At 42.7% G+C, this 121,896-nt stretch overlaps 2 protein-coding genes and 2 long non-coding RNA genes across 7 annotated transcripts; 3 read left to right on the top strand and 1 right to left on the bottom strand.

Moving 5' to 3' along the window:
• The first annotated feature begins 222 nt into the window (after positions 1 to 222).
• SYTL3 (synaptotagmin like 3) lies at positions 223 to 36,328 on the top strand. Of its 3 annotated transcripts, none has more exons than XM_052784593.1 (16): positions 223 to 552; positions 4,540 to 5,104; positions 6,500 to 6,715; positions 10,425 to 10,483; positions 13,083 to 13,134; positions 14,514 to 14,586; positions 15,565 to 15,637; positions 19,057 to 19,181; positions 22,980 to 23,123; positions 25,904 to 26,082; positions 28,304 to 28,406; positions 30,475 to 30,645; positions 30,850 to 30,949; positions 32,121 to 32,229; positions 33,141 to 33,346; positions 34,643 to 36,328. In XM_052784593.1, exons 2-16 carry the CDS (start codon positions 4,995 to 4,997, stop codon positions 34,771 to 34,773), a joined length of 1,851 nt encoding a protein of 616 aa, XP_052640553.1. In that variant the 5' UTR covers positions 223 to 552; positions 4,540 to 4,994; the 3' UTR covers positions 34,774 to 36,328. The 3 variants fall into 3 exon arrangements, with proteins under 3 accessions (XP_052640553.1, XP_052640550.1, XP_052640552.1); XM_052784590.1 differs by having other exon boundaries at positions 224 to 552; positions 10,425 to 10,489; XM_052784592.1 differs by having other exon boundaries at positions 226 to 552; positions 10,425 to 10,489; positions 14,514 to 14,580.
• EZR (ezrin) lies at positions 35,843 to 74,246 on the bottom strand. Of its 2 annotated transcripts, XM_052784594.1 has the most exons (13): positions 74,099 to 74,246; positions 56,635 to 56,718; positions 51,112 to 51,207; positions 50,025 to 50,299; positions 49,087 to 49,170; positions 48,313 to 48,459; positions 44,524 to 44,620; positions 41,216 to 41,379; positions 40,131 to 40,261; positions 39,267 to 39,427; positions 38,864 to 38,956; positions 37,669 to 37,920; positions 35,843 to 37,328 (listed from the first exon to the last, which is right to left on the bottom strand). In XM_052784594.1, exons 1-13 carry the CDS (start codon positions 74,108 to 74,110, stop codon positions 37,164 to 37,166), a joined length of 1,761 nt encoding a protein of 586 aa, XP_052640554.1. In that variant the 5' UTR covers positions 74,111 to 74,246; the 3' UTR covers positions 35,843 to 37,163. The 2 variants fall into 2 exon arrangements, with proteins under 2 accessions (XP_052640554.1, XP_052640555.1); XM_052784595.1 differs by lacking the exons at positions 50,025 to 50,299; positions 51,112 to 51,207; positions 74,099 to 74,246 and having other exon boundaries at positions 56,635 to 56,693.
• LOC128140578 (uncharacterized) lies at positions 39,408 to 41,817 on the top strand. Its single transcript, XR_008234780.1, has 2 exons — positions 39,408 to 39,498; positions 39,698 to 41,817. It is a non-coding gene; the product is annotated as an uncharacterized LOC128140578 (long non-coding RNA).
• LOC128140579 (uncharacterized) lies at positions 69,466 to 70,250 on the top strand. Its single transcript, XR_008234781.1, has 3 exons — positions 69,466 to 69,533; positions 69,635 to 69,774; positions 70,086 to 70,250. It is a non-coding gene; the product is annotated as an uncharacterized LOC128140579 (long non-coding RNA).
• Positions 74,247 to 121,896: the final 47,650 nt, after the last annotated feature.

Raw genomic sequence — 121,896 nt, 5'->3', positions numbered from 1 at the left:
TACCAATTGCTTTGTCATTCAGACCTGAATAGAAAACTGTTTTGTTTCCAGGAAAGAGCTGTTTACGATACAAGCAGAGTTTTCTGTGCGAGTCCTGGGGACATTGAGGTTAGTAGTAGTTTCACATCTATAGTATCAGAAAAAGAAATGATGTAGAACTCAAAGCCACTTCTCTTCCTGTGTGTGGCTTGAAGACTGAGCATATTTTGATGATATCGGTTAGCTTTTATAGTGTCTTGTGCCAAGTCTCCTTTTAATGTTAGAAAAATGAGTAACTTCTCTTTGATTGCTAGTCGCTGTTGCTGGTAACAAAACCAGAGACTTGGCAAAAGCTGTTGTAACCCTAGAGCTCTTTGTTGAATGCATTTGCTTTTAGCTGTTTCGGGGATGCTCCTCTGTAAGTATGTCAGTCTAATTTCAGTGCCCAAAGGAAGGAAAGGGGGTGAAGAACAGCCACCAGTTTTCTTTAAGGAAAGATAAATAATAAGAGTGCTACTCATCTCTTAAAAGCGGTTTACTTCCACACATCTTTCTTTGATGGTTGCTGAAAAGGTAAGGACATCGTTTTAATCTATTCTATATGACATTGCACAGGGGGATGCATTTTTACTTACTGGGATGGTGGTTTTTCAACTGCAAAGATTTCATGGAAAGACCACAATGGGAACTTAAGTGTTTGTGTTGTTTTGGTTTGGTTTTTTTTACTTGAAGTGCTGGGATGGGATGTTATTAAAATCCCAAGACATAACTTTAGTAAAACATTACCAAAGAACTTGTAAGTAATTTGCATGTGTGTGTGCAAGGATGTGAAAATTAAACTGTTGCAGCCAGGTAGTATGAAATAACACTTGCAATTTTCTTAACTAGGAATAAATTTATGTGATTGGCCTTTGCAGAATAGAAAATAGCCACAAATTACAGTAGCTTTTGTGGTCATTTTTACTCTGAACCTTCTTCATCTGTGTCCTAGCTACTGATGTATTACATCCATCTTCTGGGTTAATGCATGAAGTAATCCAATTATCTCAAGTCAATGAAGGCTGTGACTTTAGAAGATCAGTTTATTTATACTTATTTAATTGTCATTATTTTGCTAATGCTTAAGGATCTGAAAGAGATCACCAATACATTACATGCAAAATTGCTTTGAGAAAAAGCTTGCTAAGTCAGGCATTTCTAAGTTCAAAAACTTCAAAAATTAAGCTACCTCTTTGCAAACTTAATCTTGTCTTAGGTAGGCCTTTTGATTGACCTTCAGTGACATAACTACATACTATTTTAGCCTGATATAAAAAAAAAAAGGCATGGTCTTCTCAGATGGCACTGTGTGCATGCATGTCTCCCTCTCCTAAGGCATGACCAGGTTGGTTGTCCCATCTGCTTTATGATGGCTTTGAGACTTCACATGATATTTTCAAAAAGCTGCTGATCCATCTGCAAGCTGCCTGACACAGGATTATTTAAAATAATTCTTGAACAAAATATTTTATGTGGGCTTTGTGCTGAAGAGGGGGAAGTGTCATGGTATTTACTAAAAAGGTTGCTGTTGCTTTTGGTTTTACATAGAAGATGCTTGGCTTTGAGGTCAGCTGGCTGTGTAAAACAGCTAGCTAGCTGGTTTCAGTGGGTAAACATGAAAGGAGGGCATCTGTAAAGGTTTTTAAGATTGTTTTTTCCTGTCAAGGAGGGTCATTGCTGAAAACACAACTTCTTTATTACTGCTAAAAAACTAAGCTAATGCAGATGGCTTCAGTGTTAGAAAAGCTCTTCTTTTACGATGGTAGAGAGATTTTTCAGTCCAATTCGAACACCTCTGTGAAATGATTATGAGTTCAAGTCTGTTGTGGGGCACAAGGATTATCTCCCATTTGGGGGGATATAATTATTTATTCTTAAAGCTGCCTCATCATTAAGCTAGATTGAGTTATCTTTGAATGTGCAAGAAAAATTAACGGACCATGATGATTGTCAGAGCTTAAATCTTCATGAAGATTTAAAAAAAACCCAAACAACTAACTGTAGGAATGTCCAGGTGCAATATTGATAGAGCTGCTGTCTACACGCTGTGTTTTAAGTTTTATTCTCTGTAGCGTGTGATGGTCTTGGCCAGCGGTGAGAGTGCCACAGTGGCTTTTTCCCTCCCAGCATAGTGCAGATACTATAGGACATAGGGCTCCTGGCACTTGGCTCTGCAGTAAGTTTGTTGTGTTGTTTGGTGCCAGAAGATGATCCTAGTCTCTCCATCCTGGTCCCTGTTGGCAGTCTACTGCTGGAGTTAAATTCAGTGCTTGTGATTTATCACTGTGAATAGGGTATGAAGGGTAGCAGTAGACCAAGTGGTTTTGATGATGGTGTTTGTAGTATCACTGATGGGCTGAGGTTGAATGCTTTTCTGAAGAATCCTGCCCTGGCTAGGGGGAATAGTTGTGAGCAAGACAAAGTGGAAACGGGAGGCTCCAAGCTGTTCCTTCCCTCACACCATTTAAATTTGTGCAAGCTTGAATAGCTGAAAACATATTTTTTTAAAAATTCATATGCATCTCTAAATAAGAATCTGTATGCCCTCAATATTTTTCATACACTAAGATGTCATCTGAAACCCATTTCCCAAACCAGGTTTGAAATATGGAAAACTTTGTGCTCTTTCTGTGAAAAAGAAAGGTAGCTCTTTTTTAAAAGAATTTGAAGGAGATATCAAATAGCAACTATTTCTGTGCTTGCTTAACTGCAGATGTTGTTCTTGGTAACTGTTTTACCATGGCACGTTCTTAACAGCTCTGTAAGACATTCATATATTTTCTTTAAGATCACTAGGGTGGTTTTATTGGAGCCACCTAATAATGACTATCATGAATTTGCTAGCTTTTACTGATGCTTCAGCAGGATTTTCTGATGACGTTGTAGATACGCTAGCCATTGGAAATCCTAGGAGCTTATAGAAAATGTAACTTAAGCTGTAATGGGTGTTTTGGTATCCTGTATAGTGCAGAGGTCCCCGAGTTTGCACTGACTGCTCTTTCAGATTGTATTGACTTAAATGGAGTTGAAAGCTCTAAATGTGCTCATCAATCCTGGGAGGTATTCTTGAGGTAAAAGATGAAAGCAAGTGAAAGATGCAGGGGCATTTGAAAATGACATATATTGTGTTAAAAAATTGCTCAGGCTTTTTATGTTTCAACTGAGTAATTTCCTGTGAAATTGCAGTTGGTAAGGAAATAAAATATGATTATGCCTATCTCTGTTTCTTTTGTTTCCACAGGAAACTGATCTTTTTTTTTTCCCTTTGTTAACACTGCTTCTGTGAAATGCTTTGTCCTTTTGGTGTCTGTTGAAGGGTTTTACGAAAAATTATAAAACAATGGAATGCATACTGTTTATAAATACAAATTATCACCTCCTGCTTTTTTTGTGGGAAATTAAGTAACTTAATTGGGGCAAACTGTATGTAATTAATTCCCTGCACTGACAAAAATACATTGTCACTATATATCTGAAGTTTTGGTGTTTTTTTCTTTTTTAAACTTAAAACTCACAGTATTTTAAAATAATGATTCAGCAATGCAGATAGTTCGTCAGATTGTCAGCTGACGTCCATCAGTGAGGCATCAGTAACTGCTTTGGGAAAGCTTGACCCTTCTGTCCTAGTGTCTAGAATTTCTGCCTAGAGCCTGACTGTATTTATTTAGCTTAGATTAAGTTTGAAACATTAAACCAGTTTTCATATACACATCTTTAATATTTGGTGTACCATAAGTGGAACTGCCTTACATTTCTTGTAATACACACTAGACAATAGACAGTAGTATTAAAACTGAATATGGTGTGTAAGTTGAATTAGATTGAATAATCAGTTTCTTTCTCTACTTTGCTGCAAAGTATATTAAAATTATTTTCTATTTTAGTGGGAGTTTTACAAAAGTGAGGTCACAGAATATATCCAAAATACAGTTGTGCTTCTTTTTTAATTTTATACTTCTCATATATTTGTACATTAGCAGCATCAGTTTGGGGCCAAAATCGTTAGTGCACTGAGGTGGAAATAATATATATCTTAACTCTTTAGTGTTTGTGTGTATTAACAAAGATAATAGCATTATTGGGTATTAAACTGTTTATCTAGACTTAACAGATATAGGTAATTGATAGAAGTGACTCTTAGAGGGTGTCTTTCCCTCTTTCCTCTTAGGCTTGTGATGTTTTGTCTTTTCAGTAAGATGATATTAGAAGGGGGCATTTTTGTCTCAACCAGTATGACTTTTCCAGTCATGGGGCCTGTAGGCCTGTGTTCAAAACTAACTTAAGCTTCTTTATTGGTTGTTTTATGTTGACTGTATAAAAAATATGAAGGTACATGACTGAGTGTTAATGGACAATATGGTGAGATTGTCTGAAAAATGAGACTGTCTTAAAGCCTATCCTGTATCTGCATTAGTGCGTGAAAGGTCTGCGTATAGCAAAATGTGGTCTTCACATACTATTTGAAATGTCTTGCAGAGGTGAGGAGAAGAGATAATAACATGTACTCTTTTTTTTCCCTAGGTCCAGAAATCTCAAATCTACAAGACCAAATAAAAAAACCCAGCATTCCCCCCCACTCCTTTACTCCATCTCTTGGTGAATTCTCCCTCCATCTGGTGACAGTTAAAGCCCTATCTAGGACCTTGCTGCAAGTTCTCCTCTCTTTTGGAACCACTCAGCAAAAAAAAGAAAAGAACAAGGAGTCTTTTCATGTGAGAAAGACAAGACTGTTGTGACCTTGCTAACTGTTCATATTCCCTGGGTAGCAGAGACACTTAAATGATGATGCGTGTGAAGGCAGACACAGTTATTTTTCTCTTCAGGGGTATGACACAGTAAACGTATCACCAATCAAGTAAGAGCGCAGGCACTTAGTAAACACTCAGACTACATTATACTCTATAACATAGTATCCATCGCTGGATGTAGTAGAACCATAGGACAGTAGTCTACAAAATAAGTGAAGTTTGGGGAAAATGGCCTGTGAATTTAATCTAAACTTCCTTAAGGAATTGGAACGAGAGGCTGTTCTAGAAGTCCTGTACCGTGACCAGATGGTGAGAAAAACAGAGGAGGAAAGAATAAGGTATCTGCCATTCCCCTATTCCTGTATTTCTGTTCCTTTTTTCTCAGAAGTACTCTTCTTCTTTGCTGTCCTTCCAAATGTCTTCCTTTTTTAACTTCTTGTTAGCTAATGGCTTTTTATTCTTTGGGAAAACTAAGGGTTATCCAGAGCCTCTTGGATTCGCCATACTATTGACTACTCTACTGTAAAGATGAGCAAATACTGTTCAGTGAATAATCTATTGGATGAATTTTGCTTCTAGCCTTCATGGAAAGCTCAGTTGCTGCCTGTATTTTTTCTATGGCATTCTCATCATGTTCCTATGTGTGTCTATATAGTCCTGGTAACACAAAACATGTTCATATCTTTGGCTGGCTTATTTAACTTATGTTGTGGCAAGACTGGAGTTGAGAATCATTGGATACCTGCTCATTGTGCTGAATCCATTGTTGTCCCTTATCGCATACAACAGGTAGCAAGTGCACCACACTGCCTCAGAGGTTGTTACAAGTGTCAATAGGTATCATTGATTAGGAGAAGGATTCTATTTAATTATTTCACACTATGCAAGCATCTCAGTTGTGAAGGATAAGGGATAATCTTCCAGCATTTTATTTGCTTTATATCAGGGCTAGGGCAAGGATTTCCCTGCAGTTTGTACCCTGCTTTGTCACGTTGCATCCCCATGTAAAACAAGGTATTCATGTTGCTAAGTTAGAAATTTTTAGTCTCTTAAATGTAGAAACTCAAACTTTGTTTACAGCAAACATTTATGTAAGTATTACTGGACATATTAAATGATTGTGGAAAGTAAGTAAAGGCTTATAAAGAAAGTCTGAACTGGTTAGAAAATCCCTGACAACCGTTGATGATGTAGCTAATAAACACATAGATCTTGATTATTGGTACGTGTAATGGAAGCAAAGTTAATGAAAGGGAGAGGTTTCAATATTTTGGTCTGATGTGGTTTTTATTTAACTTTTAGATGATGCATTTGTTATGATTGTTTTTACTTGATGGAAGATTTGATTCTTGGATAAATATGATAAAAAACACCATCAAATGAAAGGGAGCGCCATTTAGTCTCAGTTTTTGTATGTGAATACACAATCACTTGCACGCACACTTTCAGTGCCCTGCCCTGAGCCTGCATAACTGACATGAACAGAACCCTGTTTATACTAGACTACTCTGTCTGTATGCGCAGCTGTGGTTGCATATACAGTCATTGTGCAAAAATGCTGTGTGTAGACACCTTCAGACAGTGTTCAGTTGAGGTCAGACTTGAGGGCATATCTCCCACTAGTAATGCTATTGCACAATCAGGATATTAGGGATATTAGCTTGTGATTTACATGGGGTTTTTCGTCTATTTAATTTTTTTTTTTTTTTTTTTTTTTTAACCCGGGGCATTAGGAAACTGAAACTGCAGCTGCAGCAGCTTCGATGGAAAGGGGCAAGAAATGTAAACCATGAATACCAGGAGAGATCTTGTGCTCGCTGTCAGAAATCGCTTGGTTTATTGATGAACAGAGGTGCAGTATGCAATGGGTGCAGTCATCGAGTGTGCTCCGAATGCCGTGTCTGCCTGAATCCCTGCCTTTGGAAATGCACCGTTTGTTATGCTCATGGGTAAGAAATTTTACTGGTTTGGATAAGTGCTGGTTTACACTGGTTATCCAGTGGATGCACACTGGTTTTGTGTGTATCTGTTGCTTTAAACAATTAATGAAACAAAGCCTCTGGTGGAATGAAAATGTTGGATGAAGTCCTGGTAACAATGAAATTGATGGGAATTTTGTGTTATACTTCATGTAGTCAGGATTTCCCTTCCTGTAGTTAGCAGAATGGATCTTCAGGGTAGGCCGAAGTAGTATGACAAAGATGGTAACGGCAAAGCATAGGAACAGTTGTTAGTTTCTGAACTGCAGATACAACTCCTTCCCCTGACTCAATACTGAACCAGGGCATCATAACAAGTTGCTGAAGTTGCTGTGTTTTGGTATAGTATTTTGGTGTAGTATAGCCAATTTCTCAATGATTTCCTAATCTTGATTTTTTTTGCCTCATACTACAGGAGTGAGGAACCTGGATTGATGAGTAATTTGAAGTCATGTTTTGTATACATTTAAAACCGAGAAAGCATTAATAACATTATCAGGAATTGTTTAAATGTGGTCAGAAATCCAAATCTGTTTACCTTGAATTAGTTTTTTTTTTTCTTTTACTATGTCACCTTGGTTTTGTTTTCCAGGAGACAATCTTTTACTGTATTGGTACAATTTTTATATCAAAATACTTCGTCATAGTCTATTCATCAGAGTCTTTCTAAACCAAATGGTTTAGCTATATTTCCACCTTTGATGAAAAGTAATATTATGTAGGCAAAGAAAGATAGTTTTGGAAATGAATCAACAGCTGTGCTGGATTATATATATCCCTGTACAAAGGGTGAGGATTTGGATGAAATTTTACTTGATGCCAACACAAGATTAATGCATTACTTTACTCCCTCTTAAGATGCCGAAATGAGATTTAAATAATGCCTGGGAAATGTAAGGCAAGGTATTGGTCTTAAGCTAAGTGAATTTCTGCTACTAGGTTGAAGTAATTTTCTATAGTTTGGAAGAGACTATAAACTGTTACTAAAAAGATGTTCTCTGAATCCTCAGTTTATTTTGCAGCTTATACATAAATAGGCAGATTAGTTTCATCTATATTTGATACAAAGCAGTTACTAGATTTTGGTGCATATATTTCACTATATGTGCTTCATGCTATATGCACTAAAAGGAAAGGTTAAAAAGTTAACTTTCCATATCCTCCTCTAGATACCTTCCTCTACTTCTTCTTTTAAATTGATTTCCAGTTATTTGGTGGCCACAGTGGAAATCCCCTATAGAGAGCAGCTAGTTGTTAAACTGCCTTGTATAGTGCTGCACAACCTTAATTATTTCATAAGCTTGTCCAGATATTTAATGGTAAAACCAGGAAAGCATTATTTAAATGAATTAAAAGACATTTTTACTTTTCCTTGAGGAAATTACTTTTTTTTTGTCTTGCTAATATAGAGGAATTATTTAGCTGTCATAGAAATTCTCTTTATAGCAAAGAGACAGCACATTTCATCTTGTTTAGTCTCAATGCAAAATCCATTAAAATCAGTCAGACTTCCGTTGCCTTCAGTGAGCTTTACATCAAGACTGCAAATCTCGAGGAGGGTAGGGAGTGCAGTAGTGTGGTAAATACTACTCAGTGCTTTTTGTTTACCCTGGTGAGGGGAAAATAGGATGACTAAGAAGCATAAGAGCTGATTTTCAAGTCCTGAGCAACTGTAATTTTGAGTCTTGGTTACCGCTAGAGTATTTTTTCCTGAACAAAATGTTAGCAGCAGCAGCACTACTGAGACTCTCTCCTAGACACTAGGGTCATGTTTGTAATGAACATGCTTAAATGCCTCAGTGAAAGAGCATGCAGGGATAGGTGAATGTTCGTTGTTTACAAAATAAGAAATTTAAAAAGCCTTGTGGACTGACAAAGTTTGTATCTTTCACCTGGAAGAGGCATCACTTATGTGAATGGAGTTGGTATAGTGTGTTTTACTGTTTGTTTTTTTTAAAGGAATCCTGTCTTCTAGAAGTCTAGAAAGACATTTGCTTTGAAGGAGTGTAGTCTGTTTTACCTGACAAGGATAGTTTTTTATCAGCTTAATTGTCACACTTTTAGTCATAGCTTAGCTTAATACACTCTTTAGCCTAAAAAAAAAAAAAAAAAAAAAAAAGGGTATTTCTAGATCTGTTTTCATCCTGTAAGTGGCCTAATTATCACATGAGCCTGTGCAGAACTGGAGATTAAACTCTGGGAAGATAACCATGGGTAGTGGGAAGAACATAACAGGAAAGCTGGAGATGAGAATCGAGGCACTACCAATGCAGAGCCCTTGAAGATCTAGTGCAGCTAGAGATATCAGACATTTATTAGTTAATAGATCTCCATCCAAAGTAAATAAGTATCCTGTCTCAAAGTTATTTTAACCTCATTTTCAAACTCATCTGTATTCAGTTACGCACAAGGATCCAGGGTTAGGCATGAAAATAAATAGTACAATCTACACAGGTAGTGAATTTTTTGAATATTCTGCATTGCTACTTACAAAGGTGTATTTTAAATGCCTGAAATGCTTTAAAATCAAGCCGCAGAAAGAACAAACAGCATCCTACCTGTAGTTTGTCTATTTTAACACAGAGTAAGGTGAGGTGTGAAATGGCAGACCCAGGGATTTTGTTGCCTGGCCTTTGGTGGATATTACTATAGCTCTCGTGTTTAGAGATTTTGCTTTCTTAAGGAGGCAAGCTCTACAAGAATTCACTGTCTGGATGTTGTTGCCAATTTCAAGCAAATTTGGCAGAGGGAATGGGTAATAGAGATTAATTTCCTAGAAGGAAAATGAACTGCTGGGTAGAGAAGAAAGTTTAGCGGTGCCTGCACAGAGGAAATTTTTGCAGTGGGACTTCATCCTATAATAAGCATCAGAAAATCCACAAGGAACAGAGATATTTTATATGCCCTAAAAATTAGTAAGGCATTTAGATGAGAATTTGGAACCTGAAGACTCCAGAGAATCCTCTCCTCAGTTAAAATTCTTTTTGTCTCTTTAATAATGGATGAGTTCAGATTGAAGACTTCATCTAAGTCAGTCGGAGACAACAAAATGCAAGAGTCAAATCTGCTGAAAATCTGCTCTTAACAGAGCTATTTAGTCTGATACCATTTTGTACTTGTTAATCATTACTTTTCTGATCCTGTGATCCTGATGCCTGTGTATGACTGACATCATTGATGTTAGTCTCCACAAAATGGAGAGAGATGGGCCATGAAGTCATCACACCATCAGGGTTGTGGAGCTGAGTGCTCCCTGGTAGCCATCCCAAGTTCTGCTTGGGAGCATGTCCGGTATCATTGACTTTCCTCACTCCTCAGACTAGGCTGGCGCTGTAAGCAGTCAGCACACCAGTCAGTGGAAGTGCCTGGGCTGTATTGCAAGTTGGTTGCATAGACTGGAGTGGACCCAGGACTCCTGGCTTCAGAGCAATGCCTAGAACAGTATGTATTGCTTTCCATGGGCAGTCCTATGTAGCGAAAAGGAAAAAAAAAAAAATGGAGAGGAGGAATCCTTTGTTTGCAGACCCACAGCAAAATCAGTCAATGGAGTGAGCAGTCATGAAATCTTAGTTTTATGGTAGGATTAAGAAAGACTGTTGGATTGTTAAATAGTTATCAAACATTTGAAGAAATGCACTTTGGAAAATGTTGATTCAAATGTCTTTTTCTTGTTTTTCAGAGATGTGAAAGTAAAGGCTGGTGAATGGTTCTTTGAGGAGCGAGCAAAGAAATATCCAGGTGAAGGTAATCATTGGAACAGACCATAAACTGCTGTGTAATGTGTAGTCCTTACCCAGGTGAAACACAGAATGTAGTCTGCCACTGTATTTAATGTTTTTTCCGCTTGGTGAGAGATTTTTCAGAAATTATCATGCAGTGCATCTGTCTACGCACTAAATAAAACATGAGCACAAACTAGCAGAATGCATTTTAAAGTATAATTTATTTTGTGTGAGTAATAAGAATAAGAAAACTGCTGGCCATATCAATTTGAATTAATGAGTGTGTAATACTTCTAAGAAATACAGTGACATGAAATAAATATAGAAATGTTAAAATATATGCGCAGGAAGGAAATGATCTTGCATCCATTGTTTGTCAAAGTTAAAACTCAATTGTTTTCCCTGAGAAAGTTCTAAAGCTTAAAGAAATGACAGAATGGAATAAAGAAAAACATATATAGCTATAAATCAATAGACAGCTGAAGACTTACTGTTTCTTTACTTTCAGCTAGCTGTGCCATTGCTTTGTGTTCAGTCTTTTCAGTGCACTTAGAAATACAAAGCCCTAAAAGAAATTATAGAGGATGTGGATGGATTGCTCTATAGGGAATGTGTTTTGCCAGCCAAGGGTCTGTTAGTCTTCATTTTCACCTACAATGACTAATGAGGTGGAGAGGATTTCCTTCCTCTTTCCCTTGAAGTGCCACTTTAGATAGGCAACTATTTCACTTTGTGCCTGGCTGTAGCTAAACGTTACAGTTTCACTTCCAGTATCTGCATCGCATCTAGATTTAAGAGTAGCTGGTAAAAAGGAAGGCAGTGGGCCTGAAATATCTCTTGGGAAACTTGAATAGGAAGAAGTTTATAAATGGAAGAACGTAATTGGGCAAATTTTCAGTAGTAGGTATTCACGAAAGACAGCAGATAGCATATTAGGAAACTGAACTACAGTTCCTGCTAAAACAATTAATTTAAAATTTGAAAGATTTAACTGAATTCCATTCTAGCTAACACAGTTTCTGATTTTAACAATCAGCTGGTAATTTTAACAATCTCTCTCAGTTATTGGAAAATGCTATGTTGTTCTTAGAGACTAAATCTGATATTGCAAGGTACTGACTGTCCCTCTTTCCAGTAAAATAAATGAGTTCTCACCTTGTATTATCAAAACTTTGTGGGTACTTGAAGCTTTTTGCTTAGTTAGTCTACAGTAATACTGTTGAAGTCACAAAAATCTAAGGATATACAGAAGATAAGCCTGCAGGGAGAAATATGTTTTGTTTAGTTCCTTTGATTAGACCAACTGATATAATTAAAGGGGTTAAAAAGTGGCAAACTTTGAAACACAGCAGCTGTAGTAGTTACATATCCTTCAAGCCTGGAGAGGCAGTGCCCTCTTTTGGTTTGAAAATACAACACAAGTGAAGTATTCACTGGAAAATAACTGAAAAAATACATGTTACAGTGAAGTTTTCTCACGTTGCAGAATAAAAAAAAAAAGCAGTTACATCAGTATGCTTTTTATTAATTTTGTGTAGCTTCTACCTAAAGAATAAAAATCATATTTTCATAAAAGCAGTAGATTGCCTTTACTGACTAATAAATTAAAAATTGAAGAAGTCATTTAATGCTGCAATAAATCAAGATACCAAATATTACTTATTAATAACAGAGCATTAAGTCTGGAGTTCTGATTGAAATTTGTAATATCAATAAATTGATTATTATTTCTACCACCACCGAGGTCTACTACTTTAATGTAAATAATATGTTATAATTAATGACATCTTCAGTAAAGCATGGATCACATGCTGCTTTCTGTATTAGGAATGATTAGTGATTAAAGCCACTCCAGATATTTTCAGTTGGCCATTTGTTACGTGCATTTAGCCCTTCTTTCTGTTTGCGATTACTCAGGAGCAAACTACGTTTTTATGAGTCTTCATTGTTCGTGCCCAATGGAGCGCTTGCTCCTTGGTGTTTTTTACATCATGTGGTTGCTCACATGAGGAACATGACATGGTTGCTATTTCCCCACAGGGATGGCCTTAGCAAAGGGGTTTGCTCATGTTTGAGAGCTAGTCATTCATTTTCGTGATTGTTCAGGTCTCTAGTAGAAGTGAAAAGAATTTTTCGTAAGATGCAAGACATGACCATGTGCCTACTCTTGTACACATTTTCAAGCTTTCCATAGTGTTTGAGTTTTATGGTTGAAGTGTGCTTTAGTGCAGTGGGCCTGTGCGCTACCTGCCTCCTGGACCTCAGGAGGCTGAGAGCACTTAGCAACCTGTAGGAATGAGCCTGTTAGCATCTGTACATGATTGTCCTCAGCATTTGTGAAGAGCTGGTCTGAACATGTCACCTGCGAGAGGTGAAGGTGAAATCATCATACAGTTTGTGATACAGGAGAAACTTGCATGTTGCTTGGCATGTATGCTGGTACGTCAGGTGGGGGTTGATGTCACTCCTGACTTGCATGTGCATGAGTTTCTGTAAATATAGGCCAGTTCCTGAAAGGCACTGATTTTAAAAAGTATTATACAGGCATTAGTAACTGCGGTTGATGCTAAATAATCTTTAGGTGGTTTTTTGTTGTTTTTTTTTCTCCTTCACAGGCAGACATGAAACAGTTGGTGCAAAGCTCTTGAAATCTTATCAGAAACTGAGGTAAGATTCATAAAAGGACAAATGGTCCTAGGACACTGAGAATTTGTATAGGCAATATATTGTATGTTATAATCCAGCCAGCAGTTTGTATTTTTTTATTATGAAAACCAAATTCCAATACTTTTGGAGTACAAATGATAAAAGCATAGAAAAATTGCCATTTTTATCTGTCAGCAATCCATAGAAAGGGTCTCAAGTACAAAAGAGAGTACTATGTTTAGCATAATAGTGTCTTACTTGAAATGATGTGCATTATTTTTGTTCTGCTTAATTTTTTGCATAGCTCTTTACACCGTTATCTTTCAAATTTACACACTACTTTAAATGATCAGAGATGAAAATTATTTACTAGGTATAATAGCAATAGCATCATTATTTGTTCAATGGGAGATATTGCTGATTTGGTAGCTTTAGAATAAATAGTAGACAAGAAGCTCTGTATTCAGTAAGATGCGTCCACTTACCAAAATTAAAACAAGTAAAAAATCCAGTTTACACTGAATAAATACTTTGGCTAGAGGCCTAAGCATGACCATACTTAAATTATTACCAGTGATATATAATGAAATAACAGTCTACTTAAATTATATTGTATAAAAGAAACCCTCTTCCTTAAAAAAAAAAAAAAAAAAAAAAAAGAAAAAAGTAAAATAAGATACAAAGAGATGGCCTCAATTTTGTGATAATATCTGGTGAGGCATAGCTGTGTAAGACAGAAACTTATAGTCAGCTAGATATGATCCTAACCAGGGCTGCATAAGGACTTGCTTTTACCTAGGTGTGGTAAAGAGAATCAAAAAGGAAGTTCACCTGCAGCCTTTAGGGTCCGTGATTGTGCCATGATAACAGAATCAGTCAGGTAACAGTTGGATTTTTTTTTTTTTTCTCACAGATGGGGGCTATTTACAACAGATGAAATGGCTGGAATGCTGTAAAAGGGCTCTAACAGCTTTGGGCCCAGGCAAGGAAGGATCCTTTTAGTATTGTAAATAAAGATAACCGTTTTCTGAAAACATCTCTGAAACAGAGATGGTGTGGGTTCCACAGGAATTGTGTTTTAACTGGGGACATAGATTGTAATACTGCCAACCATATAGAAGGCTAGGAAGCTTGTCCTAAATTAGGTCTTCCCGATTGTTTTAAATTAATAATTCTACCTAGAGCAGCCCAAGATTGAGAAGATAGAAGAGTAGTCCTAATTCTTACAAACAGGCAATAAGCCTGTGCTGCAACTCTTAAAGGCACAGGATCTCAAGCCAGATCTTTAGATTGCAGGAAAGGCAGATAATAAAGATACTGTCCAAGAATATGGTTTATTTATCCATCTATTAGCATAATATATTAATTCTTGCACTGTTTATTGTGTCTTAAATTTCCAGTAAAATTTCCGTCGTACCTCCTACTCCACCTCCTTTCACAGAATCCACAGCAGGAAGCAACCTGACGGTAAATGTACATATCTGCAAAATACACATATACATGGACCTCTTAGGGTGTCATTCATGTGAAAAGGCCAGCCACAGAAATGCAGTAAATAGCAACTTCTGTAGCATCATATTGCAATGAAAATGCTGCCTTATGTTCCTTTGTAATTTTTTTTTATGCTGCATTGGTAGTAGGAGAGAAAGGTCAGAGGCTATTATGAGGGATGTGTTCAATTAGTTTTCAGTTTTTCAGGGAAGTGATTAATCACTCTACTTGGCACTAAAATACTGCACCTGGTTTTTGATACCTCACTACAGAAAGGCTGGACTGAGATCTCCTGAGCTCCCCTCCAGCCTGAAGGATCCCATGATCCTATGATATTCAGTAGTCATTTATAAAGCGATCATTCCATCTGTTACTTTCATTGTTACTGAGTGAAAAACAGTGAATTTGATGGTTGCCTTGCATTACAGTTTCTAGTGGACAGAATAGTAGGACATGAATCAGAACTCATCAAAATTGCACTAAATTACTATTTCAGTTAATTTTGCACTGGGTCGTCAGGCCTTGGTTTTGAAGCCCATTGCAATCCTGTAAACATTGTAATATGTGCTCACCTGGAGTTTGATGAAAACTCTTTGATTCAGAGGCACAGGAGCATCTGTAATAGATAGGACTTTCCTACTTGAAGTATTAAATACATTACAACAAATCAGTGATGTAATTAGTTGTATTTATGAAATTGCTGTGTGATCTTCCTACAAGGAGTTCCACTTATATATCAAAGAGTATGGAACTGAAAAGATTATCTTCCATCTTCATACATTAGTGTGACAATTTTCAACCATGTCAATATATGTCCTCGTATGTATTTGTCTACAGAAGTGAGCAAAGGGCTGCAGGCTTACTGTCTGATTGTTATGTGGTCTGTAGATATGTGGTCATGGAAACTTTAAAACAGCAAATATTTTGTGTTTTCTTACTCTTGGCATCTCCCATTTGCAGGAACTCGGACAGTCTAAAAGTTTTAATAAATCTGTGGAAAACTTGGTTTTGTCTCTCACAACTCATATAAAAAGTAAGTAGCTTTCACTGCTTTGTCATTTTAGAGTAACATAGTCAAATGTTTCAATTTTTTGGCCAAATTGTTGGCCAGAAGATAGTTATAAAAAGGGTATTGAGTAATGGCTGAAATGCCTAATGCCAAGACTGAGCCAACCTGAAAAATAATCCAGTGAGTCTAATTCTCCTTCAGTATTCTGCTAGTCATTTAACAAGCTGATGATACCAACCCAGAATGCTTTTCTTGTAAAGATGTGAAAAGACTGTATAGTGTTATTTTTAAGTTTATTGAGTGTTCAGGTGCAGTATATTTAGCTCATGTTAACACAGAGTAATAACCACTTTGTACTGTAGTGATCTTCATGTTACCTATCTGACTGAACCCCAACTGACCCTGTCAAAGAATCTATCATGTAATGGAAGTAGAGTTTAGTATTTTCATTCACTGGCAGTTTTCAAGAGGACTTCCTTCCTTTTTATTGGTCTGTCTAGTTGTGTGGTTTTTTTCAGTGCATACTTCTAAGAGCCAGCCAGTCCTAACAACTCTTCCTTCATTCTGATACTTTTGGTTCCTTCCGTTCACTTATGCTGCCTGCTGTTCTTTAGGGTGCAGATTGTGTGTATGCACCTCTAAGGCTAACTACACTGAGGACAGCCAGCCTTTGTGAAGAACAAATTAAAGGCATTAGTGACCAGAGGAAAACAACTTCTGAGCCTTATGAAGATTACAGGGGCTGTAAGATTTGCATGTATTTGAACAAACCTTAGTGTTTTCAAACTATCTTCATCTTAGACAACTCCAAATGTGAGATTAGACCTGAATAAATTTGGCTTTAGTGCCTTTCTGCCTTTCCCCCTAACTCTTCTCTTAGCTCTTGTTTGGTCTTTCCTCTAACTTCTTCCACCCATCCTAAAGGCTTGTTCTCCTTCACACAAATTTAATGTTGTGTCTGTGTGAACACATATTAAAGCTATACAGAGACACAATGGCTATCTCTTCTGAACAGAAATGTAGTGTAGGGTGGCTGGCATAGGGCACTTTGTTACTGGAAGCAGATAGCTGAGACAGCACAGCATTGATGCAAAGTAATTTATTCTGCTTTCTGTTAGTTTGAAGCCTGGTCATATCCCACAGTTACTGGTAAAGATGGTCAGAACTGCACCAAGCTAATTTAATAATTCACTGCTACCAAAAGGAAGGTCCTACTCTCCCCACGTCTGTCTTCTTTCTCTGTTTCTGGCCTTATGCTGCCATCACTTAACTTGAATTAGCACCAGTGTTTCTGGACCCCTCTGGAAACTGATTTACCTAATTAAAAGGGCAGAACATTAACCCAGACAAAACACATAGGTACTTTTCTGTTGGTTTAGTGAGTTAAATAGGCTTAAGGTAGGGTATATATGTTGGAGCCTGCACAACAGAGGGTGCTGGGCCATGTGGCCAGGAGCCAGGGATTGAGGAGGGAAGAGCAGTGGTTGCAGAAGAGGATGGCAGCAAGTCGTTAGCTCAGTTCAGCTGTATGTGAAACCCCACTTGGGTGCTATCATCCTGAGTTAGGGTAGAACCTTTTAATTTGTGAGAAAATAACAATTTTGCAATCACTGAAGTCAATAATTAAAAAGTATAGGAAGTCTTACAGAGAGAAACACTTCGTGTTCTTGACTTAAGAAAACAGCTCTTTCAGACCATATGGCCTCTTAATGAAACCTGGTGCTGTTCTGATAAATGCTTTTGGTCACGAGTGTCTAAAGTTAGTAGTCTATCTTATCTACATAAAAATGTCCTGGTTTGCAGAGGAATTTAATACACCCAGCTCTTGTGTATTGCAGTAAATAAACCTGGAGAACCTTGTTATGCCTCTGATTCTATCACTGGAGCCAGTGTGTGTGCACGTGTATGAGAGCAGCAGGAACAAAGGATTAGTGCATGCAGCACAATGCTGCTGTTGTACAGTCTGCTCTTTATGCTGTTACCTTCTGTTCCAGCATGGTTTGGCAGCAACAGGAGATTGTAATCCGATGGTTGCCATTTGGTGAACGTAAAATGGGTTGCTGTTTGTAGTTCTATTTGCAGTGCAAAATTGCCCTTGGCACTAGAGATAGTGTCCATCTTACTGACTGTTTGGGTAGAGAAGCCAAAGGAGGAATAGATGGGAAAACCGAACAATCATTTTTTTTCTCACAGTAATCTGTTCTGTAACCTGTTCATTTTAAGAGAGTGTGAGGCAAGCTTGTGTTTCTGCTTCTACTGCTGGTCAAGCTACTCAGATTGTATCTACTCCATTAGAACTCTCACTGCAATCTCTTTTATGATCTCCAATTTCACTGTGTATTTTAAAAACCTGGTTTCATTTACAGTCAGAGATGACTTAATTGAGCCTGCCTATGAATATGTCACATGATGCCTTAATGGTGTACACAGAGTACAGTAAACATCTGAGGACTGATTGCTGCTAAGAACAAAACCCAAAGTGGCTTTAAAAATCACACTTAAGAGTGCCATTGTTTTTGAATACCATAATGACATATTGTCTGCTGTCTGAGGTTCCTCCACAGAGGCTCATGTTGTGAGAGAAATATTTATTTCTTCTGTATGAATTAAACATAGGATAGCTATTTCATGTACCACTTAAGTTATTAATTTTTCATGATAGACTATCAGGGATTTACAACAAAGTAACAGCTGCTAAGCCTGCTAGTTTTCAACTTCAGAAATCACAGATGAGTGCTGCCCTTCCCTTTAAGTGAAGTTCTGACTGTACCCTGAGAAATAAGAAGCAAAAAGTGGTGCACTAAATGTCCAGTTGTCCTGTAGGTTTATTTGACAATAAACTAGATGTTACCGAAGTGCTAATTCAATAAGGTACTTAAGTATGGACATAAGCTTATCCATATAAGTAATCTTATTGAAGTCAATGAGGGCTACTCATGTTCTTAAAATTATATGTGGTTTGGGACCAGAGTATTTAATATCTCTCCTTTCATCCATATTTTAGATAAATTTCTAAATATTTTCCAATATGCTCTGCTGTCTAATTTCCATTGTCGTGTCATCCCTTTATGTTGTTAAAATGATCTTGCTTTTATCCTGAACCAAACCAAACTGCTTTACAAACCAAGCTATGTATAGGGACTGTAGTAGCTACTTCTGCAAGGAAACTATATTTGATAGTGTACAACAATTCCTTGCAGCAGCTGTAGTGGTAGCAAGCAAAGAGTATAATTTCCAGTTGAAACAGCAGGAAAGATTTAGGTAGGCAAAATATAATTATACAAAATGGGACAAGCACTTGCCTTCCCATCTGTTTCTTACTCATAGGAGATCAATACTAAAATTGCAGGCTGAAAGTTTGAAAGCTACAGAATTAGCCTATAAATCTACAGGATTGCTTGCAATGTTTGTTATAGTGACTTTTCTCTTTATTTTCACTTCAGAAATCTCTAAGTCCCAGAATGACATGGCTGACAGACGTCTCCTAACCACAGATTATGGGCAGAACGTGGAAAGAAGGAAGCAAAGAAGGAGCCAGTCTGACACTGCCATCAACATTACAAGCAGGGTATCCATATTATTATACAGTCTCTAACTGTAAGGGCTGTTTCAGGAATGGAATATATTTGTAAGAATAATGACTTACACAGTGGAATTTTACTTTTATTATATGAGCAGGGCTTAGCTGATATAACAGGAACTGACCATTGCCAGAACTCTGACTCTTCACAAGGTTTTTGACTGAGTCTGCACACTTGATCTCAGCCCAGAGCTGAAATGTTAGACTGAGATTTTACAAAGACCCTCACATAGAGAGGGACAGGATGGGTCATTTTGCTCTCAGGTGCTCACAGGCTCTCTTGAGGCTGATTGATGTCTGCTCGGTGTGATTGTTGGGCTGCAGGGAGGTGCTCTGTCTCTTGTCCTCTTCCTGCCCTTCTTGCTGCTGAACAGGACCAAGCTATGACCATCCAAAACCCATTCTGACACTTCCTGAGCACTTTTTAATTTGGCAAGGAGAAAACGTTGACTGCTGTTAGTTGTTGGGCAACTTCCCTTTTCCTTTTGCTTTGGTTACAGTCTCTAGCTTTCAGTGTTTTCTTGAGAAGTTTGAGAAAAATCCAGTCATCTGTTTTTCCACAAATTGTGCAGGGCTGAAGGTGATGTCACATATCTGCTTTAAAGTTACACTGAAGATTTTGTTTTGTAAGCTTTCACCTCTCAAGTGACTGAACTTTGTCCATACTCAATTTTCCACATAGTGGGTACTTACTGAATCGCCATGTTCATCTGAGTGAGGTAAATGTAGTCTGCTAAGGGCCTGAATTAGATGCTGAGAAAAGCTTTTGCTTTGGGCCAGACCTCATGGCAAATATTACTCACAGCTCCCTTGGTGCACACTTTTCACTTTCCTCTGAAGTCTTAGGTGCTGATAAATGGAAGAGGCAGCATGTCAGACCACATGGACTGATGGTTTGAATTGGCCCAGCAAGGTCTGTGAACTCTGCAAAATTAGCTCTGGTATTTTTGTAGACAATTATATTATAAACAAAATTGGCAGCAGTTACTAACTACCTGAGTGCTGCTTTCGTTGTGGTAAACCACACTTCAGTGTTACTTTATTCCACTGGCAGAGCACTGCTCTTTTAATGCATTGAGAGACATCAGAGTTGGAGATAATATGAACTTAAACTATGCTTCATTGCATGCTGATTACACACAGCCTGTCCTGTTTAAAAGATGGATATGGATTCTTTGGCTTGAGAAATGTATTAGTAGGAGACTCCAAATTATTTTTGTGGGTTTTTAATTGCCCATTTAAAGATTTAGGACTTAATTTATGTCCACCCTTTGCATTACAGATTTTGAAAGAGAGATTTCAATGTCGTTTGTGGGTCAGAGCACTATTTCTCTGAGTCAGGGAGTTTTTGTTTCATTCAAACCAGTTAGTCTATATTTAAGCTAGAATTTTAGTTTTGCTAGAATTACTTTTGATCTTTTTTTCTTGTGAATGTCATCTTTGCCATTTAGGTTTTTTTAATATAAAAGGAAATTCTACTCATCTGTTCCTGCACTTACATGATGGGTTTTTTTGTGTCCTTACTGTGATTTTAAAAACTATTTTTAGTCTCTGTCAATGGCACTATTGCATTATTATTCCATTTATTTTTTTCTTTTCCATTTTTGTTTTCCTTTAATAAGGGTAGCTGTTTACATCCTTGCTAGAACTATGACTTAAGTTTAGGGACAGAACCTGTTTTAAATTACACTTGCAAAACAACTAATTACTCAAATTTATAACAAAATATGATGTAGAAATCTTACTTGTTGTAATTTCTACCCCAGAAGGAACTTGCGTTTTTTGAGAATGAATCAAAACAGTATTTCCACACTCTCCCCGCCCCCCCCCCCCGCCCCCCCCCCCCGAAAGTGTGCATTTTTCTCCTAGGAATAGACTGGGAAGTGATAGCTGTAACTCCACCATTTTGAATGTGCAGGGTATAAGACTGGGGCACCATTTCAGACTCAAGAGCACTATCTGTTTCTTAAGTAAGTTTTCCAAATTTGTGATATGTTCGGAGCTTCGTTCCTTCAGATTAAAGTTGAAAGAGATTATATTTAACTTCAGTAATAGTGAAAAAACAATCCAATGGCAAGAACTACCAGCCAGTGTAAGACATCGATTTAGGAAGTTAACTGAATAGTGTTTTCTAGGGCCTCTCACCATCACAATCTCTAAGTTAATGAAAGGAACTGCAATTATACCTGCCTTACTGGGGGAACAAGCAGACATGTGCAAGCTTTGGAAGCTGTTTGTGGTGTGTCAGTAGCTGCGGATTACCCCTCCTGTGACAGCAGATGCATGCTGCTGCAGATGTTAGAACTGGGCTAGGTGGGAGTCTTGCTTATGTGACCTGATGCTAAGTTTAGCACTGGTAGTTTTGCTGCCTTGTCAGTCACTTATGTTCTGTTTAACACAATAGAGAAGTCTTTCTGATCCAAGTAGAAGCTAAAATTCAGTGTGTAGTAGGTTGTTTTGGTTAGCAAGTGAAAGTGGTCGGTTTTATTTTCAGGTTTTTATAAAGCAGAAGACAATTTCTCTGCTGAGAAATATGATGTTTTGGTTTTGTTTGGTTTTTTTGAGACTATATTCTGAATGCATTTTCTGTCTGCTTCCTTCTCACAAGGGAACTTAATGAATTCTTACATCTATTCTTAAGGTAGGGCAGTTATTACACATAACAATTTCTGTGTGTTATAACAACAGCATACTGGTTTGGATTTTGCACATCCTGTTTTTTCAGAAGTAATCTCAATATATTATCTCCTCTGTTGTCCTCATTCTTTAGTGCTTTCTGCTGATTGTGCAGGAGGGGTTCCCAGGTTTGTTAAATGTATATTATCTGTTTCTTTTATGCAAATATGTCCTGATCCTTTTTGTTGATTCAGTCACAGTATATTTTTTCTAGAATATTTTTTAGGTAATCCTTGTTGTACAGTTTCTTTTAAGAAATTACTTTCTTAGATCCTAACCATGTAAAATTTCTTACCTCACTCTTTTCCTACCCATTGAACTGTGAACATACTTTTCATACATTGTATTATCCAGGGGTAGTGGTGTGCCAGAGTGAGATAAAATCTATTTGCAGCATATTTCTAGCCATATGTATTAGTCTTTTGGCACTTCATTCTATTAACTGTTGTTATTGGTAACAGAGGTGGCTGAAGGTAAATCTCAAGTTTTGCTACTATATATCTTAATTTTTCACAAATTATCAGGGGTTTCATGGGAAAATTGGAAAGGTGAAGGGACTTAGTCAAAGCAAAGTCAAGAATATCTCAGAAATTTAAATTTTTTTCTTTAGTCAAAGCTAAATAAGAACTTGTGAGCGTTTCTATTCTCAAGTCTCTTTCAACTTACATTCATTCTTGCATAGGTAGACATGGGCATATGTCATGCATATTGCAAAATACTATTTTTAATTTCCTGGAGGCAAGATTTTTTTTTTTCCCAAAATTACTGTTTTGTTAAAGGCTAATGCCTTTTATTAGTATATTGCTACTTTTGGTGTGTTATTAGTAGACTGTTGTTAGTAATTGCTGTGGTAGTGATCCTTAGAGTAGGTGGTGGTATGTTGATTTTAGAAAATTAAGAACATAATGAATGTACTACTAGCTGGGATGGGAGACTTGCAAATCGACATTTAAATTAAGTCACTATGTTGTCTTTGAAAGTGTGCCACCTGCATGACATTGATCAGAGTGAACTGTAGCTATTTACTGAGTTTTCTTCTAATAGCATTCCTGAAGGAATCAGGGCATTTTTCTTAATTTAAAAAGAAATTACTTGCTGAATTTCTTACAGATGAAAAGTACACCCAGTCTTCAACAGCTCATCACTGGGGCCCAAAATGACAGTGAAATTCTGACCAGAAGGAATTGCAAGGAGGAAGAAGACATAACAAGCAGTCCCACAAGTGATGCAGTTTTCTGTGATGGCAGAAAACATGTAAGTTAGAGTGAAACACAACAGAACAGGTGCTTAGTGGAAACAGATACAAAAGCTAAGATTTTGTGCAAAATGTTGGTATATTTTGGATTGTATTACAAAATGAAGGAAGAATTTTACTTGAGTTTGTATCTGATGAAAGACTGACTGCCTTTGGCATGGTCCTCATAGTAACACTGTGAACTTTTTACAGCATAAGCCCAATTAAATTAATAATGGATAATTGATAGATGGTTATATCCATTAATAATGACTTATTGACAGATCAGCTTCCTCTGAATTTTGCAAATGCAACTAGCATTCTTCCCATTTTATATTAGGGTTGGGATCGTGAACATGGTTCTTTCTAACCTAGCAGCTAGCTTTTTCTCTTAAAACTTCATTTAACAGAAGGGTTTAGTTATTCTGCAAGAACTGTGGTAATGGAAACGTCAGTGGAAATTCAAATGTCAGAATGTCAGTGAATGAAGAGGAAGCTGACAGTGACAGAAGCCAGGGGAGCAGTTCATAGGTTTAGGGGATGGCATTGAATCATCCTCTGATGGATGGCATTTTGAATACTGCAAATGAGAGAGAAGGAAGCCAGTTATAAATGAATCAGGCATATGCTTTAAAGCCTCTGTGATTAACTGTGAAAGCTAATTTCTATGTATTAGTGATGAGGTTAAGCAGGGTGAAGTATCCAAAGAATCCATGACTGGTGTTGTAAAGAAGGGAACTAAAATGACATTTAGGAATCAAAATTAAACTAGCCTGTTCACTTTGCAGAGGAGTATAAACACACACAAGGACCTTGGCATGCTTTCATAGTTTACCGCACTGTGGAGTCTGAGGTGTTAAACTGACAAATGGATAACAGTTTTGGATGACGTTTGTGATTCTAATGACAACCGTTTGAACTGGGCTATAGACTGCCCAGGCTTAAAACTGAAATATTTTCTACTGTCTTATAAAAGGGAAGGTCAAGTTCCATCAAAGTTCCCTTTATGGGTAAGTGTTGGATGTTGATGACCACTCCATGAAAATATATCTTCCAAAATATCAGATGGCATTGCTTCCAGTCATGCCAGCAGGAGTGCAATACATGAAGTCATTGCTAAATCCGTGTTCACTGAACCAAAAGGATGAGTGATTTCTACATTGAATGTATGTGACTCCTGATCAGGTGGGAGACATATGTAGTGGTATTCAGTCCAAACATCATTAATCAGAACACCTATCCAGCCTCTCTAAATAAATAAGAGGTTCCATGGAATAAATATTAGGGACTTTTGCAGAACTGTTTTTAGGACATATGAGTTAAGACAAAAATCTGTTTGCATTCCTTTGTAATGAAGGATTTTGGTGGAAAATAAGCATTTTCTGATCGGATGAATAAAAATATGTCAGTGAGTGAAAGAGCAGAGCTGAACAAAGCTGCAAGGGAGATTGATTACACTGATACACGTCCTGTGGAGGGAGCAAGATTACATGCAACAAGCATCAGGTCAAAACAGTCCTAACGCTTCTTGTGACTTCCTCAGTAAGCACTCTGACCCTTCTTTTGTCAAGTTTGTATGTTACTTACAACTTAGAAGAGAGAGTAGATAAGTTCTTTAATCTAATTAAGCTGTTGGTTTGAATTTTAAAATGAATATTTGGCAAGCTGCACAAATGAAGAAGAGCATCTGCATAGAAGAGAGATATGATCTTATAAACACTACTGTGCACTCTTAGCTGCTGGGTTGTGCAATGCAGAACTCCTTGGTTAACCAGTCCTGTGTGGGTTGGTGTTTATTGTCAGAGGGAGGAGTGATTTAACACAGGTATCTTGGCAATCTAGGGCAACGTTGCTGTGAGATTAATCACAACAACAATTGTGTCTTCATGACATCTGCTATCTAAAAAGTTTATAGGGCTCACCTTGAAGAATATCATTATAAATGAACGGAGACCAAACTATTTTGACTGAGTTGATAATTTGTTGCAGTGAAGGCTAGATAGTGCCATAAAGTTACATGTCTGTGCTGTGCCACAGAAAGGATTATAGTCTCTTCCTTCATTGCAGTTTCATGACCTCTGTAAATGCTAGACGCAAATGCTCTTTATTTATGTGGATGGAAAGCATCCAAACCTTTCCCCCATAGGTGAAAATAGACGAAAGGAGAACAAAGTGGCTGAGGCGAGCTAGGAAACACCTTCTTTATACACCAACATATGACAACTGGGTGTCTTTGTATTTTAATCTTTCCTGAACTGTCTGCTGCAGTGTGGAGTATGTAATTTTTATGTGGAATTGGGGCATCTTGTAGAATGTTTACTGGATGTGCAAGGCCACTTTTGTTTCCTTTAATACTTGATAGAACCTAATGTATCAGTAGTGTACCCTACTAAGAGCTATGTATTAAAAGCAGTCTAGTTCAATGTTTTGTATGTTCTTATATTTCAGAGGTTTTTTCACTCTCTTCCATTCAGACACTTATCCCATTTTTTCTCATGGGAAGCCACATAGCAGTTTTATTCGGAGAAAATTTCTGGATCTAGAAGTTACCAGGAAAGCATTTTCTTAGCCTAAAGAGCTTACTGAAAAAAAAAAGGCAAAGCAGTAGAATTGCAATTACAGTCATAATTTTCAAGGCTGTTATGGAAGCAACAGAATGTTTTATACAGGTTACCTTAAATCTTCATGATTTGCGATACTTCTACAGTCGTGTCTGTAAAGATACTGACCTTTGAGGGAAATAAATACTTTGTCCTGTTTGACCTGAAGCTACTTTTCCCATACATTTGTCTTTTCTTAGGGGAGTTTGTATAGTCTTAACAGCACTTGCACGGAGTCTGGCAATTTTGGCAAGGCTAATGTCAGAGGAGAAATAGAGTTTGCCATAAGATACATCTTCAAAGCTTGCATCTTAGAAGTTTGCATCAAGGGATGCAAGAACCTGGCTTATGGAGAGGAGAAGAAGAAAAAGTGTAACCCGTGAGTATTTTGTAGAGGAGAAAAAAAAACATAAGGAAAATACTCTGTTTTTAAGATACATATATATGTTGTAATTGAAACCGATTGATATACGACGGTATGCCATATTAGTACTTTCAGAACATCCAACATATATACCAGCCCTTTTTACATATACACACTGCAAGACAAATAGGTTTCATACCAGCGCTTATTCCATTCTGACCATTTTCTGCTAGTAATTGTCTCTTTCCCTGCCTGTGAGCAGGCAGTTGGGCATCTGTGTTACTGATGAGCACCTCTGGATCTCGAGAATAGCTGTTCAGATTTTAGCTCTTAAGTTGTGCCTGCAAAATTAATACATAAGCGGCTAAAACATGAGATGTCAAGTTCATAGTTCATCTGCTGACTCACTGTGGGTCACTGGGTGATTGCTGTACTACTTCTGTGCTTCCATCTTCTGTAATAAGAATAGAAATTTCAGACACTGCAACACATTTTAAAATCTAAAGCTGTTTAATAATTATGTATTATTGTAAGAGGAAGAAATACCTACTTCTGTGGATAAAATATGCCATAGAAATTTTGGATTGTTGGTTGGATAGTTAAGCCTTGGTGATTTGTCAGTTTATTACTAAACAATCCCCTCTGACCCTACAGCAACCATTCACAGAAAATCACCAGGTAGAATACCTAACTACCTGTTCTTGCCCCTGCTGTCACACCATGTTTGAGCACTTGAGTGACCACATTGAAATTGTGGAGTTGCAGTCACCTTCAGCCAGAAGGAACGTGGCTTTTGTGCATCTTGGAGAGGACGTTCATAAAGACAAGCTTGATGATGAAAGGAGCCTTGCTGGAACAGCAACTCATGAAGCAGGGCAGTTTGGGAGCACTTCAGAAGTGGGTCAAGGTTCTTTATGTCCCCTGGTAATTAAGCCAGGCAAACAGTTGCAGGAAGCCTGAAAGGCAATGTGGGAAGTCTGTGTAGTGAGCACTATGTTCTCTATTGGTATATATTTATACATTTCTGTTGGTTTCCAAGCCAACAGAAAAAGTGCAGTCAGTGTGCTCACTTAACACACTTGCTGAAAAGCAGACTTTTAACTGATGTTTAAAACCTGTTGAATTATTTAGCTCATTGACTGGTTTGAAGTCTGTCTGCTTTTTAATTAAATTGATCTGGGGTGATAGAGCAAGAGGCTAAAACTTCTAATGCCTGAGTATTTTAAAAAGTAGTTTTACATATGGATAAGTTTGGAAAGAATAGGGAAGATGTGTAAGTTCTGCACTGATGATATGAAATACAGCTGATTTTATTTACCCAGCAAGTTAATCAAGAGGCTGTCTAAAAATTGGGTTAAATCATATCTGAAATATATACAAGTACAGTTTAAAAATATTTGGTATTATGTTAACAATCACTCCTTTCCCTGCCAAACTGAGCAAGCACTCTCTATTGCTAATAATCTTTAGTTTTGAATTCATAACACAAATACAGCCCACTGAACTCATATTAAGGGGAATATTTAAGTATTAATGTTCATGTGACCTATACATGAGAAACTTTGGTTAGGAATCATTGGTGCTTGATATTGGTCCAACTTAGCTTCCAGAAATTTTTTTTACTGCTTTTTCTTGAATCAATGTTAGGGCAATTTTGAGCACTTTAGACAATCTCCCACTTTCACTCTAGTGGCTATTGTAACAATTAGCATTTGTAAGAGTTACAAATAATACATAATAATTCATATGATTATATCTTGTTTTTGCTATATGGTACTTGATGTTGTAAAGATGAGGTTTTCATCATGAACAAACAGCAATGATCCTAAAGTTGATTGAGTTGATGATACTTTTTTTCTTTGAGCACATAATGCGATTTGTTTTCCTCATAAAACTGTCACTACAACTGACAAGGTGACTTCCTTGGTGGTTATTTTATCAGACGCCAAGAGTATGAAAGCAAAAGGTTCCTATTCAGATCCTAATCCTTTCCCAATTAGAATAAAATTGAAACACATTAGCTGAATGATGTACAGGTGTCCTTATAGTCTGTCTGCTTTTATTGAGAAGGCATATAACTCACAGTTTGCCATTTTATTGCTTGGAAAATTACAAAGTCAATAAAATTGTTTAAGAATTAAGAAAAAACTCCTCTCATCTAACTAATTTTTATTCTTGGTTTGTTTCCCCCCCTCCTTCTGGTCACTTTCCATATATCCTTCTCTCTATCTACAAGGTATGTTAAGGTTTATTTACTTCCCGATAAATCTCCTCGGAGTAAGCGGAAGACAGCTGTCAGAAAGAGCACAGTGGATCCGGAATTCGATGAGACTTTAAAGGTACCGTTTGCAATTGTGTGCCACTAAGCACGCTTTTCCATAGTAATGTCTCCTTTTGTAATGTACAATTCCCCAAGTTCAGAATTATCCTGATGGGGCAAGTCTAGGAGTCACTGACAACAATAATTTAAAAAAAAAATGTTTTTCAGTCCAAATAAGAGAAAATGCTACTGGAGTTACAATAGTAAATTGCAAACCATTAGAAGAGTCTGCCTTTGTCCATGAAAACACTTTTAATGAATTCCAGTGTTGTTCTGAGTTACGTTGTGGCAAAAACAGTGTCTTCCATAGACACTTTTTTTTGTATATTCAGGAACTGGGTGTATTGCAGAACAGTTAGTATTTTACACAAGTATCCCTTTCAACTGATACCCCTTTTGTCAGTGCCATTGGGAGCGTGTCTGCTGTTTAGCTGAATGCTAACTGAATTCTACCGCCTCTAAAATGTTGTCTGCTTCCTTTTCCCTGTGCAACTGATGCCAGGCCATCTCTTTGTAGTGTCTAATTTCAAATGTTGTTAATCCCACCAGAGAACAGTTGTTATTTTAATTCCTTAATGCCTTGCAATATTACTTCTTGCATCCTTGTAAAAACTATGTGTAGAAAATAGGAGCCATTATTCTCACTTCACAGACACTTAATGAAAAGTGAAGTGGAAGCTGAGTACTGTCAGCTGGGAGAGGTTGGATTAGTTTGGTTGTTCCCAGCTCCAGTTTTGTACTCGGATCACTACAAACCTGTTTTTTGTGTGCACAAGCAAGCTGCAGTAGCACATAAGGTGAAGAGTTCTTCAGTAACATATTGTCTTGGAGGAGATATGAAACAAAGTTAATGGAGAGACAAACTTGTATTGCTTCTCCTTGAGCTACACAAAAGTTTCAGTGTTAGCCCCATCATCTCTCAGTGTGTATGTACATAAAGAATTTGGAGTGAGTGAAACAAGCAAAATGTTTGAAAAGGCCAGTGTTAAAATTTGACAACAACAAAAAAAGATTTATGTAATGTATATAATTCTCATATAGCCCAAAGTCTGTATATAGGGTTTAAGCTGGGAGAAAAAAGACCCTGAAGTTAGAATAATTGATCCTAATTTTATAGTCCCTTTTCAATGCCAGAGTCACGGAGAACTGACAAAGGGAGAGTGAGAGCCGTGCCTGAGCTGGCTACATGAACACTAAAGGTAGTTTAGTTAGAAATCTTTTAAATTAGTTTAATTATTAGTTTATCCAGATTAGCAGAAAATGGTCAAAAGAGCATAGCGCTAGTGCAGGTAAACTACATCATGACACTGAGATCCAACTTAGTGGGATTCAGCTGCAAATTAAGGCATCTGCATTTAGGTAGCTGTATGTGTGAGAGGTATGTAAGTGCTCTTGGGAATCACTGGAGTCCAGGGTGATTCAGGGTGATTAGCCCTGGAGTCTACATCCAGTTTATGATTCAGCAGCCTAAGTGTGGGTAGCCATGTCGTCATCCATGCCATCACCTCCAGCTTTCAGTTCAGGTGGTCACCTGTAGGCTGGGTATCGTGTTTGCCAGTCTCATGTGGGTATAGTAGATACCCAACAATGTCTCAAAGGGCTCTAACTATGTTTTGGGAGCAGATCAGGGCTTTAATTAGTGGGCAGCTGAATTACTTCCTTGTCCCTACTGAATGCATTGAGTAGATGTCCACTGACTAGAGTGGAAGTTTTAGTACCATCGTTAGGTGTCTTAATCTTGAACTGGCCTCCAGAGCAGCCAAATTCTGTTGGGAGTGTAAAACAGAAATATAAAAAAAACCAGCAAAAATGGTCAAGAATTATTTAAAGTTCTGCATTAATAATCAAAATCTTTAGCAAGGCAGGTCAAGGTATTCCTGGAATGTTGTTTCATATTTGGATGAGCATTATTTAGCATTTAAGTAGTGGGGTAATATGCAGATTGCAAAGCACATTCAGACAACATGGTTCTGTCTGCGTCCAGATGCCTTCAGCCATGCTGCGGCTAGGCTTCCTTTGAGCAGGTTATGAGCATGGGCCTGCATTCATCCTGTGTATTGCTTTGTAAAAGCTGTTTATCTTTCTAGTACAAGATTGAATACTCCCAGCTGGGAAGTCGGCAGCTTCAGATCTCTGTGTGGCATGCAGGAGCACTCAAATACAGGGTGTTTTTGGGGGAAGTGGTGATTCCGCTGGCAGCATGGAATTTCGAAGACAACTCGATGCAGTTGTTCAACTGGTACCAGCTCAAACCCAAGGTGATTCTTAGTTTGTGTTCTTAGTTGTATCTTAGAGCAAGATGTAGTGAAAGCTATGAAAAGATCATCCTCCTGAGATCGAGGGGAAAAATGCTGTCAATCCAGCCCATTAGTAAGACATGTTGCAAACGTAAATAAGCTGTGAAAAAGATGTGGAACAGAATGATTGCAGTAATGCAGATTTCTGTATGTCTCTTTCTTCAGCTTGAAAAGCCTGAAGATGATTTTAACCAGTACAGCGGCGAACTCCTCATGTCTGCAAGACTGTCATTACCAGCCCAGCATAAAAATGTCCTGTTTGAAGGTATACAATGTTTCAGCATACATGAATCCTTTGGCTAGAAAATAATTGAGATCAATGAAGGACTGACAATGTGTCCATATAAAATTCCTGTATGGGGTTTATAACAGCTACTGCAAATGGTGGTTTGTGGTGTATTATATTTTAAATTAATTAAAATCCAAACGTTTGCCAACTTCATCGTTCTGTTCTTTTTGATGCCAACAAAAGTTGCACATTAGAATGGCAGCAGTATGATGCGTCCAGCTGTTTGGCAAGCTTGTGCCTGTCATGGTGTTGCCAGTAGACCTTATTCTGGGGGTGATGCAACAGTTTTACTGCCCAAGGTAGAGACCGCCAATTTAGGGAAAAGGTGGAAGGGAAATGGCTGCAAGGGTACCAGACCAGCACTCTTGGCTTCCTCCAGTAGTCTCATTTTAGAAAGATTGTTTCAATTGGAAGATGTTAGGTTCAAAATGTAGTCAGGATTCAGTTTTTGGTAATGAAAGACTTGTAAGGTACATTAAGTATTGCTGTAGTGTGTCAGAGCAAGCACCTGCTGGTGGAGTAAAATAAATGCTTGTGGGGGGGAGGGATAGGTCAACCTCATTTTCTTTAACTCCCTAGATCATAGTGAGGTATATAGAGGTTCAGAGCTCTAGTAAGGCTGTCTGTGTCAGGACCATAGCAACAGGTAAAGACCAACAGGAAGATCTAATTAGCTGTTAGGTTAATTTTGTTCCCTTTTCCAAATGACCCCGAAGTTACCAGCTTGCTTGATTCCATTTTTCCTCCCTGTGCATGCCTGTGTACTGGGTCTCTGCTTTGTAACTAGAGCTGTAACAGAGGAGCAGTATCACACTGTGGGTTTGATGGTTTCTCCTGCTTCTGGCTTTGTTTCAGAGAAACGCTCCTGTGGGTACTGCCCTGTGTTTACTTTTCACAAATACAACAGAAAGCTCTGTCTTTGGAACAGGAATCACAAAGCAACCTGCTACTCATTGCTTACTTTTTTGTGTGTGTGAATCATATATTGTACAAGCAGGTTAAAATCTTTCAAATGATCCTAATACAGCGCTATGAATCCTTATCTCAGTAGTAACTGCTTAGGCATTTTCCTGCTTACTTATAGCAGCATCTTAAGCCATCAGCTGAACTAACTGGTTATTTCATATGATAAATGCTCCTGTTTCAGGAAAAAAAGACCCAGGAGTTCCCAACTGCCAGCTTCAGGTTATGATATTTGGGGCCAAGAACTTGCCCATGCTGAGATCTGCTGGAATGCCGAATTCATTTGTTAAAGGGTAGGTATGAGACCTAACACTTCAAATAATAGAAAATGTTACATGCATTCTGTGCAAATGTATGTATTAACATGTTTTCATCAGGAGATGGGCATATGAAAGTGGCATTGTTCACACTCTTAGTCAGACTTTCTTGTAATGGTGACATTTGGGTGTCTGCACAACAGCAGCACTCAGCAGGATGGTGACGGGTCCCACCTGCTCTTTGGGTCCTGAATAGAACTTCAGAATTTACTGATGTCGTTAAAATTTAGAGTTCACTAGTTTAAGTATCTGCCTTTAGATATTAGGAGAGGAAAAAACAAAGTGCAAATCAAAAAGGTGTTTTTATTCCTATTTTCAGCTGTGCCTTTGCAGAATTAAGTATAGCTTTGGATACATTGAAAAGGAAACTTTTATCCTCTTCATTCTAGACATTTTAAAAGAGGAGGGACTGAATTTTTCTTCAATGCGATAAGTAGCTTGTATGTGGGATTATTTTACTTTCTTGCTGTCAGGCATCAGATGCCATTGGAATTATGATACTGGGGTACACTTACAACATCTCATATAGCCATTTCACCTGCTGTGGCACCTATCTTCAGTGAAATGGGTGAGCATTTTATCTACTGAAAGGCAGGTTTCAGGCAGTACTGGATAACAAAACGGGGAGTAAAGACTCCTTCAGCAGTCAGTGACAGCAAAGCAAAAGCAGACCCAAAGAGCCTACGTGCACCCACACTGAAGGCAAACAGGAAAAGGAGTAAGTAAGTCCCAAAATAAACACACTAGCACCATGTTCTGCCTTGCACTTAAGCTGAATTTTTTTTGCTATTTAAGGCAAACCAAAGGGCCCTAGTTGATTATTGCGAATGTTCTGTTTTCTGGTTGAGAATCAGTAACCTTGCTGAACAATCATTGTTTGGGGGAAGTTGTCTTATCCTTCCAGACCAAGCAGAGGTAAAGCGAAAGTCTCCTGTCCTGAAGAAAGAAGCCTTTCCCCAGTGGAAACACTTGTTTGTCTTTGATGGTGTTACCCCAGCTCAGCTACAGCAATCATGTCTACACTTGACTGTCTGGGACAAGTCAAGTTTCAGCTCAAGTGATCAATTCCTAGGAGGAGCCAAGCTTGGTGCAGGTAAGTTCTTTATCACTAAAAATTGAAGGTAATTGGGGAAAAAGTTCATTTAGTTTACATTCTAAATAATAATATTTACAGTGTGCTATTTATTACCTGCTGTCATGTGCCTACACATACAGGCCCAGCCCTTGTCCTAAGCAACTTGTGATCTTGGGCTTTGATCCTGCAAGAACAGAGGCATGTGTGTTAGTTCAGGCCTGTGCAGAAGCTCAAGGTTGTCAGTGGGAATTTTCAGGAAGGCCATTTGTTAGCATGGTAACTTTTAGGGTCAGAGCCTGGCCATGCTAAAACAGGCACAGAAAAGTTGGGTGGAGTTAACTCATCTAGAGCTGCATATATATTTTTTAAGACTTGTTCCTTGAGCTGTTTTCTATGAATTGGCTAATGTTAAATACTATTGCATCAAAAAGAAGCACAAGAACTAATGATCTAGTAGGCTCCAACCTTGCTTATATTTGTGCTTATTATTTTACATCCACAAATCAACCTAATCAATGGGAGACACAGAAAGTGAAACTTGCTCAGAAGGGGCTATTGCATGTCTGAGTTTTGGGCTCTGTTCTAACATGAGAGTGAGCTCTCTTTCTCAAGGCTGAGAAATTTCTGAGAAACCCTCTGCTCACTGAATAGGCCCTGTTTAACTGGTAGTTGAGCAGGGAAGCATTGTCACTTGAAGACTGCCCAACGGAGTCTCTCACCCCTGTCTTCCCAGAGAGTAAGTGCATGCTTTGGTTTCAGTATTTGAGATGAAAGGCTCCAAAAGAGTGAGGCTTTGTCACTTTGTTACGGTATCAGCATGCACTTTAGAGGAGTATTATCACTAGTAATAATGCAGTGCTGTGCAGGCTTCCTTGTAAGCTTCTTTTGATTGTCCTACCCAGCATTTTCTTTCTGCTAGAGTAGGGACTACCTGCTTCTGAGTGAAGAAGACTAAGCCCTAAGACTAGTAATGCATTAAAGTCACTGAAGGTGAACTGAACCAGCAGGCTTATAGCAGAATGGCACTATTAGTATGCACACTTGCTCCTCTGCTTTTAGTCATACAGCTAAAACCTCTTCCTTTTCTGCAGGCTGAGTTCTTCAGCATGTGCTCCTAGTTTAACAGGATGTAAATAACACTTCACAAGTATAACTATAATGTATTGCAGTTAATGCCTTAGGAGCTACAGAACAGCTGAAATTGCTATAGAAGTGGGAGAAGCAGGTTCTTTGTTACCTAAATCAATTGGGCCAGAAGTTGGGTAAGGCCAAGTGAAAAGTAACTCTGTGACCTTTCCTTTTGCTTTTTTGCAGAGGAATCGTTGGGCTCTGCAGATCTTGTTTCTCAGTCAGTGCTCCAATGGCAGGAAGTGCTCCGCAGCCCAAACATGTGGATGGACTTTACACTTGTACTGCATTCAAATAAGGAAAACTTTAAATCATGAGAGATTACCACACAACTTTTCCTTCCCCATGTGTGATGTTTCAAATTCAAGTGGCACATACCTTTCAGGTCTGCAGAAAGGTACACTGCAACAGTACCTACTCCAGCTTTTGAGGAATAGAGTTATAGATTTGAAAGTGTGTGATGTTCTGAAGGTTTTATTTCTCCAAAAGTTAAGGCTTTGTTATCCGTGTCTCTAGCTGGAGTATAAGGTTATTGTTTCTTCAGGAGTGACATACTCAGTTTGAAATGCATTATGTTGACAAGGTAACAGTTGCCAGATGGTATGCAGTTTTCCATTTCTGGGCATAGCAGAACAGTTAATTATTTAATTTAATCACAGATAGGAATACTTCTTAAGAGAAAATAACTGTTACCTTAAAGTTACATGCTTTCACTCTGATCTTGATGTTTTATACATGTTCAGAGAGAACTGAAAACTAGCTTATCTTTAACTGCTTGCTGCAGCTGGGTGATGCTAACACCTCTGTGCTTCAGATTTATCTACAGTGCCACCATTATTTCACATGACTCTAAAAAGCTTTGGCCTGTGGCCACATGCCTCTCAAAATGTGTGCTGTATCATGGTGCTTGAAACCAGTTGAATGTATAAATTTTCCCACAGCAGGAGTGTGGGACAACAGCTTATAGAGTAAGTGTGGTTGTAGGAAGTTCCTTGTTCTTATCAGCTGCTGCTGTAAGACAGTACTAAGAAGTCTGATCCACATGGTATACAGCACAGGACAAGAGTTTAGTTAAGGTTATCATTTATTCATGTGAACTGGTGGAAATGCAAGCTTAAGGCTCAACTACTGTGTCAGTTCACTTTGCCTCAGATGGAGTGTTACAGTCAGCAGAAAATTCCTATCTACCACTGTAACTAGTGCTGCTGTTACATACCTCCAGTCATTACAGCAAGTATTTTCCTTTCTTCCTTTCCAGGTCAATGTGACTTTTAAGGACTTAAGAGTTAAAGACACAGGGATTCATATGCTAAGCTTAGGAACTAAGAGCAGTAGGACAGGTTACACAAAATACACCCCACACAAGAAACACTTGATGCCAAGTCCTTTGTTACTTTGCAGATCTTTTATTTAGATGTTTGCTGCTGCAGATAAAAAAACCACCCAAGATTCAATTCAAGTATAAAGCAGCATAGATGTTGTAAATGGAAGAGAAGAGCTGACAACATACTGTATCTCACTTTCTAACAGATTTTCAAGGAAAGGGGAAGATTGCGGGGAAGGAATGGTCACAGAAATGGTCTCTACTAGAGAGAATACAACTGTGATATAAACAAGCAGTCCCTTCATCTTTGGAGTCTGAAACTTTAAATCAAACATTTAAAAAAAATTAGAAAATTTGTTAGAAAAATAGGTGCAGTAAAATTGTATATATTGGATCATGTGTACATATAACAGTTTTCATTAAGTAAAAAAATGATCTTTACAAATAATGCTTTATAGCAAATAATCAGTTGCACTGTATCAGACTACAGTGTTGTTTAGGCATTTTTACAGATGCAAGTCTTATTAAATCTGAAAAGTAACAAAATATACAGAGCAAAACTATTTCCCTTCAAACTAGTATTGCAATCCATGTATTGCATGTTTTTTATATATATAAATACTACACTAACTGATCAGTAATGAAACTGGAATGCAAACACAGTAGTGTGGTGGATTCCAGCAGAGTATTTGCCTAGTTGTTACATCAGGAAGGTATCAGTGTCCCTATGCCACACTTCTGAACCATCATTACAGAATTTTTCCAGTTGAGAACAGCAACCAGAAGAAGCCTAATTTCTACACAAAGTAGTTCTAAGGTGTTGTCAGTTCTTTTGTGTGTGGGGAGGGGGGGGGCAGGGAAACATGGGCATCAAGACCAAGGAAAAAAAACAGAGTGTACAAACACATGTGCACACATACACACAGGTGCTTGCAAATCCTGAGTTCTACAGCCTGTCTTCTCATCTGTTGGACTTTACACTGTAACTAATAATACAAAGACATATGGCACAAAATTCACCCACAGTTGCTTATTTTTAGACCAAGCTGAATCCAGCACCTGCACAGGACACACATCTTAACTAGAAGCATGGTGTATTACAATTTGTCTTGCTTGAGAGATGTGACATAAGGCCTTTTGGCACTAAGCAAAGGCATGAGCAAGTTATCAGGATCAGTGGTACATTGAGTTTTGTAACTATACCAAATTTAATAGAAGGTATAGAATAAAAGAGAGATTCAAACACCTCTGGGTTTAGAGAATATTTGTTAAGTGTCATACAGGGGAGAAAAAACCCACAACAAAAACAACCCCAAAAGAAAACAAGAACACAGCATTAGGATCTGCCTTTCCCACAGTCCTGCCTTCTTGTTACAAGCAGTATTACATTGCCTCAAACTCATCAATTCTCTGCTTGGTGTTGCCTTGCCGGATCTGCCGCAGCGTCTTGTACTTGTCACGTCCTTGTCGCATGTTCTCTGAGTGGATAATATCATTGTGGGTCCTCTTATTTTCATCTCTAGCCTGGGCCAGCTCATCTGTCAGCGCCTGCAATATAAAGAATATTAAATACGGATTATACACGAGAAGCTTTCAGCTCATGACAGTAGTGTTTTTTGGTGCAAGTTCACAGTTCTTAGATGACTGGACAGATCAGTGAAATGGATACAACATATGCTTTCCATAAACACTATGGATGATGTAAGTTATCTCAAAGCCTGAGCAACGAGAGTAATCTTTATATATCTTGTCTTTAATGCAAACTGCCTATAGGAACTGCAAGCAAAGACAAACTATCATGCTTTGTGTGCTTAACCAAGTGGTTAAATGATGTGTTTTCCAGGAATGATTGTTTCAATTACTCCGCCTCCTCCAAGCATTGTCTTACCCTCAGTTGCCTCTGTACACGTTCATTCTTCTCTGCTTCAGTAATGCGTTTCTCCTCATTGCGGTCATTCCTGATCCCCTCGCTGGAGAACTCTGCGCTGTAGGCAGAGTACTCAGATCCTTCATCTTGCAAGTTATCATGGACATGGTAGTTCACTGGCTCATAGACAGGTGGTGGGGGTGGAGGCGGAGCAGTCATTACCAGGTGTAGCTCCTCTTTTGTCTTTACCAGATCCTCCTGGGCTTCCTTGGCCTTTGGGAAAAGAGTGAAAAATATTTCAAATGCATTTCTTGCTTTAAACCAGCTTAATGAAGACTTTAATCCTTCCCAGTTTTTTCAATCTACTATGAAAAGCAAGAAAGGAGGGAGTTAAATCTCCACAGCTGACAGTACTCTGTTTTAGTCTTATGCAGAACATCTTTTTTTTTTTTTTTTGCTAGTGATGCTATCATCATCCACTGTGTAATGTGCAGGGGATCTGAACAAAGAATCTTCCAATAAAACAGTCTAGCAAAAACAATTCTGTGGGAAGCTACAGTTATCTTCATCCTGTTCACCATTTGAAGAGCTGTAGGCTGTAAATATGGGTTCCACAGAGCAAGAACTTAGATTCCCAGGTTAGCATTTTTAATGCAATTACGCACTAGGCAGTCAGGCTCCTTGCTGCTTCAGTGCTTCTGCCCTCCCATGTGGTCAGCAGCGCTAGTTAGAGGGCACTGGGAGCACCAGGCACTCTGAGCCTTGCATGGTTTATTTTTGGTGTTAGTGCATCAAATTATTAAACTCTTCCAGCCCAGGTACCAGGAAGCCACTGACAACAGCACACACTCAAGACTGGTACCTGCAGTGTGGCTGCATTTGCAGCATCTTCTCTTGATTGATGTAATGTTTTCAGACATTACATCATGGATTAAATGCATCATTTATACATGTGCCCCTTCCCCTCCATGGCTCCAAGATGATGATCACAACATTTTTAGGTTTATAGAAGCTTCCATTTTGAATTTTGACTGAAGGCTTGTTGGAAAAAGACTGTTTTGCAGGCATATTGCACATTCATCACAAGTCTGCCCTTCTCTGCTGGTGTACAGATGTTTATCTCCACATATTTAAAGAAGTCATACCAGGCTAAGCACTGCAGTGTGCTCTGCTCAAGTGTAGAACTTCAGAGCAACTTGGTAAAGCAGATACTCACTCTGATTTGCCACTCTTCAACCTCGCTCTCTTTACGCCTCCTTGCCTCTTCAAGAAGTGCAATCTTGGCTGTATACTCGGCAAGCTCTGTAGCCTGTTAAATAATAAAACTGGAATTATAAGGACTCTTAAAAACCAAAACCAAAACAAGAAAAGCAAATGCAAAGAAACACTGTTGACTGAGAAAAGACCCAAGTGTTACACTCCACTGTAATAAAGACTGAGTAGGAAATTAGGAGCAAAAAAGTAGATTGCTCATGATAGAAACCAGTGCCACAATGATGCTATCGCATGGTCTAGTACTTCACTGCACTATGCTTTTCCCCAGAGAACAAGGCTTTGCCTTACTCAAAGGGCATAGTAACATGCCTGTGTATCTTATCCTCAAAATGACTGGGTCTTACCAGCTGCTCCTGGCTCTTTATCTGGTCCATAGTTTGTCTCTCCAGCTCTTCCTTGGCCTGCAGAGCAGCCAAACGATCAGCTTCCAAGCGTTCTGCTTCCTCCTGGGCTCGCCTCCTTTCCTCCTCCAGCTGAATGGCTCTTTGGATCTGATCTGAGAGCTCTGGAAAAAGATGGATCAACATGGTTAGTCCACAAGCCTGATCAAAGCGAAGGGACTACAGACAGTCTCAGGTAACTGCAGAAGTCATGACAAGCACTTTACTCCAGCTTGTAATACCCTTTCACTGTGCACCTCCAAGTAATTATTTGCATAATGCATCAAGTAACTGAATTCAGAAGTAGTCAGCTGCACATTATAATTAAATCTTCTGCAAGGTATTTGCACTGAAGTCTGTAACACTGACATGATTCTGTTGCCTTTAATTGACAGTTTACTGCAAGGACCAGATGTTGCTGTCTGCAATCTGCTCATCTGTGCATTGAAACAGAAGCTTCTGTTTCACTGGAAAGACTTGTTCCCAAAGTACTTCTTCTGTTAGAAGTTAAGTAAAAAGTACTTGAGAGCTGAACTCTTGCTCACTGCTGGAAGAGGCTCTCTTGGCAACAGGGGAAAACAGAGCATGCCTTTCAGTTCCCAAATACAATCTGCAGATTTTATGCTACTTTCATACTTTGGATGATCTCAGCAGTGTGCGTGCGTGCGCGCGCACATGTGTATTTATCTGTATAGGTAGATATTAGTTAGCCTTGCCAAGAGATCCCAGTGTCACCAGATTTAGGCTAGGTGTAGGTGGCAGCAACCCATATAACCCTTCTATGGAGCACAATACACAAGGTCTGGTCAGCCAGTACAAGTACTTTACCTTTCTCTGCTTTCTGAGTCTTCACCTCATATTCTTGTAGCCTCACCAGCAGCTCCTCCTTCTCCCTCAACATTTGCTCTTTCTCCCTCTCAATTGTCTCCCTCTTCTTCTTCTCATTTTCTAGTTGTTGCCTGTTAGAAACAGATTTCATGCTTGAAGCTCACTTTCACACCTAAGCTAGAGCCAGGCAAGAAAGTTGGCTGGGCATCTCTCCAGGCAATTGAATGGGAAGCGACCGCCACAAAATAAGAGCCAGAAGACAGAAACACATATAGGCTGTTCCTTCATCACTTCAGAATTTTTGCTCAGTTTTGGATACCCCATTTCATAAAAACATTTGTATTTTTGTTGCCCACCAGAGAAATTTAGAACACCAAATAGCTGCTAGATGCAGAGAAAACCACAACTCCACTGCACAGCAGAGGACATTTAACTTTGTTACTTCTGTCATAAGGCAAGTCAAGGAGGTATAAAAACAAGAGCACTGAGGGAACGAAGACAAGGCACAAATACGAGAGAAAAGCAACACAATTTCTTGAATCATAAGCAACCTGCAGCCAGTGGCAGAAGTCCAACAGAATTGCTAATCCTTTTTCCTTGCCTGTAAGAGGTCTCCCAGTCCCCTCTTCTCTCTTCACAGTGTACACACATGCTCCCTTGTGAAGGTTTCTCCCTTACTCCCAACCATCCCATGGTCCAACACATGAATCAGGTCCTAGCACTCAAGAGCCAGGAGAACCCCTCTCCAGGTGTGCACCACCACACATGAGCCCAATGTGCCTTTACTTGCACATTTCCTTGCAATTCTCAAGACTGCAGACAGGACAGCAGACTACATGGACACAGGTCCAAGCCAGAAGAGTAACACTTACAGTCCTGCTGCAGGATATCCTGAGTCCACCCCCGTAAGCCAGAGCCATAGGGCCACACGTACACCTTATGAACGTGGGATGGCTCGTGGCCTTGCCTAAGCGAAACCCATGTTACTGACTGCTGCCCTGCAGGTACAGCTGCCTGCTTGCCCTGGGCAGTTTGGTGTCATTTCTCTTTGCCACCCCATCCCTGCTGTCTGTGTTCAAGCTCACCTTTCCATTTGTTTCTGTTGCTTCTCCTCCCGGGCCTGGGCTTTCATCTGTTGCACCTCAATGGTGTCAGGCTTCCTGCGCCGCATATACAGTTCATGATTGCCCATGCAGAGCTGCAGGATCCTCTTGTTAATTCTCAGACGAGGGGCGTAAAACACAAAGTCCTAGAAGAGAGACACCACACAGTTTTCCAAGCATGCCTTCTCTTCTCCCAGCTAACTGCAGACAGATCATCTTGCCACTAATTTCACTGTAATCGAGACACATACACAGGCCATTTAACTATAGCAGCAGGGACTGCCAATATCATCTGAAGCCAAAACAATTGTTATTTATATTATCCATTTAAAGTCTACATAGAATTGAAAAGTTACTCTTCTAGAAAAGGTATATTTTAGAGAAAATTAACAATCTCCATTTAGAGGAGACTTTGTGGAGTTCGGGTATGTTGCAGAAGATTCTGGGTTGGCAGGTAACCATCTGGGCAACTCATAGACCTCTAGTATTGAGTAATTAGTTTTTAACTTTGCATGGGTTTGTGACTGAAAGATAAAGCATGAAACTAAAAATATATTGCAGACTATTAAAGTAACTTTGTAGAATTTCCTGATCTATTTGAATCGATATTCAGGGCACCATCAGTGTTTTTTCAGAGAAATACCTTCCAATATCATTCTTTCCTCTCCATGTCATTTCCTAGTTAAGTTAACCTAGGCTGTTATAAGAGTGTCAAATGAAAGCTATTTTTTTTAAACCACCAAACATATGGGTTATATTGAATATTGGGTTGCAGGCAGTAACAAAACACAAGTTATTCTAAAATTTCTGATTCAGCAAGAACAACAGCCATATGTGTTTACAATGCAGTCTGAACTTACACAGTGAACGAACTCTGCATCTTTGTGCCTTTTTTTGTGTATCTCATGGACGGTGATATGGGCAGTGGGCAAGCTACCACATTACCACCATAAATCAGTACCCATTCCTTAGAATCGCTGTCTATGGGTTGCCTCACTGTTAGCAAGAGGTGGAACTGAGAAGGAGCACACAGGCTCTACACTTTTGCATGGCAGCAGTGATCATGCTTTTTAATTACCTGAGCTCGGAAGCACAAGTTGTGGCTATCTCTGGGAAAACTAGAAGTCACACTAGAAGCAATGAAAAGCTCTCCAGGTACTATTAAGAACATGAATATGCTGACAAAGACCCATTTTCTTCAATGCATTTTCCTAATTCACATACTGACTACAAAAGAGGCAGTCAGCACGGTGTGTTGTGCTCCCCCGCTAAATCCTGCCCAGAGCCATTCTGAGCTGTACAGGTCTGATACTGCTAGCTGTACCTGTAAGCTATTCATCTGACCTCCTACTTCTGACAAGTAATTTTAAAAACACACAGTTTGTGTACATTGTGATAAACAGGTCCTATCCTGAGGCAAGGCTCACTTACATGGAAGTAAGCACCAAGGGCATGGATGGTAGTTGCGTTTGTCATTTAAGGCCATAACCAAGGGACAAAACATTCACCTAAGAACATAAAAGAATCCCCTCCTTTCCTTATCCCCAGCCTCCCTGGTCTTGCACAACTGGGAGCATCACAGCTTGATATTTTAAAGATAATGTGCTGAAGATGTTGGAGTATGTAGGCAGACAGGCCTAAAAATTAAAAAGCTTATTCTGGGCAAGGTACCACAGGACTCTACCCATTACATTAGTGTCCATTTAAACACTGACATGTAGAATCCTCCAAATTAAAGGGGAGCTTCCAACCCACATCTTGGGTGGACTGAGTATTTTGCTGTAGTTATAATAGCTGCCTTTTAAAAAGGAGACACGAGCATATGAAAAGACCCAGACGACTTCCTGAATGCTCAGAATTATGTCCAGATAAATTCTTCTTTCAGGCATAGCTTTCAAAATAACACCACCCAGAGGGAAAATGACATTTGACACAGAGAGAGGAAACATAACTGAGGTTTTCAATGTTAACACCCTTCTGTATCAGCCTCTTGCAAGTCTCCTACTTCAAACTCAGTCAGATTTACTGTTGGGGAGTGGATGGAAAGCCATGATCCGTAAAGAGGATATGAATACTTAGTAATGTGTACAACATGTCCAAGAGGCTCTTCTATTGAGAAAAGCATGCCTGACAGAACAGCTTTCTATCTCTGCAGAGTTTTGTTGGCTTTCGCTAACAGCATCACAGAAAGAAGCTCCTCTCCCCCCAAAACCCAGGTTGTTATCTGGAGGAAAGCCCTGCAGCATGCTGTGCGTTAGTGTCCTTTAAATTACTGGGAGGAACTTTTTCTCTTAAAGAGATTTATAAGCCATCACCCTTTGCCAAAGCCAAACCGCTTATTATTTCTCAGGTCTGTACTTACCCGCCAAGGCCAAGTACTGGGGTAGGGGAAGAGAGTAAGAGGAGGCCTTTCTCAACTATTCCAATAGTTTCACAAGACTGACAGAATGAGGTCCACCTGTACCAGTTATTCCACTTTATGTTCTCAACAGGTCAAAGTAAGTTGCTAATTCTTCACTAAAATAACTGAAAACATGTTTGTAAGTATTGAAAAGCAACATGCACAGGTAGCTACATTTCAGCTATAAGGCCAGGTTGGATGGCGCTTTGAACAACCTGGTTTAATGGAAGGTGTCCCTGCCCATGGCAGGGGGGCTGGAACTAGATGGTCTTTAAGGTCCCTTCCAACCCAAACCATCCTATGGTTCAGTGCTGCACAGAAATCATATCCCTGCCATTTACCCTAGCATTCAAGAAGGTCAATGAACACCATGGTCCCTAACTGGCTTTTACTCTTTCAGTAGTGTGGAAGTGAGCAGTGAGCATTAAGATGGAAAGCCATATGTATCCATGTGGTTTTGCAGTAACATTTGAATTATTTTTGTGGGTGGTTTTTTTTTTTTTAAAGGAACAAAAAAAAAAGTTACCCACCAGCTTCCATGCACTGAAAGAAATGGAGAGAGGACTAGACTCAGTATAATCTGGCTACACAGAAAACACACAGAACTAGCAAAGAAACTCAGGTTTAAGCATCAGGCTACCTAGTTTGCTAGAAAAAAGGATGACTCCACAGTTGTAAAATCCTTGTCTTTCTCCATGTTAGATACCACCATAAGCCTTTTATGCTGCACAGAAAAACAGACAGCTCTAAATACACCATAAATACGAAGGCTCATTTTGCACCTAGCGTATCTGCAGCCTTCTCCTCTCCAAAGACTACTTTATTTTGAGATAAAACAGTATTAGTTGTTCATATGCAGTATCCAGGAATCCATTCTAGATATACTTACTGGTGCCTTCTTGTCAATAGGCTTTATAACAAACTTCTTGTCATTGAAAGAGATGTTTCTGATTTCGCTCCAGGGGAACCCAATCTTTGGAGTCAGTCTGGAAAGCAGAGAATTGATTTTAAGAGATGCTGCAATAAACGTTTTTTTTCCCCACATTGCTTCTAACACACAGACTCAGTGGGATGCAACACTTCACACGGCTCTCCTAACAGGAAGAAGACAGTAGTTGAACCAAAAACCCACAGGGAGTAGTGTGGCAGTACATCCCGTCCCCCCCATCCTGCCAGCAGGAAACGAAACTTCTCCAGGAAGGGAGAAGGGGAAGGAAACCCTGGAGGCTGCAGGTTGAAATTTGAACTGGCCAATCGAGATGCACCAGGTACACCGAGGTGACCCTCCTGGCCAATAGAATTAAATGACCACAGGTCAGATTCGACAGGGGTATAAACGGGGTCCCGCCGGAGGACACGTTGGCAGTCCTCCTCGGAGCAGCGGGTCTGCAGTTGGGGACTCCCCCTCGGGCCGGGGCACCGCCCGAGGTAACTCCTCGAGGGAGAGAGCCCTCAGCTTTAGGTGAGTGATACGTGTGTTTTGAGCCATCACTTTAAATCTTGGGGATTCTTAAGTCGGCTGTGTAGTATTAATTCTCTTTACATCATTGAGCCTGTGGGTTTATTAGATGTTACCGGACTTCTAACTAACTTTTGCTGAAGAATAAATCTGAGTTTTAACACCTGTTGGATTTGGTTAGTCGTGCATCTGTAACAAGCAGGAAAAGAAGCCCAGTCACCTCCGTTCCAGAGTCTCTTCTCATTATGGTCAGCTGCCCTACTGACCTTTGGCCATGCAGTAGGGATGGTCTCTACTGAAGCCACACACTCAGCTTTACCAAACACCTGCTTTAAGTTCATTTCTTTGAAATCAGGGCCTAAAATCCACAGCGTGCAGACTCTAGGTATATGTGCTGTGCTTCCCAGAGGCTTCTCGTACATCATGGGAGGCATAAGCCAAAGTAACTCAGCTGCTCCTCACACCTTCTAGCACCCACAGAGGAGTCTACCCTGCTGTGTTACAGCTAGCGCAGTTACCTCCACTCTGCCTTTACTTCTGAAGTGCTGGGCAGGCACAAACACAACTGGTAGAAGCAGAAGTCTTCCGTTTTCTCCCCTAGATTACAGACAAGGCTAGTAACAAAGAGCCCTGTTCTTTCCTTCCATGCAAACTGCTCTTTCAGCCCATCCCACTAGTCACCAAGCAGAACTTTACACGTTGGTCGTGCAACAGGCTGCACCACGTGGCGCTCTCCTTTTGGAAAGCATCCCTAGGAAGCAAAGGGCAAGATTCAGACTCCCAGCTCTTCCTCACTGCTTAGGAGTTCAGGTCTGTTGGTTATTTAAAATTACTTCTTTAAGCTTCACTAATCATTTGAGATTTTCCTCTGCTTTAATTTCTCCAGACTCTTGCATACAAAAAGCATCATGTTATTCATGAGATCAAATGTTTCCGAGCCATTCCAGTACTTCACCCTTACATACCTGCCCAGCTCTGCAGCAAATTCTAATATTACAAGGACTTGTGTATTTGACTGTAACTAATTCCCTTAATTCCCCCCAACCAAATATTTCAATTTTTATGTTTAATATCACGTTATTATTCTTTTATTCTCTTATCAAGGGAGGGTATATTCTCTAGACATAGCAGTTAACGATTAAGAATTGTCTTACATAAATGATAATACCAACAAGCAATCTTGTTACTATCTAACCCCTCCAATACATGTGTCTGACACACACTGAAGTGCTAACAATTATTTCTAGCAAATGGTTTCAAGACGCGAGTATTTAATGTTTAGCACTTAGAGAAACATCTATCATCATGGCAAACCACTCGAACTCTGTAAGAACCTTTCTATGGAGCTCACTGGTTAAGGAAAAAAGCTGGCCGTTTTGGAGGAATTTGACTCATTGTCACAGAGATGGAAAGCTACTACATAGCACAATTTCACTGGGCCCAAGCATAATAAAAACTTGCTTTGTTTAAAATCAGACATCAAGAAAAAAAATACATCCTCTTCAGAACTTACCATTCCCTAACCTTTAACTCAACTGCAAGATTATGCAAGTGTGTGTGTCTAAGATTAAGTGAGAACTGTAAAGAAAACAATTTGATTAGACTAAGATTAACTAATTATTCCAGCCTCCATCATATTAGCTTAAGTGTTTCAAGCCTAGACAATACAGTATGACGGACAACTAAAATAATTCCCTTTATTAATAAAGTTCTATTGCAGATTCCCCTCTTTAATTCAGAAAAAAAAAAAAAGCTTGAAAATACCTAGAAGTGGGACACTGACATACACTGCAGTATAGAGGCCCGCACACCTATAGCGCGGTCTCATTTTCCTCAGGTTGAGCTTCAACAATGAAATCTTTGATTTTTCACCTTTGCCTCAGTCCCCAAATTTTGCACGTACAAACCAGAGGGGCGAGGTTCACATGGCTATTTTTCTAGTCCCCATATCTGCTCAAAAGACTTAATTACATAGTAGCAAGAGTTAGAGCAGAAACAAGCAGTTTATTCCAGCACTGTATTTGTTTTGCAAATGTTCTTGATAGCTCTTTACAGTCAATGGCTATATCCTGTCTGCTTCTGCAGCTCGAAAAACCTGTTTGTGTGACCATGGTTACATAGCAAGACTAGTCATTCAAGACTGAAGTATTACATGAGCGAAACTACTTTTCTTTCAAGTGACACTCCTTGTTTTCTGGGTGACAGCACATATTAGCATTGCAGAAAAGACTGCATTTCTCTTTGCCATCTTAACAGAGGCTCCAGAGACTTCCAAGTAATATTTGGGTTGCAGTCAAAGCTTTTTGGAGGCAAAGATGTAGAACAGGTGAAATCCCTTCTGTATTGCAATGATAGTCTGTTATAGGTTAGTGACATGAAACCAAGACTTGGAACATAGGGAGGAAAAAAAAAAAAAAAAAGAAAGAAGGAAGCAGTCTAGACCGCATCCCTTCATCTAGAAAATGTCTATTTTCACTCCCCTTCAATCCTTCAGTTGTGGAGTATTAGAAGAGACTAGCAGGCTTAAGACACAGCTGTTCTCACCTTCCTTTTATGTTTATTTACAGATGTAGTCTATCATTTCCCACCTACTATCCAATTAATAATGGCTCTGCCTTTACCAGAAGGGCTGATTAAAACCATGCGTACCTCAGCAAGACCTCATTTAATTCCTCGTTCACAGTAACTACATAGGTTAACTCCTCCCTGGGTTCTACGTGTTATCCAGCTTTGGTTTTGTGTCCACCCCATAATCTGTCTTTTTCAAAACCAGGCAGTTGTACACACAGCTATCATTAACTTCAGTATAGGAATGGCCTTAGATGTCCAAACACTCTGCAGATATGTCAGCCTATCTAGGTTCTCGTATTGTATCCACTGCTGGCATACCTGGCAACCTGACTCAAGGAAAAGCTTGGTAGACTCCTTAGTTCAGGGATCAGCTCTACAACTGTGCACAATTTACCAGATGGCATCGTACTACTGACGTCTCTTTTTATATGGTAGGTAGCATTAGCAGGTCAGGCTACAAAGGTCAGGAAAGTCACGAAAGCATAAATGATGTGAAAGCTCATTTCCTAGCACAGCTTCAGCTACTGATCCAAAATTGGAACACGATCGAGTTCTAAACTTTGCCCTGATCCTGTAAATGAGAAATGTCCCTTGGCTCCCACACCGGCCCTCGCTCTGGGGTTTCAGAGGTGAAAACAAAAGCCTTACTTATCATCCTTTTCATAGATGTTGAGCCCCAAGGCATCAACCCCCAGCCAAAGGTCAGTTCCTTTCTTATTCTTGATTTCAAAGTAGTTGATTCCATACATCTCCAGGTCTTGAGCAATCTTCAGGTATTCCAGCATGGCATTCTCTCTGGTTGAGGCAGGAAGGAGAGCAGATGTCAGCTTCTCATTTATATGACTATCTCAGAAAGCACAAAGCCCTCAGAAGAAACAGGTAACTTTTCCTAAACTGACACATCAAACAGAGGAGTTAAAACTGAACATTCACCATCTGGGATTCACTTTGGAAGTTACAGTATTACACCTATGAGCACACACACACAGAGTACTCCCATTTACCAAGCCCTAGTATTTCCAGATGGAAAATTAGCAACATTCATCTCTCTCAGCATTCATCCTTGTCTCAAGGTAGTCAGTAGGAAAGGTATAGTATCTGAACTTTCCGCATCTGCCAATGCAAATGCTTCAGTGAACATAAGGTTAGACATACACCTTTACTTTTTTTCCACTCAAAGCCATCACTGATGGCTGGACCTAGGTCCAGGATCTTCAGGAAGAAGTGCAAATTTGCACCAGTGCAAATATCCTACTGAGTTTTACCATGTGATTCATTGCTGGACTAGAAAATATACACCAAGAGTTCCCCCACACAGGTGACTCCTGGAGTCTATTTCAAAAGCATGTTGTAGAACTGCAAGGGTAAGGTCATCAACCAGCAACAAAGTGTCCAGCCTAAGGACCAATACCAAACACTTACTTGAGCATGCCGCTGTGTTCAGCATGCCACACCTGGATCCGTTCTTCCCATTGCTCTCTGGAGAGTTTATGCTGGTCCATCACCCTACACAAGGAAAGAGGTATTAGCAAGATTAGACTTCATGTTCTACAGTATCCACTGATGCTGATCTTTGCTATAGCCTTACTGAAAAATTAGTCCCACCCATGAAGCCTTACTGAAACCAAGAGGAAGATCCTACCCAGCCCAAAGATGTACTCTGTGAAGCAGAGCAACTCAGAATGAACAAAAACCCTCCGCAAAGCCTTTCTGGTCACCGATCAGGGACATGAGAGGCATAAGCAGAGCACTGCAAAAGAATCACATACACGCTGTAGACATCAGAGGGTTAAAGCAAAGGAAAAGTTGGTGTCACTCCTGGAATTAGACACTGCTGCAGAGCATCATCAGGACTTCAGAAAGCGTGAACAGAAGCATTTGTCTGATAACATACACTTATCCTGTGTGGGGATGGCCTATGTAGCCTCAAGACATGCTTTCCAGATACAAGATTTTTAGGACTGTACATTAGGATTAAGGACACACAACCCAACCTTCTCCAAGGATGACACATTCTTGACTGAATGCTGCTCTTTTCTTCTTGAAGAGAAGACATTCAGACTGCCAGTTACCAGCATGGCAGCAATGTTTAGGAAAGAAAAGCTGAATTCAAAGTATACTTCCTCTCCCTAGCTAACCCAAGGAGAGAACACAAAAACATACACTAATATGACAGATAGAACTAAAAGAAGGAAAAAATCTGAATGCATACAGTTCAATTAAAAAAATAAATAAATCATGCTTTCAGTGAAACTCTTTGTATTTAGCTCCAATGCAAATTCTTGACTTTAAAAAAAAAAAAAAACTACAACAAAAAAACACCAAAAAAAAAGGGAGACTGCATCAACCAACTCCTTCACCTTTGGGGGATCAGACGTTCTGAATTGAGGTATCCAGGCTTGTGCACATCTTTGTTGTAATCTCCAAATTTGGCCTGCACAGCATAGGAGCCAAGAAGTACTGCTGTTTCAGGAGGACAGTAGATCTCATCGCTGAGGATCCCTTCCTTCACCTGCAGGAAGAAGAGCTTCTGCGTGATGTCCTGGATCAGCTCTTCAGACACATCTTCTGGGAAGAACTTGGCACGGAATTTGAACTGGAGGGGATTCTCCTTTCTGATTTCTTGAGCAGAAACCTGAGGACATAGGTAACACCACAACTGAGCAAGGTTGCAAACAACAGAATAAATTGCTTTCACACAGAAGAAAAAGATTTGAGGGATTTGCCTTAAGAGGTGACTGGCAACTCATTACTAGAATTCCTTAATTCTGGCTGCTTACTGGTATGAGAACACAGGGGAGACGCATTATGTCTTCCAACTAAGCTAGTAAATTCTGTTTGCAAAGCCATGGTCACTGGAGAATGATTTACCATGCCGTATCAGATGGCAAACCCATCCAGTATTGTATGTGTTGAAGAAAGGGAGAACAGCCCCCTGACATTAAAAAGGTATGTCTGACTGCCCCATCAAGAAAAACAGTTCATACCTTCATAAGAACTGCAAGTCCACAAACAAGAGCACATCAGAGGCATCACTGTTCTGTTACAACTGCCCAGCCTTGGAGTGACCTATCTTTCTGATTAGTGCAACAACTGATCCTGCACAAGCAGAGACTAAAACCATCACTAGCCAAGACGTTCCTTCAGTCACAGCAAGAAGAGCTGCTTCTACCCACCAAAGTACAATATCAAGTTGCTGCTGTATATCCGACCAATGCTAGAAAGCTTTCTACAATTCACACAGAAAGGGCAAACTTCCACCATGCCACGCCTCACCCAAACCATTCCCATAGAGGTTACAAAGTTCCCTCTAAAAATAATCCTGGAGTTATGAGAATTAGGGAACAATCAACAACAGGTACAAGGTTTATAAAGTTGCAGCCAATAACACATCAGGAATCACGTAAGCTTTCACCTTTGTTCAGCAATTAGCCCGAAGTCTGTTACCTTTTTATCAAGCTTCAGCCAAGTCTGGAATCCTTTGTTGTCCACATACTGAAGACCAAAGTACCACACTTCTCGCAAACCTATGGTTTTAACCACCTGCAACAGAAAGGTCAAAGAAAAAAAAAAAAAGAGTTATTGTAGGTAACAGTTCACTTGAGGTCCAGGTATCCTCGCAGGTCCCGCATCACCTGCAGGTGCAGGCAACAGCCTATACCTACTCATCTGGCGTCTCTTAATTTCATCCTTGTATTGGGTCTGGCTGAGATGGAGTTAATACTCCCCATAGCAGCCCTCATAGCGCTGTGCTCTGCATCAGTAGCTAGAAAGGTGTTGATAACATACCAGTGTTTTGGCTACTGCTGAGCAGTGCTGGCACAGCTTCAAGGCTGGCTTTCCAACATTTTCGCCCAACTCAATGGCAGGCTGGGGCAGGGCAAGATCTTTGGAGGGGACATAACCAGGACAGCTGACCTAAACTAACCAAACAGATATTCCATACCATACGACGTCAGCTCGGATATAAAAGCTAAGTAAAGGGAGACAGAAGGGGGGCATTTTTGTCTTCCGGAGCAACCACTACGCGTACTGAAGCCCTGCTTCCCAGGAAGTGGCTAGACATCGCCTGCTGATGGGAAGTAGAGAATAACATCATTTGTTTTTCTTTGCTTTCACGCGCAACCTTCGCTTTCACTTTATTAAACTGTCCGTATCTTGACCCACGAGCCTTTTGTTATATTTTCTCCCCCCTGTCCAGCTGAGAAGGGGGAGTGATAGAGCGGCTTTGGTGGGCACCTGGCATCCAGCCAGGGTCAACCCACCACAATCCTGTAGACAAAGATATACAGCTGCCATAGTAGATGACAGAAATGGCACAGGCTAAGCTACTTGTCCCAGCCAGTCCCACCCAGTTCCTAGGGCAAGATGATTCTGGGGAAACCGGGAGAGACAAACAGGGTAAGTGACAGGCCATCAACTGCTAGACTAGTACACTGGCAGCAGGTGGGGCTTCTGCTTGCTTCTATCTACTGGCCCCTCTTAAAACTGTACTTGGTGAAGCAGACGAGTTACTTCTTGTAGCTTTTCTGAAGCTTATGGTGAGATCGTCTGTAATGGTGTTAGTACTAACTACAACTAGTTAGCAGTACTAATGTCTCAAGTGATCTTGTCTGCCAGTCACCAAAGATTATTTGGCTGGAGGAAGCAACTGAGGGATGCTTCACACAGCTGCTGCAGTAAGCTCCCTGTGCAGTTTTGAGAATTAAAACAAGCTGCATGTATTCTCAGTCAAGGGCATTCTTTTAAACTCACAGAAAGGCTGGTTTTGAAGGACAAAATATATTGATGGCCCAACATTAGGATAAATTTCATTTCAGATATTGTAAATACTAACCAGACGAAAGATCCAGAAACACCATCCATTGACAGGATGGCACACTTACTAGTAAAAATAGTCCTGTTTGGACATGTTCCTTTTCCTCAGTGCAGGAGATAGCCTAACAAGGTCCTGACCTCCTCCTGCTCTTGACCACTTGTTCTTAGAGCCCAGTAGTTTGCTGCCAGCTCATCTACCTGTAAAGCTGTGCTCCAGACAGAGACGAGATCTGGAAAGATTCACTACATAACATCAGTGAAGTAATCCAGATGTGTATTTGCAGAGTAGACCCTCAAAAAGTCATGTAGGCATCACCACAGGGAGCCGAACTGAGTTGGAAGGCAAGAGCTTTTTAAAACCACTTTGCAAGTCAGGACAGTGTGACAAGACTTGAGAGGGTGTAGTTACATGTGTTACAAGAAGTCTAAGATCTCAACCAAGGATCTGTTTCACCCTTCCCATTTATAGTATTGCTGAAGACACTCTGGCTGGAGAGCAGACTTGAGACAATGATTTTAGGATACTTAATCAGTTTTTGCTGTAGTTTCCCTTAAATTTTCTTACCAATGAGCTAGAAGCCAGCAGTCTGTACCTGGAAGCCAGAGCTTCCTGGGGTTGTAAGGAAAAATGCACCATTCTGATTAGCACTCTGAGAATTACTGTTTGTGTGACATTGTTGAATAACAGGTAAATCTATAAAGTTTAATGATATAAGCAGACCAAGCAAATTGCTTACTAGTATGAAAAATGTCACAAAGCAAATATAATTTTTAAGGATAAAGAGGTCAGTGCCTACTAGTTGAGGAAATGAGATAGCTTCATAGCTAGACACTGTGGGCTGTATTCAGACTATGGTTTATATATATACTACTTCAGCAGGGCCATAAGGAACGACTTATAACTAACTAGAGTTTATGTTAAAAAAAAACAACCCAACAAACAAAAAACCCCAAACCCCACAACATTTTTTAAAAGATCTGGGGTCTGAAAATGCTTCAGCCTTTACTTGACTAAAATTCCTTTTCCCTCCACCCCAAAAGTGGCTTGTTTCACCACAGAGCAGACAAATTTTCTGACAGCTAGATAGATGTATTTTTAGAAGGGTCAGAACTGGGCTTTACTCGATCTAGCAGAAAAGCAGGGGTATCTTGAGCCTGGTACTTCCTGTTGCGCAAAAGTGTGTTGCAACTTTGTTAAAATGAGAGTTGCATAAATCAAGCAGTTATCAGGTCATTATCTCTGAATGACTCTTACAACAGAAAAAGTATACATTTTCTATAAATCAAGTTAGAAATATTGCAGAAGGTATGACCCCTCAAGTTCTTCCCAAAACCTAAAGGCAAGTAAGGAGAAAGTATTAACCTAAACTTCACAATTTGACCATTTGAGTTCCAATACAAAGAACAAAGACATGAATGTTTTAGACTGTATGCTGGGAATTTTTTTATAAACTTCCTCCACAGCAAAACAAGGAAGAACTAAGAACCAAGGCATTACATTCAAGATGGGAGACATCTCCATGCCCTCCTCAAATGCATGAAGCAGCAAATCTTAAGTCTGCCCATTCCACCCAGAAACGCATTGACTCCCAGAAACTGCCAGTGGCACACTCTCCTCCATGTGAATTTGAAATCCTCCATTTCCTTGTGGCCAGGATGGCACACAACTGCCTGGGAGGTACTCCAGCCAGCTGCAGAGCCCACTGCATTGGTTCTCAGGACACCTCAGACCATTGTGGAGCAAACTCTGCACAGGTCTCACTTGAGCAGAGCTGAATTCAATATTCACAGGTTTCCACTATTCTCCCCTTTCTATAAAAGGGAGCTATAATCGACCTTATGTGCAGGATACACTTATGCTAGAAAAGCCTAAAGCACAAGGGCACTGCCAGAGTAGTTTTGCCAGCTGACAGCCAGGCCAAGAAATCATTTTGTGGTTTTTAAAAATAGCCTGCTTCTTCAACACCCTTTTCCGCCCACAGCTCTGCAGTTCAACTTGAGCCACTCCCCATACCTGCAAAAACCTGTTGCCTCCACAGGCTTTATCTGAGTGTAAACTCCATCTGAGATAAGGGTCTAGTAAAAGGCTTGCACAGCAGAAGTGAAAAGATGTCAGAACAGTTGCAGCTAAACATACGGTCTTCACCTTCCCCAGTTTTGTGCTGCACACTTCTACCTTGGTAGAAGCCACACTTCTCTTGATATGCAGAAGTGCACCCTAACAAGGTATGGACTATGGGTAAGAATTTCCAATCACAGGTTTTAAACCTGAGCCATAGAATGTAAGGAGCAAATCTTCACGAGGTGATAGTCTATCCCAGTAGTGCAGTAAGTGCTGCAAGTGCAAGCAGTCTTCAGAAATCCAGAACTACCTAGACAGCAAGCTAGAAATATCTTGGATCTGAAGCATCCTGCCTTCTTCCATGTTCTCAGGATTTTGTGCTTCTGTGCTGGAGGTCAAGAAAGTAGCTTCTCTTCTGCCAGAGAGATGACTCTGGCTCTTAACAGATGTAAACATTAGTGAATAAATGGGGAAAAAAAAGTCCTTATTGAAACCTTGTCCTAAGGAACACAGGACATACTTACACTGACTGATCTAAGGCATTGCTTTTAAAAACCTGGCTTTTAGTCATTTGGATTTTTGTACCCTCAAAGATGAAGCCAGAGTTCTCTGTTTTGGGTTAACATGGAAAGGGCTGAGGGAGGAAGGTACCCTGATGCAAGGGTGATCAGCAGTGAATGGAAGGTCAAAGACCAGATGCTGGTTCCATAAAAATTCAGGTTTCATATGCACTTCACCAAATTTCCAGTCAATGAATACTTGATGTTTATTCCGCATTAGTAATAATCAAAAGGAATTAAAGTTAGATTTAATGCTAAACACAATTTGTAGTACTCTATTTGGTCCTGTGAAGTTCTGCAGTGATTATAATTTGGTTTCTTCCTTTCACTCCCTCCAAGAACCCACTAAATGTTTTCTTTGTCTTTTTGTGGTGTTTGGGGGTTTTGGGGGGTTTTTTTGTTGTTTTGGAAAAGTACTTCTCACTGCACAGTTGCCATAAGGCCTAGCAAGTTCTAGCTAACTCACTGAAATGAGAAATTGTACCAAAAAAACTTAGAAGGAATGGACATTGTTCAGCCAGTTCTGCCTCCTTGAGTTAAAGCTCAACCACCCTTTGCCATCAAGGCTAGGAGGGGACAAGGGGAAAAGTGCAGAGGAATTGCTGTAACACTTCATAAACAGCTTAGTATGTGTAACTGAAGTCTACATAGATCAATTCTTAGTTTTCAGGGTTCCAGCAGGACTAGCTAGAAGCAAACTTTTTTTTTTTTAAATTCCAGAACAGCAAGTTACATTTTTCTGCTGAAATCTAGGCCTTGCTTGATTTTTATAAGAGCAAGCTACTTAAGAAAAGAATAACAAAGTTTTACAAAGTGCTCTTCGTTTATTTTAGTTGTCTTTATCTGACCTTTGTAGGTCCATCTCCAAACAGACGTGTATATTTTTAATGCAGTAGCAGGAAGAATAACAGTAAGGGAGGAGAATCTTGACTACTCATGCCCTTCACTTCCCTGGGAACCCCCAGAAGAAGGCTAGACAAGTCTCTGCTCCACCCTGCTGCACAGGGGCTTCTTACAAGGCATGCTGCTATAGTTGCTGCATGGAGATCACAAACTCTTCTGGTTTTCCAGTAGTTTGGCAAACTTGAACACTTGTGGCAAGTGGCTACCTCCAACCCAGCTTCTGAATGAATGCAGCTATGCCTATGCCTTCGCCAGCCACCTGAAGAGTTTTATGCACAGGGACAACATTTCAACTTCAGAATTTAAGAAATAAGAGCTAAGCTCTATTTCAAAGCAAGAGGTGCATTTTTACACACTACCTATGCTGTCTAGACATTTTAGATCCCTTATGACACTTCATCACCCAACACTGCTAGGAAGACAGGTTTCACTGGAACATAACATACCTGCAAGGATTTTTGCTTTTTTCTTTTACTGTGATGGAATTTAGAGATCTCAGTTCAGACCAGATTAGGAGGCGGAGAGAAGAAAGGCAGACAGGTTTGGAATCCAGTCTTAAGATAACACTATAGTCTGAAATGTACTCCAAGCTTAAACAACAAGAGCCCATACCAACCCTTCACTGACCTGGTCAAACAGCTGTTTGCCTGTAGTGTTTGGCTGGATGGCAAACTCCAGCTCTGCATCCATAGTAACAACTCGAACATTGATCTAAGGAGAAAAACAAAAAGCATTGTGTAAGATGTATTGAAAGCTATTTCTCAGTGTTAACACAGAACTTTGTGTACAATACAGTCTCCACGCTTTAATGCACTACTGTAACCTCTATAATATACACACTTAGGCCCCAATTAGATTTGTGTTATCACACAAGCAAACTTAATTGGGGCACTGACTTTGCTGTCTTATCCAGATTGCTCTGCAGGTTTTCCTACTGAGCACAGGATTGGACTGAGCTTCTGGCTAAATGAGAGGGTGTTTCAGAGTTGACCATTTCCAGGCCTAAACCCCCTTGGAATAAGAGCTCCTGTGAATGCACAGCATAGCTGCCTGCAGGCCATCCCTTGGATTACGAAAGGCCCTAATGACTAAATTAAATTTAAGACTTATAATTTAACTTCCATTTATATTAAAGCTGGAATTAATCTGAGGTTTTAAAGGCAAAAGGCTGCAGATTATTCTTACGAAGCAATCGGCATTAGCCTGATAAATGTTCATTCTTTCCCTCATAAAAATCTACTCCGCACATAAAAACAACAGTTATGGGTACTGAATAATACTACAAGGCAAGAGTTCACAAAGCTATTGCTGTTAGTGAAGAAACAACATAACCAGATTTACTGCAATGGCAGAAGTAGACTGCAAGACAGAGGTTACTATTGTATGCAGAAGGCAAGAGTGTTTAATGACTAGAAAAAGTCTATTAGCTTTTAAAAAAGAGGCAAAAGCAGCAACTAAGCTTGCAGGGAATAGCATAAGGACCTGCAAAATGGCAAATCAGGAAAGGATTATCTCCAACTGTTCTGACTACAGGACACTATACTGCTTGCAATATTATACTATGTCTCAAAAAACCCAACAACCCCAAAACAAATATAAAAACCCCAAACTGGGATGATCATGTAGTATAGTTCTACTAACAAGTTAGATTTGTAGCTTGGTATCTTAAAGGAAAGAGAAGAGAAAGTGGACACAAGGCAAGGCCAGACAACAGGTAAGCTACAGGCAGATAAGATTTCATGACAATTTCCCCATATTTTATACATGTCACATTACTGAAATCCAGAGCTAACAGACCAGGAGAGCCTGCTACAGCTGGTGCCCAGCAGAGAGGCGCACATTTGAAAAAACAAGAGGAAGGGGCAGAAGAGGAATAGAATCACTCACTACAAAGCCTTGACACTGCAGCAGTTTCCAGCCACTTAATTATGCATATTTAAGCTCTAGGATAAATGTCAGGTAAAACAATGTTACGGTTAACACAGAACTGTGAATAAAACAAGCTGCCTCAGCTAGTTTCAGACAAATATAATAGAAAATTTTGCATTCATTTTTTAGTGAGACATGAAGGCCTCAAGTGTCTTTTAGCCTTTATATTGCTTCTTTCTCTTGCTCTCTCCCAGATGACAGAGGACACTCCTATAGAAAGATGACTGAAGACAGTTCCCAAGTCATGAAACCCCAGAACTGAACCAGAGAAGATGACTGCTTAGGTGTCCTGTCATTTTCAAGCTGTATTTTTAAAGGAGTGTCCTTTAAATTAGGATTTAAAAAAAAAAAAAAATATTCCTCTAAAAGCAACAAGAAAGAACAAGTAAGAAAGGTTTTCTAAGAGTTCCTTTTCCCAACTGTAGCATTTGGGATCCATAATGGAGCATGGAAGTGTGCTTAAGGCTTTCTTCCTGTGCCTTAAGAACCAAAGGTTTCCCAAACAGTGTTTCCAGTGTAGGAAGGGAGGGGAAGTTCAGATCCCAAATTCTCAGCAACAGCAAGGCTGCAATTGGAAGATGTGACCTTAAAAAGCTCTTGTTGCTTAATCCCTCTCAACAATAAATCCCTAATCATATTCTAATCCTTTTCTACCCCCTTCAAGAAAACATATGCTTGTAATCCGCAGTTTTGTATTGTGCAAGTTATTTGTACTTCTGGCTAAAACACCTCAGTGGGTATAAAGTATCACTTTACAAGCTAAAGAACTTGAAAGGCTGTGCTTCCCACTCCTTACCAGAAAACTTGCAGGATGTTGGCTGAGCACAGAATTCCAGCTGGTACCAGTATGTTCGTCTTTTACTCTATCTCCTTAGTGGTTATTTGCTAGTAAAAAAATGTAAACTCCCTAGTCTAGGGAAATACCCTGTATTACTCCAACCCTAAAAGACCCTTCCAGATACAGTCCCCTTCCTAAAGGATCAGCTACACAGTGAGCTATTTAGTGCTAAAGCCATCTACCTGCTACATCTTTTAAGAATTATTTTAGTATTAAGACCAAAAATTTAAGTCATCTGCTTTCCACTTCAATCATTTAAAGCCATAAGCGTGTAGGAACATGACTACTTGGTTATCCAAAAAGCTTTCAAGGACACTTGGGAGATGTGGTAAAGGTTAATTTCTGTGTTCTTAAAGGGCTGAACAACCAGCAGGCTAAAGAGGAATTCCCTGGTGTCCCTGCTGTGCCCTCAGACAAGCTGCTAGCCACATGACAGGCAGAGCAAGAAGAGACAGGGCCTCAAGCAGTTGTCACTTCAATGAGTTGAAGACTGCCTGGGAAAATCCTTTGGGTCTCCTTCCTGCCATACTAAGTCCTCTTGCTTCTCATCTCCAAACCTGAGCCTTGATTTCAAGAAGAACATAATGGTTTTAACAGTGTTCTAAACAGATGTCCTACAACCACTCCACACAAGCTTATAGCCACAGAGAAGCTGGTAGTGAAGCAGGCAAATGGAGCTTAACCCACTTGAAACCCTGATTTAGACCATCTGAAGAAATCTTGACGTCTGTTAGGCTGAGAGGCGATCAGTTTGGCATTCAGCTCAGACCACATGAAACTCCCCATGGTGCCAAGACGATCAAATCAAAACCCAAGGTGCTAACCAATTCAAGATATTGTTGGGGAGGAAAACAGAGTAACTCAGACTAAGTTCTATCAGCAACAAAAAGAGCAAGACACAGTTAAGACAATTTTCACAAGTCCTGCTTACCCTGTGTAGGCAAGGCAGGTCATTTGTAAGATCCCTACCAAACCCTGGCAGTACCCCAGGACAAAATTGAAGGCATAACCAAAAGGAAAGCAGGTCTTAATTGTTTCAGAACACAGGTGAGTGGAGGGTGGAGAAGAGCACATGGCTGTTATACATGAAATAAGGGTGTTTAAACGCACATAGCATGCTAAAAACCCTAGACAGTAAGTTTTAACTTCCTTCTCAATAGGCCAATGCCATAACACTTCATGATTATATTTTTATGTCGAAGAGCAACATACTTAAAATGAACGACAAATAGCACCTTAGAAGGTTTGCTTGGGTGTATGAAAACATTACAAGGTTTTCCTCTTCCCCATCTTAGGATGCATAAAATTCCTAACTAATTTGATCCAGAGGGGAAAAAACATGCTTTTGAAAAGGCAATGCCATTTCCGTTAAACAGAAAAAAACCTCCCTGAATCGTAAAAGACAACAGAAACAGAAAAAATTACTACACCAAATGACTGAACACGAATTCCATGACCTCAGATTGTTCAGGGTGGACTGTAACACATTACCTACATTTCCAGCTGGGACAAGAGAGTGGAAGTAAGATGAAAGATCAAACTGGAGAGAACTGCAGAATATAGTTTAAATAATCATAACACTGTGGAAAGTTCTTGTACTAGAAGTTACAGTACTTAGAATGGGATCTTCCCTCCTTTAGCAATGCCCTCAAGTCATGCACTTGTTCTTACTTGCTTTTGGTTTTTTGTTAAGACAACATCTCTTCTAATGCTAAGTCAGTAGATCAATCTATGGGACACTGCAGCCTTTCAGAGACCACGCACCATACAGTATCTAACTTGGAAAATTAAAGTGCCATTTGAAAAACATTCAGAAAACATTGTCTCTTAAGGAGGCAACACGTTGCCAACCGGCTGAGTGGCAACATCTTCTCTGTGTAAGATCCAAGACCTAGGATGGGAACCCAAGATGACATTGCCTCTTCAATCTCTTCCTAGCATAAATGCCCCGTTTCCAGGTGTGTTGGACACTATGCATGCACAGGTAAGTTTTTTTCTGAAGTCTGACTCTTGATCTACAGCCTGTTGGTGTAGAATCCGTCTCTGGTTGCAGGCAGCATGGTATCTTTGAAGTTAACCATCCCCCTCCTGGTACTGCAGCTCCACCACAAAACATCCTACACTGAAGGGGAAAAGGCAGAACAGGAGAAAAACCCACAGCACTCACACACAGTAAGCCATCATGGATATTTTGCATCCTGACGCATGAAATCTAATACCCCTTAAGTTCACTTGCATAATAAAATAGTTCAGTGACACCATGAAGTTGTGCAAGTAATTTAAAATACCATACAATTTATTTCCAGTGAATACCTAAGATAAAGGGCAGTAAATACCAACTCTTACCCGTACACAAGACAAACCAGTACTTAACATGTTGCATATCATTATGCAGCTCTAAATGCCTCAGACAATGCTCAGGAATGTTTTCTTCCTCTTTCCAAGGAGGGATAAAGACCAGAGTCTCTTAAATAGCAGGTTTATGAGTACAAATGCTAGTGAAGTATCTTTCCAAGTGGTGGCAATTACCAGTATCATAGTGGAGAAACCTAGACAGGCATGCCTTCTTTCTTCAGTCACTGGATGTCTGGAAATCCCAGGGAAGTAGCTATTACATGTAAGCAGATCAACTGCATAGCACAGAGGAGATAAGGGGTTTTGAAGTGCTGTACCTGCACAGCACATAGTGTGAAAAACAGCATGAAGGCCTGTTAAGGTTTCTTGCACATATGCAAACTGACAGTATAGCACATGGACATGCTTGTGCTGAAGGAATATGGCAGTCTTAACAACAAATAAGCAAAAGCAGTGGTATTAAGAATACTATTAAGAAAGCAGTAGTATTAAATTTGCATCCTCTCTTCTGCATGTCTACTCTTCCACCACACAAGCAGTAACTACTATTGTACTTGTAATAAATAACAGACAAGCTTTTTGCCCTGAGTTGCAATGCATCTGCATGGACGAAGTAAGCTCATTTCAACCTTAGCACCCAGACCTGTTTGTAGACACGTGTAGTGATTAGGTATCTGGTAACAGGAAAAGCAATTTCACATAGCAGCATCAGAAGGGCACTGAAACTGCTCTCTATTCTTCCACCTTCCATGCACTAGTGTTTGTTAGTTCCAGGCCCAACAATAAAGAAAAATATTATGCTAACTGATGGAGTAACTGCAGTCCCAGCTCCTGGAAACTATTTTGGGAAATTTTTTAACTTTGATTAGGGAAAAAAAATCCTAGAAGCTCCAGAGCTCAGAGCTGACCTGCTAACACTTCAGTGGCTGCATTTCTCTGTCCTCCACAAGTTACTTAAGTCAACAGCTAATGGTTCAGAGACTGTGGAAAGGAGAGGACAAGTCTGGGAAGGTAAGTAGCATGAATAACCAAAGCAACTGGAGAGATATTAGTTCTATTATATTATTCTTTAGTACTTATGAATACCAATGTGTCAAGAACACAGCACTTAGAGCCAGTTCTGTTTCTTCTCTGAGAGAACACCCTGCCTGAGGGATCAAACCTCATGTAGTAACATATTTGATGTGGTCCCATATGACATAGACTAGACATACAACAAACCCGAGCCATGTGAAATTACAACCAAAGGACAAGTTGTGCACCTAAATTCTCCATAGCTTCTGTCAAAAGCAGGAGACAACGTCATAAATATCAAAGCAAATGATCAATTCTATTTGCTGCTGCAGGACTGCCAAAACACAACTTCCCTCCTAGTTAGGGTCAGCACCTTCATCTTGCTGGAACTACTGTAGGGACACATTCTGACCTCTTCATGGCAGGCCAAGGTCTTGAAAGTGGGATGACAGTGTGGTGGGGTGGAAGGAGTAAGAAAACACAGCTAAGTATTCTCACGGTCCCTGGAAGACAGAGTGCACTTACAAGTTCACAGACAGCACTCAGTCAAGAACAAAAAAGAAACTCTTTAGGAGGACAGGGCTGGAATTCAAAGATCTTGGTAGGTCTGAGAAATAGTTACAGGTGTTACACTTGGAGAGGTGAGAATGGACATGAGGCAGATGAAGAGATGAACAAATTACAGGCTTGCAAACAATGGGCTACAACAGTACTGTAGACAAGGATATAGTCTATTATAATCCCCAGAAAAACACCACATTTCCTGGTGTGATGCTATTGCATAGAAGGAAAAATTACATTCTTGAGTGTCACTGGAAGCATTACAGAAGGTGACTATTCTGTTCTGCTTGCCTGATGACTTGCCAGTTGGAATGCTGTCACCTAAATTTGAACACTTCTTTTGGAAGGGAGCAAGTTAATCAAGGAAAGTCTGCACTAATCTGCAGGTCAGGTGTTTTGGGGTTGATTGCAGGGTTTGGGGGTGGGGGGATGGGGGGGTGTTTCAAACTGGACTTGATTTGTTAGCATGGCACTGATCTCTTCCAAATGCGAGTTGCCTGAAACATTAACTGTTTATAGAGTGGACAGCAACTTTTAAACCCACAAGGAGAAAAACACCAAAAAGCCCTCTGATTTTGCAGGATGGGGAACAGGAAAAGAAACAATAATTGCTAGAGCGGTAAGATACTGGGATACTATATAAGCACTTCCATGCAGCCTTCAGACAACATAGGTTCAAGTCTTCCCCAGTGCTACATTTTTATGATTTAAAGGATCTCCAAGAAGCTAAAATGAGAAGGCAAATAACAAGCCTGCAATTTCTCTTCTATGGGAAAGAGAATCTGATTCCTATGAGAGTAGGAAAGAGATGTACAGCACAACACTGAAGAAAGCCTTTCAGTAGGATCCACATGCTCCTCCCCTGCCAGAATCCTTTCTGCACTACCTGCCCAACACCTGGCATTTCAGAGAGAGCAGTGGCAGCACAGCAGAATAGTCCTGACTGTTCCCTTTCACACTGCTGAGCACACAGTCTGCTGACAAGGGAGAAAACAGCCTCATCAGTTAACAAGCCATGAATGGGGACAGCCTCATTGGCATCCACTTGACTGACAAGGCAAGCTCACTGCACCCATTTAACCGACCCAGTTTCTCAGCATACCATGTTAAATCAAAAAGACCCGACAGGGAACCGAAGGACATGTTCCATTTCAAATTTCATTGTGTTAAACGTTGCTTCCTCATTGCAAAGAAATGGGAACATTAAGTCACATTTCACTGGAATTCCTCCAAGTCTGTGAAGCAGAGTTGGGTACTGCTGCATTTGCAACAGGTAAAACTAGAGTTGAGCAGGGTGGTCTTTGTTCCTTAAAACCTTGCTCACCTTTCCCAGAAGAGGAGGAAATACCACTGAGGGTAAATACAGTTGTATATATAATCCAGAAGCTAGCAGTTACCTTAAAATTGTCCAGCATGGCCGTTAGCCTTAAATACTAGTCAACTTCAATGCAACAGCTTGTACAACTGTATTTTTTTTGGTAGTAATCCTCAGCATTTAAGGAGCAATAACTATATCAGCTATACTTAACTGAAATTTCTTAAGTTTACTCATGGCAATAGGAGCCCAGGTATTTGCTGCTGTCATGTAAGGTGAAAAAGCCTTATAACAACTTACATGGAAGTTTTTGTGAAGAGAGAAAAAGTGCTTTGAGGTAAAGCCAAGAATAATTTTGAAGTGAAATCTTAAAGCCAGACTCTTTTGGACAAAGCGGGGCGGGGGGGGGGGGACGGGGACTTATGTGGGCAGGAAAACCTTGAATACTCAGATCTGGGGAGTCATCCAGAAATTCCAGTTTTAGCAAAGCAGGTTGAATTTTCAGAACAAACTTCCCCCTCCCTGCCAGCATACACAAACAGATCACAGGAAAGCCAAGCCATTGAGTTTGGTTTTGCAGCCAGGTCACTTGACTCTTCTTTGTGAGATACCATGAAACCTTCTTTATAATTAAACATGAAGATAATACTAGAATGTAAATTCAAATTTTTTTAGTTTAGATATGCAGAAGAAGATGCCATAGTAAATTACACGCCTATCTCAGTTTTCTAAACCAAAGCCTGATATATGTTCTGTCAGCATATAACAACTCCATAGCAGGCATCTGTGTGAAAAGCTGAGAAGCAGTCATGGCTGTAATTCAGTTCTTTATCTTAGGTCAAGCAATAACACTCTGCACGCCAGATGATCATGAAGATTTCATGCAGGTATGGCAAGCACACGTGACACTGCTTCTCTGACAGCCCTGATTCCCAAATGCCTAGGCCTCAGCCAGACTTCCAGCGTTCTCCACCTCTGGTCAGCTCTGTACAGTTAACATTAGATGCTCAGTGAAACAGTAAAACCAAGTAAGTACTCTTCCCAGAGAAGAATCTTTCTCCACCCACCAAAGTTTCCCCCAACTCTTTCCTAACAAGCAAACTACATCGTTCTGTCTCGCCTTAGGAAGAAGTTGAAAAATGGAGGCCACCATAGAATTTTAAAATTCAATTTTTTTAAAAATGTAAAATTACCTAGGGACAGCTCTATGATCTAGCAAGACATAAAGCAATGCCATTTAAGCCTGAAAGGCCCCGGGATATTGCCCTTAAACAAAGCCCCGTACACTTGGGGAGCCCAGACGTTTTTCATGCAAAATACTTGCTCTCACTTTCTGTGAGGGATGTAGGAATGGTTTAGTTGAACACAGACAACATTAGCAAGCAGCAGGAGAGTTTATGGTGTTCTGTTGAAACACATTAACATTCACTTTAAAGACTTTCTGACACTGTATAATACTCTATTAGCATTGTCGGAATATCTGTGCACAAGCAGCAGTCTGTTTGTTAAAGAAGGAATGCACAGCCAGTGACAGCAAGCTTAGCACAGCAGCACTGCTTGGATGAGCCATTTGCCCTCAACAGATGTTAGGATGGATTTAGGAGCACAGACTGCAGCAACCATAGGTCCTTTGTACCTAGAGGATAAATACAGAGTGAAGCTACAGGCCACTGATTCAAACTTCTTCGTACACAGACTGTTTTATCATGACAGCTGTTGCATCTAATTAAACATAATGAAGTTGCGAGACTAAGATTTTACACATGAAGTTTAAAGAAAGCCCCACCACCAATCCTCAAATAAGCTTTATCTGAAGAAGTCACTCAGAGTCCAGAACGAATCACATCATCTTTTGTGGTCTTTCATCAGAAACATCAGCATAGGCCAAGTGCAAATAATCTAGAGGTTTAAGATCTGAAGTTTTATCATTTCAGAGTCTTTTAAACAATTTAACATCACCAGTATTTATGCGAGTCAGCTACATAAAGTGATATGATCCTTCTGCAATCCCTGCAAGGGAAAACAGAAAATAACTGAGTGTCTTCTAGGCTTGATCCAGAACACAAACACCATTTCATATTTCTGCTTGGCTTTTTCATTTGGAAATGACGGGCACACAACAATCTATGCAAAAGCTGAACTCCACAGTACCAAGTCACAACAAACAGTGGCAGGGTCTGAAGGCGTGAATAATCGAAATAAAAGCTATAACAGCCTCAGAGCTTCCCCTGAATATGAGCACCAATACGGGTGCCTTTTATTCCAATGCTTATGCAGAGGCATAAATTCCAGAGAGCAATGTGCATGGAAAACCCAGAGCCATTCCAAAGAGTCCAAAGTCTGACAGATACTCACCTGGAGAACAGGCAACACAGCCTGTCAGCACACAGCTCTCAACACTTTCAGTAGACCCTGTATGAACAGTACTAGCACAAGGTACAACGATTGTTCTTCTGAGGTGGAAGAGAGGCACATTATATTGGAGCAAGGCAGGCTGTGTGAACACAAGGAGAGCCTGTGACTTACTCTCTCACAGGATTATGCCCAGCAGGTTTAAGGGGACCAAGAACCAACTATTGGAGAAACATCCTTAACGACTGTACTCTTTCCAGATGGAGACATTACAGGATGCAAAGCAGTATTTTCATCAGATCTGAACTGGAAGAAGCTCAAGCATGTTCAAAGACATGGAGTAATTTCCATGCAAGGATCAACTAAACTAGTTAAGGCTTCTCAGTTTGGAAGAAAATTAACTGAGGCTAGGATGTAAGAGCATGTAAATTCATGAGTTACGTGAACAGGGTGGACAAGGATCACATGTTCATTGCTCTACCAATAGAATAACTACAGGGCATCAACACTAAACAAGAAAAATTTTTTTCAAGTAGTGCTGTAGCAAGGAGTTTTGTAGATAACTTTCCAAACAATGTGAAGGTTATCTAGGACAGCCTTTGTTAAAGCATACTGTGGATGCTGGAGTTCACATGGTTTCGAGGGAAGACTGGACAAGTTCACAGAAATCCATTTAGTAACTCATTATATAGGAACTTTCAGCCTCCAATACCTCAGTAGCTCAGAGGACAGCAATGGTGCATATCTTTGAAATACTCTTCCTCAGGCATCAGCTTTTGGCCAACATCAGAGGTATACTATTAGGCTACAGGGGCTTTCTGCCTGACATAGCAAGGCCAGCCATGTTCTTATAGAAGTCAAAGCGCAGAATGAACATGAACTCCATTTGCTTAAGGAGAAATAGCAGTGTAACAAGTCGCACAAGGCCCAGTAATGATGTATGGTCATTCTGCATTCTAGATACGAATCCATTTATCAGAGGGATTTACTGATTCAATACCCCACCCTTCTGTTTTACTTGTTCTATAATCAGACTCTTTCATTTTACCTCATGGACTTTGGTGGAACGTACCACATGGCATTTGTGAAATTTATGAGTGGGATTAGGTGATGCGATCACCTCTGATAGCTTGATAACCTGATCTACGTCCAATACACTACAATGCTTACACTTCCCAACAAGGTACTTCAAACAGTATGCAACAGGTACTATTTGCTCCCAGATAAAGGCAGGTCATCGCAAGTCCTGTAACGTCACCTAAGCACAAAGAGATTGCTCTTGAGAAGTTATAGATTGTACAGGAAAAGTGATTGGAAGGATTGGCAAAATACCCCTTCCTGACCCCTAAAACAGCTTGAGGGCTTCCAAGATGAAACTCTTCACAAGCCCTTCACTACAGAAGTGTGATGGCAAGCAAACATGCACCAGTGATTCCCAAAGTGTACACAGAACACTGTGGATGCAGGGTAACTTTCAAAAGTTTGCCTGCACAGCTGTATCAGTTTTTAAACCATGACCCCTCCCTGGTCTGTCCAGCCTGGGTCATGACAACCAAGTATCAGAGTATCAATTATGCAAATCCACCCCACATACTTTGTGTACCAGGAACTTTCTATAATCACTTATCTCTACAAAAACAAAAAGTTAAGCAAACTAAGCTTTCACAATTAAAGTGTATTCAGCTAGATGTTAAAGAATAACTTTAGCTCCCACAAAGAGCTCTGAAGCCCAGATCCTACAGTACAGACTTTGAAGTCCTCTGCTGGGCTACACAGGCTAAATTCAGGTACCCCAATACAAATGTGAGATTCTTTAATCTCTACTTCTTCAGGTAGCAGGCAGCTCACAGATCTGCTCTATGCATCTGCAGAATGGTGATCTCTTAGCAGAACTGAGCAGCTCTAGACCCATTTCATAAGCCTGCTCAAGACCCATCAACTGGATGTCCACCCACTCGCATCCCCAGAGGAGCCTTTCTCACACATGTTCCACACTGAGGTTAAAACAACCACAGCAAACATGGACATTTGCATGCAAAATCAAGGAGGAAGAGATGGCAATAGTGATGCCTCCAAGTTTTACACACTAGCTAGTGCACTTGCTCATGAAAGTGGGAGGGACAAGCAAGTGCACAATAACCCTCTCTCAAACAGGGCAATTCCATACTCCCTTCTCAAAGCTAGCAGAAGGTTACAGACCTTGTGTAGGGGTGCCAGCACCTCTTCCATTGAGCCTACACAATAGCTAGCCAAATACAAGTCCTTGGTCATCAAGCAACAGTTTCTCTTGCTGACTCAATTAGAAGATGAGAGTTCTGCATTTTAATTCTTAGACTCAGGATTTTTATTTTAATTGACAGCTGATAATATCAGGTGCTTATCAGTCCCAGCTGAGCACATGGTTGCTACTCATGGTCTCTCAAAGATGACAGCAGATGCAGAGAAGGCAGGTGATTTTTCCCCACTACAAAGTAGCAATTAGAAAGAGAAACAAAATCTGGATCTGAACAGAGGAGCAACATGGAGGCGATATGGTTAGCTGTTATACTGAGCTACGCCTTGTTTCCAGCCTCAAATAGCAACAATTTTCTCCCTTTCCTAGGGGAAAGGATCCCATACACTGCTCAGTAAAAGCCCAGAGACTTCAGTTGCTTCTGCAAAGAGCTGTACTTCCCAGCTCACAGGCTAAATGTTATCTAATGCTGAAACCAGGCTTCAAAGCAAGCACACAACACAGCTAAAATACATTACTTAACACAGCATGCAGCATGGTTCAGTGATCTTGGGCAGCACTGCCGTCCTTCAAGGTCAATTGAGTGATTATGGGATTTACAGTGCGCATAAAGCTCTTTGGACACAGAGTGCCAAACAAGAATGACAGTGATGCGGGAATCTTCAGTGGTCATCAGTAAGTCTTATTCTCTAAAAGCCCTGACACACTGCAGCTTTTTTTCGTGGACAGAGGAAGACATTCATGTGGGCGGAGGCGGAGAGAAGAACAGGAAGGCTTATCTCCCCGCCTCTGCCCTTTAACTAGGCTAAGAAATTCTTTAAGTAGTGACTAACACAACCGTTGTTAACACCCTTGATTTCTCTGCAGCAGCTAACATCCCAGAACAAACTGCCCTCAGAAATGCTTACTCAGCTCATGGAGTAATTCAGGTTTTTGGCACAATTGTGAGCTCATTCTCTTAGAACTTTAGTCATCTGTGAACTACTCCCTAAACTTACTATTAATAGAAACCTCCACCTTCCTTTTGCAGCTATGAGTGGGAGTTCTCACGTTTGGCAAATGGAAGCTTCCTTACGTTTCCATTTTGCACGAGAGTATACACCTCCTGGTATCAAGTACACCATAGACCATATCATCTGATGTACTGCAATTGGCGCTTATAACGAAAGGGTAAGATTTTATTCCCAACTAAATCTATAGCTATCCATAAGCTAAGAGTATTTTAATTAATCATAAGCACTTAAGGATATGAAAAAATATTTTTATTTCAGTCCAGTTATAGCAATCTGCTGTGAAGAACTCAGAGATGAAACTGCTATGTGTAGTTAGAAGATACACACTCAAAAATAAATTGGGAAGATCTGGGAACGCTTATTATTAATTATTTGCATTTAGAATAAATTCCTGTCACTACACTTACAACTCTTTGGGCTGGCTTATCATAAACTTGTTGAATTTTTAATGCCACGATCTGTTCACAGGCAGCTAAAGGTTTAGCAGAAGACTTGCATGCTGTCTTCAAGTTCGTTTTTCAGAATTCATGTATATTCAACATCAAACAGGTATGGAGGACTTGTCTAACCACTTAAGGCCTAGCATACACCAGCACATTATTAACAACACAGGGCTGGGAAAAACCTTTTGAGTCATCAGTTCCAGTTCCCCACTCCTACAGGCAGCAGCATTAAATTGTGTCCTTGTCAAACATTATCTTAAGGAATGTTAGGTCTTGGAACAGTCTCCTAATAAGACCAACGGTGGGGGGGGGGACACCAACCACCCACCCACAAACCAACCCCACCACGCACACTTAACTGCTCTAATCTTAACTGCTCTAATATTTAAAAGCCTCTTAAACCACAAGTTCTGCTTAAAGCAGTTATTCCTCCTCTTTGTAATTTAAACCCCTTACATTTTATACAGGTTAAGGAAGAGGTAACTTGTTTAATTCTACCAGGCTAAACTAGCCAAGCACTCTTATCGTGAGGTGGCTTTCTACTTCTAGTCATCCCAAAACCCTTCTCTAGGTTCTGCTTTGAATTTGTCTCCCCTGGACACAGGTAAGTGCAACCTATATTCAAGGAAAGATCTCACTAGCACCCTCTATTAATGCTTTCCATTAGAGAAACCCTATGGATTGCAGATGACATGGACAAGACAGTCATACTACCACTGATTAATCCATATCCTTCTATCCTATATAGTGAGGGACCTTCTTTCCCCACCCCTGCAAGTTTAAGTATTGCAATGGGACCTTATTACCCAGTCCTTCAATCCCTTTTATATGATGGCCCTCTGCATCAATAATACCTCCCCCTCAACAGCAAGGCATTAGCAGATTTCATTAGTATGCTCAGCTTTCTGACCACAGGCCATTAGTAAAGGTATTAAAAAATAGTGCCTCTGGATATTATTTGCTTGTATTTTCTCTTTAGCACCAGAAGCTGTTAGACTGCATTTACTGCTGTCGTCTCTTTACAGTTTTATATACATGCACACAAGTATTAAAAGCTCTTGTGTGACACTATATCAAATGCTCCACTGCAAAGCTGACTTCACTTCTTGTGAAGCTTTAAGTTTTTTCCCCAAGAGGCAATAAAAAAACCCCACCTTCGATAAAGTAACAGGCCAGATCAAATTAACAGGTCTGTAGACCAGAGATCACGTTTCCTTCTCCGTCAGTAAGTAATGTTCATTAGCCTGCAGCCATGCTGTTCTAGCCACAATTTATTAGATTGGTTTGTTTTGCAAAAGGATATAATTCAACTAAAACACCATCTATTCAATGAGTCAAACAGAAATAAACTAGTAACATGCATTTAGGAAAAACACAGAGAGCACACAGACGCTGCAGTAATGAAAAGATGCAAGGCTGAACAAATACGTTTATTTAGCATTTCACTTGTTTCCAGATAACACAGCAAGATTTGGACAAGATGACATGTCTTGCATTTCCTTACATAATAATTCACCACCTGTGAAGCCTAATGAACCTCTGTACAGACTAGGTAGAAATTGTGTATCTGAACTGTTGATGAACTCCCAGCCATAAACCCTTATGAACTGGGTACAAGTTATATATTTATAGCTTACCTCAGAGCAATCTCGTTACTTTGTAACTGTTACACATGGCAGAATGTCTGTGTTAAATTATAAATTAACACTTGCCTATATTAACAAATATATCAGAATTATTTTCTGGACTGTTACTAAAATTTATTTTGAGCACTGTAAACGTGCATCAGATCCAACTAACTGTGATTAAACGGTACCGCAGAATGTGGAAAACAGTTGGCTTTCTAGCACTTCACTTTGGTACTCAATTAAAATACAAAATCACTAACATTCTAGTGTTAATGGACTTACTGTTTGTTTACTGTGAACGAATAAATTACAAACATGATCTGTAAGCTTTGTGCATGCATGCATAATTCTTGTTAAAACAGAAGTTTCATATAAAGGTTTAACTTAGTGGTTTGGGGGGTGGGTGGGTGTTGCCAAAATTTTGCTTTCTGTCATCTTAACCTTTACTTGTAAACAACTGATGACTAGTGTGTCAACCTTCACGCACAGCAGCATGACGTCTGCCAAGCAACATCATATTTACTTATGCCATGCAGACAAGACACATGCAAACAAGTGCAGGTAATAAATATTTAGTACCCATGTCAAATACACATCAGAAACTAAAACTGCTTCCCTGTGCATCCCAAGGGTTCATGCCATCATTCCTCACACATGCCAAAGGCTGTTGTCACGTTCATCCCGAGCACCATTCTGCCTCTGGAGCAACAGCTTTACATCCTCTCTCCCTGCTCCCTGCAAACTGACAGGAATCCTATTTATCTGTATTAAGACCAAATGAGCTGGTTTGGGAAGGATCCAAATCCAGTCGCAGTCTGAGGCAGTCAGACCAAACAGTGTGTTTTATTAAAATAACCTCTGCAAAATTCCTCTTTTCGGTTTACAGTAAGGTGGCAGTTAGCCCTACTGATCAGCAGATTAAAAACAAAAAAAGGTGCTTATATTGTACAAACTATTGACACAGGGTCTTGTCCATAAATCCCAGCCAGTAGGTCACGTCTCAGAAATCATTAGAGTACAACTGTCCTTCCCCAGTGAAAGGTGGTTTACACCATCCACCTTTGTTATTCACTGGCTAGTCAGCCAAGAAACAAAAATCACCATCTATGAGGCAATATGAGTATAGCCATGCCAAGTAAAAGGATGAACACAGCTGTTTTTTGTTGGTTTTTGGTTGTTTTTTTTTTTTTAAGAGATTAAAGAGTTTTTCCACACCTATCCATGGCTTCCAGTACGACTTAGTCCTAAAGCAGGATTTCAGATTATTCTGACCAGGAAATTTCAAGAAAGCACTCTGTAATTAGCAAATGGGTAATAAGGCAATGAGAGATTATTCACACACAACCTTTTATATCCATGCTTTGTAAATTATGTATTTGCTCCCCCAGTTGCAGAAGGGTTCTTTCAGTATACAGTTTCATATGCAGTAATATATCACCTCCTACTGATAAAAGACACCCAGGGAGATGGAAGATTTAGCAGTTCTTAAAAGGATTGAGCACTTTTTTTTTTTTGGTAGGTTTACAGAAACTGCAGTGTAAGTTAACCTAAGCACTCCTTTTTTTAAAAAAAAAAAGTAAACCAACTTTAATGTTACAGTGGTAAAACATCAATTGCTTATTACCATAAAGATAAGCTTGTTTACTCCCATTTCACAGGGTGTAGCTAACACACAAGTCCTTCACTGCACTGCATTTTAAGAACTATTGCCTCTGTTGAAAATAGATAGCAACAACAATCTGTTCCGATTATGCTCTTCAGAGTTCAAAAGTGCGTCTGCTCCAATGACTGCTCAAAGCTTTGCATTAGGCAGTTGGTTCCTCAAGGGAATTATCGTTTCTAACTGGCACGGTAGTACCAGACTTTAAAACAAAACAAGCGAAAAACCCACTAGAATACCGGGGGGGGAGGGGGGCAGCGGTGGGGAGGTGGTGGTGTCAAGAACATGACGACAGAGAAATCCACCGTTTGGCCTCTCAAGCACGGCTCCCGAGGCTCCTTCCCCCGCTCCCGCCTCCTTCCCCTCCCCACCCGAGGGGCCGCCGGCCCGCCACGGCTCCAGCGCCGCTCCGGAGGGCCCACGCAACGTCTAAAGCGAGCCGCTCTAGTTTTTCCTCCTGTTTGAAGTAGCCGCTTATTTGGTCCTGGGGCGCCTGCGTGGAGCGGGGGGTGCCCGCCGCTCCCTCCTCGGAGAACTTCTGCGGCAAAGCCCCGTCCCGCTACGGTGCGCTCGGCCCACGGGCGCGGCGGGGACCTAGACGCTGCCCTTCCAGCGCGGGGGCGGCAGGACCCCCGGCAAAAGCCCACGGCGCAGCACCGGGAGGTGACCGCCCCGTCAGGCGCCCAGGCTCGGGCGGCCCCGGTACGGCCCCGCAGAGCGCCTGTCTCCCTCCCCCCATGCCCTACTTACCGGCTTCGGCATTTTGAGGGCTGCGGGTGCTTCTCCGACTCCCAAGAGAAACGTTCATGCAGCGGCTGCCTCGCCTCAGCCGAACGTCGAACGCCCTGTGAGGAGGAGGAGGAGGAAGGAGCCGCTCCCAGCCACGGCGGCAGCACGCCCCACGAGTGCCGCGCTGGCCGCCCGGCGGCCGTTAAGTACGCAGGTGGGGCCGCCGCGGTGATTCAATGCCGCCGGCCATTACCCGCCGCTCCCCGCCCCCCTCCCTCCCCCGAGCGTGGGGCCGGTCTCGCCTAGCCGCCGGGCACCCCCACCGGCCTCGCTTCGACGCCACTCCCCTCCCCCGAGGTGCAGGGGGGACCCGGGTCCGGAGCCTGCAGCCGCCCCCAGCTCCCGCGGGGTGAGAGGCGGGCAGGGCCGCCCGCGAACCATCGGGCAACAGGTGCCGGTGGGCGGGAGCGGCGCCGCCTCGGTAACCCCGCCAGGCACAGCCGAGCCGCCACCGGGATTCCTTGCGTCGCCTCCGCTCCGGGCTCCCCACCCAAAACTCCTGGCCGGGAGACCCGCACCCCCCCGCCGCCCTGCCCACCGCAACATGGCCGCCGGGTCGAGCCCCGCCGCCGCGCCCGCACCTGCCCCTGCCTCCGGCCGCGCCGGGGGCCCAGCGGCGCCCAGCGGGCGACGGCGTTTCCCGAGCCGGCCGATGGCTCCGGGAAGGTGTCCGGCTTGGGGGAAGGAGAGGAGTCTGGGGGAGGGCTGCGCGGCACGGGCTCACCGAGTCCCCCGCTGCCCCTGCCTCCAGCCCGGGGAACGGGGAGTGAGTCACTGTTTCTTGTCGCGATGGGCATCGGCGCTTCTCGTGTTTTATCGCTAGTCTGTAATAGTCACTGTGTTTCTTGAAGTCCAAAGTCAGGAGATACGATTACTTAACAAAACACAGGATTGCTTTTGTGCGTTAAAGCACATTTTCAGCAGTGGCAGCAAGAGAGAGAAGTTTGAAAATCCATCTAAGCTCAGAAACTGGAAAGCAAAGAGTATACTTCAGTTGGCCCTGATCTTTCATGAAGACCAAAAAAATCATGCAGGTAGCCTACCAATTTATAGGGATACAAAGATGACAAAGTCTGTGTCTCTGCCCCTTGTTCGTTCTCCCTCCTCATCCATGAATACACTCCTGCAGATAAAGCATCTGCCAGCTCTGTAGGAGCTGCTGGCCTCCCACAGCATCTCCTCGCTTGGCTGGTCGCAACAGCACATTGTATTTACATAGTCATGGGTAACGGCCTGTAGGACACAGCTCTTCTGCAGCGCTGGCAATGGCATGTACTTGAGCTGTAAGATTAAGGAAATCGCACAGCCTGTACCCAAGCTGCTGTCTGCAACATCCCTGCTTCAAGCAGCACCTGGCTGTTTGGTCAGAAAAGGCCTAGGATGGGAACAAGGAGGCATGCAACAAGGCGAGTAACAACCCACTAAAAAGAAAACATATAAGGCAGGAGAGAGCCTGGGAAATATCAAGGGATGGGAACAAAAAGGTCAGCCCTAACAATACAGGTGCTGCATTGGAGGAGATCCAAATGGCGCCTCCTCTCAGAGAGTCCACTAGGCAGCAATGGGTAGTGCTGCATTAAAATAAAAGAATCATTACTGCATCCGGTCTGTGAGAGAGAGAGGAGGGGAGCTGAGTCGGAGGCTGAGAGAATTCACGTTTATATTCCTTTCCTGTTGCATGCTCCTCAGGGATTAGAGGAGGCTTTTCCATCAAAACGGAGCCATGGGGGTGGCAGCTTGCAACAGCAGGTGAGAGGAAATAGTCTAAGCTGAACAGCTTCCAAGTAAAGGGCCATGGGATCAAACATCTTTGGGAAACAGGTATGGCCTCTGTTTTCAGATGAAACAATTCCACTGAGTTTTATCCAAGTATCAGGTTAATTTAACAAAATACTATTTGTGAGGAGACCCTCTGTGCTCCTCTGTTAAGCAATAAATTTATGCTGGGATTCATGCCTTACTCAGCAGGATGATACTGGAGATGGACCAGACCAGATTACCAGTGTTTTGGGTAGGCTGCCAAGCATAAGGAACAACTCTTCCAAGTAAGGAATGCTTTAAGAACCCAGCTTTTGCATTTCTCACTCAGAACCCAAAGTGGCATTCATGGATTTGGGGGGAGGGGTGGGTGAAAAAGGGTATAGATGAGATATTTTCATTCCTTAGTCTTAAAATCCACATTTTGGCTGTGATTGGAAAAAGAAAAGCCAAAACAAGTGTGTGTCTGCATACCCTAGAAACAGGGTATTGCACAGATCTAAAGGGAAGCCCATTTCCATCCTGGGAGATTTCCAGTCCCAAAATCCTTTCCTGTCTGTAGCTCCACATGGTCTCAGAGACCATCACCCTGGGGCTCCATGTTGCAGTGATTCCATGTCAGAGTGATGCCTCATTGTCGTGGTTTAACCCCAGCCAGCAACTAAGCACAACGCAGCTGCTCACTCACTCCCCCCCCACCCAGTGGGATGGGGGAGAAAACTGGGAAAAGAAGCAAAACCCATGGGTTGAGATAAGAACGGTTTAATAGAATATAAAAAGAAGAAACTAATAATGATAACACTAATAAAGTGACAGCAGTAATGATAAAAGGATTGGAATATACAAATGATGCACAGTGTAATTGCTCACCACCCGCTGATCGATGCCCAGTTAATCCCCGAGTGGCAATCCCCCCGCCCCCACTCCCCCCAGTTTATATACTAGATGTGATGTCACATGGTATGGAATACCCCACTGGCCACTTTGGGTCAGCTGCCCTGGCTGTGTCCTGTGCCAACTTCTTGTGCCTCTCCAGCTTTCTTGTTGGCTGGGCATGAGAAGCTAAAAAATCCTTGACTTAGTCTAAACACTACTTAGCAACAACTGAAAACATCAGTGTGTTACCAACATTCTTCTCATACTGAACTCAAAACATAGCACTGTACCAGCTACTAGGAAGACAATTAACTCTATCCCAGCTGAAACCAGGACACTCATTTAATAGATCATCATCTCTTCAATGTCTTGAATCAGTCAGGTAAGTATTTATTTCCATATGTTAGTTATATATCCAAGTTTAAACCCCTGGGGTTTTTTGGTTTCTTTTTTTTACACTTACCATTGCTTCCTAACCACACAGACCTAGAGGCAAAAGGAATTTAGGTGACTAATAATTAAGTGTGGCAACATACAATCTTTAGGTTCCTGTTTGCCACAGCACATAACCTTGTGCCACTCTCCCATAATCACCTGCAATACATGGGGAAAGGTAGATACCTCAATGGTATCCATAACTACCAGCTTACTCAACATTGCTCCACCCAAAACCAACCACCATGAACATACTGAGCTTACACAGGAAGAATTGTCTTCTGTGGAAGGAACCAGAACAACTGCCAGCTTGGAGTATACATTAGAGACCCTTCGCCTCCTTCTTGGGCTTTTGCCTTCTGCTAGGTGCGTTTTCAAACCCTCTTGCCTGCAGTGCTCAGTGCCATATGAAATGCTCAGTTAGGTGGGGTAGCAAGGTGTCTTTGTGACAGTACGAAACTCTCTTCTATAGCTGAGTCCCTGAGCTCCTTCCTTGATATTTCTCTCCCCCCTCAGAAGGATGGGAAGGTATATAATGCCAGCCCCTTCTTCCCTTTTATACAGAAGCCTACGTGTCCTTTGCAGATGCAAACAAATCTAGCTCCCCTCTCCTCCAGAGGAGGGGTGAAAGCCCTCAGTTCTCTGGTTTTCCTGAGAGTGTCCTGACAGGCTGCATATTGAAACTTTTTGAGCATGGGGACCATGTATAATACTGATAAGCATCGTCTAAGAATGCTTACAGACTGAATCCCCTTTGGAGTCTGAGTGAGGGAATATTGGAGCAGGCATGAAGTGGGTGCAAAGCAATCAACCCCCATCAAGACAGCCTGGGGCAGAAACACAAATGTGAAAAAAACCCAGACAGAAATGTAGAAGCTGGGGAAATTTTCACATGAAAAATCTATGGAACTTGGTTACTTCTAGATGTAGGTATTAGCTAAGCAAGAGAGAGCTTTTATAGCCACCCTAACTACAGCATCTTCAGTCAGACCTCACAATTAAGCATAAGACCGAAATCAAAATGAAGCCTTTAAGTTACAGGATTAAGATCTGCTCTGATCCAGCACTTATTCTTAACCTGCTTTATTAAGAGGATAGCATTACTAACAATTTACAGGAATTACTAAGGCAGAGGAGGTGATGAAAGGATCTCAATTGCTCAGCAGGTCAGTAGCAGAACCCAGTTTCTGTTTTCTTCTCTGTAACAGTTCCTGTACCTTACTGACCCCTAACCAAACCGTGTCATCCTCATCAAGCCTGCCTTCCCTGTTTTAAAGAGAAGACCCATTTAATTTTCCAGTTCTACTATAATCTGTAATAACATTCCAACTTGATGTAAAACATTTATGAATTCCAAGTATTTGCCAGAATTTGCTCAAGCAAGTCCTATCGCTATAAAGTGGCTTTTGCTTAATAGGCTTGGTGCCAGACAATTTTTAGTCAACATAAAACTTCCTAAGCTGGATCATCCCAGAACTGGGCAACATAGAATCTTGCGTCCTAAAAACACCATTCTTGGTCGCTCACGCAAAATCAATAGTGTCAACAAGAGGCAGACCTGAAGTCCCTGTTTCTCCATATAGAAAACTTCATCCACGTTTGGCAAGGCATAGCTGGAAGAGTTTTGCAGCATCTCTGCTGGTTTGTTTGCAGTTTTACTCCAGGGCTTTTTTACTAACTGATAATCTATAGTAGCTAACTCTGTCCTCTTGACAAGTCACAGGCTGTGCATTTAGTATAGCAGTTAAAAGAAAAGACATTCGGTATAGTAGTTAAAGGAAAGGATGCCATGTTCTGAGCTGTGTTGTATAGATTTAACGAGGTTTGCTCTCATCTAGGACAGTCAAAAGGGTGATTTTCTTTGTCAATTGGAAGAGCTGTAGGAGGAAAAAAACCATATGGTATTATTGACAATAGCTTCTTTTTCATTGTGCTTGACTGAATAGGTAGCTTATTCCCCATTGCAGTTTCTGAAATTTTAGCATTATAATTCCTGAAATGTCAGACTTCACGAAGAGTGGCCAAGGACCTGGAGAGTTCTAGTTCTGTCTGCACTGAAAGCTGCTTCCCCACTACCCACACTGAGCTTATTGAAAACCTGATGAATTCAGGTCACAGTGGACCAGCATCTATTGACAAAGCACTGTTGACATACTCTGGGTTTCTTTTGAAGGGGATATATGAGGTAAAAGAGCGCCAAGCTTGTGCCTCATTTTCGGTTGTTCCTAAATGAGAAGCTGCTGCCAAGTTCAGTTAATGTTTTTTTCCAGTAAGCGTGGGTTCCCACAAGGTTTTTTTTGTACTAACAAATGGTTTGGTGGGTTCAGGCCTGGAAGTAAACCTCATTAAATGATCCAATGGTTACATGCTAGAAGACCCTTATCTTTGCATTAATTTTATTTTCCAGCTGCACCCCCAAGTATTCCTTGGGATTACCTGACCCTCTGATAGATCATCATGGAGCCCTATGGGGACATGCTAGGTTATGAAGAAATGTATATAAAATGAAGTTTATGAAGGATTATTTTAAAGTGTGTTAAGAAGGAAAAAGAAGCAGACAAGACTTCAGGATTTTGTCTGGTTTCTTCTTACCCATCATAAAAGGAGAGAAAAGCTTAAAGCAAGATTATGAATATGTTTCTTTTGCTCAGCAAAAATTCTGAAATGTCCCAAGGCCAGTTTGCTTTCAGTTCCCACGAGAGTTGTCTTAGTAACAACTCTAGTAACATTCTTCACTCTTCTTCCACAGGAAACTCTCACAGGGAGTGATGCAAAGTGTGCAATAAAATCTCCTTCTGGACTGAAACAAAACGTAATTTGGCATTTACATTTTGAGTACACTGAGACTAAGAAATTACTTAGAATGGATGGGGAAGGCAAGACTTAGTGATAGGCAAAATATAGATAAAATATTACTCAAAGTAAAGGCAGGTTTAAACACGCATGGGATCAGGGAAGGAAAATCTGTGGTAATCATCTCTGTAACTGAAATCCACAATGAATTATTGATCTTACCAACAAAAATAAACAAATAGAAAAAGCACTGAGAGTTTTCTGAACCTATTGAATGAGAACAATCATGTCACAAAGCATTGTTTAAAAATGTGTAAACGAAGTTCATGACATACTGAATTTGTGGAGATTATACCACATGTGTAAATCCAGCCATGTTTGTCCAAGACTCAAAGCAAATGGAAACTAGAGGCAACACAGCTTTTACGCCTCAAAATGAAATAATGATCTTAATGAGTATGATAAGAAAGGAAAGAGGAAGGGAGTTCCCCTGGTTAAGTAATCTTTATTCTACCTTGATATCTTACTTTGTCCTTTTTTATTTGGAATCTGATTAAAAGCAGAGCTGAGTGCCATACACTGCAAACAGGCCCTGCACATCTGAACTCTTTCTACGGGGACCAGATCTTTTAGTTTTGGTTTTGGGTTTTTTTAAGATCAAAGTAGAGATGTATAAAGACAGCGTTGACAAAAAGAGCAGGTCAAATAATGTTAACTAATTTAGTTCATGTGCTTCACAAATGGAGCACAGATGTGTGCTTAGACCAGGTGTAAGTAGTAAGGAAGGTAGAGGCAAAATAAACGTTCACTGGTTGATAGAGGGAAAAATAATTCATCAGTCTATGTACAGGAGTTTTTTTACTCCAAGTTGTTTTATAATTATATATACTGCTGACACTTGTATTGCTCCTACTACTGGAATGAGGTTGTAAGAGTTCAAAAATACAAATAAGAAGCTATTTCAACTTAACTAAGAGTGCCAAAATTCAGAATTTCAGGGCTAAAATAAGAGCGCAGAGTTCAATGTACAATTAATGGACACAGAGTACATTTTCTTTTCTTGTGATATGATGATGACTCACATTTTTTAAGATCAAAAGGACCATGTTGTTTGACTTTCAGCACAAATTAAGCTGTTGAGTTTCACCTGGTGATTCTCAAATCAAGCCCATAACATTAGAAAGGCCTTAAACCCCAGTCTCAAGACTGAATGACAGTGATTCTACCATCTGCCCAGTTCTCTCCATGGCCAAGTAGTCTTTCCAGTGTAAGTTGTGAAATTTGTTTGCATTGACTGGTACTTGTATTTCTCATTCAATTTCAGAAGATGCACTATCTATAATGCAATTTGCAGTTAAATACTCAGCCAAGATAAAACATCTAGCATCGTTCTTGCCTCGGCTAAGTCAGTAATATCAGCTGTACATTACTGTACAGTTTGGTGCCAGCTATCAAAAGACCATTTTCTCATATTTTTCCCTAATTGAAACAGAAAGAATTGCTTGATGTAGAGGTTACTAGGTAAAGTTCGGAAGGTCCCAAACGTCACTCTAGCCTACTTTTCCACTCAGGACTGTCTCTTTCCGATTATCTTCCCATATTTTGCCTAACCTCATTTAAGCGCTCTATGCAACAAGGCCTCTACCCCTTTGAATATTAGAGATCAGGTTTCTTTTGTAGTGTAAGGCTGGTTAACCTTAAAAGCTGCATCCAATAGCAAGAGAAACAGAAAATATGTAATATTGGGGCTGCTGTTTATTACTGGTCTATACATTAGCTCTCCTACTCTGCATCACTTGCTTCTGCTGTAGACAAGAACATTTCCAAGTCCACTAGGAGCTAAAGTTATTTCTGCTCCACTCAGGCTGCAGCTGCCCAACGGCAGTGCAGGCTGCATAGAGAACTCCCAGTGTTGAATTAGGAGAGAATATACAATGCACGCTTCTCTTGCAGATAAAGGAGAGTAATTTTGACCTTAGTATATCATGAGTAAGACACAAAACTGGAGTCTGAAGTACAAGAATCCACCTATCTCTTGGGAAATCCTCTGTTTGCTCTGTGATAACACAATAATGCTGAAAACAGGCGGGCACTGATAAAGATGTAAGACCAAATACAAGGCAGGTATAAGCAGGGTGACATTGCTAAACAAAGCAGAACACTGCCTACTTTCACCAGACCTGAATTTTAACTCTGATATTTTGCAACAGCTTACCTGGAACTGTACCTCAATTAAATATTCACTCATGAGAAAAAGCTGTGTTTCATAGCAAACAGGTCATACACAATTTAGAAATGGCTACATATATCCTTAATTAGTTTTCAACAACCCTGCTAAACACTGAGGGCACACTAAATCCATTTTATGTCAAGGCTGCAGATACACAGTCACCTTATCTAATCAGCCCCAGCTGCCTTAAAGCCAGTAACTCAGAAACAAAGAGGCTACCAAACCAAATAACTTCTGTGAGGCCTTGCTGGAGGAGAAGGGGAGCGGGTTGATTACTGCTCACCTGCCACACTGAGGTATGCAGGCAACCTGAAACAAAGGGAGTTTTCAGTGCTTCCCAATGACACACCTAGTTTGTGAAGTAATTACCTCTGACGCATGACACAAAAGATAAACACCGAATCTTGTAGCATGTTGGCTAGCAACTCCTCAGAACACTTTGGAAAATAATACCATTATGATACCTTTAAAATAGCAGGTGAATTTCACCTGTTTGCAGCAAGTAACTCAGGACCTAGGTAATAATTAAGTACCACTTGAGCCTTCAAAATAGAGCTGAAGTGCAGCCTCAGACGTAACCAGGATTTCACACAGACTTGATTTGCTCCTAGGCAGAACACAGCTCAGCTCACTGTTTCACTTACTTAATAAGCTGATTATCTTTTAAAGATGGCATGATGAATTCTTTGGTGTCTTTAATAAAAGACAAATGTAAGATGAGGGGGAAAATCTATAACATGTAACCTTATGATCACCTTCTGTGCCATGGTTTCATCTGCATGACCTCCCAGCAATTGCTAGCTACGCCAGATTTGTTGGTCCACTGTTCTGTTTTGACCTTCAAGCGCTATGGTGTGGGAGGAGAAGGGTGAGGTGCTGCTGGACTCCAGAAGCAGGGTGTTGTGTCCTTCCACCTGGTATCAGTTGAGGGTGAGGATCTGGTGGCTCTAGAGCTAGTGGTTCATGAGCTAATTGTTCAGTATGTTTAATTATCTTGGAGTGGTAAAAACATTGTCGTTGCAGCAATCAGACATGAAGTAGAGTTTCTGTATCCAAGAAGTTTGTCTGTTTTTCCCAACTATGTCTTTTGGCCTTACAGACTTTGCTTTGGGTGGCTTAGTGCAAACATATGTCCATTAGAGACCTTCATAGACTTGCCTTGGATTACCTCCAAAGCCAGCCCCAGCTCAGTCCTGGATCTGAGAGAGATCAGGAGCACAAGAGGTGAAAACACCTTGTAGACATGGGTGAACCATATTGTCCCTAAGGCATGCCACGCTGTTAGTGTGGCATTTTCCTATTGGAAAGTGGGTTGCCCTGTGTTGTTCTTCCTGACTGTGGTCTGGCTGCCAGGGCAGATGGAGAGTGAGGTGAAAGTACAAATGTCAGCTATGGCCTTCTTTTGCAGAGTTCAGTTTTAAGGCCAAATGCTGTGAGCACCTGGGATGTTGTTACAGTAAGGGCTTCACAGTAGGCCATACCAGGTAGCATGTCCTGGTTTTGACACAGCGTGTTGAAGCGCAGTCACCCTGGGCACGGCCTCAATTCAGAGTGTCCGAGCGCTCTGGACCTAGGGCCATGAGTGGCTTCTTGCCTACAGTCCATGGCGAAACTGGTCTTTGAGGCCTGTTTGCGAAAGCCTGCAAGAAGGGCTCGGCCCACTCCATGCAGACATGGCAGGCCAGGCCTGCGGGGTGGTTTCCCTGCCCAGCCCTCCATGGCTGCTCTGCGAGACAGGACAGCAGCACAGAGTGGGAAAACTGAGAGTCCTGGCCACTGGCCTAGCCTCCCTTCACCTGCCTGACACCGTGAGGCAGGAAAATGCCAAACGGGCCTTAGAGATGACAACAAAACAGGGGGGGTGTGTGCAGCTGATTCACGGGGCAGAGTAACAGCTGGACATGCTTGTAAAGAAAGGCACCTGTCTCACAAGCAGGGACCCTCCACAGTGCAGATGTGCCTGGGAGGGTTCAGGGGCATCCTGGAGAGCTGCATCTAAGGTGCTCCCAGAAAGCAATGTGGACAGGAATAACAAAAGCAGTTCACCCACGCTATTTCTCTCCGAGCGCAACCACCTCTAGCAACACAGCATTTTTTCCAGTTGTGTTCAGATTGATGGGAACTCTCCTGATCCCTTCAGGAGGCTGTCCCATACGTGAGCAATGTCACAGCAAGGAATAAATTGCTTTCCTGATATCTAAATGTGCTCCTTCCCTGGATTGCTCTCAATACCCTCCACCCCTGTTGCCTGAAATTACTGCTCACTCACCACTATAGTGGGTTTAGCCGTGCTGTACAAATCCAGAGAGATAAGAAACTATATTCTTTAGATAAATAGCACAGACTCTTGCGCAAAGTTCGTTCTTGTCTCAGAGTTCAGTCTGCACCCTTACTTAAAAAAAAGGAATGTAACAAAAAACCCCTCTTTACAGAAATTACCTTAAAATGCAGCATGCAATATCGTTAGTGCAGTGCTAAGGACTTTTAAAATACTGGTGGTGTTTCAGGTAAGATTATGGCCACCATTTTCCCCATGGTTGCCAACATATAGTATTTGACACGATCTCTTTTTCTGTGCTTCAAGCAGCAATTAAGTATTGTGTTTTAAATGCCACCACACAGCAACAGTGAGTAAATAATGGCTTAAATAAGAAGTAAGAAAAAGTTTTGTTTGCTTTTGCAGGTGTTAAATTTCAGCAGGACAATCTAACTCAAACAAAGCCCTAAACAAAAAAGTTACTGGAATTCCTGACTGACAACCTGCGTTTCATGTTAGACAAGCCAGATAATCAAAATTATCTCTCCTGGCTCTAAAATCTCTAGCCACTGATTTTTACCATGGCTGTAAAATTCTGAGATTGAGATTTTTAACTTCAGGTATAACATTTTTGTTTAAATTTTTAATGCATGGGAAAAACAATTGCAGCAACTACATGTGGTTAAATGCTTTATTTCTGTAATGAGTATCCTTAAAAAAAACCTCACAGTAAAACTCACACTGACAAGTACATTGCAGGATTAAAATGTGAATTTAGGTTATTTTCTTGTTCTTCTGGTAACCTGGTTATTCCTCCCTTGAGAAGAAATGCAATGCTACGTTTCCAGTACCCAGATGGATTCAAACTCACATCCTGGAAGAAATCTCAGAACATTAGGACAAAGGTAATTGAATCATTTTTAGACCCAGTAATTAATTCTGTGGAACCCATTTATGGGAAACAGCTGCAGTGAAACCCTGCTTGTAGAGAACAGAATGAAAGCTGCAAGTTGTTTAAATGCAAACTAGTGATGCTTGTAAGTGAGCCCCTTCCCACAGGACTCAAGCTTGCAATCCTGCCCCAATGACAAAGACCTTCAGAGTGAAGACGGTGGGACCAGGCCTGTAACTGAGAGGTTTAGTGGAGAAAATTCCATGACTTCACGACGACAGGCTCCCATTGTAATTCTTAATTGGTTACTTTAGATTACTCTCTCAGCCAACCTTTGTTAATGTGAAGTGATAACCTTGAACTGTGTTCATGGTTTAAGTATTATCCAAACACCTGCACGCGGCATACAGGGACAAAGTCAGAAATTCTTTTGCACTTGTGTGAGGTCAGAATCAGGCTGCTTCTGTCAGCCTGATCACAGGATCACAGTAATCCAGCTGTTTATGGGCCTTATCAAACATTAGATTACGAGTTTGTGCATGCCATTCTGGAAATAGAGCTTACTGGCCTGATTCTGCTACTTCTAGCCATGGTGCTGTTACCTGATTTCTTGTGCAATCTTATTTATACACGAGCAGAGGTGGAAGAGATGAGTCTTATGTTATTTAGAAAACTTGAGATTACATGAGGAACAAATTAGTGGTTTAGCAATTATAAAAATCTGAGGTAATTAGGGGAAGTTGAAGTGGTCCTGGTCAGAACAGTTGCCCTGTTAGTTTTCAACTCAAGCTAAATGCCTGTTGTTTGTCCTGAAAAGAGACAGAGGATAAATTCTTTAAAATAACAGATTCCTTTTAATCTGGCCTTTAATGTAATGATTCCGAGGTTTCTATTGTGGTTTTTTTACAGTGTATTCTGTAACATTACACACATTCTATGTATATGTGTTCTATATACACGTTAATTACATCTGGCTTTGATATGCACAGACTCCTCTTGCTCCTTTGAGAAGACTAGTGGGATGGTGTTTGGTGGCACTGCTCAGGTAAGGGAGGTCAGCCAGATTTGGCTCACATCACACAGGGAGAGAGAGTGTAAATATGAACCTACTCCTTGAATTATTGAAGTATCTATCTCCTTTACTCCTCCTTCTAGGATTATTATCTACACAAGATTTCCAGCTTGGATCTATGCTCCTCAGCACCCATGTGCTTCCTCCTACAGCCCTCAAAAGCCTGTCTGCTCTGCTCGGCAAATTCCTTTTGCATCTTCCAACCCAAAGCTGCTTTTTCAACACTTATTTACCCAGTGCCTGCTCTGTTTCCTTTCAGCCAGTCAATGGTGCCCTTCAAGCCACCCATGGTTCAGCTCCTCTCCACTCTCCCCACTCATCTTTGAGTCCTCACTCCTCACCCCAGCTGGGAGTTGGGGAGGCAGCTGCACCAAGGGTCCTAGTTCTCCCCCCAGGAGAGGAGGGAGAGGAGAGCACGGTGGAGTGGAGCGATCCCTGTTTTTCACAGTAAGGAAGTAAGGTGTGGCTCATCCTGAATGTGCCTGACACACTTTCTCATCAAAGGACAGCCGGCAACCAGGAAGAAGGTTTATCAGGTGAGGGTTACTTGGAATTGCCCATCCAGGCCCTACAACAAAGGCTGGGCCTTATGAGACTAACAGTTTTGTTCTGTGTAACATGGTTAACAAAAAAACTGCCCATAAACAGGGTGATCTGGCTCCGGGCATTCCGGGCTGGGAACAGACTGCTGTGGGATGCACAAGGACCTTCACTGGAGCACGCGTACAGGGCAGTACATGCAGGACGGAAAGGGCCTGCTACAGCAGCCAGTAAACGTTATATTATTCTAACAGCATAACAAGTTGGTTTTACTATTCTTCTTTTGTCTTTTTTTCATTATTAATTAATATTCAGTTAATACAGCAGTGAGCAGAATGTACCCACAGGTCTATCCATAGAGGAAGTAATTTACTGCCTGCTTTACAACAGTGCTGTGTAAACACTTGAGTTGCATTCAGTACTGCATTTCTATGGGAGTAGTGGCACATTCAGGTGAGCAAGCACAACACTTTGGAGAAAACCAAGCACTTTTGGTCCAGCCCCAGCCCACACTGCTACCAGCCCGTGACAGTCTAAAAATAAATCATTGTTGTTAATGAAAAAAATGAGGAACTGAAAATGATCCCAACACGCTCTTTAAAATTCAATGTTTCTATTAGTTCCACAGGACTTCTGCTTCGTGCAGCTTGAATACAGCATTAGAGAGGCCCTGGCTTTACTTCAAAACTCTCATGGATTTCAGTCAGTCAGGATCAGGCCCAGGATGGGCACCCGAAACCAAAACGCTAAGAAAGGAAGCCCAAGGGAACATCATTACTTCCCAGCATCAGAGAGATTTCTTATAAACACCTTAAAATACTCTTCCAAAATTAGAAGTATTTATAAATACATAATTCTACAACCCCTGTATTGTCCTGTTAACATCTGCCTCTGTATGAGAAGCAGATTTTCCTCTATTCTTGTTCCCTAAATCACAGAGCAGGTTTCAAATGTGATTATTCAGTTGTTTCTTTCTCCACAGACGTTAACACTTTTTCTCGCAGTGCAGTTTCACTGCTGAACAGCAAATGGAACTGAGACCCAGACGGAGACAGGGATCCGCAAGACCCTCCTCAGATTTGCAGTGTTTCCTTGCCTTAAAGCATATATCCGAACTATTCTTTGGGACCCTGTCACTGTGGCATACATACTGCCCTGTTTTCTTGCAGACATAGGAGCTTAGAATTTTAACTCTCTACCCTCCCACATTCCGGTGCAATTCATTTCCTTAATGAGCATGCACACAAAATGACCTCTGTGTTCCCTTCTGCAAAACTGTGCACTGTTTCCCTAAACTCTGGAGCTCACATTTTCATGATGAAAGGTGCAATTATCTTCCTGTGCAGCAACATCTGCAACAAGACTGGCTTTGCAAACAGATTTTCAGCCTCTCATTAGGTTGACAAGAATTTGGTCTGCCTGGTAAGAAATCTTCTCCATGTGGCAAATTCATTTTATTTAAGCATCCCTTCACATTAGTCTTTTAAAAGAGCCTTCTGAATGCAAAGGCAGACACTACTGCTCAGTCTACCCTTCCCTGTGCATTACAAATTGTTTATTAATGAGGCAGGTAGAATCCGATTTTATGCAATCGATCATGCAAATGTATTAACAACTGTAACCTAAAATTAGCACCTTTCATGACTATAACATCATTTCCAAACTTCCCTCAATTACGTGCTGTTCCTTAGCGGTTACAGTTCATTCTTTGTCATTCTGGAGTCTCAGAAAACTCTAAGCAGTGCACTATGCTGGTGACCACAGCAAGGCAGAAACTGGATCTATGTCATTCTTAAACACTACTCACAGATCTTTTTTCCCCCACAGTAGATGACATTCAGTGAGCGCAAAACTTCACTGACATTCTTTGATGATGCCTTTGATTTGTGGCAGTAGCAAAACTGCTTGTCCCAGTAACCTACAATTATGACATTTCAGTGATAAAACCCACACAAATCAACACCTCCACTAACAATGCAGTTTTGCTATTTTAATGTTGGGGAATTACTTGCATTTTACTTTTGGCACAGGTTCTGATTTAATTCCTAGTTAAGTCAATGAGAGCCTGGAGTATCTTTTGGTTTGCTTCAGTGACAGGGGATAAGCCCAGCAGTCAAGGTTTATTCTCCAAATATTAGCAGAAGTGCTCCGCTTATCAGGCAGCTGACACTGTTAGCTCAAAGACAATAAATCTTTGCATCCAAGTACAAGATTTTGTGACATCTCAGTTGACAGATGGATTTATAAATTGATAATACAATCTTGTATTTCTTCTTAAACTTTAGTTAATTGAAGCATTTGTGAAGTGTGGATCTTTCCAAAACAACTCCTTGAGGAACCACACTGAAATGATGTTCCCTACTCAGGAACTTTAATGTCAGTGAACCTTGACTTTCCAATCATTGTAAACTGTCTTTAAATTAAGAGTATTATAAAACTGGAATCTAGTTTTATTTTTGTTTGGATAAAGCAACTCAAGACACCCGACATGGACAGAGCTAACCAGATATGAGGCAGATCTATACTAAAACTGCAAACTTTTCTTTCTGCTCCCTTCTAAACTTTTTCCCCAGTGAAGACAATTTAGCAGTGGGCTTTATAAAAAAATTCCACAAATCTTTATGTGCTGAGGGCATGTCCTCGAATATACTGAAATTCTTGAAAAGGCTCTCATAGGCTTCGATGGAATTGTAATCAAGCTCTGAATGCGAGAGGCAAGAGATTCCCCAATTTCATTTTCTAGATATGATCAGCAGTGATGGAAGTGCCCAGCTCTGTGAAATGTGTAAAATTCTATAGTATGCTCTTGTATATGGCTTGATAGTGGTACAGATGTGACAGCCTGGGAACCCCTATAGTATAGACTATGGTAATTCCTGGGTGAACTGCCTTCTGGAAGAAGATTTTCTTTTAATGAATTAATGGGCAGCAGATGCTGGGAGGAATGCATTCCTCTGTCTTTCAGCAGTGCTTCATATGTACAGTAAATACATGTAATGTTTGAGACACCTCTAAATATATGTATAAAAGATGTATAGCCAGGATTGCTCTTTAGAAATTACTAAGCACTATCAGATGACCAGTAGCATAATCTTTAAACAATTCAATACTTTTGAGACTAATTCTTAAGCCATAACATAAATAGGTTCTGAAATCCTACGACAGAAGTTGGACAAATAGAAACAGCTTCTGCAAAGTTTATTTATTGCACTCCACTTGCCAAAAAGTGGTCTAAATCAGGAAATGTGAACTAAACCAGTCGAAGTCCAACTAATTAATATTTTACTATAGCTGTTAGCAGACAAGACTGTAAAAAGTCCTTGTTCCCTGTCTGCGTGCTTAGCATGTGATAGGCCTATCACCTGGCAGAAACTGCCCAGGAGTCTTTTGGCTCAGGCTCCAGATTAACACAGATCTTGCCTGCACAGACAAATTCCTGTGGGAGATGAAGGGCTTACACAAATGAGTATTTCAGGGCCACACCAATATGTTGTTGCATTTCCAACCCACCTGCCAGAAGACACATTGGCTGTAGAAAACTGGTGACTTCTCATGACACTCATTTCCACAAGGCTTGACTTCTGCATCCTCCTGAGAGCTACATCCAAGGACTCCAGGGATGATGATTCCTGCAAGACTTAAGGGAGGCAATTAGCACTGCTCATTCAGTCTCACGCTATGTTGCCAAGTTAATACTTGCACCTTTCTCAAGGTGCTCTTAGTTGAAGTTTGGTGAACTGGAGAAACTTCCATACCCATGTAAGAATGCTAGGCAATTGGATCTTTACACTACTTACTGTTGAGCTCTTTGACCACATGAAATGGCAATCTGGTCTTTCATCTTTACCAGTAGAGTTTTCTGACCTTAATCTCAGGTGCATACTGATGTACCAGCAGACCTACTGGAGACATAAGGGACTGCAGCTGCTAAAAGCATACATCCCAACCATAATCACAAACTTTCTATAAATAGAGCATGCAAGTCACACATGGCTTTTATGGGCCAGGTGTTCTGGAAACTATTTTTGAGTGGCACTGAATCGTGGCAACGTATTTAGCCCATTCGTTAAATGTTCACAAAGGAGTTGTGCTATATGCCAAAAATAAATCTGCAGTGAACTGATCCATCAGACTCTGTGCCATCCCGTCATGGAGGAGTGGGGATGTGAGGATGCTCCTATCTAGAGACCAAAATCAGCAAAGCTGTATTAAGGTTGTTTGTACATCTAGAGATAGGACACAGCCTGGTTGCTTCCTGCAGTTTCATTTCACCAGCGTCAGGGGAGTGCAGAGGTACCACAGCACGCTTTCACAGCTAGACCAACACCTAAGGCAGCTGTGGCTGTGGCAGCTGGGGCGTCCCCCCCGCCCCTCAGGTTCATGCCTAAGCCCAGCTGTCCCTGCAAGCCTTCCATCCCTTCGCTGCTGCAAGGACATGGACGGACAAGCGACAGCAGCATCATGGGATTTCTCCCCACCTGCAGAGAAGGCTAAGGATGAAACCCCTGAAATATGCCTCGGAGCCCCTGCCCGCAGACCCCCGGCGATTCCACCCTCGGACGCTGCTGCCTCCTCCAGCCTGCCTCTGGAGCCCCGCCGCTAAAAGCAGCAGCCCTCGGACCACCTCCGCGGGAGCCTCCCCTCACCCCCGCCGCCATCTTGAGCGGGGAGCTGAACGGGCCGGACGTGGCACAGGGCCTCGGGGCAGGGACGACCCGTGTCTCCCCCACCTCCAGTAGGGGAGGAAGACTGTGGCTTCCCCCCCAACCCGGTGAGGCTGCGACGGAGCGGCCCCCACCCCCGAGAGCCGCCCCAGAGACGGCCCCGCCGCGGTAAGACCACGGTCCCAACGCTCCCTCCCCGCCCTGCTGACAGCACACCGCGCCCACCCCCCCCGGTCCCATGGGGCCCTGCGCATGCGCACAGCCACCGACTCGCGCCACACCCCAGTCGCTACCCCAGTCACCCCGGGGAAGGGGGGAACGGTGGGACTTTGCCCTAGGAGAGCCGGTGTCGTCACGCGAGCGACGGCCAATGAGCGAGCGCGATTAAAATAGCGCACTATAAATAGCAGCTCGGCGGGCGGTGCCGTCCGGGTGCAGGTGCGGCAGAGCCGGAGGCGGCGTCTGCGTCCCCTGGTCCCCGCCGCCTCCCGCGCTCCCTGTCGCGGCTGCCCGCCACCATCCCGGCCCCGAGGAGCCGGCTGGGCGCCAACGGGGCGGCTGGCGGACGGAGCGGGCGGCCCCCTCTCTCGGGAGAGGCCCCAGGACAGGACGGGACGCCCTCGGGGCCTTGGTGCCTGGCCTGGTCGCTTCATCTCCCCTCAAGGGCTGGGTGACTCTTCCTGCTGGTTTTAGTTCATTTCTTCTGTCGAAGCGTGCTCTCTGCCTCTCTCTAGAGTAACTGAGGGTAGCCAGTGCCATGTCATCACGAAAAAAACCTGTTCCTAGCATTAATGCCTTGTGTGTGCTTTTAAAACAGCATTGGTTTGAGATCTGAGGCTGGCTGCTACCGGTGAAGGAAGTGGAGTGATAAAGCTTATCGTGTTGGCCTATAGTCTTCCATCTCTTCTCCGTTAGTCTGAAACATGCAACAGAAAATGGTTTCAGAGGTATTAGAGGGCCAGACCCTTTCTGGATAAGGTCCTGCTGGAAAGATGCAGGCCTGCCCTGTTTGGGGCTTACTGCTGAGGCTTCCCAATCCTGTACAGACATGCACAGTGAATACATAAACCCATATCCACCAACGGAGAAATGTAAGGTGAGGTTTTCTTTTTATCCCCTTTTCCTCTGGGAAAGATGGGGATGCATCATATGGAGGTGAGTAGAGGAGAACTGTAGTAAAACAAACATGACTCATAATGAAAGCAAATAGTCTTCTATTTGAAGATTTTTGCTTTATTTTTGATGTATTATCAGGAAAATGTTAAAAATATGCTGAGTTCCTGACTATACTCAAGATTGCAAGTGCTTGAAGAGTAGTGGGTCTCTTAGAAGATGTGTTCCTCCTTGCTTAAACTGCTGATTTTGTGGAAATGCCCATAGCACACCTGTTCTTGGTCTGCAGTATGCAGCTGTTACACGTGTTGTGGTTTAACCCCAGCCAGCAACTAAACACCACGCAGCCGCCCACTCACTCCCCCCCACCCAGTGGGATGGGGGAGAAAATCGGGAAAAGAAGCAAAACCCGTGGGTTGAGATAAGAACGGTTTAATAGAACAGAAAAGAAGAAACTAATAATGATAATGATAACACTAATAAAATGACAACAGCAATAATGAAAGCATTGGAATGTACAAATGATGCACAGTGCAATTGCTCACCACCCGCCGACCGACACCCAGCCAGTCCCTGAGCGGTGAATCCCTGCCCCCCACTTCCCCGTTCCTATACTGGATGGGACGTCACATGGTATGGAATACACCGTTGGCCAGTTTGGGTCAGGTGCCCTGGCTGTGTCCTGTGCCAACTTCTTGTGCCCCTCCAGCTTTCTCACTGGCTGGGCATGAGAAGCTGAAAAATCCTTGACATTAGTCTAAACACTACTGAGCAACAACTGAAAACATCAGTGTTATCAATATTCTTCGCTCTGAACTCAAAACATAGCACTGTACCAGCTACTAGGAAGACAGTTAACTCTATCTCAGCTGAAACCAGGACAACATGTTGTCACCTTACTAATTGCATATACTGCATTGCTACGTTCGTATAGCAGATAAGGTATCTGCTGTAGGACCACTGGGGTGTCTTTTTTTGTTGCATGGTTCATTTTTGCCTTTTTTTTTTTTGTGCGACCTTGCTAAGATAATAAAGAATATGCATTTGCTATTTGGGAACATATCATGCAGTGTATTTTATATAATTTTTTTATATATATACACACTTTCATCCAGCTGAATTATCTAAATATGAAGTTTATTCTCTATTTTTTACAAAGTTGCCACTGGATTCAAGGAGAAGTATTTACTGAAATGCTTAACATAGCACCTGGGGGGGGAAGAGGGATCATCAAATGAAATCATGAGGTGGCAGGTTCAAAAGAAGGTACCTCTTCATGCAAAACAAATCTTGGAACTCATTGCTACAGGATGTCAGGGATGTCAGAAGTTCAAAAAGCAATTAGGCATGATCATGGAAGAAAAATCCATGCAGGGATGTTCAACACAAACACCTCTGATTCAGGAACTCTTTAAGGTGCAAATTTGCATCCTGCGGAAGCGTTTTGGGGAGCAGCCTCCCCTGTCCTCAAGCTGTCATTAGGCGATTCCTGTTGGCTGCTCTAGGAGATAGTGTCCTGGACTGGACTGGAAATGCTGCTGTTCTGACCCAGCATGGTCATCTCTGTTTAACTGTCATTTCATTCAACACGGGTTTTTTTCACAATCTTTAATAAATCATAAACAGCAATCCTTGCAATAAACTTTTGTGATACATAAATGCTGTTTCCTTATGCTCTGTACATCTCTGTCCTTTCTTGCCTGTTACTTTGACTGAGGGATGGAAGGTTGCTTTGCTGTGTGTTTGTATAATGCCGCGTTATCAAGCTTAGCACTGGTCTGTGCCTGTATTTCCTAGATAATTACTTGATATAAATAAATATTAATAATCTGTATTTCTGAAGATGGCCTGTCCTGGTTTCAGCTGTGATAGTTAATTTTGTTTCTAGTAGCTGGTATAGTGTTATGTTTTGGGTTCAGTATGAGAAGAATGTTGATAACACCCTGATGTTTTCAGTTGTTGCTAAGTCCTGTTTAGACTAAGTCAAGGATTTTTCAGCTTCTCATGCCCAGCCCACAAGAAGGTTGGAGGGGCACAAGAAGTTGGGAGGGGACACAGCCAGGACAGCTGACCCAAACTGGCCAAAGGAATATTCCATACCATGTGGCGTCATGCCCAGTATATAAACTGGGGGGAGTTGGCCTGGGGGGGGGCAGATAGCTGCTCGGGAACTAACTGGGTGTCGGTTGGTGAGTGATGAGCAATTGCATTGTGCATCACTTTTGTATGATCCAATTCTTTTATTATTCTCATTTTATTATTATTATCATCATTATTATTTTCTTCCTTTCTGTCCTATTAAACTGTTCTTACCTCAACCCATGAGTTTTACTTTTTTTTTCTGATTGTCTCCTCCATCTCACTGTGTGGCGGGGCAGTGAGCGAGCGGCTGCGTGATGCTTAGTTGCTGGCTGGGGTTAAACCACGACATGGCCACAAGCCAGAAGGTTTGCTGCTCGTATAAATATCCTAAATAAGAAACCATGGAGCTCTAGTCCTCATTTGCTGGCAGAATTAGCCAGATGGGCCATTTGAGAAAGCAATTAAAATACCAGCAATACCTGCCTAAAGAGTTACAAATTCCACGGCTCAGACATCTGCAAGGGCTTGTATTTATTACCTAGGAGCGTGGGACCAGACCTCGCCAACCCACTGACGCTGAAGGGTGAGATCAAGGGCGAGACGTCAGCATAGCAGAACAAGCGTGGGAGCCTGCGTGGTGCCAGCCCCCACCTCTGCCCTGAGCCGCCTGCTGTGCCTTCCCTCGTGAAGTCTGGTGCTGGCCGTGGGCCCGCAGTGGGTCCATGCACACCAGAGGTGTTCTCCGGCTACATGTCCACGCGTGGCAGTGCCTTTGGCAGGGCGGATCGGGTGTCTCCGAGGGGGCGTGGAGGGCTTTGGGAGGGGTTGAGCAGACACCTGCTGAGGACGGTGCTCTGACAGCAGGCTTGGAAATTGGAAATGGGGTCAGCTGGGCTTGGTCCTTGGGTTTTTCCTTGTAGCAGGAAGATAGAGTTGCCTTGTGTGACACAGGTAGCTCTTGTTCCAGCCTTGCTGCCAGAAGGAAATGGGTTGATGCATACATTTTCCATTGAAGATTCAGTTGTCCATATTCATGTTTTTTTTCCAAAGACAAACCTAATTTTAGTGCTCAGGAATGGAAGTGCCCTGAGATCATATGGGGAACAGGAGTATGATCATCCCGTTGCATTGAACAATATTCAGCACAGATTTTCTGAAAAAGCCCTAATTCCTTTCCTGCCAAGGCTGGAGAACCACTATAGACTCTCATGCTCATTTTATACATAATGGAAATCCAATGTATCCGTCCTAGGGCAGGGGGAACAACCTGGGGGAGGACCTTTTCCCTAAGAAGAAGTGAAAAGAGGAAGGGCATGGGATTCTGCTGAGGAGTATCCTTGCCATAGCGACAGGATTTTACACCAGCTCTTGGCTCAGAGGCACAACATCCCATGTATATAAGGATCTAGCTCAGGATGGATGTGGGTAACCCAGCAAAAGCCAAATGGTAAACCTGTTGTTCTTCCTGTTTGTCTCACCTGTGTTCCTGTTGCTCTGCTGATTTTGCAGGGGATCAGAGAGAGGCTGCATATGTACAGAATGGGAGACAACGTGCTTGTAGAGGTTGGCAATGGAAGCCGGTCCTGCTGCAGTCACATTTCTTTGATGCTGCTGCTGCTATGTGTTCTTTTATATGTTGCCAATGATAACCATTCAGCTCATGGTTTTAGCAGCCCCTCAGAGGTAACAGTTTCATAAGGATGAGTAGTTCTTCAACAGCTGCTTAAACATGCAACTGCACCTCGGACTCAGATGCTTTGTATAGCACTTTTCTCCAGGAGTGAGTTAGCATATGGTGTAAGTAAAGACAATAAAACTGAATTTATTCTTTAGTCGGAGGGCACAGGCTTGGAGGATATGGGGTAGGTCACTGAGCTTAGTCCCACAGGACTGGCAGCAGGGATCGGGCTTCAGTCCAGAAAGGGCTGCAGAACAGTTATTCCACCTGCCCCACACTCAATGTACGTTTATACCACATTGGCTGCAGACCCATAGCTGCCTTCTGTACTTCCTGGTAACTTTTAACAAGCCTCAGACTATTAGTAGATGTCCAAAAGTTACAAGTATGGGGTCCCACAGGAAGAGAGGAGAGGTTGGGGGTGCTGGCACTGTGTCCCTGTGGTTGAGGGGTTTTCCAGTCCCAAGTCCCACACTGCTGTGGCACCTATTAAACTCATGCAAAGTCCATAGAGGAACAGGGAAAAGCTCTCCCGACTCCTGTGAGTTTCAGCTCCTGAACAAAGCCTGACTTAGGTACCCTTTTAGTTTTTCTTCAGCTCATCCCGCCTGTTCCCACAGGCGCTGCTGCAGATGTGTGCCACCCGTCTGCGTGTCCAGGCAGCTCCTGCAGCCCAGGCATGGTGTGTAGGTGTGTTCCTGTGGAGCAGTTCATCAACTTTTGTGGAAACCCCAAGTCATCAGCAGCTGGGGATGGACATGAGATCTTGTGACTCAATGGCATTTGGAAGGCAGCAATGTTTTCTTGGAGTGGGGCAGTACCTGAGAGTCTTCGGAAGAGGAAAACTTTCATAAATTGTCTAAAGGGACAGAGGTGGTAATCTGCCACACAGGGATAAGGAGAGTAACATGGAAAGAAGATCAAAATTATAAATTTATATTCTTTTTTTATTTTCCAAGAGAAAGGCTTGTCTTTATTGGCTAGTATATCTCTAGACCGTGCTGATTTACAGACACATATATAATCTTTTCCTTGAATCTGTGTTTTTCACTAACCAGAACTAGACAGTGGCTATCATTTGGGCAGTTATACACATGAAAATACATTAATTTAGATTTGTAATTTTTACATTTTAATGAATGACATTTTTGCTCTTCATTTGGTGTGTCAAGCTACTGTTGGAGGGAAATTTCAATTCAATTCAAAATTCAGAAAACCATAATTTTTAAATTGTTTGTTGGAAATTATCCAGGCATACCTACCAAAGTAATATGCTGAATCAATATTTATTAAACAAAGGTAATACTACTGGATTTGTGAATTCTAGTATTAGTGAACTGATTGTTTGCAATAACCATGTTCTTAAGATTTTTTTAAATTAATAGATTTTTCTACCTACCTGGAACAGAAAAATACATTTCTCAGCTATTTCACTCATGGTCACCCAGCATCACATGCAACCTCAGTGGAAGAGGAAAGCTTTGGGGAAGCCCAGAACTAGTGTCACTGCCAGCCAGCTCTGTCTCTGCCTGCAACCCTCTGCCACAAACCCATGACTGTCCCCAGCAAGCCCCTGAAGCGCTGCAGTCCCAGGCAGCTCCCCCAACAAGCCCATCCTTGGCACTGTGTGGAGCAGGGACCCATGAGACTCTCCACAGGCACCTGTGGAGTGTCCAGTTTAAGGACCTTGAGGGCCGCTCTGGAAAATCCTAATGCTTGTGGGTTTGGCTTTGCCACATCAGTAAAATACCCTTCAGAAGCAGTGTATGCATTGGGAAGGATTGAGTTATTGAGGAGTACAGGTCAGGGGTGGCCAGCAGTGGATCCCTGAGCAGGGCAAGTGTGGGTCCCAGGCTGGAGCGCTCTCACACGACAAGCAGTGGGTTGTGCAGGCACAGACACTGCCAGACAACCTCAGGCACCAGCTCTGCGAAGAAGTACGTTGGCAGAGGCGGCTGCCCAGCCCCATGGAGAGCATGGGCCCATGGGGAGCAGGTAAACCCATGCTGGAGCTCTCTCCTCTTCCTTAACCCTTGGCCATATGAGGATTTTGGCAGGCAGCTTACAGGAGCATGAAGGTTGGTCACCCTGGAGTAATCTCACTTCTCCTCCGGCTTCAAGACATTCACTTGCCACTGCTACACAGCAGAGCCCCAAGGATCAGCTGTAACTCTGTCAGGTACACAACTTTTCTACCTCTCATTACCAACCAGCTCCCTCCCCATATGTCAGTTTGTCCCTGCTGGACGTTTCTAATGCTGCTTTGTGCAAATGTTTTAGTGCAAAGCGAAGGAAATGCAGCAGAACTTGCCCAACCACTGGTTTGTGTATTAGCAAGATGCCCTCTCTGGGTCAGTGCAGTGCAATTTTTATTGGCATAGGAGCAAGACAGGCTCCTAAGTAAATTCCGTTCCTCTTGCTATCTTTAAGTTAGAGCAAACTTAAATAATTCCCATTTAGGCAAAGGAATATGACTGCCAGGCTGACTGCAGAGCACAGTAATGTCCTTCCACCAGCAAAGAGTCACTTGCAAAAGGTGGCTCAGGGATGGCCATTATAATCTTTTTCTTTTAGACTTGGGTACACCTTATCCATGTGAAGAAATATTTTTCGTCAAATAAGCATTCCTGATGCCCATACTGCTGTTATCATTAAACAAATATTGTACTTAGGGGGTATGGAAACAGGTTTATGATTTTTTTTACCAAACACAACCATTAGCTGTCGACAAAAGAACACAGATTGCACCATACTTTAGAGCTAAAAGATTTGGTTCCCCTATTCTAATACATTCTGCAAATTTATTGTAAGATAATTTTTACAGTGTAGTATTCTTTTCATGCCACATTTGTTTTCTTAAGTGCAGACTTTAAAGTATAGATATGATTTACAGGCTTGGATTCTATTTGTAAATTCTAATGAAGTAAAAATGGCACTTTCTCATATGAATGATGCTGCAGGAAAAATACCTAAATGTAAGTTCTCACATAACTTTCCATAAGTACCCTCTACCCACATTATAGCAGGTGGTGGGTGAAATCCCAAGCAGCATTAGCTAAAACACCTTAGGCTGACCTTGGAGTCTCTTGACAACTTTACAGCATAAACAAACAAACAAACTCTTCACATTCTACTTTAAAAAAAATGTTGTTATGAAGTCAGGAGCATGTCTTTCTAGATATGACCAAACCTGTTTTCTTTTCTGTAGTTATGCGTTGTTCACATCACTTCAGGTAAGTGTGGACAGGGACTTTCTGAACAGCACTTTTAATGTTATGTGAAAATCAGATGTGATGTATGAGCTTTGGAATTTCTCTTAAACATGTTCTTGACCTTTCATAAGTCAATATTCCTGAATTATTTCAATGGATACAATTCATTAATTTTTCTTACAGCAATTTAAGAATAAAAATTATGTCACAGACAATTTAAATACAACAATTCAACACTCTCTAACTAAATTTTCCAGCTAATAAAGCACAAAGGAGAAATGGCAGAAATTAAAATCTTCCAGTTGACCACTTTCCCCTTGGACAATTTCCAGAACAAATATTCAAGTCAGCATTTGGTTCCTTGAGTCTTTTCACAAATATCCACAGCAATCCTCTTAGTGATGCTAAATCTTTTGTAAAGATATGACAAGACATCCAGTAATGAGTAATCCCTGAAACTGACATTTAATATTCCACTAAAGAAGCTAAAATATTTACAGCTCTCACAAGCCACACCTTAATGTCCTTTTTATTTATTTTAATTCGGATAAAGTAAGCCATAATAAGACTGATTTATATGAAGTCATGATGGGAGTCTCCATCCTCCTGTAAACAAAACCAATGTGAAATCTTGGTCCCATTGACTTCAATACCTAAACCAAATTTTCACTGCCAGACTTTGACTCCTGTCTTGTGTGTCATCAAAAGAAACTGAGCAATTGTTCTCAAATACTAATAGACAGGTGTGGTGAGCATGGATAATTTTAATTTCAGACAGATGACATATATTTGGATACTTTTAGGAATTAATGATAAATGAAAAATATAGCACAGTATGTTGAATTACTGTGACTTAAAAAACAGAGGTTTACAGAGGTATATTCCATCTTTAGGATGTGTCCGTAGTCTGCTAGCTGAATTTTGACCTCCAACCATCTGACTACAGACACTCAGTTTAACACATTCAAATCTGTTGATCCTCAAACCACTGAGTGGATTTGTTAGTGCTTACATCTTATTACTTCTGATTTTCAACTACCTGCAGAGGGAGGTAAATACCTGACACCTTCCAAGGGAGCTTTTCCGTGTAAGCAATAGCTGGCCTGATTATCACTGGATGTCCTAGCCCAGGACGGAGGGAAGGCAGGGTCTGCCTTTGAAGTCACACATACAAGTGGTCCAGTGAAAAGTCTGGACGTCCCTTTTGAGGGTATGAGATGTGGAGCAGGTCCTTGTCTCTTCAGGTGTCATTCCTGACATCCCACTCTCAGACTGGGATCTGGCCTGCTGGGTTAGCACATGTGGCAGATAACGCTCTGAGCCTGAAGAGCTTCAGGAACAGCAGCCTTTCTTCCATTGCCTGCTGAGATGCCCACGCAAGGCTCTGTCAGGGCAGAAGAGACAAATGTGGTGACAGCTTTCCTGTTAGTCATTTTGCAGCTCCCTGCCAGCCCCCAGGCCCATCCTGGATGGGTCTGTCCCCTCCACCGGCCGTGGGCAAGGGGCTGAGTGTGGCTGCTGGCGTGCCCTCTGTATCAGCCACATCAAGCCCCATGATGGTCTCTATAGGATGAGCCTAATCCTCTGTTTCCCACTACAACCAATTTGGTACAAGTCAGAAGGTAGAATTTTATTACCATTTCAGTTTTCAGGTTTTTGATTTTGACCCGAAGCTATGGAAAGTGTGTTTTTTGGTACCTCGCCAAGTTGCATCTGGTCTCCCGGTCACTCCCACAGCTGTATGTTTAGGGAAGCCCGATCCCTAAGCCTGTCTCCATCCAACCTAGGGAGATTCCGGCAAAAATATTACACAACCCAAAATGCATGATAAGCAGGAACAATGCTAGGAAGGGCTTTACACTGAATAAGCTCCGCATGACAAATGCTAAATTAATGCCTGCAACGTCAGCCACCCGCGGCCATGGTGCAAGCTGTGGACAATAGGTAGGTGTGTAAGCCTGCCTTTGAGGGATGACTTTAACCACAGGTAAATGTGCTTTGCTTTAGTGTTATCAGTGACATCTGGTGGTAATAGACAGTAAATTCAGTTTAAATCTTTTTAAAGGCTATGTACAAGTTTAAACGGCTAATCCCAATTGAAGTATTTTTTACAAAGTTGTATTTCCCAAAGTGTATTTCTTTCTGACAAACCCATATAATGACGGTGCTCCATGCCAGGAGCAAGGACTAACCAGGAGATTGCCTTTACACAGCATGGTATTTTTTGGTGGTGGGAAACACTGGAACCAAGGAAGCCACCAAAGTATTTAGTGTGCCTGAAAAGCAGTTGATGAACACCTGCTTTTTACTACGGTTAGCTACATACAGCCTTTGTAAGTTTTCCAAACCTCATAGCCCCTCCAAATCAATGAACATGGCAACAATTCAACTTCCAATTTGAAATACATAATTTGAATGATAAATACGACAAATTAAAAAGGCCACCAGTGAAGGTGGAGGGGCTTGATAAAGAAAATAGGACAATACAGAGGTGCTGCAAAAAGTCCATTGGTAATTGATGGGTTGGGTTTTGCACAAAAAGAAGGAATTGTCATCAACGGAAGTGAGTTTAGCAGCAGGCCGCCAAGGTGGTCAGGGCTGGAGCACTTCTCCTGTGAGGAGAGGCTGGGGGATGAGGGCTGGTTCAGCCTGGGGCTGAGATGACTTCAGCAGAGCCTGACAGCAGCCCCCAGCACCTGGCGGGGGGTCCGCAGGACGACAGAACTGGGCTTTTCCCAAGAGTGCATGGCAGGAGGTTCGACAGACCTCCTGAGCTCCCCTCCAGCCTGGGCCAGGCGGTGATCAGCTGAGGCAGCAAATATGGAAGAGCAAAACAGAGGCAGACTGGTGGTGTTTGTTGACATGCTCCAACCTCTCTGTGCATCCCAGATATGGTGTAACTGGTTGTAAAAGTTGTAAGTAAAGAGATTTGATGGAAATATGATGCAGTTCCTCATCAACAGTATATCCCACAACAGTCTCCTTGGGATATTTATTCAATAGTCACATACAATACTTCTTTCTTAAAAGAAGGGAAAATTCCCCCCCGCCCCTGAAGAGCTACATGAGGAAGTGATCCTTAAGTGTGCATACCAGCATGTATATCTTACAATAAAATACCTAATAGACTAGATGTAATTATCCAAATTATACCCTAACAAATAAAATTCAGGGTCCTCATTAAACTGAAAATAAACCCGAAGGAAACAAACACAATTGTAATTCAAACCCAAAATCACAGCAGGAGGAAAACTATAGGAATGAAGATGTAACGCAAGCGTAAAAAGTGGTTTCATCTAGGACCACCATGGTGAACACGCATTCATCATAATTTTGTGTTTCTACACAAGACAGAGTTTAGATTGTTCAGGTGTTTCAGCTGCAACCTCTGAAGACTGACTAAGAAAAGAACCTGAATACTTAGCTTGAACTAGCCCAAAAGACAACTGATATCTTAATCTGTTTTGAAAGCAAGGACATGATTATTGACTGCTGAGGAGGTAAGCCCTTGTTTTGATGAAAAGTGTTGGTCACCTGACTCCTCAGTCAACCATGGCCTACGATTACCCTTCTCTTCTCCTTTCATGTAGGATGAACATATTACTCCATAGCTCAGGGAGCTTACACAAACGAATTAAGAGACTTTCATGATATACACGTGGCTGTAGACAGGATGGGCTTTTCTGTTCCCACTGGCACAATCAGGCACACCACAGAGAACAGCACAGCCATGGTGGCTGTGTAATACATGAAAAATAAAAGTTTTATAGCAGAGAAAAGAATTGGTGTTCTTTAACCATTCTGCTCCTGCCAAATGTATTGCATCTCCCAGCATCAACACATCTCAAACCGTATAAAGCCATCAGAGAGAGGGTAGTGCAGCATGGCTGACACTTCCATTAGTTCAGCTGAGAATCCATTACAAAGGTGTATGTAGTAGTGATTTTCCAACATTAACTTCCTCTCTAGCGTTTCTTCCACTTCTGCCATCAGCCACGGAAGGAATTCTGTCTCAATATCTGTAAGAATTTGGCAGGAAGGAAGCAAGAAAAAGTTTCTTTTTATTAAGGGTGAGTGACAGGATCTTGGGGATGGTTTTCATTTGTTGCAATCATTACAGTATGAACATCATTGCTGGAAGACACTTGCTTTGCAAGAGCCAGATGAAATCTCCCAGGAGCTGCTGGGTGTCTCACCTCCTGCCTCTTTTACTGAGGTTCCCCACCTTTACAGATCTGGGCCAGAGTCTGGAAATGTACTGGAAATGGTTTTCTCTCTTCTGACGAGCATTCAGACAGGCCTGTTTTGCTCTTAGGAAGTCCTACCTTCTCCTCTCTGTATCGCCTGTCCTGCTCTTCCAGGCGCTGTACTTCAGCAAGCTCTGCGTTATGCAGCTCTGCATAGGCACGCTGATGTGCCCACAGCTGGGCCAGCTCTTCCTCCATGACTTCCAGCAAAGCTTGCTCAACCGTTTTCCCAATCAACACTTCCAGGATCGGCTTGACTTCAACGTCAAAGTCAAACAACTGAGGATGGGAGTCAGGGAAACAGAGATAAATGTCCCATGATCACTGTCACTCTTAACACCTTGGCAAGGAGAAGAGGAGACTGAACAAAGCCCTTATGCTGAAGGCAGGGCTGAGAAGTGCGGGGGGAGCAGTGTCAGCTAAGGCAGAAGCATGAATGCAGCTGGGGGCTAAGTGATGAATGGGCTGGAGTGAGACACCACACACCCTACCACAGGCACTGTGAGGGCTGCCAGGGAGAACCAGAGCACTCACCTGGATCCTGTCTCTGTGTTCCCAACCCCTTCTAGGGCTGGACACCTTCTATGGGGCAGAGCATTTCTTGACATTGTAGTTCTTAGCTGAAAGCAGCAGAACCCGTGCACATGGAGAAGCACCTTCCTTAATTTTGCGCTTAACCTCACAGCATACAGTGGAGACGGGTTTGTTTCAATACCTTCTGTGAGGAGAAATTCCCTTCTGTTTTTTCCCCAGTTTTGCATCAGAAACTTGTTTCATACAGGACATGTTTTGACACTGCTTGGAGACATGCACCTCTCCTCTTCCTACTTGCATGGACACATGTCCTCCTCTTTCTTCTTGGGTGAAGAACAGAGAGGGTTGTCTGTCCAGAAAAGCACCTTTTTGACTCTCTATGTGCACCTCTCTTGCTGCCCTTCTGAATACAGCTCTAGAAAGCAAAAGCTGCAGGACTTTGTTGTGATTTTTAAACCTGACAATTCAGTAAGGCAAACATTATCCAAAAAATGAACAGTAAAACGACTTTTGTGAAGCCAAAATCAAAAGTCAAAACCCAACTTAAAACATACACCAGGCATCTGTGGATGCTCTGATGCCATGTTCTCTCTAACATCTGCTGCTTTTCTTGAAAATGGTTCTTGAAAGGACATTTCACTCCACAGACTTCTGAAGCCAGTGTCTAGACCTTTAAGTTTCAGCTCACCTTGAAGAATAAACAGTTCTTGGAGGAGTTAACTTTGATAAGGCAAGTGCAAAAAAGGACACAGATAGCATATTGGCTATGCTGAAAGTGTGTCTTTCTTTTCATAGCCTGTTCCTCCTGGGAAGCAGTGGGAAAACAGAGACCTCTGGATCTGTTAGGTTAGGGAATGATGCTCTGTTTCAAGCCCTGCCAGAAAGATCCTTGAGGTATCAGCACATCTGTAGCAGAATGTGCTTGAGGCAAGATGTTTAACACTGGGATTTAATTTTGTTTTGTGAATGTTCTCATACTGAACTTCTGGAAAGTATTCCTGTAGAAAAACACTGCAATGACATATTGAACTATCTGCAACTCTCCGTGTTTCCACAGATGTATTCCCACATAAAATGAAAGAATTTGGCCCGGCAGCCCCAGACTGTCACATCCCCGTCCATTCTCATACCTGTGGAGCTGTCTGTGTGCTCTGGTGACTCCTCAGCCGAGGCACAGACAGGGAAGGCAGCGTCCTCCCCAAATATTTCTGAGCAGTTGTTTATGAGGAAGTCCAATAACACTGTCACCTGCACACAGAAGCTGCAGATGATTTGATCTGTCCTGATACAGACAAAATGCCATCAGCCACAGGTTTGGCCTCACTGTCCAGAGGGCCCGCGGGTGGCAATGCCCACTGGGTGCCCCCCCTTGCCCTCTGTGTGCAAAGTGTTCAGGAGCTGTGCTACAACGTAGGGGACTGCAGGGCAACTGCTACTTTTGCTCAGAGGAGGCGAGACGAGGGGCAGCCTTGCCCATCACATTGCAGGCACCCGAGATGATGGCCACCCTCAACGTCCAGGGCTGCTGTTTTGTTCAGCTTTTGCAATGGCAGTGGTATCCCTATGGATGGCTCTGAGCTGCCCCGACGGGGGTGGCTGCTTGGTGAGTTCAACACACCTTGTCATTCATCTCCTTCTGCACTTCCAGCGGGAGCATGTTGTCTGTCTCTGGGCTCAGCATATTTGGGCCAACGCAGATGGCCAGATTGCTGGAGTCCATCCTGTTGGTCTCGGCATTTTGGCTGATGTGGTGGAGCAGAGAGAGCAACTGCTTGAGCAAGACGAGGTTTGGTCTAGGCAGTTTGTCAGCCACCCTGCATGAACACAGACAAAATGTGACGTTAATTCATGGTGCAGCAGCCGTTGAGCAAGTCTCAATTAAAGTCAGACAGATGACGCTTCCTCCAGAAAGAGGCATGTGTGTACTGTTTTCACTGCTTAGCAGAAGTATCATTCAGAAATCCCCAACGGCAGCTGAGCACGTGGTTAATTACAAGATCTTGAATTACAAGGTCTTGACTGAAAGGCAAGCATTACAGCCGTCCATGTCCTTGAGTAGATGGGATGACATCGGGAGATGTCACTGGAGGCTTGCCGAAGGCACGTGAAAGCCTGCGGTTGTGCTGTGCAGCTTTCAAAGCACTCCCAGTCAGCCTCCACATCTGCTCTTTCTAAAGAGCAAAACACAGTGGTGATCTCCACCACCAGCAGATGTGGAGGCTCCCTGTCAGTGCCTGTGCCGCAGCACTGTGAGTACATGAGCTGAGACACTGCAGCCTCTCTGCTCTTCCTACGCTAGTCGTTTCATAGGGCAGGCACCGGCAGGCTCTGCCCCAGACACAGCGGAGTGTGAGGGGTGAGGGTGGAAAAAAAGGAGCTCCCTGGCAGGGTTATGAAGGACGCGGAGACACATGGCTAACACAGGGCTGCGTGAGCCAGTGCTAGACAAACAGAGGAAACAGGAATATGGACAGGGACAGGGACATCCTCTCCAAAAAGCCTATAGGCTGCTACCACTATGTCTCAAGTACAAAAGTGATTCAGGCTCTCAAGGTGTGATTATTTGACCCATCAGCCCTGCAGCTGAGGAGACACAGAAATGAAGGAGCATGGTCGGGTGTGGGTCTGGGCCTCCGGAGGGGCTGCTGCTCTTCAGGGTATGGGGGCTGGCACACGGCCGCTGTCTGCACATGGGTCTGCACTGCTGGGGCTTGGGTGCTGCAGAAAGTGTCAATGGTTTTTTTTTGAGTATTGAGGAAAAATGCCATCCTGGATGTGTCAGCTGGAAGGAAACAGTTTTGATTTTGTGTATGATAAGAAGCCTTCCACCTCCCCACAGAGCTTCTCCTGATGCCCTCCCCTCTAGTTTGGCTCTGCACCCACGGTGGCACAGGGGAGGCCCCGGGGGCTTCCAGCTCCTGGTCCCTGCTCAGAGCCACAGCAGCATCCCTCGAGTGTGGGTGCAAGGGGGAGCGGAGAGGGGACGGAGGCAGACGGCGCTGCAGGCACTAGAGGGCAGGAGAGCCCACAGCAACCTGGCTGCAGAAACGCATAGAAAGACACGGGTGTCACCTATTGCACACCGCACGCCCTGCACTAGTGACACCCGTCTGGACTTCCCTCCTCTGCTAAACCCCAAAGGCGTCGACCTTTAGCAAAATCTACTCATCTTTCTATCGTGAGGAGCCAACACTGGGCGTCACCCTACACTGTCCACACTAACTAAGATCATAGAACGAGAGAATGGTTTGGGTCGGAAGGGACCTTTAAAGATCATCTAGTCCAATATCCCTGTCATGTCCACATGTCCCCTGCTCAGTTCACACTAAGATCCTGGGTTTCAGGGCTTTGTAACTGCAGCTTCCAAGTATTTCCAAGCCATGTCTCAGCCCTGGGCTGAACCCTTTTGAAAAGTTCATCAGAGCTGTTTCAGCCTGTCCTTTGAACGAGATTGGAGCAAAAATGCATTTCCCTGCCTATATTCAACCATCTTTTCAGATGCCCCAGTAAGTAACCCTTGTCACCTCCTTGCCAGAATTTGGTGGTTTAGCTTTGCACCACCATCACGAGGTGCCTCAGCTGGGAGGTGGGAGAAATTGTGCAGCACAGCTCCAGCTCACTTTGTGAGAGTGAAGCGGAGGCTTTAGCACACAGATAGGCAGGATGCCGGACTTCTGCTTTGTGTTTTGTGGTTCTCATGGAAATCTTCCTGCAATTTTCAGGAGGAAAATGGAAGTGGCAGAATCAACCCACTGAAAACCAGAAGTTATTCTGTGGAGAAGATCCAAAAAGTTTATATCCCACATGGGCTCCAAAATACCTGGGAAAATTTTCAGAAGAGCTCAATCTCCTGACTGCTTTGAAAGCATGTCCAAGGACACTGTCCATGTGGAAATCCAGCCCCACAGCTCACTGGAAATGACAGGAGACCCACTTCTTGCTACTGCTTCACATCTGAAATTGAATACACAAACACAAACCCAAATTGCATGTAGAGCAGGCTGTATAAAACCAAATGAAACACTCAACAGCCACCTGAAAAATGCATGCCATGCCTCAGAAAACACAGATTATTGTGGGCTCATTACCAAATCCTATGTAGGGAGCAGCCTTGTTCTGTTTGCACACCACATTAAACTCATTTAGTCTACAGTCCCAGAGCTGCAGCTGGTGATTCATCTCCTCCAGCACCTCTGGCCACTTTCCCAAGAGCAGAGCTCCCAGCACAGACCCCGACGCTGCTCCTACCCCAGTCCCTGCTAAGTAGCCACCTACATAAAGCACTAACTTTTTCTCCTCATGGAGACCTGGAGGGATCGCTCAGCAAACATTCAACTATACACTATGCTACGTACTTGTAGCAATTCCAGAAGAAATGCCTTCCTGCCATCTCGCTGCTCAGGATCCACCAGCCATTCCTCTAGTGGTCTTTGGCCTAAAGGGACAAATATTGCCTTATCCCACGCCACCTGATGCCTGTTTCCCTCTAGACCACAGGCCTGGACATTTCTGCAAGCAGCTCTTGCCAGTCAGGGCTGTGGTCAAGAAAAAGTTACAGATATGCCTCTTTTCCAAAGCATACAAATCCTTCAAGATACAGTTCCTGAGCAGCTGTCGAGAAACATCCTGGCATATGCAGATCCACACAGCATTTGCAGTGCCTGGCCTACACCCAGCAGCTCGGGATATGATCTATGACATACCCCTACCTCACCAGCTGACACGAACAGAAATGTCCTTCTGGGGATGACGTGAACACCAGGCTTGGAAATAACCCCAGGAGAGTCCCTCAAGAACAACTGGATGACTGAACAAACCAACCCAGGCGCAGGTTGCCTCACCCACGCTGCACTCTGCCGCCCATCACCGCTGCAGGCAGCATTTCTCCCAGCTGCAAAGCTTTCCTGTGGCCCAATGCAAGAGTCTGGTACTCTCTGTTGCTAAATCACTCCCCAAGTAGAGACCCACGGGGCTGCACAGGAGCACACACAACACCCCTGTCCCGCACACACATTAAGACACTCATTCGCTGTGGGGTCCCTGCCAAGGGCTCAGCAGATCACACTTCCTGGCCCTCTGATCCAATCCACAGAGCTTCACACAGCAAACAGCGCACAAACAAGATGCTGCACATCTTTTTTGATAAAAGCTCAGGGAAAGGAGGATTATGGTGTTTGTCTTCCCAAGCCACTATTATGCGTGCTGAGGCCTTGCTTCCCAGGGAGTGGCTGGACATCTGCCTGCAGATGGGAAGTCATGAATGAATTCCTCTTTTTGCATTGCTTGCGCACACAGCTTTTGCTTTTCTTATTGAACTGTCTTTATCTTGACCCACGAGGGGTTTTTTCATCTTATTTTCTTCTCCGGTCTTGCTAAGGGGGAGGAGTGAGAAAGCGTCTAGGTGGGCGTCTGGCAGCTGGCCAAGATCAACCCACCAGTCCTTTTTATTGCCGCCCAACGTGGGGCACAAGATAACGACAGTTTTGATCTGGGCATACTATAGCTGTGGTAGCTGTTAATTGACAGGCTTCTGCGTGGGTCACAGAGCTCGCTTGATTTACTGTGTAACAGAGCCTAGGGCTTGTCAGCAGCTGCTTTCAGCTCCTGCTTTTTGCTGCACCGCTTATCTCTGTGTTTAGCTCCGCCTGGGAACATTCTGATAAAAGCAGCGGTCGTGCGCTTGGCCCTGGCACAGGTGCAGGAGGGCCGTCCTGCGGAGAGGTGAGGGACTGCACCTCTCTCTTCCCCTCTGGGACTAACGTGGCCACCTTTGTTGCATGGGCTCCAGAGGTCCTCGCACATCCTTCTCTAAGCTGCCTGATTAACATCATCGTCCTTTTGTTGTGTGGGTAGAAACTGGTTTTGGTCTGGTGTTAGGAAGAAACAGTTTGTCGGTGAGGTGACAAGGAAACGTGCCTTTAGGCCATCGATCCCTGGGTGGCAGGTTGTGTGGGAGGACTTGGGCAGGTGCCCGGGGTGGTTATCACGTCCCATAGCCTGGGATTTTACTCCTCTACAGGTGTGTAATGCTGTTGAATTGGCGCACTACTTGGCAGAAGAGTGCCTTGCCTACCCCAGTGAAAACCAGCAGCTCTTAGCACTGCACTGGGGCTTCCCTCGTGTCTCTTGAGCCTCCCTTCAGCACCGTCAGAGGAGCATGGTTGAGACAGGGACCCAAACCACATCTGGGAACACCATGGATAAGATAGGGACCCAAATCCCAACTACGGTAATTGCCCTCGTAGTCAAAAAGAAGCACTGGATGCAGAGGTTGATGGGTCCATACCATCGATTAGTGCAGGAGGAGGAAGAGGGAGGGTCTGATCAGGAAGCTAGTCCTTCAGCAAGGAAGCACAAGGAAGAAGTGAGAGAAATCACCCCGGAGGAGGAAACTAGTTGATCCCTAACCTTGGGCAAACTTCGAGATATGCTGAAAGATTATGGCCACCAGCCAGGCAAGCAGATTGCTGCCACTACCACTGAAGAAGGCATCCAACATCTGAGAGAATTAGCAGCGCTGGAAAGCCTTCTACAGAGACCTGGATGACAACCAGGTCTTCAAAGATCTGGATGATGTCCAGAGTACGGGGGCATGTGCAGAAGGGTCATCCAAAATGCACCAGTATTACATTCCAACTGCCTGGTGACAATGGACTGACCAGACTTCGATACACCAACTGTGGAGAGAGCTTCTCACTGACTCCAACGTTTTGAAGAAAACCTGCCTCCCTCCTCGTCCCCACAGGCCAGCATCTCAGCTGTCAGGGGTGCCCTGCAGACCCAGCCTCCCCTGGCCAGAGGGGAAGGGACCCCATGCACACACTGCATGGCAGTCTCTTGTTCCTCTTGTGTGACCAGGGCGAGGACATGGGGAAGTGGGATGATGAGGCCACCTCCAAGTTAGGAGCCTGTGTACGCACATTGAGGGGGAAGACAGCTGATAAGAAGGGCCATCCGAGATGTCTGTCCTTTCAGCTGCTGTTGAGACAGTAGGAGGCAACCAGTGATCTCCCAGATATAGAAGAGGACTAAGAGTGCCTCCCTTGATTTTGGTGAAGAGACTTCTGGTCTGACACTGCAAGCGTCTCCAACTGGGAATAGAGGTTCCCTGCCTTTGGCCAGGAGGAGGAGAGGGATGACTGGGTTTACTGGACTGTGTGGATTCGATGGCCTGGCACATTGGATCCACAGAAGTATAAAGCTCTGGTAGACACCAGTGCACAGTGTACCCTAATGCCATTAGTGTATGGCAGGGAGGAACCCATCTGGATTTCTGGAGGGGGATCCCAACAGCTGTCTGTATTGGAGGCTGAGGTGAGCTTAATGGGACAAGTGGCAAAAGCACCCCATTATGACCGGCCCAGAGGCCCCACATATCCTTAACATAGACTACCTCAGGAGAGGGTACTTCAAGGACCCAAAAGGGCAATGATGGACTTTTGATGTAGTTGCCATGGATTCAGAGAAGGTTAAACAGCTGCCTACCTTGCCCAGCCTCCTGGAGGATCCCTGTGTTGTGGGGTTGCTGCATGTGAAAGAACAGCAGGTGCTGATTGCTACCACGGTGGTGCACCATTGGCAATATCGCACCAACCAAGACTCCCTGGTTCCCATCTATGATCTGATTCATCAATTGGAGAGCCGAGGAGTGATTAGCAAGACTCAACCACCCAGCCATAGTTTGCTTTCACATGGAGGGCTGTCCAGTACACCTGGAGCTGACTGTACCAAGGAAGCACAGTCCTACCATTTGTCATGGACTGATCCAGACTGCACTGGAACAGGGTGAAGCCCCTGAACATCTGCAATACATCACCAACACCATCACGTGGGGCAACATAGTGGAGGAAGTGTTTGAGAACAGGAAAAGGATAATCCAGATTCTTCTGAAAGCTAGTTTCACCATTTAAAAAAAAAGCAAAAAAGCAAAGTCAAAGGACCCACATGAGAGATCCATTTCATGGGAATAAAATGGCAGGATGAATGTTGTCACGTACCTACAGATGTGATCAGTAAGATAACAACTATGACCCCACCAGTTAACAAAAAAGAAACATAAGCTTTTCTAGGTGTTGTGGATTTCTGCACAATGCATATTCTGGGTTACAGCCAGCTTGTGAGCCCTTTTCATCAAGTGACCCAAAAGAAGAACTATTTTGATTGGGGCCCTGAGCAACAGCAGGCTCTTGAGCAGATCAACCAGGAGATGGCTTGCGTAGTAGCCCTTGGGCCTGTCCGTACAGGACCAGCTGTGTAAAATGTGCTCTATGCTGCATCTGGGGAGCATGGCCTCACCTGGAGCCTCTGGCAGAAAACACCGGAAGAAACCCGAGGTCAACCTCTAGGGTTTTGGAGCTGGGGGTATCAAGGATCTGAAGCCCACTGTACCACAAATGCAAAAGAGATACTAGCAGCATATGAGGGACTTTGAGCTGTTTCAGAAGTTGCTGGCACAGAAGCACACATCTCTAGGCACCACAATTACTTGTGCTGCACTGGATGTTCAAAGGAAGTGTCCCCTCTACACACCAAGCAACTGACACTATGTGCAGTAAGTGGGTAGCATTGATCATGCAACAGGCTTGAATGGGGAATGCCAGCCACCCAGGAATCTTGGAAGAGATCATGGACTGGCCAGAAGGCAGAGATTTTGGAGCATTGCCCAAGGAGGTGACTCCTGCCCAAGAAGCATCACCATACAATTTATCAGAAAGTGAAAGGCAGCGTGCTCTATTTACCAACAGATCCTGTTGTGTTGTAAGAAAACATCAGAAATGGAAAGCTACTGTGTGGAGTTCCACATGACAAGCTGTTGAAACTGTTGCAGGAGGCCAGTCAAGTCAGTTTGCAGAAGTGAAAGCTGTCCAGCTGGCCCTTGAGACTGCTGAAAGAGAAAAATGGCCAGTACTCTGTCTCTATACTGACTCATAGGTGGTGGCAAATGCCCTGTGGGGCTGGTTACAGCAATAGAAGGAGACCAACTGTCAGCACAGAGGTAAAGCTATCTGGACTGCTGCATTGTAGCAAGACATCGCTGCCCGGGTAGAAAACGTTGTGAAGGTACGTCACGTAGATGCCCACAAACCCAAGAACTGTGCCACTGAAGAACATCAAAACAATGAGCAGGTAGACAAGCCACCAGAATTGAAGTGGCTCATGTGGACCTGGACTGGGAACATAAGAGTGAGCTATTTGTACCTCAGTGGGCCCATGAACATTGGGACATCTCGGGAGAGATGCAACATACAAATGGGCTTGTGATCAAGGAGTGGACCTGACCATTGAAGACATCACACAGGTCACCCATGAATGTGAAATGTGTTGTAATCAAGCAAGACATGCAAGTAAAGTATCCCTGGAATAAAGGGCAGTGGCTGGGTTATCAATATGGTGAGGGCTGACAGATTTGGCTATATTGGACCACCTGCCAAGGCAAGTGCTATGACATACTCACCATGGTGGAAACCACTACTGGATGGTTGGAAATACATGCTGTAACCCATACCACTGCCTGAAACAGCATTTGGGCCTTGAAAGGCAAGCTCTGTGGTGACACAGTACCCCAGAAAGAATTGGGTCAGACAATGGGACTTATTTCCAAAATAACCTCATAGACTCCTGGGCCAAGAAACACGGCATTGATCGGGTGCATCACATTCCCTAACACCCACAAGCCTCTGGAAAGGTTGAATGATACAGTGAACCGTTAAAGACTGCTGAGAGCATTGAGTGCTGGCGCATGAAAACACTGGGATGTAAATTTAGCAGAGGATCTGCTAACTGTCCTGGTCCTGCCCAAGCAGTGCCCCTGCATACTGTGGGAGGAGATAAGGTCCCCGTAGTAGTGCACATAGGGAAGTGGCTGGGAAGGACAGTGTGGCTTGCTCCTCCCTTGGGAAAAAGGCAAACCCACTCAAGGGATTGTCTTCACTCAAGGATCTGGGTGCTCTTGGTGGGTAATGTGGAAAGATGGGGGGATCCAGTGTGTATCTCAAGGGGATTTAATCTTGGGGGAAAAGTAATCTGTGAATTGAGTTGTACGTAAGTAATGCAACAGCAATCACCTGAACTGATGGAGAATGAGCTTCACCAGGAACCAGGTAAGTGCAGTGATGACCCAACCCAAACTGATCTTGGCACCCAACAATCCCACATGCTGCTTCTCATGTCCTGGGCAATGACCTTGACAGATGGGACCCCAGTCATTGACTGTTCTTACGGATATTTTGGGGGGGAGGCCCATGGAATGGGAGAGTAATACCTCTCTATATGTCAAGGAACAGGGTATAGTGGTTAATGAGGGTGTATAAACCTGACTGTTGAATGTAAAGAAGGTTCAAGTATGTAGTGTAAGTGTTGGTGAGATGAGATTTCAGGAATGAGAAAGAGATTAGAATGGGATGGTCAGAGGATACCTAGATGTATTGGGTAACATGGGACCTGAGCGTGGCACAAATGGTACGGAATTAGGGATGGAGATTGTGCTGGTTCTGTCTGGGATGAAGTTACAAAGTTAACTTTCCCCATTGCAGCCTGTGTGGTGCTGTGCTTTGCATTTGGGGCTAGAACAGTGTTGGTAACACACTACTGCTGACCAGTGCTTGCATGGTGTCAAGGCTTTCTCTCTCTCTTCTCCGCACCCCCAAAACCAAGTAGGCTGGGAATGGGCAAGAGGTTGGGAGGGGACGCAGTTGGGACAGCTGACTCCAAAAGACTGAAGGGATATTCCATACCACATGAAGTTGTGTTCAGCAATAAAAGCTCAGGGAAAGAATGAGGAATGGGGGACATTCGTGGTTATGGCATTTGTCTTCTCATGGAACCGTTACACATGCTGAGGCCCTGCTTCCCACCGAGTGGCTGGACATCTGCCTGCCAACAGGAATGAATTCCTCTTTTTGCTTTGCTTGCGCGTGCGGCTTTTGCTTTTCTTATTGAACTGTCTTTATCTTGACCCACAAGTTTGTTGTTTTTTTTTTTTAAATCTCATTTTCTCCCCCTGTCCTGTGGGGAGGGGGAGTGAGAAGGCATCTGGGTGGGCATCTGGCAGCCAGCCAGGGTTAACCCACCATGCTCACATGCACATACAAACTCACAGGCTTTGTACATATGTTTATATACCTGAACATACATATGTTCTTCTCTGAGCTAATTCACTTCCTAACAGCAGGCAAAGAAGACCAAGTCAGCTTTTCAGTTGGTGAAAATAAATTTGAAATAAACTTCAGGTTGGAGAATTGCTATCAATTCCTCGAACTAAATATTATTATTACTGTATTGCATAGAGCTTCCAGGGGGGTAAGAGAGAGCAACGCTGACTGAATGTCACTGAAATGCTGTCCCTGCCCCAAGGAAAATCCAGGTGCCGGTGCAGGTCCTGCACTGCTCAGGTGGTCGGAGCAGTGAGTTGACAACTGTCAACAGAAGTGATGGTAGCAGAGCCTGGATCTCAGTATGTACAAGACGTGGCAGATGGAGTGCAAAAGCAAACGGGCTGGCTGGCAGCAGGCACTTCAGTAATGAAGTGTCACAGGAGCTCGCAGACTCCTCTCTTATTTTACTGGGCTATGTTCCAGAGTGCATCTTCACCTTTTTTTTTTCTTAAGTATCTACAAATGAAAGCCTGCTAAGCTCTTGGGTAAGATAAGTGTCTCTTTAACTTCTCAGTCTCTTCTGAATTTCAAATAGCATTTTTTTATTATCTTAATTGGTGACTGCCTATTTTAATTAGGCATCACAGTTAATCTTACACTGCTGACACATATGAGGCTTTGTGCAGAGCAGAACATGGTTTGGTTTTTTTTTTTAGAATAAGCACCAAAAGAAATATGAATTGTAAGAAATAAGATGACCATGTTTGCAATTCTGATTTTCATTTTCTTCCTTTCACTGTAGTCTTCGGTTACCACCTTCCAAAATTCTCCAATATTTTACATGCAGATAGGTCCTGGCCAAGACATTGTGTGAGCTTAGAAAAAATTTCTTCCCTTTGCAGTGATCCAGATTTCTGATCTAAACAACAACAGGCAGAAAGCAATGGTCTGTCTCACTTCTCTGAAGGTCTCAAGCTGTAATTTTATCTGTCCAACTTGAGCTAATATCAAATAATAAACAAATTTGTAAATGTAGAAATCAGTCACTCCTGATCATTCTGTCTGGGAACATATTGCAACTTCCAGAAAAGCTGGCTTGCGTTCATGTCCTGGAGGGCTTAACTGAGCCTTCACAATAGCTGCACTGATGATGCCAAACCTTGTATAACTTCCCCGTTGATTTTTGCAGGCTGCCAGAGGGTGTCACAGAGGGAACCCAGCACCTTGGAAAGAAGTTATATTAATGTTTTATACAAAAGAAGTTCTCAGCAATAAAGCTGAAAAAATACAAGAGGAGAAAAACCCAAACAAACCAAAAAGACCCTAGAACTGCCTGGATCACACAGAGCCAGGAAAGGGAGGGTAATACCGGCAGAGCTAGGCGGCTGATTTGCAGCAGCCAGCTGTACACAAGCAAGGGCAGGACCGCTGTGATTAGATGCAACTTTTGCAGGAATCTGTATCTACCTGTCCTTTCAAGGGGGCTGGGTGGTTTTGAAAGGTGCTGTATTTTGCCTTTTTTTTTTTCCCTGAGGAGTGCATTGTGGACAGTTGGGGACATGATAATTCATCCCTCCCCTTCCTCAAGGACAAACTGGAGCTCTTATTAACCAGTTCACATTTAACAGGACACTTGTCCTTCTGATGGGAAAGAGCAATTTCTATGCTCTTTCCTACAAAAAATACCAAAATGCGGCCTGCAAGAGGTAGTGTCCCATCTGGAGGCAATTCATCATTTATCTCCTGGCAGCTTTATCTCTAGCTGCCAAGAAGCACAGCTCAGTGAAAGCAGATCACTTGTAAAATACGATGGTTAAGTACAAGCAAGTCTGTAGAAGAAATAACCCACTTTGAACTGATAAAGCTCCCCTGTGCTTGGGTGACTTAGATTTCAGTAAGAAGATGGAGCATGTTGGGTAGTAGAAGGTCAATCCCAGTTGTTTAAGAGCCCTGTGCAATTCTAACCAGAGTTAAAAGGGTGATTCCCCAAACCTGTGCCCAGGACGACACTGAGGATGTGTTTTCCAGACCGAACTGGACACTTGCAGGGATGGCGAGTGCATTATAGAGCCTTTACCTCCAGGCCAGTGGCAACACAGACCCCTATCCCTAATGTCCCTTGGCGCCATCCCTCATTCCTGCATGCCTGATGGACTCAAATTTGGGCTGCAAGTTCCCCAGCACCAGTACTCTTACTTCTGACACCCCAGGGTGTTACCTTCCTACCCGCCACGCTGCCTCAGTAGCAATCCTGGCGGGGAGGCCTTGGCTGCCCCACCAATAAATAAGCAGCCGTGAAGGGTTTTCTCTTTCTAAGTCACTTTTCACTTCATTTCTCCCTACGCCTACCGATTTGTGTCTCCCTTTCTCTCTGCCAGCGGCCAGCTCGCCATCCTGCCGGTCCCCCCCGGGTTTGCTGCCAGGGGAGGGAGCGACTCCTCCCTCGGCGGGGCGGGGGGCGTTGGGGAGCCGGCAGCGGGGTCTCCGCTCACTCCCTCCGGCTCCGCGCCCGAGGCGGACGCAGCCGCGCAGCCAGCGCTGAGCCCCCGCGCTCCTCCGGCCGCCTCCCGCCGCGATGCCGGGGCCGCGGGCAGGCGGGGCGGCGCGGCGGGGCAGCGGCGGCGGCGGCGGCGGCGGCGGCGGCGGCGGCGGCGGCGGCGGGGGGGTCCCCGATCCCGAGGCGGTGAGTGCGGCGCGGCGGGGCGGGAGGTGCGGAGCGGGGCAGGGCCCGGGTGGGGGCGCGGGGCAGCACCCCGCCTTCCCGGGTGTTAGAGGCGATGGTGGCTGCTGCTGCTGCTGCGGGTTATCTGAGGGTAGAGACTGCCGGGGAACCGCCGGGGTCTTTTGAGCCTGGTCTTGAGTTTGCTAAAGAGCAAAATCCGACCGAGGCTTCTCTTGCCTCAGGCTAGAAATGCGCTCCCGAGGCCACTGTTCTGCGTGGACCGGTCCCGTAGTGCTGGGCTCCGCGGGGTCGTGCTCCCAGCCCCGGACCACGGAGCGCTCGTTATCCTAAGGAAGAGGGCCACGGGAGTCAGGTGGTATCGGGGTCAGATTATCAGAGTTCAGGCAAACGTGCAGTCCCCCACCTCTTGCCAGAGACAGAATGCGAAGAGACTGCTTGACGATACCGCTTGCACGGTCAGAGTGCTCAGACGCTGCTTTAGGGCAGCAGAGTCCCAGAAAACAACAAACAAAACCAAACCCTCAGCCACGAGTAAATGGATATTGGTTAAAGCAAAACCGGAGGGTTTATGGGCTATACCTGTGTGAGGGAAAGGGTTAAAGAGGGGCTTTTTGTTGTCGTTGTTGTAGTTCTTGTATGGAGAGGTTTAACATCATTGCAAGAGACATGTTTCAGATTAGCGCACGCTGTGAACTCTGTCCCGCGGCACCTGGTACTCTGGTGTGGGCCCAGGACCAAAGCCCGGTCCCCGGGGGGGTCTCAGCTGCAGCGATCGCTCCTGTCAGCAGGGAGAGGAGCCCCGGCCGCCAGCCCATCGATTGCGAGGCCAGAAGGGACCGTTACATCATTTAGTCTGACCTCAGACAGGAGCGAGGTGCTGGCTGGGAAACAAAAAGAAAATTGCCGGGGACTGAATCTCTGCACCGAACACAGCATTTCTTCGTGACATTGTCAGCTTTGACAAATAGACTCTTCCAGAAAAAATGAGATTAGTGGTAGGGGCTTGCTGCATGAATCGCTTACACAGAGATGCATGGCTCCTAAGTAGAAGCTTCAGAGCTTCCAAATATAAAGCCTGGAAGTGTATTTTACATGCCAGCTGATATGGTCTTCCATTGCTCCTCCTGCTCTTCAAAACTAGGGCTGCTAGTAGAAATGGACTGTTTTCCAATAAGAACTTACTGGGGAAAAAAAAGAGTTAAGAGGAAAAAAAGAAACAAATAATAGTTACATTTTGTTCAAAGTTGTTTGTAGAAACATTGTAAAAAAAATCAAAATTTCAGGTAAGTGTATTTTTCTTTCTCGTCTTCCCATTTCTTTCCTTTTAACCTCTCTTTATTTTTCTATTTCTGGTAAGAAAGTAGAAAAGAAACAAAAAGAAAAAAAATAGGTGATTATTTAGCAGAGAAAGTTGGGATGCTGACTGCTCTGAGATAAATTTTTACTTTACTCAACTTTTTTCAAAAGTAACCCTTCAATATACATTGAAAAAATGCCATTTTCTTTAGACATAACACAGCCCTGGCACTTGCACCCATAAGCCTGGTACTTTTTCAGAGTACCAATGGAACAAGACAGTACCGAATAAGGCTCCTCAACTTACATCCCCCTTTTTCTGATATTAACAATATACATAAATCCCTTGCAATGGACAGGAATGGAGCATCACAAGAGTGCCAGGCCGTACTGGGACATGATCCCAAGAGACAAGAAGGGTGAATCACCTTCCCGGACCGGTGCATCCATTGGTCCAGTGCACCATCTGCTGCAGACCAGTGGGTCCTCCTGGGAGCTTGAGAAATGTGTATCTACTGCAGATAGTCATGGATGTCTGGCTTGCATGGTGTGGCAGGAAAAGGGACGCCAGTATTTGTGGTTAATGAAGTCCAGTGCAAAGCTGCATCCCGCAGTGATTTATTACCTTGGAAAGCAGGGGTGTGATGCCAGACAAATAACTGGCCCTGCGGGAGGGCACAACACCGGGAAGGCAGGCCCAGGAGGGTGGGATGATGATGATGAGGAGGAGGAACCTCCCAGTGCCACTGCTGCTGGGGACAGCAGCAGTGCCCAGCAGAGCTTGTGGGGGGGATTTGTCACAGCTGGCTCTTAGAGACCCTGCAGCAGGGCCCCTGCGGGGGCTCTGAATCACATTGATTGCACAGTCAATAAAGAAAATCTCACCATCCCCATAACCAGGCTGTTGGCTTTTAAACCTCTTCAGATAAAAATCTGTTTATTGCTCTGTTGTTAGAAGATCAGAGTAACTGCGCTGACTCCAGCAATGTTAGTAGCACAAAGTAGCTTTGGAAAAGAGTTTTAATATAGATAAATTCCAATATAGAGGCAAATTCCAGTCTGGTTTATTCCATATAAGCCTGAAGCCACGCCATGGGATGGCTAGCTTAAATTGAGAGTGCTACTGCTTATTTCAGAGGAACCACACTCTGCCCACACTGATACAACCAAGACCAGAAATCCTCCTCTTGCATATATTTGTAAGTTCCTTCCCAGCCCGCCTGACTGAGCCAAACTAACCCCTCACCCTAAGGGAGTACCTGCAGGGCAGCTCTTGGGGGTACTGCTGGGGGCAGCGGGGCAGCAGGGCACAGAACAGGTCCCAGGGGGTACAGGGTAGCCCTGGCCCATGGGGGGCAAAGGAGCTAGCCGATGCCACCCATCTATGTGCCACTGGGAAATACTCACTGAGGGCTGCCTGTCCAAAATGTCAGCTAGTGGAACTGGCTGCAGAAATGGCCAGGGCATGGACCAGTCAGGGTATGTCTACACTAGTTGATTAAGCAGCACTTGAGAGTCCTCCCGGGCACTGCAGCGTAACTATCTATAATCAGTATAAATTCACAGATATATATCACAGATAAAGTTTTAAGAGCCAGCCCTGGCACCCGTTTGGCCCTGCCAAGTAGCACTGCCCCACTCAGCCCCTGCCCTCTTTGAGGCAGCAGCATCCCAGGCTGTTCCTGGTGGGGAGCAGAGCCCTGCCTCGGGGTGGGCAGCACTGGCTACCGCAGGCTCAGCTACCGCAGGCATGGCCTGAGCACCAGCAGCATCTGCAGGTGGTTTGGTTTGGCAGTGCAGCACTGCCTCGGAGAGAATTTGGATGCCTCTGCCCAGCGCCACCTGCTCCAAGCCCTTCCCGCTCCCTCGCAGCCGTGGGAGCTCGCCCCAGCCTGGCTTACCCCTTTCCTCCTTCTCTATTTCCCTTACCCTTCCTGAACGATGCCAGCTACACAGTGATAATAAGATTTGGTCCCTTGCTCCCATCGCCTCGGTCACCCCCAACACATCCCCACCTCATCTGTTCCCACCGTGGCCAGCCAGGCAAGGCCCCCTGCGCCGCAGTGCTTGCATGGCGCTGGCTGCACCCACTCACCTCACTGCGGGAGGGAACCTGACCCTTCCCCTTCGCAGATGGACAGGGAGCTATGGGTGGTGATGTCCCGGCTGTGGTGACCGCTGGGGGGTCGACGCCTGGCCATACTGGGGGGAGAGGTGGTCCCACTTCCAAGGTGGAGCAGGGCCACCCTCTCCTTGCTGCTGGCCTCAGGTGAGAGACAAACTGGAGGAGAGGTCCAGGCAAAA

The sequence above is a fragment of the Harpia harpyja genome, chromosome 4, assembly GCF_026419915.1.
Source record: "Harpia harpyja isolate bHarHar1 chromosome 4, bHarHar1 primary haplotype, whole genome shotgun sequence".
In the NCBI taxonomy this organism is placed as follows: Eukaryota; Metazoa; Chordata; class Aves; order Accipitriformes; family Accipitridae; genus Harpia; species Harpia harpyja.
This window is presented reverse-complemented; position numbering and strand designations above follow the sequence as displayed.

Coding starts and splice junctions, on each gene's coding strand:
- SYTL3 (XM_052784590.1), top strand. CDS start 4,995: ATGGCCTGTGAATTTAATCTAAACTTCCTTAAGGAATTGGAACGAGAG. Junction 19,182..22,979: donor CCATCAACATTACAAGCAGG/GTATCCATATTA, acceptor AATTTCTTACAG/ATGAAAAGTACACCCAGTCT. Junction 23,124..25,903: donor TCTGTGATGGCAGAAAACAT/GTAAGTTAGAGT, acceptor GTCTTTTCTTAG/GGGAGTTTGTATAGTCTTAA.
- EZR (XM_052784594.1), bottom strand. Junction 48,460..49,086: donor GAACACAGCGGCATGCTCAA/GTAAGTGTTTGG, acceptor TGCCTCAACCAG/AGAGAATGCCATGCTGGAAT. Junction 38,957..39,266: donor TAAAGAGCCAGGAGCAGCTG/GTAAGACCCAGT, acceptor ATTATTTAACAG/GCTACAGAGCTTGCCGAGTA.